This window comes from Pygocentrus nattereri, chromosome 21, assembly GCF_015220715.1.
Source record: "Pygocentrus nattereri isolate fPygNat1 chromosome 21, fPygNat1.pri, whole genome shotgun sequence".
NCBI lineage: Eukaryota > Metazoa > Chordata > Actinopteri > Characiformes > Serrasalmidae > Pygocentrus > Pygocentrus nattereri.
The window spans coordinates 24,368,381-24,512,559 of NC_051231.1; the positions used below are offsets into that span (position 1 = coordinate 24,368,381).

Here is a 144,179-nt window from a genome sequence, read left to right on the forward strand (position 1 = left end):
AGTACACAAACGTTAGCATTTAGAGTTAGCGAACAGAATCACAACGAGTAAACAAGTTTTTAAAATAATGCCTCAAATACCGAAACTATATACATTTACCGTTATGTACGCAGAGAAGACATATTGGGCTTGTCAGTTACTGAAGTAACTACACTATACTGGCTACGTTGCTGTTTCTCACAGGTAACGTGAGAGAGGGAGGTTAGTTAACTAGCTAGCTAGCTAACCTACGTGAGCTAACTGGCTAACGTTACCTCACTGTTGATGTCAGGTTAGCTAGTTAGCTAACAGGTTAGGGTAGACAGACCCTGCACCATGAGCTGATATATATAGTTATATTTTTACAGCCATTTGTCCAGATAATTCTGTGCCAGGCAGCCATAACTTACATAGTTTACCACACGTTTTTCTTTGTTATAGAAATTTGGCTCAAAATCTTCATCCATACGGAAATCTGATATAAAGCAATGTAGCGTTAGTTAGCTAACTAGATTTCAAATATAAGACATTAGTTAACATATATGGATTTCCCTCATATCCGTCTTATAATAGTTATATATGGACATATATGTGACATGTCTGCCAACATATTTGTAATTGACAATTTTCAACTATGGAACATGTAGCTATTTCAGTCATATTTCAACATATGAAAAACATAACGCAACAAAATTAGCTTACATCATGCATAAAACATTTGTAGGTTACATGCAAATGTGGCCATATATAATTTCTCACGTGGGCTAAAAAAACAAAAAAACTCATTTCATAGCAAAAAGTCAAGAAGTTTATATTATTTACCAGGGAGAGGACAAATAAATAAATAAATAAAATTCATATGCGGACTGAATATGATTTGGCAGAATGCACATAAACAGGTACATTTGAGGCAGAAGTTAGAAATATTGAAGAACATGGGTTTAGGTCACTCGGAATTAACATTTATTTGAAATTCGATCTATGTGTCTATTGTATTTCTTTCTGTGACCATTGGATGGCGCAGAAAACGCGAACCGTAAACACCATGTCGTGTCGTGTCTGCATTGCATAATAGAAATTGCTGTATTGATTTTCTATTGTTAATTAACATAGCCAGTCACTGTGCTGGTTATGCTTAATAAATAACTAGGCAGTGTTGCTTGACACAATTTTTTCCAGATGGGTGGCCAAACTGAAAGGTGACTCAAAAGTCACATATATAATCTGTGACATACTTTAAGAGTTAGATTGGCTGTAATGCTGCTGCTGCATATTGACAAGGCCTCCTGACCTTGAGCTGGAACATTTTAAAGGGGATTTATATCTGTATTTAATGTTTATGTTTAATGTTAAACCATGCCTTTATATTGAACAGAGCTCAAATTTACTATGCAACAAACAAAAACATGCCCAGGTGTCTTTGTTTCTAAAATATTAAATGGATTCACAACTACGTATATTGCCTTCCTTTGCCTATATGCTCCTACAAGGTCTCTAAGGTTACTTTCTCAGTTACTTTTGACTGTTCCATGGTCTCAGTTTAAATGAAAGATGATTCTGCCTTTGCTGTTTCTGTGTCATGAATTTGGAACAACTTCCAGCCAAAAAGTGCCATCAGTGATTGTTTTTAAGGCCAGGATTAAATACATTAAGTAGCTGTTGAAAGTTCTGTGCTTATTGAGGACTTTGTGTAGCATTGTCAGTGTTCTCTTTCTGTGTAAATGAAACAGGCATAACTGGAGAACTGACACGTGGACAAACAATTTCTTTAATTGTAAAGCACTTTAGTTTTAATTGTATTACGTAAATACATGTGCTTACTTACTGACACATATATTTACTAAAGACTGCATTTTAAACATATAAGGAAAATCAAAGAGTAGAGGGTAAATGAGTAGATGTTCAGAATACCTATGTTTGCTGGCTCAAAATCTACCAGGTTGCAGGTGCCTTCTGTTCTGTGGTTCTAAAAACTGTGGTTTTACCACCAAGGGCTGAAGAGGTTTGGTTTGACAGTGTTGAGTTAATAGTGTGCTTTGAAAGTGTAGGATGTGAAGAACATACTTTAAGACACCCCCCCCCCCGCCCCCACCAAGTGTTAGTGTTTCAGTTATGATATTATATTAACTTAATCATTTAGTATCTGACTTCCATAACATCTGCCACTCCTGCCACAACAAAGTTTTACTGACACTCCTGACATCTGTGAAATATTGAGGTTATTGTCAGTTATAACCCATTAAATAAGCCATTAAATTATTGCCTCATTGAAGTAGTCTGCATAACGTAGTTAAAACAATCCTGATCTGACCAATGGCCTCTCTGTTTACTTTTTTTTTTTTTTACTTTTTCTTGATGGTTAATTTAACTTAAAAGACCATAAAAACAAAGGCCCTTTTTAACTGGGTGGCTTCAGGCCTGTGTTGAGAAACCCTTCTGTAACTGCTTTTTAAACACCATGTTAAATTAAGCTGGAAAAACATTTCCTTCCTATGTTGGACATTGGGAAATATGATGTCTCTGGGCCTGTTTTGGTTTTTTAAATGTGGATTCCTTGGTCAAGGCCTAGCTCCTCTCCCTCTGTCCTTAACCCAGCCATAGGCTGCCTTTGCTGAACAAAAGGCACTCAGTCAGGAAATGTTTCAGCCAATCAGCTGCTGCCTTCCATCCTGCCAGAGAGTACCATCCAATCGCAGAGCAGCTTTTATCAGCATGTTGGCTCGGCTGGCTTGGAGTGCCGAGGCTGTGCTCTCTGTAGAGAGAGAGGGCTGAGGGCTGTCCTCCATGTTTTAATAAGCATTGACATTTCACACAAGTCTTTTTTAGCCATGCATCCACAGAGGTAAGGTTGATTTTCTATTGTTTCATTTCCTCTTTAGCATACCTGCTAATGTTGACTAATGTCTTAACACAGGAATAATGTTCTTATTCAGGGGTGGTGGAAAAGAAAGATTCCTGTCCCAACACTATAGAACTGGATCCTGGCAGGAACAGGGCTCAGCAATCTCTCTCTATGTCTCTGCAACATTTGTGAGCCCTGTGGATCACCTGATTAAGCTGTGAGTGTGCACAGACGACCATGACAAAAGTGGCCTTCTGTGCTTTCTCTCAGCTGTAATGTTGATCTGGCTGGAGGGAGCAGGGCTGAGAGAGGAGTACAGTAGTGTGAAGTGCTGTCACAGGCCAGCCCTCTCAAAATGGAAGGCCTTGTGGGTCAGGCAGCAGCAGCCGAGGCTGTAAGAGGAAACCCAACCTCAGCTGCAGTATTGACTGCCTTGCACTATATAGACTACAGGATTTGTTAGATTACTGCTGACAGTGTGTTTTGCTCATGAATGTATGCTGATTCTTAAAAAAAACTTTGCTTCAGCTTGTAGATTTGCTTCACCCACACAATAAAAATTTGTAGCCTGTATTCTGCACACAGGTATAGTGTATCTTTTGTAAGTATTTAGTTTCAGTTTCAGTCTGAGAGGTTTCTGGGTTCAATATAGGGTTCTAGAGTTCTTTGCATTGATTTAGGTTTTGTAGGTTGTGTGATACAGTCCTTTTTTTGTCAACTTGGTACTTGTAACAGTTGGCAGCCATTTCAGACAGCTTCCCTTTTTGGCTGTGTAGCTCAAAGGCCTTGTCCTGTGTACAGTACACATGCATTGAGGACAAGTGGCTGTATCATTTTGCATAAAAACGTGCAATCGCTGAATCATGGTGGCCACAAAAAGGAGCACATTGCAACATGTTGGTCACACATCCGTACCAACTAAATACATTGAAAGTATATTACAGTGTATTCTGTTCAGATTGTCTAACATATTAACAGCATACTACTTTACAGTTTTATATCAGAAGTATTTGGACTGGCACCACTCAAGGTTTTATTTATAGTTGGCTGATGTGACTGGATGTTGGTGGAAGCAGAAAGCAGGGAATCCCCCTGAAATAAGGCAAATCTTAATGCATATTCTTCGGGGCCATAATATCAGCCTGTCCTTTTTTTGAGTCCTACAGACAGGCAGTGTCCTCAAAATCACTGGTGCCCCAGACTCAAGTCAGTTCTATTTGACGATGCCTCAGTTGCCTTAATTGATTAAAGCTGCTGATCCTGGCAATTTATCTGACCTTACCTGATTGAAGGTTGCATTTGTTTAAATGTTGTATTTTTGCATTTAATCAATGATTTAGAAAGTAAGCATTGTGTTTTATTAGTTGATTACGAATCTAACCCTTTTGAAATTCCTAGAGCATTCTGTGTTTTGTAAGTGGATAACGAAACTCTAGTCATTTGACCTGAGATTGGCAATAAGAAGAGCAACAATAGTCTTAGTAGGTCAATTATTACAATATACACTAGTAATTGTGTTTTATAATGTACCATATAAAGTTACACATAGTAATAGTAGAAATAGTAATCTATGTAGGCCAAGTTATTATGGCTACGGACGTGCATATACATTAAATACTGAGGGAAGAGCTGAGGGGTGTTTTCCAAGCTTGCATGTTATGTTTTCTTTTTGGTTACTTTCTTTGTCTCTGCATGTATTTGTATGTCTGTGTTTGTCTGTGTGTGTGCAAGGCCCTCTCTGCATTCCTGTGAGCCGCTGTACTGGCAAAGCTTGTGTTCTCACAGTTGCCACGACGAGCTTACAACGTCTACAAAATGGACGCCCGAGATTGCTCTTAACCATTAGAGAGAAAGAGAGAGAGGGAGCAGGAAAAAAGGGACAGGAGGCAATCTGATATGTGTTTGTTGTAGTGCAGCAGCCCATATCCTACACGCTTGCCTTGTGTGAAGGTCTGAACAGAGAAGTAGAGTGTGGTTTGGAGAGTATTTTTGATGGTGGATGGCAGCAGCAGCCCTCCCTGCATTGCAGCAGTGGATCAGAGCAGAGAGAGGGGAGCAGGGAGAGCCAGTGTGCCACACAGCATCTACCGCCCAATCACGCGCCTCCGTGTGGCTCTCAAACCAATCGGCAGCCCACAGCTGAGGTTAAAGATTGACAATCGCACTGAGAGCAGCAGGGAGAGCAAGGCCCTTCTGGAAAATTCTGCACCCATCTTTGTCTCATCCCTTAAAGCTATTGCAATTGAGAAAAAAAAGAAAAAAAAGATATTAGGCAAGGGCCCTGCCTGAAGAATCTGTGTACTGTGCACGTAAAGAAAAATAAGGTATGATGTTATTATGTGTCAATTGTTTTACATTGAACTTTATTGCGATGTCAGTGTGTTATGCGATTTAAGGAAGAGCAAAATGATTATATATGCATTGTGCTGTCTCGCTGTATGAGGGTTTTGTGCCAGCAGTGATATCGATTGTGCAAGGGAAATGGCTGTTGCTAAGGATAGATGGTGCATGCAGGTTTGAAGAGGATAGAGGAGGAGGCCAAGATGGCAAGTGCACAGCCTCTGCAGATGTTGTCTTGTGTATATGCTTTCATTTTCTCCCCTAAAGGTGCAAGAGGGGGAGAGACTGCAAGAATCAGACCAAAAGACCTGCCTTGGAAGGCAAAGATGCTACTGCCTCAACAGGAATATTTTTTTTTCTCCAAGATTTGGCATCCTGTAGCTGAAATACCTTCGACTGATCCAATGTAATACCATATTTCTAATTATGATCGAATGAGATTTTTTATCTCTGAGCTTCACCGAGTCGTTGGAGGGCGTGTGGAAATAGACATTGCTACTTTTTTTTCTATTCTTTGTTTAGACTGATTGACTGCAGATAGCGAATGGCTGTTTTCTTGATGGAGCAGTGCAATGGTGGGCATATGTGGCAGAGAGCAGGGCACAGGGAGGAGAAAGGAAAAAAACAGCAGAGCAGTGGTGGCTGACTGTCATTTTGGAACCATTCAGGCTGCAGAGTGACACAGACATTATGACATGGCTAAAATTGTATGGTTGAAGATATTATTCCTTAATGCTGGACAAGGAATTAAAATACTCATAATAATGACATCATGCGCAAGGCCATCCCTGGGTTTGGTAATAGGCTTGGAAGCATCCAATACAAAGAATTAACAAAATGTATTTGATGTTTTTTGACAGTAGATCAATTCAAAGCTATGTATAAACCACCCTTCTTTTTCTCTGGCTGTCCTCGTGATTAGGTTGTATGTTGCTGGTGGCATTCTAGAGTGAGAGAAGGCACTTTCAATCCCACCTACTGAATACATTATTCAGTTTTCAGTGGGAATTCTACCTTTTGCTGCTAAATTAACAACCGCTCTATCACCTATAACGATTATTTGTACGATTTCTAGTTAAATCCACTGTTGCTCTAATCTTTAATGATAATGTTGAAATGTTTATATTGTTTATGTTGATTGTTTAAGGTTGTGGACCACAAGAAAAATGAATACCATATTTTTATGCCATATAAATTGTCTGTAGAATCAGAGATGTAATTGGATATTTTTTTCTTTTTGTTTTATTTTAGTTTTGGCTCTAAGGTTTCCTACCTATGACATAACTGGAATAGAGACTCTTTCATGGTGGATTATTTACTTTTGTTCATGGGAAACAAGTAATTGTTCCATTTGTGCACTTGGACTCGTTTTGTCAGTATTCGCTCATGGACTACAAAACTCTGTGAATGGTCTCCTGCAATGGCACTGAGGGAGACCATGAGCTTATGTCAAAGGAGCTCTTTCACTGAGAAACTTCTCTCTCTTCCACATTCAAAGCAGTGGAAATAATAAACTGGAGACAACAAATTCAATGAGACATCTTGGCTGCATCAAAGCTTCAGTCTCCCTGCCCCCTCCTGTACCCCTACTTCCTTAACTGGTGAAACTGAAATTTCTGAATGAAAGTACTACAGTGCGCTAAACTCACTTGTGTTCTGGTTTTTTAAACATTTCGTTACAAGCTTTGTGTGACAGTGTTTACCACACTGAAAATAAAATTTAATGTTAAATTGCCTTGCCTATAATAAGTAAAGTTAGATATTGGGAGGGCAGAGGTCAGCTCATGACTCCTCATGTCATAACCTATCATATCTATGAATACTAATAGTAGTGAAGCATTGGCAAATGTGTCAACATGTTTAGAGGAGAATACTAAGCGTTTAGATATTCTGGCTGTGTAGAAAGCTGTCATCCTTTTATCTTTGGGAGAACACAACAACCTGTGTTTTAGAAAATGGTGCAGCTGTGTCTTCAACCTGAATTCACATTGCTAAGTAATTGATCAGCAAAGTAAAGCAAATGCATTTTTTTACAGATTAAAAAAATAGATATAGTAAAAACTACAATAAAAGGCTCTTATAAGTTGTCTTTTGTGTGTGGCAGTTTGGCTGAAGAAGAAGTGAAGGCAGAATCAGATGTGAATGAAGGGATGGAGATTGCCACACGATCCAAAGGTGAGGAGACCATCTTTTAAAGAAATGGTTGGACCATAAATCAAATTTGCACTCTAAATGTAATCAATCCACAAGAACATGTTTGGTGTAAGATGTTTGCTTCTTTAGTTTCACACTAGAGCTACAAGGCCAACATAGCTGACGAGTAATAGAAGCTTATAGCTAACAGATTATCAGTATGCAAACTACTTGCGTAAATCATCTCACACTTGTCTCAGACAACATCAAGTTGTTAACTCTTTAAAATCTCATATATTGGCTCACACAAATATTTACCTTTTATAAATGCTTACAAATTAGTTTTGTAAAAGTTCATAGTTTACTGTAGTGTACAACAAAAATGCATAGGTATGGTATTATTGCAGTTGGTATTGTTATAGTAGATTAATTAGTGAATAAAAAGGAGTTATGCAAATCAAACGGACTTGCTTATGTGTTTTTTGACACTGTATGGTGTAGTTTATCAAATATAATCGTTTTTGCTCATGCTTTTGTCAGTTTTTCAAGCTCAGTGTGTTTTGTGGCAAGTTTGTAATGATTTAGGCATGCAGTTTGGAGAGTGCAGTGGACAATTATTTTTTAGCTACATTAGCACTGTAACTCTAGTACAAAACTGAAAAACTGCTTAACCACAACATCTTTAGCTGATCAAGTACATTTTGGGTAAGGGGAAAATTGTGCAAGTTAGATATTTGGCTTGAACTTTCACTTCAACATTACTAAAGAAATATATTTATATCACTATGTAGAAGTAATCCTGACATATTTGTATCTTAGCCTTCCACATATGTTTACTTTGTACAGTGTCTGATTCAGCATCCGCAGAGCGCACTGCCACTAAACGCAAAGTGCCCAGCCCGCCTCACTCTTCCAATGGACATTCTCCCTCAGAAGCATCTCCGAGCCCTGTCAAAAAGAAGAAGAAACCAGGAGCCGTCAACAACAGCAAAGACCAGGTGCGGCTTGCTTAACTCACCTCTAAAATACTAGTTCAGACTTACTTAGATTGTCTTTAGCTTGATTGTTTGTGGTGATATGGAACCACCTCAGGCTATAATCAGTCCTATATTATCCTTATGCTGTGCTTAGCCAGGGCAGATAGAAATATAAAACATACCCAACACAAAAAGGTGTCAAAGAAAGTTATTTATTCCGTCACTATGCCAGATTAATCTTGTCTTAATTTTTAAGCATCTCCCCAGTTAGTCATACCTCAGAACCTTAGAGGAAACAAAACACACTTATGAGCATATGTGAATTCATTTTCTAGAGTACAGTGAGGACCTCCATATACTTAGTGATACTCCTCAGTTCTAGTTTGGAATATCTCTCAGTTGTGTCTGTGGATAAGAGAACCTGTTGTACTTTGAAAGGGCTGGCAAATTCCTCGGCCAACTCCGAGATAAAAAAAATAACTGCAATTGATTTATTCTTATAGCTGAAGCCCTGGTGTAGGGTTGTTTTTCTTTTACAAAGACCAAATAAAGATTGCCAGATTTTTTTACAGTAATGCAAGTGAGGCCAGTGTGCTGCAATGGTATATAAGAACATGCTTAGATATTTATTATAACTGATTGAAACTGTCATTGAAAAAGATGAGAGATTTTCTTGTGGACTTCTCATGGATTATGTCATGTTTTTTTTAATGCATAGTTAATTTGAATCTGAAAACATACCATTACAAACTATATATGCCGCAGAGCAGAAATGGGTAGAGCAGCCTAAACGTATATTCACATGACATGAAAGTACCTTTCCAGGTAAACAACTTTAGTAAAAGAACAAATGTGTCAGGTCAGAAAAACTACTGAAGTACTTGAGTAACTTTGAGAACTGCAGCACTTCTTAGTACGTCCAGCATCTGTCAGCTTAGGAACTGTTTGTTATCCTCAATTCTTCTCTTTTTTGCTCCACTGTAAATAAATAAGAAAAATGAATGATAAACCTCAAACATCAGAGGTGTGACCAATCGCATAACACTACAGATGCTGTTACCAATGTAACACAATGAAACTGCTTACAAAGAAAGAAATTTCTAAGGAGTAGGAGTAGAAGTAAAAGTACATTCTAAGGAAAATATAAACCCATCAAAGTGATACTAGAGTATATGTTACTGAGTAGAGCTGCTGGGGAGTCTCCTCTGCATTATTAATTGAATTACATCCTTCATGCGTGTTACCTGTTTGTGTCGTAACCTGCAGTACTTGTATTTTGAAACCCCACTTTTCGTGTTTTTCTCGCCTGCATTCCAGTCCGAACTAAGACATGGTCCCTTTTACTATGTGAAGCAGTCCGCACTCACCACAGACCCTGTTGATGTTGTACCGCAGGACGGGAGGAATGATTTCTACTGCTGGGTGTGCCATCGTGAGGGCCAGGTGCTCTGCTGTGAGCTCTGCCCGCGTGTCTACCACGCTAAGTGCCTCAAACTGGCCGCAGAGCCCGAAGGGGACTGGTTCTGCCCTGAATGTGAGGTACCAGCTCACTCTAACACTGCTACCGCCACACAAGAAATAGCTGTACCTGAGGCCAAAGACAACTAGTGCTATTTAAAGACATAATGTTATTGTTTTGCATACTATGGAACTGTATGCAAAGAGAAATGCCATCTAAGAAAATGTATATGTGCCAAAATATAAGTCACTGATAGGAAACTGTTCACTGAATGGGTAAATGGGCAGTGTCGCGCCTGTTTTCAAAGATTAAAATTAAAGATTAAAAGAGTTTGAACTCAAAACCTTTTTTTCCCCTCAAAAATTAAGTATTGCCTGATATGATATTTTTGCCATATTGCCAACAATTAGGTTTTAATCAGTTAAATACATTACAGTATAATCACATGACTTTCCTGTTTTGCCTTTCAGAAAATAACTGTCGCAGAATGCATTGAGACACAGAGCAAAGCGATGACGATGCTCACTCTGGACCAGCTGTCTTATCTACTCAAGTTTGCTCTTCAAAAGATGAAACAGCCTGGTGTAAGGGTTATGTCTCCCACTCCCACTCAGACTGATTGATGATTGCATTTGAAAGCTAGTCTCTTGATTTGGCAACTGCCTGCTGATAGTCGGATCATGTTCCAAATACTCTACAAATTAACTAGCAGTAATGGACTCCCTTAACTCCTGTCCCTCCATAAATCTCATAACATTTTCTTCCCTTTAGAAGTTTGTGAGCAGGATTGTTTTTTTTTTTTTGAACCTAGCTATTTTTCCAGTCAGATTTTTGATTTTCCAGTTGCTTTTTCTTCTCCAACTTTTTAGTATTTTTAATTTAAATTTTTAAATTTAAATTTAAAATAAATTTTCCACAATATAAATTTGATCTCTTACTTTTGCTTGCTGAACTCCAGCGTGGGTTTTTTGTGTGAGGAACTTTATTTGTGTGAGGTACTTTATTTTAGCATCAGCCACGCACTTCATCTCAGTCCTTCCATGCTGTCGGGTCTCTGAGAAAAGCTTTTAATTAAGTAAACAAACCCTGAGAAAAGCACCCCACTACTGTATTCCAACCAGTCTCCTCTTTATACCCTCTTCTTTTAATACATTTGAAGTAGGGTGTTGCTATTTTTTTTTATATAGGCCTGTGTGATTGTGATCTGTAGTTTTTTGGGCAATGGCAACCATCCAAAAGTCATTAAAAACGTAACTGGCCGTGACCTTGCTATATAAAAGCATCCCAGCTCTACGATGTAATTACCAGCATTGCTTTAACCTTTGGAAATCGAGAGTTACTGCGTTTATGTACATTACTACTCATTTATTTTATGTAATTACATATTAAACTATGTGGAGAGATAACAGTTAATTATATAATTATGTATAATTATATAACATTTAAATTAACGTTCTGCATCAGACTTCAGCCTTTTTCTATCTGTTTAATGTTCAAGAAATTCAAATAAGAGTAATTGCTGGTAAAACATTATTTTACTCAGGAAAACAAACATACCAATTGATAGTTGAGAATTGTAGAACTTTCAACAGAGATTCTCTGTTTGTTTCAGTGCACTAATAATGACAAATAATTAATGCACAATAACACTTTATTTCACATCGCATAGAATTAGACTTTGGAATAGCTGATTTTGTTTAATATTAATAATCTCTCTACAAGCAAGGTAATTTTAATGCTGAAATACTTGAGCAACTAGCTCTGGAGCTAAGCTTTGGTTGACACTCTTTTGATTCTGCTGCTCTGCAGTGTAAAAAGTACAGACGGGGCTTCCTGTAAATGCCCCATCTTTCTAAGACTCTGTTCACTCCTCTCTCTTTCTCCCTCTAGACAGAACCATTTCAGAAGCCAGTGTGTCTTGAGCAACATCCAGATTATGCAGAGTATATTTTTCATCCCATGGACCTCTGCACATTAGAAAAGGTAAGAGCAGCACAGCAGCTTTCAAAAACGTATTTCACAGTGGTTTGCATTTGTTTCAGTATTGGATATGTTAAAGGATTTTTTTCACTTTCATCTAGAATATCAAAAAGAAACTATATGGTTCTACTGAAGCTTTCTTGGCTGATGTGAAGTGGATTTTGCACAACTGCATTATTTACAATGGAGGTTGGACATAACACCCCTACAATTATATTGATCTTCTGTTGTTAATGGTTTATTGGAAACATTGTAAATCATGTTCTATTTTCTTCCAGGAAATCATAAACTCACAGCAACAGCTAAGGTTATTGTAAAAATCTGTGAACATGAAGTGAGTAAAACAGATTTTAAGAACTGTTGTATAAATCCAAACATAAAAAAATTGAAAATACAGAGTTTGGTGCCAGTTGTTTCAGACATCATCTGTTCTTCAGATGAATGAAATTGAGGTCTGTCCAGAGTGCTATCTTTCAGCGTGTCAGAAGAGGGACAACTGGTTTTGCGAGCCATGTGTAAGTTGTTCGAAGGTCCAAGTTGTAGTTCCCTGTAAATACATCATACCCTTTACCATAATTTCTTCAGTTAAAATAATTTGTTCTTTGTTTTTCTTATTTTCTATATTAGAGTAACCCCCATCCCTTAGTGTGGGCCAAACTTAAGGGGTTTCCATTCTGGCCTGCCAAAGCTCTGCGAGACAAAGATGGACAAGTGGATGCTCGATTCTTTGGGCAGCATGACAGGTGAGAAGTGGAGGAAAATTATTCTATTCTGTTCTATTCTCTTCTATTCTATTCTGTTTTATTCTATTCTATTCTCATTTCAGAGCCTGGGTTCCGATCAACAATTGCTACCTCATGTCTAAGGAGATTCCTTTCTCTGTAAAGAAGACCAAGAGCATTTTCAACAGTGCCATGCAGGAGATGGAAGTCTACGTTGAAAACATTAGGAAAAAATTTGCCGTCTTTAATTATGCCCCATTCCGCACTCCCTACACACCTGACAATCAGTTCCAAATGCTTCTCGACCCAGCAAATCCAGGCGCCGGCTCGGTCAAACCCGAAAAACAAGAAAAGATCAAATTCAGTTTTGACATGACTGCATCACCAAAGATGCTGGTGGGTAAGGGCATGATGTCAGGAGGGATTGGTGGAGGAGGAACTGGTAGGCGGATCTCTATGACAGACATACCTCGTTCACCAATGAGCACCAACTCCTCAGCCCACACTGGCTCTGATGGAGAGCAAGAAGGTGGAGAAAAGAGCCAGGCCAAATGTTCCCTACCCCATCGCACTGGAGGGGAAGAGCCTCTGGAAAGCACAGGTAGTAGAGTACTATGTAATTCCACGGATTTAATTTTATTCCATAACTGATGAACATTGTTTGACCTGTGAACATATTGACATATTACCGTCTAATCTGAGCTCTTCTAGAATGATAATTTCATTCTACCTAATTTCTACAATGAAACACAATATGATGGACTGCTTTGTCTCAGGTTATGTTATTCAATGAAAGCGAGGTACAGTAAGATACAAGAACATTAACTTTGCTGAAATGCTTACACTGAATACTTTGTGCACAATACATACACCTGGCTCAACGTGCTAAATACCTGATGAGCTGTATCAGTGTTAGAGCAAATGTGATGGGCAGGGTGTTACAGAGAACAGCAGAATTTTTGCTACTGTTTCACTTTTGTATCACTTTTAGATACATTTAGCCACATGTTAACATTTTTGTTTGAAGTGGTCGGCATCCAGTTTAGCAAACTAACTGGTCTTCAACCCACAGCGTCCCCTGCTGCTCCTCGACCAGGTCTTGTGGGGAGTGCAGTAGACAGCCCTAAACCATTCCATTCTACTGCTCCCAGCACGCCCATCAAACAGGAAAAGGTTCCGGCCACAGGCAGCATCCTAAATCTTAACCTAGGTAAGCTTATTTAGCTGATTCTTTATGATTGACCTTAGTAATACGTAAAGTCAGGGCTGATAGACTTTTCATACAGACTTTAATAAGACTTTTATGTGTACAGATGATTGTCTTAATTGTCCTACATATACACATACACACACAGACATATCGCTGCTGTTGAAATAAAATCTTGTATTTCCAAAAAAGTTACTTTACAGGTCATAGAAAATGTTTTCTTAACTTTAAATCGAAGTAAATTGCAATTCTGGAACTTGTTGGTCTGTTCAAGTGTTAACACATCAAAAAAATGAAAAAAAATGAAAATCGACAAAAATCAACATAGAAAGTTTTGTCCCAACAGCAACAACATAGTTAAATTTTATGTGTGTTTTGTTTGTAACTCTACTCAGACCGTAGTAAAGCCGAGATGGACCTAAAAGAGCTGAGTGAGACCGTACAGCAGCAACAGCAACAGCAGCAGGGGCCTCAGACCTCGCTCACTTCACCCAAGAGGCAGATCAGGAGCCGCTTTCAGCTCAATCTTGACAAGACCATTGAGAGCTGCAAAGCACAACTGGGTGAGCTCATGGGCATCAGAAAAGCTTTTCCAGAGTCACAGCCTGTTATTTTTGCATAGAATAAAGAATATTTAAATTAGGAAAAGGTACAATGGAAATGTTTGAATTTACAATTACATTAACATTACATTTGCTCACCTGTGTACAGGTATAGATGAAATATCTGAGGATGTGTATAAAGGTGTGGAACACAGTGACTCTGATGACTCCGACAAGTCTGACTCCAGTGATAGCGAATATGCCAGCGATGATGAGCAGAAACCAAAAATTAGCCAAGACGCTTGTCCTGATGATAAAACAGAGAAAGAACCACCCAAAAAGAAGTCTAAACCATCTCCACCTGTTAGTGAAGAGAAGGACAGCAGCATTGAAGCTTCTGGGACTCCTAGCACAGTGACCAAATGTGAGACTTTGCAGAAAGCAGGAACTAGCATCTCTCCAGTGAAAGAGAAATCAGTTGTCGACTCAGAGAAAGAAGTGCCCAAAGCAGCACCAGTCTCTCCGAGTGCACGAGACAAGTCCAAGGCTACAGAGGAAGCCAAGCAATCTGCGTCTGTCGATGTAGACATGGACTCAGACTCGGAGAGAGAGCTAGTGATTGATTTGGGAGAAGAACCGGGAGGAAGAGAAAGGAAAAGAAGCAGAAAAGACGCAGCCGCTGTCACCGCACTCAAAGAAACAACAGCTTCCAAGACAGAGGGTAAGTCACTGTATACTATTTGCGTTCTTTTTATATTCATGACTTTGTGTTCTGTCAAAACAGCAGGGAAACTAGAGACAAGTTGTTGTAACTAAGGAATAAGTTTATCTTTATTTTACAATAAATTACATAACATTTATTTATTTTGTCTTGTGTTTTTGCCTCTTTTTTTCTTTTATACTATAGGTAAGGCCCCTGCAACAGGTAGTCTTGCCCAGTCTCAAAACCCTGTAGTCCCCTCCTCCACCACAGGCCTCAAAGACCCCTTGCCATCTCCCATGGCTATTCCTTTAAACGTAGTGGCTGTCCCTGCTGTTCCAAGCACCACTTCCCTCTCCTCTTCTGCATCCCTCAACACCACTCCATCAACAGCCCCAGCCTCCTCTTCCACCCCTACCAGCACAGTCAAAAAACAGCGACCCCTGCTGCCCCGGGAGACTGTGCCTGTGGTGCAACGGGCTGTGGTATGGAATCCCACTGCTAAGTTCCAGACCTCCTCTCAGAAATGGCACATGCAGAAGGTGCAGCGGCAACAGCAGAGCCAGACACAGCCAGCAACACAGACGCAGGTGTTATCTCAGGCACAGCGTAGCCAGCTTCAGCAAGCACAGACTTCATCTTCAGCACAGCAGCCTTCATCCAGCACGCGATATCTGACACGACAGGCTGTTAAAGGTAGGTAGACTACGATGCAATAGTAAAGGTGGGTAGAGTAGCCTAATCCCATACTTAAATAAAAGTTTTGTTACTTCAATTAAAACAACTCTCAAGTAGAAGTAAATGTAACCTAGTGAAAAACAGCTTAAGTAGAATTGAAGTACAATCCAATCAAAAGTATAAAAGTGTTATCATTTGAAAATACTCAGAAAAGAATAAATCCATCCAGTTGTCTTTACGTGCATGTAACTGAGTGCTAGTATTTCAATCGCATCTGTAATTAACATGTAATTACCTATGCTTTTAGCTTTTCCACTTGCACCATGAAGCACATCAGATCTTTAGTAAGTGTCCATGTGCAGAATTGAGCTACAATGCCTTTACTTCCTTCAGCTGTGCAGCAGAAAGACCCCCAACTCAGCACCTCCACCTCTGCTGTCACCTTGGTTACCAGTGCGCCCGTGTCTGCAGCCATAATGGCAGGTGCCACAGTTAGTTCTTCCTCATCATCAGCATCCTCCATGACAGGAGATCTCCAGATCCCCACCACCTCTGCTGATGTGGCAGCTGACATTGCAAAGTATACTAACAAAGTAAGATGACTCTTTTCAGTTCATTACAGATAATGAAGAAAAATCTTTGGACCTATTAGGAATTAGGACATTAAACCCATGTGGTTGATTTGTATATATTTTATTTTCAGGTTTTAGATAGTGATCAGTGAAGTATGCAGTGAGAGGATTAATGTTTTTGTGGTTTATCTGGTCTTACTAATGTGTTATTGATGACAGTGGTTGAGAAATTACATTTTATATGTATTTACAGATAATGGATGCAATCAAGGGGACGATGACTGAAATATACAATGACCTCTCCAAGAGCACCTCAGGAAATACAATAGCAGAAGTGGGTTTTTTTTGTATACTTCGACAAATAAATGTAATATTTATAAGATATTTTGTTGTCTAAATTTCACTGGCAGCACATAATGAAGTCCTCTTTTTTTGTCTTGCAGATTAGACGGTTACGGATTGAAATTGAAAAACTGCAGTGGCTACATCAGCAGGAGTTATCAGAGATGAAGCATAATTTAGGTTTGTTATTTTCAAACTGTGAAGCTGATTTTATTCAAGCTTTCTGTGTTAAAGAATCACTTTTTTCCTTAGTGTTGTATATAATGCACTACTCTAAGATAAGCAGAAACCAAATTACCAAGTACAATGTTTATGTTTTTTTTTTTTCTTTTCTATAATGTGCATATGTGTTTCTGCACGTTTTTACTCAGAATTGACCATGGCAGAGATGAGGCAGAGTCTGGAGCAGGAGCGAGAACGGCTGGTTGCGGAGGTAAAGAAACAGATGGAGGTGGAGAAGCAGCAGGCAGTGGACGAGACCAAGAAGAAGCAGTGGTGTGCCAACTGTAAGAAGGAGGCCATTTTCTACTGCTGCTGGAACACAAGCTACTGTGACTATCCCTGCCAGCAAGCCCACTGGCCAGAACACATGAAGTCCTGCACACAGTCTGGTGGGAAAAAGCACCATTTGCATTGATTACCAGTTTAAAAACAGTACACTATTCATATTTTGACATTACAGAATTGTTTAAATGCGTGCAGCTATACTCTGATAATTTATGCATAAGTGCGTCTGAGATATCATTGTATGGAACAGTTGCAAAGTGTTTCAGCCAATAAGTCTTAAAATCCCTTCACTTTTTCAGCAACATCGTCACAGCAAGAGCCTGAGACAGAATCAAGCGCAGACACCATTTCCAAAGGCTCTGGGCATCCTAACAATGGTCAGAACTCGCCCCGAGAGATGACAACAGCCCCTCCCACAGACAAGGACAGTGATGTGGACAAGCCTAAGGACAATGTTACTGTCAGTCTCTCCTAGCTCAGACATACAAACTCTGCTTTAGAACAGCACTTACACTTGCATTACTGTACAAAATCATCCTTCACTACAGCAAAGTATTTTTTATTTTGTGTTTTCGTCTTGCCAATCTGTGCTTTGGGAACTTTGAGAATGCTGATTTACTTTTCTGTATCAATAACAATTCCAATCAGAAGTCAGCCAGATCTCCCATGTGCCACACAAAGAATTTCTGATTCTGGATATTTTAGACTCCATAACTTCATTCTAACTACTCTGAAAATAGTACTGCATTGAAATTACTCGATTGAAGTGTGTACATTGTGTTCAATTAACCAAATATATTACATCTGTTTTTCCATATAAAGCCAGCATTGAATGTCAAAATTAATCCATACACAGATCGCTGGATTTTTACACAAAGAGGTAACTCTATGGTGCTTACTCCATGTTAGTAGGATTTTTGTAGCGTAATTAGACCCCTGTTCAGCATTGAATGTTTCACTGATGTGGAACTATTTTTTTCTCAGAACATAAATCTTAATTTTACTGTCATTTAATGCCTCACCAGCAAGAGTGAAGTTGTGGAGATCTGAACACCTAGCATGAGATATGAAAAATATGGTTAAAAAGTGTCTCTGTGTCAAATAATTAAGACCCATTACTGAGGTGGCATAATATCGTAAAGACCTAAATCAATTCATGTCTTTCACTGTGAAAGGGTGAAGAGGCAGTTACTGTGTATGTTACATTTCCATTAGGTTCTGTTCTTTCCTTATAAGCTTTATATGGGGGTGGATAACAAAGAAAAAGGTATGGGATGTTGTTTTTATTTTTGTTTTTTACAGTCGATAGATTTTTAAAAAGAATACTGGTTTATATTCATATTTATGTTAATTTATCCAACATTTTTGGTAATATGAAGCTCTAAAGACTATACTTTATTTTGCCTATGCATCACTAAGACCATTTGGAAATCTGATTGAAAAAAGTTTCACCACTGTCTGAACAGATTGGCTATTAGTATTCCAACATGTTATATGGGGGTTGTTTTAATCTTTTGAACCTGACTGTATTCAATGGTCAACATGATACACCCTTACTGTATGACTAGATAACGGTCTGATTCTTGTTCATAATTCACAATGCAAAGCATCTTTTTTCATTTAAGCCTAAGAACATTTTTTGCCTTTATCTGCACTCCTTCATGTGCCCATGTTGGTGTTCTGTTTTTGAATGTTACGCATCTGACTGAATGGCATCTGACCAGGCTGCTTTGTTCTTGTGTTTTTCTTTTCTTCTTTTCAGATACATTATACTGTTTTAACCATTGCGGTACAGTGACTACATTTCAAAACTGCTTTTGCCAGTGGTCTTACTGGCCTGTTGAATAACTCCTGATTTATCATTCCGTTACAGTTCTGAACGTAACCTTTTATTTTACATTGGGTTTATATGTTGATCAATCTTGTTACCAAAATTGAGAAACTGTATAATACTGGTCTGTTGTTTATTTTTAAACACCATTATTTAGATTTTGATGAATAATTACAGGACACAGACGATATCACCCTTTCAGCAGCCTCCGTGATATAATATTGACTGTTGACTGTTGACAATGGATACATTATTCTTAACTCTAAAAAAAAAAAAAAAAAAAAAAGAAAAACAAAAACTATACAGAGGATGTGCTGTATATATTACAAGAAAAGACAAATGTTTACATATTGTACATAAATAAAGATTTGGTGGTCTTACTGTTTTTCTGTCTTTAAACTGTTTCTGGTCAAAGAGGATATGAATTGATGTCTGTTGCTGGACACAGACAGTGTATATATTATATGTATGTATATACATTATATAAACATTAGATAGCACTTACAATGCAACTTTAATAATAGGACCATAGCCTTTACTGAAGAACTCTTGAAGAACAAACTCTTGTGTGCAGATGTGGCAAAAATGTTGCATCCTTTCTAATGTTTTCGTGGCTTTGGGCTTAGGCACTATACTAACACTTAATCTACATTGTGTCTGAAAAACAACCCCACAGAATGATGCTGCCACCACCATGATTCACTTTAGGGATGGTATTGGGCAGGTAATAAGCAATGTCTGGTTTCCTCCAGCCATGACGTTTAGAATTGAAGTCAAAAAGTTCAATTTTGGTTTCATCGAACCAGAGAATCTTGTTTCTCACAGTCTGAAAGTCCTTCAGCTGTTTTTGCAATCTTGAGGTGGGCTTTCATGTGTCTTTTACTATGTAGAGGCTTCTGTTTGCCCACTCTGCCATAAGGCCCAGATAAGTTGTGTGCTGCAGTGACGGTTGACCTTCTGGAAGTTTCTCCCATCTGCACACAGGATCTTTGGAGCTAAGCCAGAAAGACCATTGTGTTCTTGGGCACCTCTCTTAAGAAAGCCTTTCTGCCCTGATGACTTAGTTTGGTGGATCAGCCAGCTCTAGGAAGAGTCCTGGTTGTTCCAAATTTCTTCCATAAATATGGAGGCGACTGTACTCTTGGGAACTTTCAGTGCAGTGCAATTTTTGTAGCCTTCTCTAGATCTGTGCCTCCACACAGTCTTGTCTGTGAGCTCTACAGGCAGTTCTTTCCTCCTCATGGCTTGGTTTTTACTCTGATATGCATTATCAGCTGTGAGACCTTACATAGACAGGTGTGTGTCTTTTCAAATCATGTCCAATCAACTGAATTTACCACAGGTGGACTCAGATCAAGGTGTAGAAACATCTCAAAGATGATCAAGAGAAACAGGAGGCTCTCAGAGCTAAATATAAAATGTAATAGCAAAAGGTCAGAATACTTATATTCATGTGAAATTTTTCAATCACATTTTTCCTTTTAATACATTTCCAAAAATATATAAAATTCTATTTACACATTGTTGACAATTTTATCGTTTTTAGGCATATTTTCTAACTCCAAGCTGGATAAACTTGAATGCTTAATGGATTCAAGCACAGCAGGTGATGTGTATCTGTGTAATGAGGGAGGGTGTGGCCTAAGGAGGTCAACACCCTATCAAGGTGTGCATAATTATAAGGCAGCTTTTTTCTTTAGGCAAAATGGGCCAAAAAAGAGATTGAACTGACTCTGAAAAGTTAAAAATTACCAAAGGTCTCTCAGAGGGATGCAGAACTCTTGAAATTGCTAAGATATTGGGGTGTGATCACAGAACCATCAAACGTTTTGTTGCAAATAGTCAACAAGAAACGTGCTGAGAAAAAAAGACGCAAAATAACTGCCAAGGATTTGAGAAGAATCAAGCGTGAAGCTACCAGGAACCCATTATCTTCCAGTTCTGTCATATTCCAGAACTGCAACCTAGCTGGAGTATCAAGAAGTACAAGATTTTCAGCGCTCAGAGACATGGCCAAGGTAAGGAAGGCTGAACCTGACCACCACTGAACAAGACACATAAGCTGAAGTGTCTAGACTGGTCCAAGAAGAATCTGAAGACAGATTTTTCAAAGGTTTTATGGACTGATTAAATAAGAGTGACTCTTGATGGACCAGATGGACGGGCCTGTGCCTGGATCAGTAACGGGACAATATGCATTATCAGCTGTGAGACCTTACATAGACAGGTGTGTGTCTTTTCAAATCATGTCCAATCAACTGAATTTACCACAGGTGGACTCAGATCAAGGTGTAGAAACATCTCAAAGATAATCAAGAGAAACAGGAGGCTCTCAGAGCTAAATATAAAATGTAATAGCAAAAGGTCAGAATACTTATATTCATGTGAAATTTTTCAATCACGTTTTTCCTTTTAATACATTTCCAAAAATATATAAAATTCTATTTACACATTGTTGACCATTTTATCGTTTTTTTTATCATACTTGGAAGATAATGGGTTAGAGCTCTACTTCGAGTCAGACGCCAGCAAGGTGGAGGTGGGGTACTGGTATGGGCTGGTATTATTAAAGATGAGCTGGTTGGACCTTTTTGGGTTGAAGATGGGCTCAAAATCAACTCCCAAGCCTACTGACAGTTTTTAGAAGACACTTTCTTTAAGCAGTGGTACAGGAAGAATCTGCATCTTTCAAAAAGACGATGATTTTTATGCAGGACATGCTCCATCACATGCATCCAAGTACTCCTCTGCATGGCCAGCCAGTAAAGGCATTAAAGATGAAAAACTTATGACATGGCCCCTTCCTCACCTGACCTGAACCCAATTGAGAACTTGTGGGCATTTCTTAAACAGAAGATTTACAGTGTAGGAAAACAGTACACCTCTCTGGACAGTATCTGGGAGGCTGTGGTTGCTGCTGCACAAAAAGTTGATCATCAACAGATCAAGAAACTGACAGACTCCATGAATGGAAGGCTTATCACTGTTATTGAAAAGAAGGGGGGCTATATTGGTTACTGATTTTTTTTTTTTAATTTCTCAGAAATGTTCATTGGAAAGCTTCGAGTTGTTTGTTTATAATTCTCACTTGAACAGATGAAAATAAAAAAGTGTGATGGGATAATGTGTTTTTCATTTAACTGCGTAATAATTCTGCACCATTATAGTTGCCCAATAAATGTGCACATATAGATATTCTCCTAAGAAAGCCAAAACTTCACTTTTACTTTCTTAAACATTCATGTTTGAGGTTTATTAACATTTTGGATTAACCGAGAGCACTGTATTTGGTCATTAATAAAAATAATCCTCAAAAATAAGACTTGCCTAATAATTGTGCACACAGTGTATATCTTGTATGTATACAAGACGTGAAATACAGGAGTTCCTGGGGGGCCCGGGACTTACTAATTAACCTCTTGGATCCCCTGAATGTCTTAAAATACTGGGGGATGCCTGAAAATATACTTATTATGATGTTTTGCTGCTGGGTTAGGGACTGATACAGCAAGAATAAACAGCTTTGCTGAAACCTTTCAAATTTAAATAAAGCTCAAAACACCAGGATTGGCAGGAAAGGTGCCATTTTTTTATCAAGGCTCCAGCACCCTTCCTGTCACCCTCTGACCCAGAAGGATAAGCGGTTTAGGAAAAAGTTTGTGTGTGTGTTTTTGATTATCTTTCATGTCATTATTCACGTCATTATTACCATCACTAACATCACTATTTTTTCTTATCAAGAATTCTGCCATTATTTCCAAACCAAAAAGCAACATATTTATTGAAAATAACCACAGGCCAAAGCCATAATCAGGCCTAGACCTTTAAACTTAATGCACTCCATGTATTACTTTAATTTAATATGGTTACAGCTAAGTCTCTCTGCATATGTGATTTTCTCTGTCAAAGACGTTTTAATGCTCATGTGGAACAAACAGGTTCTTCTCCTCTAGCTGAGGCCTACTTGGCACACACTCCTCCAATTTGCAACATACTCAGGGTCACCCACAAACACACACACTGGGGGAAAGCACAGAAAGAGAGACACACAGTATAATAAAACATGATTTAAATGATTTATTACACGGTAGCGTGGTGGGTAGCGCTGTCGCCTCAAAGCAAGGAGGGCCTGGGTTCGATTCCCCTGCCGGGTGACCGGGGTCCTCTCTGTGTGGAGTTTGCATGTTCTCCCCGTGTCTGCGTGGGTTTCCTCCGGTTTCCTCCCACAGTCCAAAGACATGCAGTCAGGCCGATTGGACATGCTAAGTTACCCCTGGGTGTGAGTGACTGTGTCTGTCTGTCTGCCTGCGATGGACTGGTGACCTGTCCAGGGTGTATCCTGCCTTCCGCCCGAAGACTGCTGGGATAGGCAGGCACCCCCGCGCGACCCTGACGGAGAAGCGGCTTAGAAAATGGATGATTTATTACTTTTAATGAACATTTAAAATCACTATTATCTAAAATTCCCTCTCAAGACACTCAGATACAAATTCGGGGGGAGGCCATCGTTTAGCTGCTTCACCCACAATCAGCAAGCTTCTTTCTTCTGTCTTTGCCAGCCAACATGGGACCCCCAGAAAACCAGAGTGTATTTCGCTTTTCACTTTCTGTAAAGCTTTTTTAGTGTCGCCCACCTTATTAGCATGAAGTAGAACAAATACAGGAAGAAATGGATGAAAACACATTCAGAAAATATGTATTTAGTTTTTATTTAAAATATGCATGTATTTACTATTTATACCCTGCATTTATTTATTTACTTACTTAGCTATGTATGTATGTATGTATGTACGCTTACATTGCCACGTTCAGGCTTCCATAGAAACCGTCCCCAAAATCTTCGCATAGGCGCTGCCTGCGCTTCGCCCCCTGTCCAGCGGGGGTGCTGCAGCTGGAGCGCCGCTAGTTCGGTGTGGTTGGCCTCCACTAGCGCTGAGAAAGGCGGTCCTGTCTGTCTGCATTCGCCCCATCAGCACGGAGAGAAAATGGAGGACAAAATGTGGCGGTGACCGCGTTGTAGACACGGCAGATTCACAAGTGAGTGTGCAGCACTATGAACGCAGATGGATGCATGAGCTGTGATTCTGTTCTGAGGCCGGGCCTTTCATCGCCTTTGCGCGCTTCTCTAACATCGCGCTCGGGTTTAACTGAGCAGCTACGCGAGCCGAGACGTCGGTAATGGCGTCGCGGACGAAGGCCACCATATTATCATCATCAGCATGAAGGATGCAAACATTCTTTGCTGTCTGCTCAGAACCGAGTAGCAATAGTCGAGGAGTTGGGAATACATTCAACTCTGCGGTCGGAGTAGAGCTGCGCTGGTCACGGTGCAGTAAAATCCTGCAGGGGCGGTCGGGTTTAGCGAACTTCAGCTTGTGTCTCTATGGTGATCCCTCGCTAGCGCTGGCCTTGACCCTAGCTAGCCTTAGTACGACGAGGCTGATGGTTGCCTCTTCATAGAATTTGCCTTCCCATCTTAAATGTTGCAGCGGGTACATTCTGTTGCCTGAATGTAACTGCGACCCCATTTAAGCTAAGCTAAGCTAAGACTGAAGGAGGAAACGCTTAAGCAGAAATTGGCGAATTCAGCCGACCTCGACCTCGTCTTAGCACGACGGCTGTTCGCGATGGCTCTGAAACATTTGCCTGCCAATTTAAAATAACGTTACCTGGCTACTGTTGGCTGTTGCGGCGCTGTATTTACGGTTAAAGCTCAAGTGTCCTGTTGTATAGTTGGCTTTCCTTTGAGTTCACGTCAGTAAATTGTGCGTCCACACAAGTCAGAGTCCGCTGTTTGTTTAGCCGCCTTAGGTTAGCTAAGCTCTTAACGTGCTCTGCGGGGTGTGCATGTTTGGTCCGTTAGCATCGTCATTGACGGTTCGTAACGCTACATAATGCGCTACTGGGACGTGTGTTTGGCGAAGAATGGTTTGTTCTGTCGGAAATACTCATTAACGTTGGTTATCTAAAAATACACGTAATACAAGCGTCAATAAGATGGCGCAGAAGACTTCGACGGCAGCTGAGAAAGCTAACTTGAACGTTAGCCGAGTAGCTCAGGCTCCAGTGTATGCGGACAGAACGGGGCGTGCATTAATCCGCAAACGTTAACGGCCGCGACCGTGAAAACTCGTTTATATATATGGTCGCTGTGTGAAAGCAAAGCCGAAAAAGGCTTTATTGATATTTTCCGTTCCACCCTAAACGGTGCAGCATTTGCGTTCTGCGCACGCATCGTAGAAAAAAAATCGAAGACGAGGCCAGTTCCAGAGTCGCGAGCCGAGACCGTTTTTAATGACACCGCCAACATACTAGGCTATTTCACGTGGCGACGGTGTGACAACTATGAACCGAAGCATCAGGAAGGAATGTTCATTATTAGTTTTAACCTCACGTGTCCACTTTGTGTCCGAATAGTCAGTCGAAAGGCGATGGTTTAAACATGTTGCACGAACGTTGTTTTGCAAGAGCCGTCTGTTTTCATGGCGTATGACCTGGCCGTAATCCACATTTAGTGTGTGTTAATCATGATCTTAGCTTTGTAAGGGAATTAAACTGATTTCTACATAATTCTCTGGTTGAGATGTAAACAATCACTGAGTATTTTGGTTATTTAGTAGAGAAACATACTGACTGAGATTTCTTTACAGTGGTGGTGATGGGAACCAGACGTCTCAGTGTCTACAGTGCAGATATAGCCAGTTTATCTGAAACTGCCAAGGAACCTGATTGGGTTTTCTGAATTTTTAGATGTAATGCTGAAAATGTTTAAGTAATGTTCAATCTAGGGAAAAGTTCTCTTTGGGGAACTATTTAGCTTTAGACTGCCCTTAAAGTAAACTGAGCAAAATATGTTTTAGATCAGAACCTTATATCACAAAACTGTAAATAGTGGTAAGTTTCTCTTGTATCAGGTATTTCACACTAAACTGCTCTGAAGGATTTTGACAGGTTAAACCTTTAATTATGTAACAGTTTTGGAAAATCTGTGGATTTCCCCTTTAAATGTAGTTTATGCTGCCTTCAAGTCGTCTTGGCAATAATATATTGAGCGCACACGAATGCCACCACAATGTCGTATTCTCTAATGGGGGGAACTTGAATTTTTAATGAGCTCCAGGGTTTACAAATTGGCTGCATGTCAACGAAAAAGCAGTGGTAGCTCCTGATAAACTGATTGTATTTCAGTTATACAGCAGCCACACATGAATAATGCAGGCTACATTAATTCCCGTGTGAAAATACAACAGTTGATGCTTCTAACTAGATAAAATCGTTACTCATCTGAAAAGCATCCTCTGCTCTTCACTTTATTGCAGTAAAATAAGTGGAATAAATTGAATAAATGACAAACAAATGTGAACTAGAAACGTTATTTTCAGTGCATCTGTATTGTTTTCAACTAAAACCAACTAAATACAAGTCTTACTTATGGCCTCCAAAATGATAAATAGGGAGTTCTGTGCAGGATTTGGATGTGATTTTTGACATCTTATTAGTAGTTGTCTACTTATTTATGTGCGTCCTGTAGATTACCTAGTTAGCCTGTTGGACAAGGGAATGAGCAGCTTTCTGTGGCTTTGTGGTGCAGCATATTTCATAGCCAATATTTCAAATGGGTGAAAGAATGTTTAGATAATGAGAGATTAGTAATGGTTATTCGCCACTGTTCGTAATTTTTGTCTGCAAGTTTAAGGTTGTAATTGCAGGATTCTGTAATGTATGGAGGTATATGAGCATAAAATTACTTATAGAATTGATTTAACATATTGACTTTGAGAATTTACAGACATTATTTTGGTCTTTCCCAAAAATGCAAGTGAAGGTTAATTAGTTTCATTTACTCAAGAGTGTATCTTAGATTTAGCCATTAGTTTTTGTAAGATTCGTCTTCAAGTGAAATACCATTTTCAGTGCAGATATCTACTGAGTTCTCTGAAAGTATAACACAGTATGAAACATCTTTCATTTATATAGATGTGAATGAAACAGGTCAGGTACATGATGAAATGCATTTAAGTTCCGCTGGTTTCAGCAGTACAAGGCCAGTCTCAATGTCTTTGTTCATCCAGCCAGGTTTATTCTTGTCTGAGGAAGCAGATAAACAGATGTAATTACATCAATGTGCAACATGTGCATCTATTGGTATTTACAGGTCTGATATAACTTGGTACTATATTTAAGGAGGCATCATTTTGATTCAGTGACTCCTGAATCCAATTAAGTATAGGAGTGGTTATGTGTGCTGATGGAGACCATAACCAGTGGTTATGTGTGCTGATGGAGACCCCCCCCCCATGATATTATCTAGGTCAGGGGTACACAACTCTGCTCCCTGTTAGACTGTATTCTAGTCCGTGGAGTTTAGTTCTAGGCCTGATTTTTAACTCGCCCGATACAGATGATTTGGACATTAATACGTATCTAAACATCTGAAACTGCCTTTTCATGAATAGTCTTGCTTTAAATAGCAGTGACACAGTTGAATCACAATCAGAAATATTTTTTTGTCTACGCTCAATATTAATCTGGGTTAGGCAGACTGGCTCCTAGTTTGAACTAAGCCCCATCACAAGATGTGTTGGTCTCAGCTAGTCTAGCTAAAAGTCTTTCTCAAGCACGTTGTTGTTCAACCATATGTTCTGTATGTTGATCTATTGTGACTAATGTGGATATGGTCATGGTTATTTTGTTAATCTTGACTCTTGGCTTCTTTTTTAATTTAGTCTAATAAGGTTTGATCTCTCCTCTCACAGATTACTTTTGTGATGTGTACGGATCAGGACCTGCTGTAATCATACACTGCTTCCAGTTCAGCAGAGCCTGAAAGACAGACAGGTACAGTGCAGCAGTTCTGCTTCACCTGATTCAACTCATTTCAAGTTTTGTATTGTAAAAGGTTAATATGGGTTGTTCTGGAGTCCTTGTGTTTAGACATGAATTCATACAAAATTGTGAATTTCCTTCACTCATCAGTGTCAGGCAGGTTGGCTGCACATGTAGTCGGACTCTCAAGTGCTTTTTATTGAATGAGCACTAAATTAAGGTCACATTTCTTCAACTTTAGATTCTTTTGCGTCTAAAGTTTGCCTCATTAATACCTTTCCTAAGTACAGACATCCTTGATGTACCTTGATGTACCTGTCATACGTGTTTAGACTGAAAATACACCAGGCCAAGTAAAAAGCACTTGAGAGAAATACTGAGCTTTGTAGACTGAGGGTGTGAAATTGGTAGGAGTATGTCTTTTTCCCTATTTGTAACAAGCTTGAAAGTGGGACCTTGAAGCACATTTTTATACTTGAACCTGAGCGATTTAAAATGCATGATGAACAGCCTTGTGCTTCCCTTCTCATGGGATGTACACAAAGTGCTTTTCCGAAGAGGCCATCTCTAATGATTAGCTCTCATTCCTCATGAGGGACCTCCCCATGTATCTGTTCATTTTCATGTTTCATGTCATGCTTCACATTTTGATGGCCACTCGAGGTGGATAAATGAACTTAACCATAACTGCTTATTTGATGCCACACAGTCCATAATGGCTTGTTTGATGCCACACAGTCACTCCTAGAAATGTAAGTATTCTAGGACCTAAGTGTTTTGGTAGGTTTAGAGCAGTTTCCAGTGTTATACCTAACCAGATTTATTGTGGCAGCAGCTGCAACACACTTTGCATGCTTTATTGGTTCATGTGTGGCAAAATGTCCAATCCACAGGCTTATGCTCAAAGATACTACCTTTGGAATAATGGAACTTTTTAAAGAATTCCATTAATTACATCAGTCAGTGACTGTTTACACCTGGTCACTTCCTGCATCTTGAGTATCAGGATTATATCTGGATAAGGCCAAGCTATATAAAAATGCAAGTGTAAACGCACCCATGGCACAATTAAAGCAGGTGCAAATGTGATTGCTCAACTGCTTTAGGAGGTGTTCTCATATGCGTTAGAACCACATGCTGTAAGAGTGTAAATGCATCCGTGCCTCCAAGACACATTTTGCAACAAAAACCCCTAACAGTACAACCAAAACTCCTTACAGTACGTCACTGGGTGTGTGATTTGTGCCTATAAGGAAGATAATTATGCACATTGTTCTTGCACGGATGAAGCTTAATGCTTAAAAGCCATATGGACAGACCTCTTTAGCGTTGCGCAGGAATGAACGGATAAACAATTGGTAATTGGTTGCTGTGTAGCAAGCAGATTTGCATATTTCATCCCACACAGCGATCAGATTTCAGTCAGCCTGAAAAATGCATGTGACTAAAATCTTCTCAGGATACAGTCCAGATACTAGTCACATGAAATGACCAGGTGTCAACAGGGTCAGTGTTTCAGGAGAGGCTCAATTTTGGTTTCACTTTCAACCTTGTAAACCTTTAGGTAGAATAGTTCTATGTTGCTAGTCTACCTTACAAAAAAAAAAAAAAAATAGAGAAAAACGTAGCACGGTACACGGGTGATTCAAAAAGATTAATCCGATTTCAAAAATATCAATTTCACTTGTAAATCATTACAGAACAATGCAGTAAATTGTAAATGTTTTAAGGGAGCATAAAGTTTATGTAATTTTACAAGTGCTCAACGTGAACCTCCTCCAGCTGTACAAACATCAACATCACGGTCAAATTCATCCCGTACTCGATTGAGCATGTCGGCTGTCACTGTATTCATGGCTCTTTCAATGCGATTTCAGAGATCATCCAGTGTTGTGGAACCAAAGATGAGCTCTTGGAGATTCTCTGCCGTCTAAAATTTTGTTGCGCATAATTCACTATTATTGAAGTAAAGAACATAGAATGCTTTCTGCTCGGGGAGCGTCATCTCCTTGCAGACTGAAGGGAGCCATCTTCCTTTGATGGTCAGAAATTCTGCCCCCCTCTTTCATGTGTATGTGATTGGTTCCTAGATGCCTAACTTTTCTAAAAATATGATTCTTTGAAATCGGACGAATCACCCTGTACGTTGGGTTTCAAAGTTTCTCCTATTCTTACTGTTTACAGATTATTTTAGAGCAACTTTAAGACAGGTTGACTAATAATGACTGCTTTCCATGTGCCTGCATCTGGCTGTGTTTTTTCAGTTTTAGGGATAAGTAAGAAAATAGGCATAGACTGGTTTAGACTTGTTAGCAATAAGTAAACTAAAGAGTGTGAAAAGTAGAAATTTCCTAATAGACTACACATAGAAATCTAAATTACCTGAATTTACCTAAATTACATTTGCTGCCTTTGTTGAAGTGGTAAAATGCAACAGAGAGCTCAAATCTGCATTATATGTTATGCTTTTCTCTTAACTGTAAATATTGTTTTGAAAAGTAGTGAGTGACTCCATCAGCTATGGAGGAGAGTGTGAGTTCTGAGCTAGCTCAAGCTCCTGAGCCTGAGTCCAGCCAGGATCCTTTGGATACCAGCTCACAAGGTACTTACAGCTTGGGCCGCTGTACTTAATGAGAGCACCACTTTACTAATTAATGGCGTCTTAGTGGATTTCTAACTGAGTTCCAAATGTGGCAATTGGTTGTCAGTTAACTTCGTTCCAGATGGGCGAACTGATTAATTTGTTGCACTGAATTTGGAATTGGGATGTCATTAATTGTTATTGCATTGTGGATTCATGGAAATTGGCACGATGAACCAAATGGTCTTGGATCATTTAGGTGTGTCAAATATTTGCTGCTTGCCTAATACATCTTGTTTCGCTACAAATTGTTTGATTTTTCCCATTGATTTAGTTCAAATCAAGTCACTGTTATAATTGTAAAATCAAAATTAATAGTCTATACATGTTTTTCATTGAAATTTTCAAATGGTTTGTCCGACATTGCCTACAGCTCTGCCAGCTGGTCCAGAGGAGGAAAAAGACAACAAAGACCAAGGGGATGCTGCTCTAGAAGACGCTGAGAAATCTGCCAAGACTTCTGGCGCATTCAAGAAGACCTGGGGTTTCCGTCGAACCACCATCGCCAAACGGGACATGCCTGGAGACACGGCAGTGGAAAGCCCTGAGGCAAAGGGTGCGCCTGTGCGTCGCAGCGGTAGGCAGGCCAAACGTACCGACAAGCTGGAGGAGTTCCTGGTGACGGTTAAGCGAGGAAGAGGAACAGGCAGGCGGAGCGCTCCCGCTCAGCTGGAAGGCGGGGATCCCCCGTCCCAGACCCCGACAGATGCAGAGACTGCCTCGGAGGCCAGCTTTGATGGGAATGTGGAGGCCAAAGCAGTGGAGAACAAAGCACCTTCTCCAGTGAGAAAGACAAGAGGGAGGGGTAAGAAGGCAGCAGCCAAGCCTAAAGGAGGCCCAAGTGGCTCGGTCAGTGATGAAGGCAGCTCTGAAAATGAAGAGGAGGCCAGCAGTGAAACCTCAAAAGAGGTGCAAGAAGAACCTTCATCAAGTACCAGCACAGAGGACTGCAAGATGGAGGAAACTGTGAAAGAACCGAAAGAAGAGGAGGATGCTGTGAAGCAAGATGAAGAGAAGAGTGAGGAGATCAAAGAGAAGCCTGCAGAGGAGCTTACCAACAAACGGCCTTCTCGAAGCCCTGCTAAAGCAGCTGGTAAGGACTCCACTCCTGCCAAGAGAGAACCCAGGCCGAAAGCAGGATCAAAGTCCCGAAAGGAAAAACAGGAAGATGAAGATGGGTCATCGTCTAGCGAGTCTGATAGCGACAGCGATGGCTATGACCCCAATGCGCTGTATTGCATCTGTAGACAGAAACACAACAAAAGGTAATTTATTTGCGCTCATAAAGTCACAAGTTTAAAAATGTTTTAACTGCATGTTTAATCTAAATTTCATTCATTTTTAATAGCTTTTGCAGTTTAAATTGAGGAGCATTCCCTTTAATCTTTTGTGAGCAGATTTCTGTATAAAATTTGCATGAGCCACATGTATTTGGAGTTGAGAAGAGTGAAATTTACTTTTAATGTGGTGTTTTTACTGATTTTTCCATTTAGTGTACCTTTATATAGTGTAATGTATTTACAGAAATTTAGAGAAATGGTTCCTTGTAGCCGATCATAAAGGTGTTTGATTGAAGTGTGCGGCATGTGCTCAGGTTCATGATATGCTGTGACCGCTGTGAGGAGTGGTTCCATGGAGATTGTGTGGGTATTACTGAGGCACGTGGACGTCTGATGGAACGTAACGGCGAGGATTATGTTTGTCCCAACTGCACTGGCAAGAAAGTTCAGACACCAAAGCCTGCTGCTGCAGCAGCAATGACTGAAAATGGCAAACGCCCTGCCCCTGCTGTTCGTAAAGTAGACCTGAGTCCAGCACCCGCTACCCAACCCACCACACCAACACCTTCAACCTCTGCTCCTGCTCCTGCTAATACAGCTCCTGCAACAGAAGAGAAACCTGGGGAAGACCTGGGCATTAAGGGGAGGATAGAGAAGGCCACCAATCCAAGCGGCAAAAAGAAAATAAAGATTTTCCAGCCGGTAGGTTATTTGTAGGGTACATTTCTTTGAGTATTAGTGTTTTTCTTGCTGAAGTCCTTCACACATTTAATTTAACATATAAGAAACAGCACAGAAATGTCATAACTTTAGCTCGTGAATTTGTAAATTCTTAATCTTTTTAACGCACAGGTTAAGGTCATCTGAGGTTTCCCAATTGAATGTTGATACATTTCAGTCAATGAACATGTGCTTGGTATGTGGAACTTAATGTTAAAATAGGTACAGCATAATACAGAATTACTGAAATATTTAATTACAACCTGAAATTGAAGGTTTCTAAAGGCAGTTTGTAGTATTTTAAAAATAATAATTGGATTTGTTTATTTTATTTTTTTTCCTTGAAAGTCTGACTGGTGATTATCTCAATCTTTTACAGACATTCTGAGATGTAAATGCTTAAGCTTAAATGCAAAAGAAATTTGTTTCCAAGACATTTAACACGGAAGTTGACTAAATTGACATTTATTTCCAGATTTAAAACAATGTTAAATGGAAAAAAATGTTTTGAAATGCCCCCAGCAGGTGGTTTTCAGCAGCAGCAAGGAATCAGCAAATGTATATCTTAAGTGTTGTTGGAACAGGTGGCTCCTCAGGTGTGCAAAACTGTCAAGACAATGGGCCTTATTTCTATAATCTGTAATGGAAGATAGTCTGTAGCACTTTTTGGCCTCTGCACGGCTGTTGCCTCACAGAAAGAAGGGCTCAGGTTTGATTCCTTGGCCGGGTGACCAGGGATTTTTCTGTGTGAAGTTTGCATGTTCTTCCTGTGTCTGTGTGGGTTTCCTCCCGCAGTCCAAAGACATACAGTCAGGCTAACTGAAGATGCTAAATTGCCCCTAGGTGTAAATGTATGTGTGAATGTATATGTCTGTGTCTGCCCTGTAATGGTGGCTCTACATATTTCCTGTATTCTTTTTATTTTTTTAACTACTGTAGCACTGTAGAACCTTAATGCTAACACTGAAGACATCAAAAGTGTAAAATAAGGAAAATGCCTCTGAGCAAGTGTGTCCTAACTTTTGACTTGTAGTGTATGACTACCTAGGAAGAAAAGTCTGCACTTGAAGAGGAAGGTGGATCTGGTGTAACTCTGGACTTCAGCCTAAATGTGGGAATATGGCTTGAGTGCTCATCAATGTCTGTACATTTTCATGCATATCTGAAAAGTTAACTGACAGCAGGTGAAGCCAGAATATTATCCCCTTGATCAAAACATAATTTGTGCTGGTATATAACAGCAGGCAGTGGAGTTGTACATATCCAAGCTATCATCAGAAAATAGTTATGTAGTCACTTATGTTTGCTGTTTTCTTCAAATGATGATGCTGCTGCTGTAAAAATGCAAAGTCTCAGGTATGAGACATTTTATATATTGACATTTAAAAATTTTCACTTGCTGAGACTAGCAAGACGTAAAGATGCAGTGTGTAAGGTTTAGTGGCATCTAACAGGGAGATTGCAACAAATTGAATATCACTCCTTCAGCCTCCGTTTCCAAGTCACTTTTTCACTTCTTTGACTAGGATTCACCTTATGTTGCCTTGTTTGTGCTAAATAAGCATCATCCTCAATTTGTCAAAATTTGGGTGCTCAGATGTCTCAGTGCAAAAGTCAGCCAGCACCAACAGCAACCATGGTTGGTTCTTCTTACGTCTTCCAAGTGGTGCTGTAGTGCCACCAAATTCAAGCTATCAATTCAGTGTGAAACATGAAAGGCACACTCTAGGACTCCTGTAAAAACATGGTGGTGCAACAAGCTGGCCTCTGTTGGAAGAGAACCTGCTCCCTATGTAGATATGAAGGGCTCATTCAAAACCAATGATTCATAGTTACAGGTATAATACACTAATGAAAACATGGTTTTATATATACTACCCTCCATTTCTGCTGTTAAATCTCTCAATCTTGCACGCCACACCTTTAAGATCAGTGATCACCAGACCCACTTCTTTATGGTGCCAGCCATAATCTGCCACACAAACATGCCATGAGACATTTTTGATGGCACTTGATCCAGCAGTTATATGTGGGAGAAAGTTAGATGTGAGTAGGGACTGAACACTACAGGAAGATCTCCAGGAAGAGGATTGGAGATGTTCTCTAATGGTATTTGGGATGTAAACAGTAGTAGCACAGCACTTTTAAAGTTCCATATTAGGACTTGTTAAACAGTGCTCTAGAGCTGTTGTTGTACAACTGCAATGTTTCAGTATTCCATCTTTTACTAAAGAGGAAATATCAGAACAACTGTTTTAATAATTGAAAAGCTCAGTAGGTCTTACCAACCCAAGTTTTCAGCAGGCAATCGTGACTGCAGAGGAGTCCTCTCTACCCAAGTGCATTGGTCCTGGCTGCGAGAGGGATGCTCTGCCTGACTCTGTGTACTGTGGAAATGACTGCATCCTCAAACATGCTGCTGCCGCCATGAAGACCATCACGACTGATGGCAAGGAGACGAAACCCAAGGAGAAGGCCAAGACCAAAGCACAGAAAAAGACTGCAACCAAGTCAACACCCAAGGTATTATACTGCAACCAAGATGATAATCAAGAGGTTGCATAGGAACAGCAGTAAGGCATAATCATTAAAACATTAATAGTATGTCTTTTTATGCAGTGCATTGCATCGATTGTGAACCATAAACAAGCAAACTATGCTATTGTGCTGATATAAATTGTAAAGGTGGTTGTGCCAGTAGTGATAAAGGCAGTTAAATAACAGGTATGGTGTTGATCTTTTCTGTCTGTGATTCATACTGTTAATTTTAGCCCTTTTGATGTTTGATGTTAGTTCTTCTCAAACCATGAAATCTTGCCTATATTTTTACATCACATAGATCAGTGGTTCCTAACCCTGGTCCTGGAATAGCCCCTGCTCTGCATATTTCAGTGTTTTCTGTGCTTTCTACATGCCTGTTCAAAATAATCAGCTTATTAACAGGCCCTTCAGTACTTGATGTGGAAGTGTTGGGAGCAGGGAAAACACTGAAGTGTGCAGGATGGGGGCAACTCCAGGATCAGAGTTTGAACTTCTGATGTCAGTCGTTGTGCCCCATCCCTACTCTCCTAGTAGATTAAAAACAGATTGTTTTAACTAGGAAACCTATTAGATAATTTTAGTACATATATGCTTTCTGAAAGAATAATTTGAAGTCTCCTTCATTTGTTCTGCTTTTTAACATGTATATTCTTTTCTTCAGAAGAATTCGGCACCAGAGCGGAGGAGCAACAGGAGGTCCACAGAATCATCCAGCAAAGCTGAAGAGGAGTCATCGGAGTCAGAGGCCCATGAAAATGAAGAAGATGAGGATGAAGAAGATAAACTTGCCGAGGAACATCCACCACCCCCAGCTATGTCATCCTGGTCCAGCGACCATAATTACATTGCAGTAACTCCAGAAAAGACTACACCCATATCACCAACTGTGTTAAACAAAGCGTGTATGTATCTCTTTGAAGGTTTTCCACATTTATATGATCTCTTTTTGTGTCCTGAGGTGTAGAACTGATCAAATGAGTAATATATTGGTGTTGCTGCCTAGGTTAGGAAGGCAAGCAGGCTGTTACACTGTAAATTAATCTGAGACTTTCATTAGGATGTGCTTTGGAAAAACTTGTTCCTGCACAATGTAAGCTTGTGTAAGCCTTACAATTTGTAAATTCTTACTGTTTTAAGAGCATTCTGGCATAATAGGGCAGGTTAAATTCTGCTAAATTCAACAGTACTTGCATAATTTATACAAAGTGGAGCTTGTGAACAGGTGGGTATATTTGGAACGGTAAGTATTAGTGATTTGAAGTCTGTCTTCATATCAAGGAGAACAATGTATTAATACACAATTAAAGGGTGGGTTTTCTGGGCACTGGTTTTGCAATTGAGTATGGTATTTTCTATGGCAGCTTCATTTTGGTCAGTTAATTTAAAATTATGTTAAATCTGTGCTGAGAAAACCCCCCCAAAAGGTTCAAAGTCAGCTGTAAGTTTTAAATACCTGATGTGTGCCTTGCCATGATGTGTATCTTTTACACTTTCTGCCTGAGGTCTATAAACATGTATGTGAGTGTATGAGAGTATGAATTTGAGTGTGTGTATGCTGGAATGTTGACCTCCTCTCCAATTGCTCTGATCTGGGAGTAGTATCTTCATAAGAATGGAAGTGCTGACCACTCATCTGAACAGGTAGGTCTCGGTGTCTTTATCTCATGCCCACTTTTCTCTAAGAATAGAGCATCATCTCGGGGACATTATTGGCAGTCACTGCAAAATTTGTTGCTATAAACACCATGAGTAATGAACAGATTTGATATTCCGTATTCCTATGAATTGCATGCCCTGCATTTATGAAATTCACTTTGGACAAAAGAGACTTTGAAATAAAGTGATATTACAGAGAATATTCTGATGCCCCGTGCTTCAATTTTAAGTCTTTTATGGATTTGTTTTTGATTTTGTGGCCTCTGCCTGCTTTGGCCATTGCTAGACAGCCAGCCACTGATCACCACAGATCATTGCAGTTGGAATAACATTTGCCTGCTGACCTGAGAGGGGGGAGAAACGCATCATGTGGTCCAGACATTAGAGCTGACACTCTGCTTTTGAAGTCTGAAGCTGCGAAGACTACAAATGAAAACTGGAAGATGTCGTAGTCTGCCAGACAGCACCCAGAAGCAGAACCCACTGCCCTCATTACTGCAACACACACAGAAAATGCCAAGCCAAGTTTATCAAAACATGCAGGCAATTTCATATATTTGCATTTCTTTGCTTTAGTTACAAAAGTGAGTAGTTGCTTAGAAGTACATTGTTGGAGTTGTAAGTTCAGTAGACCTAATAAGTTTTTGTCCTTTTGACATTAAATAGAAACTGTTGTCTTGTAATATTGGATTGGGCAATGAAAATGTGAAGATGCTCGCTGACAAGTTCTGAATGACACAGATTTTCTCATTCATTGTCAATAGTATTATACTTTGGTGTTCAATCAAGGGCTTTACTGAAAACTATTACTAATCAGGGAATTAAAGTTCTAATCAGTAGCTTCAGATGGCATAAAGATTTTTTTGGACTTTGAATGAACTTCATACTGATATGCCTGAATTTTGTCTGTGTCCAAGTGAAAGTTTTTAAACCCAAAGGGTGACATGATTGCCCTGTGGATGAACCCAAAATGACAGCACTTGCTTCACTATGAAAACAAGACAAGCCTCACTGAAGTAATAAATGCATTATGACATCATAACTAGTGACGACATAACTAATTATGTTTAGACCAGTGATTGATGGGCCTTGGAAGAAGTGGATATGTCTGAACATGTTTTGTAGGTAGGCATCTCCCCTGGGTTGGGTCTCTACACTTGCATTAAGTAGCACCACACAGTGTAGTGATGACACATTACATTGTAGTTTCTCTTGATCCGATTAAAAACAGATCTTCATTTTTTTCACGTGCCTGTTTTTTGGCCAATGAGATTAATAGCATTCTGCAGCATACATTTATAAAAGGTATATGCATTTGAGCACAGTCTAGTTTTTGTCTTGGTTTTATGTATTGTGCATAACATGCAGAAACAGGGAAGCATGTCAATTTGGTATCAAAGATAAACAAATTTACCATTATGGCAATTTTAAATGGAACAAATTTTTTTTACCCATGTTCTTTGTATCATAGGACTGACGGAGAGCATATTGTGTGCATATTTTTGAAGTGTCAGGTCCTTAAAGGTGGTAATGAGTGAAACTGACCTGTTGGAAGTAGATATGCTGACAATGTTGCATAATCTCAGACTGCTTATTTTTCATTGGTTTATTTAAAAAAATGTTTGCATACTACAATGAACAAGCCCTTTTTAAATTGATCATTCATGGGGCTGCAATATGTGTCCCCTTTTTGTAAGCAAGTATAATTTTAACTTTATGCTCACTGAGATTTGTGTGCCCTCATTCTTAAAAAAATAAAGATTTTTCTTCTGATCCTTTTGATTCATGTTTTTCTTTCCCTTACCATTCCTCAGATATATGGTTATGGGCCTTTTTGCTCTTTAAACAAAATTTAATTGTCAGAAAGTGAATACAGAATCAAGGCAAGGCACAAAGATGTGTTATAAAAAGGTGTGAATTGAACCAAATGATTACTGGTTGTTGCCATGAACAGGTGTGGTCACATGGATACACATTAGTATTTCTTCCAATTGATTACATGATCAGATTACTTACTTTCACTTTATCTTAAGATTTTGTTTTCATATGTACCTTTGTTTTTGTTATATTTAGCAGGTACCCAGAAGGATAAGGAGAAAGAAAAAGACGAACAAACAGAAATAACTGAGCCAGAAAAGAAGGACCCTCCTCCTGTTGAGAAGAAACCCCCGCCTATGACAAAATCCCCCAAAGGAGGCAAGAAGTCCCCAGGCTTGAAGTCAGTGAAGTCTGCTCCTGTAGCCACACCCAAAGGCAAAGCAAGTACCACTAATGTTAGCAATGCCAAAGACTTGAAAAAACATCCCCCACTCCAGACCAAAATGGGCAAATCCAAGAAACCAGGACCACCCCCTCCCCCTATCCCAGTCTTCTCTTCCTCTGGCCCTCCTGGATCACGGATCCATGCGACTGGAGCTTTGAGTGTGGCTAAAAGCACCTTCACCATCCCTAAAAAGCAGCCACAGGGTGGCTCAAAGGAGTCTGCAGGCTCTGGACCCTCTCCCACCACCAGGACACCTCCTGCACCTATGTCTTCTACACACCACAGTCACCCACCTCCCTCCAAACCTTCCCAGCCTGCAGCCCCTGCACTGCCTCCGCTGCCACCTCCAAACAATCAAATGAGATCCAACATCCGCCGCTCACTTACTGATATTCTCTACAAAAGGTGAGATACCAGTAAACGTTTACTACTGTGTTATTGTGATTTTTATTTTTATTTATTTTTTTTTTCTTTTCCTAAAACTGATCAGAAAAAGTTTAAAGCTGTTATTGTAGAAGGAATAAGCTAACTGGTTCAGATTCAATTACAGACCAATTCTGACTTTATGGCTGGTCATATTATTAAACAATAATATAATTGTACCCCATAGGGTGAGTGACAGTGATGATCTCTCCATGACTGAGAGTGAGGTGGGCAGGCTGGCGGTCAGCATTGAGAAAGAGATGTTCAACCTGTATATGAATACGGACAGCAAGTACAAGAACAAGTACAGATCTCTCATGTTCAACCTGAAAGACCCTAAAAATAAGGTTAGTTAAAAATGTGTGCTATTATCAAGCATTTAAAAAAGGTAAATATCTTTCAGGTAATCTTTGTTGCTTTTACAAGAAGTTACGTCTGAAACTTGTTTTTCTCTCTGCTGGGGCGTTTAACAGGGCCTCTTCTATCGTGTGGTCGGTGGAGAGGTCAGTCCGTTTCGATTGGTGAGGCTGAGCCCTGAAGAGTTGCTCTCTAAAGACATTAGTGATTGGAGGAAATCGGATACCTCTGAGGTAATGCATTTTTTAATTTAATTTTATTTTATATAAATTATATATAATTATATATAATTATATAAATTTAAATTTATATTTTCAAGCTGTGCTGAGACACTATTGGTTTGCTTAGAATGAGGTAAATTGGATTCCCTCTGGGTCACAGCTCTGCAGAAGTTAGCACTTCATTCTGAATTCATTTCATGAAGGCCTTTCTGATGAACTGAGGAGTTGAATCAGTTATATTTGCAGAATGCAGCAAAATGTTAAAGTTGGAGGAGCTGAGCTCTGTAAAGACTGAAGTCTGACCCATGTTTTCTGTTATAAGGCTCTGGATACCAGTGGAAGATCTCATTCAGGACGGCCTAAAGCTGGATCCAAGCATGAGGGAGCACCCCCTGATGTGGACATGGAAGACGCCCCTTCTATGTCTGATGGAGATGTATGTATCTCTGCTTCTTCCCAATCTCCCCGCTTGGCTTCTGCAGCAGTAAGTGGTGCCTTTCTCTTTTTCCATTCCATGGCCTTTTTCCCTTCTGTTGCATTTCCCTTCACTTCAGTTTTCTACAGCGTTTTTGTCTGAATATCTTCTTTAGAATCCTTTACAAACTGTTGTCCTAAGGTTCTACAATGCTTTTGCAAAACTCACCCTTGCAGTCTTTCTAAATTGCTGCGGCACAGAATGCCTAAGTTTGATGTTGTTGCGTGCTTTGTTGGCTCATGTCATTTATACACTGTTCTTTTCTTCTACATTTTGTGACCTTTTATGTCAGCAGAATAAAGAAGAACATGAACCTTTGTACACAAAATATTAAATGGATTGTATGGAGTGACTTTGGAGATCCATCTTTCTCTTTTTAGGATCATCAGGAATCACATCCTCCTGCTGCAGCCCAGGAGTCTGGTTTGGCTGGAAAGAGCAGCGCAGTGCCAGACATCTTGAGCAGTATGCTGAAAGACACCACAGCGGAACACCGGGCTCACCTATTTGATCTCAACTGCAAGATTTGTACAGGTAGAAGCTCCATAACAGTGTCTTACAGACAGTTAGATATTGTCCAAATATGTGAAGCTGATTTAGGTGTTATACTTAAAATACATGTTGTCACCAACTCTCCTTCAGGTCAGAGACCAGCTGATGACGAACCAGTTGCCAAAAAACCTAAAATGTCTGTTCCTAAAAAACAAGAACTACCAGAAAAGCCCAAATCAGAACAACGGCCACCCAAGGTGCCTGCAGATCTATCCTCAGCCTCTTACTCTGGCAGTGAGACCCCAGTGCCAGCATACCAGCAGAGTGTCATGGAAGAGTCAAGCAGCATATTACCCGTTGTTCAAACTCCTGCAGCTATCTCTGCTGTCTCCTCTGTCACTATAACGCGACGTGATCCCCGTACTGCCAGCCGCTCTTCTGCGCCTTTGTCTCAAACTGTTCTTGATGTTGCAAATCCTGTTGCTGCACCAGTCAGCATGCCTACTGGAGTGTCCGTATCTGTTGAACCTCCTGTGGTGGAGATGAAGGTCCCTTTGCCCATGCCACCTCCAGCTCCAGTGTCTGTATCAAAATCCACAGTGCCAAAACCAGTCTCTTCAACAGACGCCCGACACGGTGGGGCCAGCACGTCCAGGTGTGCTTTCACAGTAGTTTTTATTGATCTTGCTGCTGAAAAAGGACTATTAGAAACCAGTAGGATTAAAACCTTACAACACTTAATGGGTTCTGCGGTTTTTCCAGTAGGGCTGCAATGCTTTTTACTTGAAATTTTTACATTAAATTGCAAGACGCTCTCAATTCCTTTTTAGAAATTTCACCATGAATTTAAGAACTTATTTACAAAATTCCTCAGTAGTTCTGTTGTTGGTGTGCTAGTATGATCTGGATTTAAGAAATTTTTACAGAAAACAAGTGAAAGGGACATTTTCTCTGTAATTATTTCATAAATGAAATTGAACATGCCTAAGCACTAAGTGCACAATCATAGTGCCAGTTGTAACTGCATAGGCACATCTCTCAGTGAGCGATGTTAGAAAGTTAGATAATAATTCAGATAATTGATAAGTTTTTGTGTTTGTAGCGTATCTGAACCCCCTCTTGAAGGCGAGACGGCCCTGTTCCTATCAGGACAGGAGATGATGTGGAAAGGATTTATCAATATGCATGCTGTTGCAAAGTTTGTCACAAAGGCATACCTCGTCTCTGGGTCATTCGAGCATCTTAAAGAGGTTTGTTATTTGTGCTTTATCTGGATAAATACGTATTGTTACGGAGCCCAAATGTAGTTTGTGTGGACGTTGATGTCAACTGTGATTTATACTTCATGCTGAAGCACATTTCTTACTGTTTCACAGGACTTGCCTGATACCATTCACATTGGTGGTAGAATATCACCCCACACGGTTTGGGACTATGTAGGCAAATTGAAGACTTCACTGTCCAAAGTATGTAAAGTCAGAATATAAAAAAAAATTGACTGACATTTGTACTTTTTCAATTGTATATACATTTTAATGCTTAACATCCCAAACACATTTCACAAACACATCACAACTTTCTTGTCTGTGTCTAACTTTTTTTCTAGGAGCTGTGTCTTATTCGTTTTCATCCAGCAACTGAAGAGGAGGAAGTTGCATATGTTTCCCTGTTTTCTTATTTCAGCAGCCGCAAGCGTTTTGGCGTGGTGGCTAACAGCAACAAGCGCATCAAAGACCTCTACCTCATCCCACTGAGCTCAAAGGACCCATTGCCTGCTAAACTCTTACCCTTTGATGGGCCAGGTAAGAACAAGGATATATTAAAAAAAGACAAATTGTTTGAAATCCAACTTTAATTATGGATTATCATGGCTGTCTCAAGTGTTTCATAAATGCCTTCCGTAAACAGGTAAGTATGGGTATGATCACCATATTTGGTGACTTGTATATGACATAAGTATCTTCCATGAAATTAATGGTTTTCTAAGGATTTTGCATGTGTTCTCTGGTGAATATGATTGCTTGATATGTAACTTGCCTTGTGTTCTTTCCTGTTTGTAAATCATGTAATTAAAAATTCTAATAAAACATGTGCATCACAAATTGGTAGATATGTGTCTCAACCTTGTTTCACAGTTTCCTTTTAATAATTTGATAAACATTGGAACAATGGAGAATTTTTGAAATTTCAATAGAACTGATAAAGAAACAGACCTACCCTATAAAAATGCTTATAAATTCACATGAAGCCACATGCTGGATTATAGCCATAAAAACAAGCTGACCATGGAAAAACATCGAAGGGACAATAGTAAAGGATAGAGGGGGAGAATACCTGAGCAGCTGCTGAATCATCCAAATAATAATCATACATGTTCCTGCATCCTGTGCCTGCCCAAAGGATTTGCCGCTTCATCCTGTACTTGTTATTTATCTGTGGATAACTGCTAGAGTATCAAGTAGCAGTCAGTATTGAGTTGACTCCAAGAAGCTGTGAAAGATCTGGATTTTAACTAGGAATGATTAGGAAAAAGTGTTAGTCATAGTTCTATCTTAAATTAAAATGCTCATGTTAACAAATTGAGTAATTTGAAGTTCTAGATACTAATGACAAGACACTATTATATAATTAGCTGAATAATTTGCAATGTAAATACAAGTGTATGTGTATATATATATATGTGTGTGTGTGTGTGTGTGTATATATATATATACACACACACACACACACACAATCATGTCATATGCAAGTAATATTACAAGACTGCTGAAAATGGTAGTGGGTTGTGGTTAATGATTAACTAATGCATCATATTTTAATGTTTCCTTGACAGGGTTGGAGCCAGCTCGTCCCAATCTCCTCCTTGGACTTTTGATTTGTCAGAAAGACAAGAAACGAACTGGTGCCCCACTAGAGAGTGAGGAAAAACGTCCAAAAACTCTACGAGATGATGAGACTGGTCTCCCAAAACCAATCGCTGTTAGCAAAACTGACAAAGCTATACGAAGCAGTCTGGAATCTGTGAGCACAACACCACCAGGGACTCCACCTCCCCTCAGCAGCTTGGAGTCTTCAGTGGGTCCGCTTCCAACATCGTCAGTATTTTCTATTTTGTCTTCTGTCAAGGCACCTGGTGTCACTACAAGTACAGGTAGTAATTCCCCATCAACTACCACTTCATCAGCAGTACCTGCCACCACTGCTACTCCCCTTCAGACCATTCTGAAGACACTGTTTGGCAAGAAAAAGCAAGATTCTGAAGCTTCTCAGTCACCTTCAGACCAAAGTTTAGATGTTTCAGTCCCCCTGTTAGATCCAATTGTCCAACAGTTTGGAATTACCAAAGGGAAAAAACTAGATGAAGAAGAGGATGACCGACCCTATGACCCTGAAGAGGAGTATGATCCCAGTGTTGGCTATGGTACAGAGAAGCCAAGTGATGACACAGTACCTGCAACCATCAAGCAGCCAGATGTCATGACTGGTGTGGTGGATGATATTGCTTATGACCCTGAAGATGACTCAATTTTTGAGGATGTTAAAGTTGATCCAGGTTCCAAGAAGCAACAAGAGGAGCAAGAAGAATCTCAGCACACACAACTACCTGACGCATTAATTGCCCAGCCTCCTAAATCTCTGCTAGCCAATAGTCAGCTTCTTCAGCTTGGTAAAAAGGTAGAAGAGTTGGTTGGTAAAAGCTCAGCTAACCCAGTTATAAATCAAAGAAGGGATCCAAGGCAGAGCAGAGACCCTAGACAGGCATCTGCTACTAGGAGGCTAACCTCTGATTCTGCAGAGAAGGAAGAATCATCTGACATTATGTCTACTATTACTACTACTTCTACTACTACTACTACTACTACTACTACTACTGCTGCTGCTGCTGCTGCTGCTGCTGCTGCTGCTGCTGCTATTACTACAACAATAACAGATAAACCACCACTTGACATTACTGCAATCCTAGGCACATTAAAATCACAGCAATCTAAGGTCATAGATACTCCAACACAGCATTCTTCTGAGGAAACAACAGAACCCTGTGCAACCACAGAAATACCAGCATCAGAAGATGAGGCCAAAATGGAATCTGAACCATTGCATCCTCCTGTTTCTCAACAAGACACATCCAGGCCAGAAGATGATGCAGAAAGTGAAGAGGTGCCGTTTCTAGATGCAGACAGCACAGAAATATCCATTCCACTTTTAGGAGAGAAGATAGACCCTGAGTTAGTAGATAGTTACATGGAACCTGAACCAAAACCTGAAGAGAAGGATGCTCCTATTGAATCAGGAAGCAAGAGTTTTGAAGAGATTTGGCCTAATTCTGCCAGCATTTTAAAAGCAGAACCTGTTGGAGAGCCTGTCTCTTCTGTTGTAGAGCCTGTGGAATCTACTCCAACAACATATTATAACATCTCAACAATTAGTACCCCAATAACTTCTATTGGAGTGTCTCAAGATGTTATGGATTCACCTAGCTCCCATCTACCACACATGACTTCGTCGAACTCTCAAAGTGAATACAGAGGCCCACCAGACATTCCACCTCCAGTGTCTTTCCCTCCACCCATGCTTGGTCCACCACCAATGCCTGTTCCACCACCCATGCATATTCCTCCGCCAGTGTCAGGGCCACCTCCAATGCAAGGTCCTTCTCCAATACAGGGTCCTCCTCCAATGCAGATAGCTCCACCAATGCAAGGGCTACCTCCAAGTCACAGAGAAACTGATCTATCCCAGTATCCACCACCTGGACCATATCCACCTTATCAGAATCAGTGGGGAAATAGTCCACAGTTTGATGCTTCAAGAGGACCACCCCCACCAATCATTACACCCAGAGGCCCCCTTCCACCAATGCCAGCAATGAGTCAGAGAGTGCCTCCACCTCAGATATTTAATAGTAATATTCCACCACAGCCTCTTATTAGCCCCAGAGGCCCGCTTCCTGGTCCTCCACCTGCTGGGCCGCCATTGCCGACTTTTGATGGACAAAGGTTTAATGGGCCCCCCCCACCTTTCAACTTTACTGGACCCAGAGGCCCACTTCCACCGTTTACAGGTCCCCCTCTTGGCCACTTTGATAGCAGAGCACCACCACCATCTCACTTCCCCGGGCCAAGAGGCCCACCTCCACTTCAAAATATTGCTGAGCATGGACCACCACCTAACATCCCAAGAGGGCCTGGTGATCAGTATGATAATGATAGTGGAAGTTCATACCAACAGGGGATGGAGCAGCCTCAGACTCAAACAACCACACACTCTTACAGAGAGAATCAGGGTCCTTCACATGGACCTGCCTTCAGGGGCCCTCCACCAAACCACTTTGATGGACGACGAGGCCCTCCTGGTTCTGTAGGGGATATGTCAGGACACAGATTTCCTCCCCCAAGCCAGTTTCGTGGCTCACCTCAGCATAGAGGATCCTTTGATGAACCGAGGGGTGGATTAACCCAAGACTTTGAAAGGCACAGGGCACCAGCACCACAGCAGTTTGGAGCGCCAAGAGGGCCTCCGCCAGGACAGTACTCTGATAATGATGCAGGAGGTCAGTCATCACGCTACCACTTCGATGACCATTCAAATGATATCAGACCGATTCGGGGGCCTCTGTTACCTACGCCTCCTGAAGGTCCACTTCCAGTGCCAGGTCGCTTGGGTGGACATAGCCCAGAGTCCCATCGTGATGAACACTGGCGACGACACTCCCCTGAAGTGAGGAGGCGCAGCAGCTGTGCTAGAGATGGTTCTGAACCTCAGGACAGGTCAAGTAGATTTGACAGCGGTCCCCGTGACCGAGACGGACCATCAAGACTGTCTGAAGAGAGGCAACGAGATTTGTCAGAGGACAGGAGAAGAGACCGAGATCGGGATGGGTCGCATGGTGGCAGGCCTTGGAGCTGGAACAGAGACCATGAATGGGATCGTGGCAGGGAGAGAGACCGTGAAGGAGACCGCAGCAGGGACAGAGAAAGAGAGCGAGACCGTAGTAGGGACAGAGAAAGGGATCGGGATCGGGATCGTAGCAGGGAGCGGGAGAGAGAGAGAGAGCGCAGCAGGGAAAGGGATCGCAGAGACACTGATCGACACAGAGAAGGAGATGGAGACAAAAGACGAGATAGGGACCGAGAACGAGATAGAGACCGTGGCAGGGATCGAGAATCAGACAGGAAAGAACATGACCGAGACAGAGGAAAGAACAGAGAAAGGGACAGAGACCGTGACCGAGATCGCGACAATAGAGACAAAAGACGAGAACGCACAAGGAGTCGCGAACGAGACCGTGGAAAAGATAGAGACAGACGAGAGAGGGACAGAGAGCGGGACCGAGACCGGGAGAGAGAAAAGGACAGAGATAGGAGGGAGAGAAGCAGGAGTAAAGATAGAAAGGAGGAAAGAAAAGAAAAATCAGAGACCTCTAAGGACATTGAAAAGTCTGCTGATACTGAGAGTGCATCCTAATTTTCTTCAGTCTGTATCTTTTCATAATTACAGATGTTTCACAATTTTGATACCTGGAGTTTTCTTTTCTTTAATGGACTTGCATGGATTTCAAAGTATTCTACATGTGTTGAAGTATTTTCAGAGCTTTTTTTGGTACCTTTTTTCCTGTCTCATTGCATATTTTATGCTTTTGTAATGCATTCAAGGACACAGGTCTTGATTTCAGTTAGAGAATCTCATTAGAGAGGCGATTTCATACAATTCTATTGCTTTAACATGTACACCCCCCGTTTAAAATATATTTTAAGACTACAAGGAACATTGTTTAATAAACAAAGACATGTAAATATGTATGTGTGTATATACAGGTATGTTTTTAACTACGTTTTTTTCTAAATAGAAAAGCGAAGCCATATAGCTTAAACATTTCATGTAAATGGAAAAATTGTCTTTCTGAATAAGGTCTTTGAAATGGTAACGCTTGTTTAGTACTGAATGGGAATACATGTAAGCTGTTGTCAGTCAGCTTCCCACTAAGCTTGTCAGATTTTGTTTAAATGTCTATTAAATCCTCTTTGTATGATCTCAGCCTTTCCTTTCTTTATCACTGCATTAACCATTAAAATTAATGATGAAAGTTAATGTTAATGTCATGAGTCTTAAAATGAATCATTTCTGTAAAATGCTTAGTCTGATAAATCATTGGGATGAGAATTTAACTGTCTGTTACCCCCATCTTGTGGTTAAAGAAAGAATAACAAAGCCTACAGGTAGAATTTCCACCAGTGTTCCTAAAATCCTTCATGAGGAGGAATATCACATGTTCATCTCTTTGTTCTTGTAATGAAAATAATGGACAGATGAGGTGAGATGGTAATACACAGACTTGTGTATATATACAGTTATATTGTTTTACAAGAGCATAAGATTAGCATATATTTTAAAATAATTAATGAATTCATTCATAAAAGAAATAACCCCCACCCCTGTTTCTGTGTTAATGCTGACTTGATCTATCTTGAATAGAATCTATCTTGAATAGAAGCTGAACATTACAAATAAGTCTTTTGGTTAAATCAGTTGATGGCTGTGTTTCATTTTTAATTAAGCTGATAACTGTTTTCTACGACTTGTATGACAGAACCTTAAATAAATACACTATATTGCCAAAAGTACTCGCCCATCCAAATAAATGAATTCAGGTGTTCCGATCTCTTCCATGACCACAGGTGTATAAAACCAAGCACCTAGGCATGTAGACTGCTTCTACAAGTATTTGTGAAAGAATGGGTTGCTCTCAGGAGCTCTGTGTATTCCAGCCTGGTACTGTGATAGGATGCCATCTGTGCAAGCCCAGTGATGAAATTTCCTGGCTACTAAATATTCCAGTCAACTGTCAGTGCTATTAAAACAAAGTGGAAGCAATTGGGAATGACAGCAACTCCGCCACGAAGTGGTCGGCCACATAAAATGACAGAGCGAGGTCAGTGGATGCTGAGGCCTTGCAGAGGTCGCCAACTTTCTGCAGAGTCAATCACTACAGACCTCTAAACTTCATGTGGCCTTCAGATTAGCTCAAGAACAGCATAGAGAGCTTCATGGAATGGGTTTCCATGGCTGAGCAGTTGCATCCAAACCAAAGCCTTACATCACCAAGTGCAATGCAAAGCATCAAATGCAGTGGTGTAAAGCGCCACCACTGGACTCTAGAGCAGCAGAGATGTGTTCTCTGGAGTGACAAATCACGCTTCTCCGTCTGGCAACCTGATGGAGGAGTCTAGGTTTGGCAGCTGGAGAATGGTACTTGTCTGACTGCATTGTGCCAAGTGTAAAGTTTGATGGAGGGGGCAGCCAGGTCTTCTCATCCAACATCAGTGTCTGACCTCACAAATGCACTTCTGGAAGAATGGTCTAAAATTCCCATAAACACACTCCTAAACCTTGTGGAAAGCCTTCCCAGAAGAGTTGAAGCTGTTATAGCTGCAAAGGGTGGACCAACATCATATTAAACCCTATGGATTAAGAATGGGATGTCACTGAAGTTCATATGCATGTGAAGGCATATGACCAAATACTTTTGGAAATATAGTGTATATACAATGAACTTTGATATATATTGAATGAAAGTCGCTGTTGCAGGGTTGAGAATGGCAACAAAAACTGCACATCAATAAATGGGCATTTATAAACTCCAGGTGAAGAATGAAAGAAGGGAATTCTGGTAAAGTGACACAGTGATTCCTTGGACAGAGTAATCAGAGTGGCTGATATATGATGAGAAGCCAGAGGTGGGTGGAAATTCTGTATGTACATAATTTGACATGGTGCAGAAGAAGAGTCAGATGAGGCCATAATTTCTGTTTGAAAAGTGTTAATGCTTTATTAAGGGCAAGGGTAAACAATGCCACTTGAAAAGCAACTGAAAATTGAGGTAGGTCACTCCTAGCCCTACTCTTTCTTCTGATGGTCACCAAACACAAACACACTGTAAAGTTTATTCCTTCCATCCATCCATTATCTTCTGCTTCTCTGGGGTTCGGGTCGTGGGGGCAGCATCCTAAGCCATGAGGCCCAGACCTCCCTTTCCCCAGCCACTTCCACTAGCTCCCCGGGGGGGATTCTGAGGCGCTCCCAGGCCAGCTGGGCAATATAATCATGTCAGCATGTCCTGGGTCTTCCCTGGGGTCTCCTCCCGGGTGTCCAGGAGGCATCCTAACCAGATGCCCGAACCACCTCAGCTGGCTCCTCTTGACGTGGAGAAGCAGTGGCTCTACTCCGAGTCTCTCCCGGATGACTGAACTTCTCACCCTATTTCTAAGGGAGAGTCCAGACACCTTGCGGAGGAAACTCATTTCGGCCGCTTGTATTTGTGATCTCCCCAAAGCTCATGACCATAGGTGAGGGTTGGAATGTAGATCAACCGGTAAATCGAGAGCCTTGCCTTATGGCTCAGCTCTTTCTTTGCCACAACAGACCAGTAAAGAGTCCGCATCACTGCTGACCCAGCACCAATCCGCCTGTCTCCCGCTCCCTTTTACCATCATTTGTGAACAAGACCCTGAGATACTTGAACTCCTCCACTTAAGGCAAGAGCTTATCCCCGACCCAGAGAAGGCTCTCCACCCTTTTCTGCCTGAGAACCATGGCCTCGGATTTAGAGGTACTGATTCTCATCCCGGCCGCTTCACACTCGGCTGCAAATCGATCCAGCGAAGCTGAAGTTCACGGCCTGATGTCCCCAGTAGGACCACAACAGCAGCGATGTGACCTTGAGGTCACCGAACCGGTCACCCTCCATCCCCTGACTGTTCCTAGAAATTCTATACATGAAAATTATTAATAGAATTGGTGACAAAGGGCAGCCGTGATGGAGTCCAACTCTCACTGGGAAGAAGTCAGACTTACTGCTGGCTATGCGAACCAAACTCCTGTTTTGTTTGTACAGGGCCTGAATGGCTTGTAGCAAAGAGCCATGTACCCCGTACTCCCGAAGCACCTCCCACAGAATACCCCGGGGAACACAGTCGAATGCCTTCTCCAAATCCACAAAGCACATGTGGACTGGTTGGGCAAACTCCCATGAACCCTCCAGTATCCTGGAGAGGGTGAAGATTTGGTCCAGTGTTCCACGACCAGGGCGGAACCCGCACTGCTCCACCTGAATCCGAGGTTTGACTATAAGCCAAACTCTCTTCTCCAGTACCCCTGCATAGACCTTACCAGGGAGGCTGAGGAGTGTGATTCCTCTGTAGTTGGAACACATCCTCCGGTCCCCCTTTTTAAAAAGAGGCACCACCACCCCTGCCAATCCAGTGGCACTGCCCCCAATGTTGAAAAGGCGTATCAATCAGCTAAGACAGCCCCACAACATCCAGAGCTTTGAGGAACTCTGGATGGATCTCATACACCCCTGGAGCCTTGCCACCAAGGAGCTTTTTAACTACCTTAGCGACTTCGGCCTCTGTAACGGACAAGCCTATTCCCATGTCCCCAGACTCTGCCTCCTCACTGGAGAACATGTCGGTGGTATTGAGAAGGTCCTCAAAGTATTCCTTCCACCGCCCAATGACATCTTCAGTCGAAGTCAACAGCACACCATCTCCACTATATACAGTACTAATGGCACACTGCTTCTCCCCTTCTGAGTCACCTGACAGTTTGCCAGAATCTTTTCGGAGCACTTTCCAAGGCCTCACCAAACTCCTCCCACACCCAGGTTTTTGCCTTGGCAACAACTGAAGCCGCAGATCGCTTGGCCTGTCGATACCTGCCAGCTGCCTCTGGTGTCCCACAGGCCAACCATGCCCGGTAGGACTCCTCTTCAGCTTGAAGGCATCTCTCATCTGGGGTGTCCACCACCGGGTTCGAGGATTACCCGCCCCGACAGGCACCTACTACCTTGCGGCCACAGCTACAGTCAGCCGCTTCAACAATGGAGGAGCGGAACATGGCCCATTCTGAGTCAATGTCCCCCACCTCCCCCGATATCTGGTCAAAGTTCTGACGGAGGTGTGAGTTGAAGATCAATCTGACAGGTTCTTCTGCCAGACATTCCCAGCGGGTTTGCCTGGTCTGACTGGCATCTTCCCCCACCACTTGATCCAACTCACCACCAGATGGTGATCAGTTGACAGCTCAGCTCCTCTCTTTACCAGAGTGTCCAAAACACATGGCCGCAAGTCCGATGACACGACTACAAAGTCAATCATTGAACTGCGCCCTAGGGTGTCCTGGTGCCATGTGCACTTATGGTGTTCGAACATGGTGTTCGTGATGGACAAACTGTGGTTTGCACAGAAGTCCAAAAACTGAACGCCACTCGGGTTCAGATCAGAGAGGCCATTCCTCCCAATCACACCCCTCCAGGTCTCACTGTCATTGCCCACGTGAGCGTTGAAGTCCCCCAGTAGGACAATAGAGTCTCCAGGAGGAGCACTTTCAAGCACCCCTCCCAAGGACTCTAAGAAGGCTGGATACGGTGCATAAGCACAGACAACAGTCAGGACCCGTTCCCCAACCCGAAGGCATAGGGAAGCTACCCTCTCGTCCACCGGAGAAAACCCCAACATACAGGTGCCGAGTCAAGGGGCTATGAGAAAACCCAAGCTGTGTGTTGAGTTTCAGTTTGAGTTTGTTTTAACACATTAAAAAGAACTTCTTACTTCTAGTGAGCTCTATATTATTTTTAAGATCTAAAACATTGTAAACCTTTAAAACATCCTTACTGATAAGGATAAGACAGACTGAAATGAGTCATGTCTCCTCTAATTTGTAGACAGACCTGCAGTCTTCAGCATGTGTGGGCTCTTCCAGATGTCTGTCATGCTGGACTGATGATTACATTGAAAAATACACCAAATCTGTTCTGCTTTTTACCTTCACGTACGGCCTTTTGACACTAGATCTAATGTTCTTATTCTCACACTCTTCACTAATATAATTGACTGAGCTACTTTAAAATTCCAGCTTTCAAAAGACTGTGGTAGTTTATCAATAGATTGTTTTAAAAGAGAAGCACAGAAAAGTGCAATTCATATAGAATTCCAGATACGCAAAACTTAAATCATGCCTGAGGTCAGAACTTTTCATTCAGCAATATAGAATTGTGCCCTGACCTGTTGTAATTGTGGACATAATGGTCAAGTACTTCACTGATTCACTGATTAAAAAATGAGTTTGTGTGAAGTTTATTTCTGTACTAAATCTACAAAATGCACTAAACGTTGTAAAAATGACTTGAAATCATACAAACTGTTTAATAAAGCTACTTTCTCATTCAAAAAAGAAGATTATGCTCATTTGTTTGGAAAAATAAACAAACAAATAAATAAATGTAAACATTTTAAAAAGCACCTTGCTCTCTGTCTGCTTGCCTTCTTGGTGAGCAGTGTACTCTTTATTTTCCATGATCTGAAAAATAAATACAATATAATAAACATCATTTTGTGTAATTAATCATGATTAATCACATTTAATTTATTTGACCTCAAAGATTTTTTCCGTTTAAACTCCAGTGCATGTAGCTGCAGCTATATAAGTAGATAAAATATGCTTCAATGTATTTATTACTTTTAATACTTTTATAGCATTATTTTCATTATGAAGCAGTGTCCAGTAAGCACATCTTTCCCGTTGTGTTAAAGCAGTTCAGTATTTGTTTGTTTTTTTTGTTATTTTGATTCATATCTTCTAAAATGAAGAGGTTAATAAGAGGTTAAAGTCTTTAAACCCATTTTCTAGCCCCGCTTATTGTGCACTGTGTAACACAAATAAAAACAGGTGGAAATAGTAGTTTGTCTTCTCTGTAGGTTAACCATTGCATTTATTTAACAAATTAAATAGCTTTTTGAAAATAGCTGAAAAGTAAGCTTTTTGTCCAGAACCACCTCAGTGTCTACATGCAAACTGTGTCAATCTGCACTACTGCACTAAATAGTATGTTCTCAAAAGTTATGCCACCCTCACTAGTGTACCAATTGTATGTGATATTTAGTATATAGTGCAGTATATGCTGATTGGGACTTCATCCATTTGATGGCCGCGATTGCGTATGTGAGAGAGAGAAGAGGAATTGTAACACTAGGACAGCACTTTATCTACTTCAACAAATGAAAGGCATGTGGAGTGAATTTTCAGCGGACAAATCGGTGAATTTTGCTCAAAATCAGAGCTTCAGCCTTTGTGACTACAGATCCAGCATACCATTGAGTCTGGCTTCAAACCAGCATTTAGCATTAGGTGGTGGAAAAACTGGCTTCTTTACCGAGCCACTGGCTTTTCAAACAGTAGCCTCTCTCAAGGCTTTTAAATACAAACGGAATACTTATTGAAATGTATTGCATTGCAGTTATGCTGGATCTTTGTTTCTAGGTATCAGCACTGCCACTTTTGTTTATGGCAGTGTCTGAGCTCAAGGACAGTTTGGTCTCTAACCTATTTGGACTAGTTAGGATTCATTCTCTCAGTGGAAAACAAAGCACTTGGAAAAAAGTAAGTAGCTCTGGATAACAGTGCTAAATGTCGTACATGAAATCAACAGAAACTGCCCTCATTGCAGTGACTTAGAAGCTCCAGGCAGCAAGATCAGCCGAAGTGTCATCTGTTCTGATTCTTCTTTATCTCTGTGCAGCCTTCAACACCATTAACTGTAAGATCCTTCTATCTGTCCTCACCAACTCTGGAATCACTGGCTCTACACTGAAGTGGTTTGAGTCCTATCTGGAGAGGTGATCTTATCAGGTAACGTGAAGATCTGTTTTGGCTCTTGGGTGCCCCCTCTCCTCAGGGGCATAGCCAGAATTGTAACATGGGGTGGTCACATATATTTTTTATTTCAAATTAATTGGAGAAAACAAAATGAAACATCAGCTAATAACATTTTTCTGTGCTTCTATTAGGCCTATGATAAAAAATATATTATACTTTTATTAACTGATTAATCACATTTGTTTCTGTTTTAATAAGGTTGAGGGAAAAATATTATTAGTTTTGTTTCCTATATTGCTTCTATTGCTCAATACATCAACATAACCATGTGATTCACAGCATGACGTATAAGAATGATGCTCTGTTGATGAAGAATTTCTTAATGCTTACTCTCTCATTTTTTATGCTTGTCCTCAGGTTTTACCTGCTTCTTGAGGCAAAATGAACAAGGCTAATGTTAAGGTTTTGACCAGTGGTCATTCCTGTTTTCTCAGCAAAGAAAGAGCAATGACCAGCTGACTGTTGAGTGCAGTGTCATCTGACTCTTATAACTTGTTTTCACAGTAAAATATAAGCTTTCACACATAATAAGTAGAACAAGATTTCTCTGGTGATTGCTTTATTGATAATTGCTGTCTGTCTCACTTTGTGTAACTGGGGTGGCCAGAAGGGTCATACATCACACTACGGTGGCACTGGCCACCTCTGGCCACACCTTGCCTACGTCTCTGCCTCTGCTACGTTGTCCACACTTATAACTATGACTAAGTCCTTTAAGAGGTTCACTCCAGAGTTCCCAGGTTTGTGGTTTTTCAGTCAAATTGGACTTTACAGTAGAAAATGAAAATGAATCCTCTAATGAGTGTACGTTGACCCTAGTGTAAATAGCTTAAAACCTAAAGAGAAACAAACAGGTACAGTAGCTACACACTGCAAAAATGATTTGCTAAAACCCACTAAAAACCTAAAACTAATCCTTAATCTCAAAGCATACATCTTAAAACAGGAAACATTTTTTACTGAACTCACAACAAGGACTGCAAGTGAAAATGAAAGCCTCATAAGTGACTGCTTAGGGTCCCACAGCCACCGGGGGGGCCCTAAAACTTCTGAATTGTTATTCTACTATTATGTTGTCTTGAGGGTGGTGGAGCATGTGCCTTTTGACCCCTTCATGAGTACCAATGATGTAGTTAGAAGTTTAACACATTTTCACATATTCATGATTCCTGCATGTTTAACTGTCCATTTCTTTGACAGATGGCTCTCCACCTCTGTACTGCTTAGAAACCGTTTCTATTCCTGCACTAGATTTTGAATGTAAAACTGCACATCAGTTCTTTTCACGTTCTTTATTGCTGTAGTTAAAGAGTTATGCTGGAGTTGGTCCATGTGGCCCGTTTTAACTTTGAGCACCTTTTTTAAGGGTCTCGTCATGGCCTTGTTTGAAAGTGTAATGCTTATAATGAATATCTGGTCCCTTGAAACATAAGGAGGAGTCACCAAAGAAGGAAAAATAAATCATATTAACTAAATATGTAGTGAGTAAGGCATTTATAACAGTAAAAAAGCAATGCTGTCACCACTGGCTCCAAAATTAGATCCAAGTAAGCTTAAAAAAAAGCAGGATATTAAAGAAATTCTGCATTATGACACAGAGTCCTGGATCGAGAACGCTGTGAATTATCTGTGATAATGAAAGCAGATTATCTGTGAATTAAACTGTAACTATTTAGGAGCCCAAACAAGCATCCACTCGTCAACAATATACAAAGTTATAATTTTACATAATTTATACAGTCAATGTTAGTTACCCTTTATTTAACAGCAAATTAACTAGTAAGTTGGGTGCCCACCCAGAAAATCCTGCTTAGGGCCCCCAAAAGTCTAGAGCTGACCCTGGTGTTATTGAGAAGACAAGGACGAAAATGCTTCATTTATTACTGGCTACCCATTAGATTGTCTCAGTATAGCATTTAAATAAGAAAGAAAAGTAAGAAATGAAAAAGATGAAAATGCACAGATTTATAAATGCAGTTAAGAGTTTCTGGTGGGCTGGTCTGCATCATGTAACTCCTGGTATGAAAACAAGTCCCACTCAGTCTCTGGAGTGGAGCACCAGAGAACTGGAATGTGCCTTCTGATTTTTCATATGTAATGTTGATAATAGTAAAATTGTGATAAATTAAATAATTTATTTGGCAACTTTTTATTTGGTGGCCTACATCGTGAATGTATATATTTTTTTAAATGTCAGAGCCATTAAACGTTTCTATCACCACCATTGTGAACAATTCTGACTTGTTAAGGTTCTCCAGAACAAAGACTTCTACTCTGAGTGCTTATATGTACATGGTAGCCATTTAATTATGCAGAATTTTTCAAAAATGAGTGGAATTTCCATTTAAGGCTGTTCCTTTTCATTTTCCATTCAGTCACCTCTCTCCTCCTTTATGATGTCTCTGCCTGCGACGTGTCACACTGGGATGCACCAGAGGCGTTGAAGCCAGAGCAGCAATCCTGTCGCTAAAGCACTGATAATCTCTCTAAGAAAGCTTCACACTGGATAATGTAGCTCTTACATAGAGTTCAGCTCAGAACATTACAACTTTGTTTGTTGGAGGTTGGAGTCCATATCTTTGGTACACACTGGCAGGAAAGCTAGTTTCTTGGCTGCCTTGTGAAAAACACCTGTGCACTGAAACATGCACTAACAAAAGAGCTGCTTTAAATGTTGTGTCACATTTGACTCACATTGTGATACTGTGATTATGTAATACATTTTATTTATATGACCCCAGTTTACACATTTAAATCAAGTACATTCGAAGCAAACTTTTTATCAAAATTCACGTTCATGTTGCCCTTTTTTTGCTTGAGCAGATGCGTCCTAAATTGTCTGAGCAAGGCCTTGAAAAGAATAAATACAAGTATCACTGATGAAGTAAACAATGCTTTTAAGTGTGTCAGTTGTGTTTATTTAAGAAATTCCAAACCTGTCCTTGTGATGTTATTCTTAGTTTTCATCCTAAACCTGGTTTGGCTAATCAATACTTTATTAAAATAAAACACGCTGTGCTTCAGAATTCAGTGCATTCAAATAAATCCATGCAATGCGAGGAGAAATCAGGACCCAAACCTATGCTCTTTTAACCAGCTCACAGAGTAAGACATGCTTGTGATTTTGAACAGTATTGATGTATTTATAACACAGTACTGTATTCATTGTACTCTGGAAGAGCAGAACATTTGGGTGACGCTGTGCTACTGGACTAGCTAGAATGTCTGCATTTTATTCGTTTTATTGCACCTGTGCACTCTACAAAGAAGAGTTACTTTTCTCTGTAATGCTAATCCAGGTAGATGTAGTCCCAATTTCTATATTTTATAAAGGTTTATATAAGGTTATTTATATACATAAAATTATGGAATATTGGCACCAGCCCACAATTACCAAATACTATAGATATATTTTTATTTTTTTATTTTATTCCAAACAATTTCTGTTGGTCATTAAATTTTTACACAACATGAAGGGCAGCTGGTGTGTTCAGATGATACACAGCGATGGTACGTAACTGTGAGGTATAAAATTCACCTTGTTTTTGGGTCCGTTTTTGTATCTAATTGGCTAAGCTAATGCTTTATAAGCTTTTGGTGATCTGTTTTGTTATATTATATTGCCAAACGTATTCACTCACCCATCCAAATCATTGAATTCAGGTGTTTCAATCACTTCCATGGCCACATGTGTATAAAACCATGCCACCAGGCCACCTAGGCCTGCAGACTGCTTCTACAAACAGTTGTGAAAGAATGGGCCGCTCTCAGGATCTCAGTGAATTCCAGCGTGGTACCGTGATAGGATGCTACCTGTGCAACAAGTCTAGTGGTGAAATTTCCTCTCTACTAAATATTCCACAGTCAACTGTCAGTGGTATTACAACAAAGTGGAAGTGATTGGGAATGACAGCAACTCAGCCACGAACTGGTCGGCCACGTAAAATGACAGAGCGGGTTCAGCGGATGCTGAGGCACATAGTGCGCAGAGGTCGGCAACTTTCTGCAGAGTCAATCACTATAGACCTCTAAACTTCATGTGGCCTTCAGATTAGCTCAAGAACAGCGTAGAGAACTTCATGGAATGGGTTTCCTTGGCTGAGCAGCTGCATCCAAACCAAAGCCTTACATCACCAAGTACAATGGAAAGCGTTGAATGCAGTGGTGTAAAGCGCCGCCACTGGACTCTAGAGCAGTGGAGACCTGTTCTTTGGAGAGACCAGTGTAAAGTTTAGTGGAGGGGGGATTATGGTGTGGGGTTGTTTTTCAGAAGTTGGGCTCGGCTCCTTAGTTCCAGTAAAAGGAACACTTAATGCTTCAGCAGACCAAGAGATTTTGGACAATTTCATGCTCCCAATGTTGTGGGAACAGCTTGGGGATGACCCCTTGCTGTTCCAACATGACTGCTTACCAGTGCACAAAGCAAGGTCCATAAAGACATGGATGAGCGAGTTTGGTGTGGAAGATCTTGACTGGCTTGTGCAGAGTCCTGACCTCAACCTGACAGAACACCTTTGGGATGAATTAGAGCGGAGACTGTGAGCCAGGTCTTCTCATCCAACATCAGTGTCTGACCTCACAAATGCGCTTCAGGAAGAATGATCAAAAATTCCCATAAACACACTCCTAACCCTTGTGGAAAGCCTTCCCAGAAGAGTTGAATTGAAGCTGGGTATTATGAAAATATTTCTGATAAGAGAAAGGACTGGAGATAAAACCTGGAAATAAATGAACAATGAACCAGAATTAATAACCCATATCAATCTGCTAGTAATAATAATAATAATAAAGTAGTAGCAGTAAAACTACATGGACTAATAGTTACTATTACAGAATGAAACACCATCATGAAATTCCACCTATAGTGCACGTAAGATGCAAGTCAAGCACTTACCAGACTGGAAGGCCCATTCTAAAGAAGAGATTACTATGTATTTCAACTTCTGTCGCTTAAAACTTATATTCTATTCATAGATGCATGTAGAACATCTATAGTCCATTCTATATGGAAAACTCCAAAAATAGAACTCCAATTGTTTAGGGAGAAAACATTATTGCGCAGGAAACAGACATTACATCATGTTGTTTATTAAATGCATTTTACTTGAATCGATAATAACAGATAGACTACTAACTCATAGTTTAGCCACACAGCCGATACACAATCAGTTTATATGTACATTTGTCATCACATTTCCAAAAGCATCCAAGTTGCTTCAAATCATATTCTACCCATAACAGCATTCTGTAAATCATCTACCAAAATAGTTTAATGCATTATTACAGAACCAGATAAGATTAAAGATATCACCTATTTTTAAAAAGTTTGTAATTTTATTTTTGTTAACAATAGCACATGATTCACAGGAGACGGAGATCCACAATCTCACATTGGCACTGATTATATATTTCAGTGTTGATGTGAGAATGTAGACCTCAGGCTCCAGTTTCTCCTCTAAGCACTGCAAAAAAGTTTCTTGGGTACATCGCTGCATCTACTTAGTTTACACTTTTTCAGTTCCTCCATCTACAATGGTAGTTCCACTCTCAACACATTTTCCTGTTCAGTCTCCGAAACCTCAAAACTAACTGTGCAGGACTAATTTTTTCTTGTTTTTATTTATTTTTTTATTCAAATCATCTCTTTGTTGTTCTGTGTCTAGGGTGTCACTAACAGCTTACTGTCTCTGATTCTGTCTATGCAGATTCTTCAAGTTCCACATTGGTAGCCTCAACAGTAGACAAAGAGCTGTCATCCATGTTAACTTCACCTGATGCTGGCCCATAAACGCTGACCTGTCCGCTATGCCAGTTTTCAGTGCTATTATGATGTCTTGATTCTTCTGTAGCTCCAGGGTTACAATTCTGTTTCAGATCTGTCCATATGTCCAAGGTCCATATGTTCATCTTTGCTTTCATCATCACTAATGTGGCTTGCAAGTAGTTTTTTTTTATCTTCATCAGATTGCTGTGCTGATGTCTCACTACTACAGTCAATGTCCATTTTGTTATCAGTGCCAATGGAGCCACTTCCCTCATTTACATACATTTTTTCTGCATTATCTCCACTACCTGTGGTAGAAGGTGTGTTATTATTACACGGAAGCGGAGCTTCTAACTCTTCATTGCCTTTATTAGTATCACTTGTATTTTGGTTTTCTGTAGCGGTGTCACAGTGATCTGGTTTCAAACTCTGCTTTTTGTTAAGTGTCATTAAGTTTTGATTAGTATGTGTTTCCTTTTCCACACCACTACTTTCAGCATTTTTAACATTCTGAACAGTTGGAGCATTTGGTGTTTCCCCATTCTCTGGTTGGCTTTCTTTACCTTCACTAGGCCCTGATTCTGAAGGATCTTCATGCTCAGAGTATTTACTATGTTCATCACTATTATGATGTATGAATTCTTCTGTAGCTGCAGGGCCAGAAACCTCTTCCTGATTTGGAGGGTCAGTGTCCATTTCTACATCTTCTCTACTAGCTGTGGTAGGAGGCTTATTACTACCTTGAAGCTGAGCTTCTGACGCTTCATTGCCATTATCAGTATCACTTGTATTTTGGTTTTCTGTAGCGGTGTCAGTGTGATCTGGATTCAAATTCAGGTTTTTTTGCGGACCTTCTTGATTGTTATGCATCTTCAAGTTTGGATTAGTATCTGCTTTTCCCGCATCACTACTTTGATCATTTTGAGCATTCTGGGCACTTAAAGCATTTGATGCTTCCTCATTTTGTTTTTGGATTTCTTCACTTTCACAAGGCTTTGATCCTGAAGGGTCTCTGCTTTTCTCAGGGGTCTCTGCTTTTCTGGCTTTGATCTCCTTTAGAAATCTTCTTTGAATCCTTTTAGGACACCACACAAATTCTCTCTTTGGCTCAAACTGCTCAAAGGCAAATCTAATCAGTTCTTTTCTCTCTGACGTGTTCAGAACAGAGAACATAAAATAGTCTAGAACACTCCGCTTCACTCTGGGAAGTCTTCCTTCCACCAGAGTCTCCGTGAGGAAGAAGCGGACCAGAGGAGCCTGGTAGTGCTCAAACCCCAGGATGCCCAGACACTTCAGAATGCGGGTGATGCGGAGGTTGTTGTGTGTGTTTCTGTAACATTAAAGAGAAACCATAATCCATGAAGTCTACATTACAATGAAGGAAATATATTGGAAAAAGAGAACAGCACCAACCTGTCTAGGTTCTTAAATCGCTCTTCCCAGTGTTCTGCACGACACACTTTGCCTGTTTCCTCATCGAGCAATTTTATGCCATAGAAGTCCAGCATAAGCTTATAAGACTTCAACAGTCTTTTCTTCGCCGCGTCATCTTTACGGAACAGCTGAAAATGTTAAATGTTACTAGCAGAACTAACACTATTAATAGTTAAACAGTTCTGCTATACCATTACTAGCACTAGCTGTGGTCAAATACGACAGCCACAGAAATAAAACCTCTAGAACAATATATTCCAATGCTGCCCTTCCAGTACTATTACAATGGAAATGTTTGTGTATTCCCTGCTCTAACCCACCAATTAAAAGCCTTTCTTCAGCTTGTTTTAAAATTAGAGCAGGAAAAACAATCAAATGTGCAGAGAGACCAGAATGGCAAAACACTAATCTGGAATACCTTGATTTCTTCTGGGGTAAGTGGTTGAGAATCATAGTTCATTCCTTGCTCTTGGATTGGAAACAACCTACAGAGTTGTTTTTGAAATTGGGAAAATGGTTAAAACAAGTTAAAGGCAGGGTATTAGAAAGCTATTGTAGGTAACAGAAACGTGCTACTGTATTCTTATTAATATATCATATATATATAAATAATATCAATAATAATAACAACAACAACAGAAACTATTTACAATATTTTTCTTTAAATCATTTTACTTACAATTTAAGGCCAAGGATCTTCCTTATAGAAACAAAGTGCCTGATGGGCTTTGTTTAACCAAATGACCTAACTGGCAATGTGTAAAACCAGAGTTGCCAGGTTCACAGCCAAATTGAGCTAATTTGAAAATGCAGTCAAAGGTGAAAAACATTGACCTATGAAACGGAATTATATAAGCCTGTGTGACAGAGGTTTACCACTGAATGTAGGAGTGCACCCATTCCAGCCTGCTGTAATCACCATACCACTTTTCATGAAATTCCTTAATGTATACACCTGAAGATAAAAAGGATTAAACATTCCTTAAACTACTTTATGTGAATATAACAGTATAATTCACTTTGTATATTTAAGTAAATTATATAAATAAAGTCTAACGCTGTTATGCTGTCCATACCATCAGGAAGAGATGCGATCTTATTTTGGTAAAACAGCAGGTTGGGTATGCAGTATTCCCTCTCACTGTACACCTTATAAAAAGAAGATACAGAAACATTATTCCCACAAATCCACAAACATAAGGAGTATCCAACTGTTGAGGTTAAAGTACTAAAAATGTGAACCGCCAAAGGAAAATAAAGATATGAGGCTGAATCTGACATGTTGTTTTGTGATGTGTTAGGATTAATGGTAACGGGATACTCACATCACCCAACTCTTCATCGTCTGCTGCATCATCACAGTTGACACTCTATAATAAAAATCAGGCCGTACTAATGAGATGAACTACACTGCACAATTCATAAGACCCCAACAAAAAATGACTTTTACGTTTACGCTTTAGGACATCCTGAGTTGATCTTTGTTGTGCTTGGTTAGACCTTATTCTAATTTCCTTTAAAATAAACCTTAAAAATCAAATTAATGTCTCTGTTAAGATATTCTCACTGTACAAGATGTCTATAAAACTTACCTGAAACATTTTCCTGAAGTTCTGCATGTCTTTTGCAGCATGTGTGTTTCTCTGTGCATTTCTGGACCATTCTATGTTGAACTGAGAAAATGTACATAAACAGAATATACACAATATGATTTAAAGGTACTATAATGCATACATAGTAAGGCATATGGCTGATTTAGTGTTTATGATAAAGAGTTAAAAGATGTTCATTAAAATAAAACAGTTTTGTTGTTTTCTAAAAGATGTGGAGTGCTATATACAACCTTATTTATCTCTGAAAAGGCTCTGAAATTTTAATTTATGCTCCAGCTTTGGTGTGTCTTTTGTATAAAATCTATTCATGTATATCTTTCTTTTTTATGTTTTAGGGACATTTGTGACATTCACAGAGACCGTTATTATTTCTAACTGAATTCTGCAGCGTTTCTGTGGAACAGCTGAGTTCGCCTACAACCAGACGAGTTGAACTACATTTCCCAGCAGCCCGTGGCAGCGTAAGTTTCAGTTGGTGAGTCTGTTGTCCTTTCTCAAAAGTTCTGCTTTCAGCGTGTAACTGTTAGCGTGTTTCTTATGTGGGGTTTATTTTTTTGAATTTTCTGTTTTATTTTCATTTTTATTTTTTGTCCGTTTGCGAATTTAAGGAGCCCCGCCACTTTCGATTTTGATAGTTTAGTTTCAGACAGAGCGGGTCTAAGTTTTTTTTTCCAATAATTGTTGAAAACCCGCCTAGAAATATAAAAAAATAGTATTTCGTTCCACCGTCGACTTTATAAAAGCTAAACGTTATGAAATATCGCAGTCTTACCTCACTGGACGGGGTTTCCGGACCGTCGTCGTCCTCCCATGTAGAATCATACGGAGTGTTGAAGGACTCAGATTCAGTGAGGAAGTTTCTCCGGCGTCCCTCAATGCTAGAAAGTGTATGGCCCATTTCAGGGTTGCTATTGGCACTTTCATCCATAAAGCCCAATGACCTGCTTACCAACGCGATGAAGCGACTATAGAGATGAACGAAAGAAGATAAAGAGAATCGCAAAACCAGTCGAGCAACAGACCAGAGAAACTGGAGCACACCCATTAGCTTTAACTCATACGAACAGAAACTGAAAGCCGGGCTTAGCAAGTGTTTCAGTTATGTCACGAGCTTAGGAAGCCTTACACAGAGGCCTGCTCAAAATACCACCAGTAAATGTGAAACAAAGTACAGTAAACTGGTAAAGACATCTGATTAAACAAAATAACCTCCAAAATAAACTGGTATGCAGTTGAAGACTGTAGCTTATCTGTTCATGCACAGTTGCTGTTAACTATCCTTTATTCTGTCTTCAGTTTCTGACCACAGTAAAATTGGTGTGCTAAAATTGCCAATATCTGGACAGCTGGTTGAACTGGTCAACCCCAGGATAGAGTAAGATATATTTTGGGAACTCTTCTGCTCAAGGGTTGGGCTGGTACTATTACTACTTTAAAGACTATTGCAGTCTCTGATGTTGAGCTTAATGCGAGATTTATTTCTTCGTCCTGTTGGGTTATTGTACCAGAGCATAACTAAGATTCAATTTGTGAGCTCAGACTGTGCCTTCAACATGTGGTGGTAGTTCTGGACTGGAGCTTGGTTCAGCTTCTGCCTGTAGCTAGAATGCCTGACGCCCTTCATAGCTGTGGCAGGACTGATGTAGGACTGAGGAACAGGGAGGAGATGGGGTGGCAGTGGGAATTGCGATCACTTCGTCACGGGAGCGGAAGGTGAGGATGAGGATTTTAGGGCATTAGATTGAAAGAAGGAGGTGTTTCAGGCATGCCCCCCCCCCAAACTTCACTTATTACAAGAGTCACCATTCAGAAATTTGCATATTTCTGTATGATTATCTCATTTTGACCAAGAAGAACTCACTGACCAGAGAAATGTATGATACTATTTTATATATCAACTTTACAGTGAATTCAGGCTTTCTTTTATAGGCTAACAGGAAAAAAATCCTAAACAGTGAAGGTTTAGTTATTTACGAACTTATCAATTTTTAATTTACATAAGCCTTACTTGGGAATACGACAACATCAAAACTATAGATGATCTATGGTCTGTAATTGATGAATTGGTGTGATAATCTAATATGCTGTAGTGTGATTACTCCTAACTAAACCCATGGAAAACACATAAAGTCATATACAAAAGACATTTTGTCAAATTTGTGTTTTTTTAATGAGAAAAAAAGGTTTTATTCTGCAAATATTAATTTCTGTGTATTTGAGTTTGACATATTTAACATCTAAAATATAAAATGTGCAATTACTTTTACACTGGTCACATTTCTTATTTTATTTTTCCAGTATGTTAAATTCAGCAAATAAACTGTAATTGTTGCTTGAGATGTGCTGAAGTGTGTTCTGGGGTGTGTTAACTTATTTTCACCTAGAAAATCAATAAAAATTCAATCAGAGGTGCACAAACCTTTGCATATGACTGTATATATGTAGGCCAGAACTTCTGGAAAATCAACCCACTGTTCATGAACTGTTCAACAATTATCCTGTCAATCAGCCATAGAGCCAGTTTGTCCATGCACTGAGGCAACAAGTGAGGCAAAATAGCACAGTGACTCACCCATTCCTTTTGACAAAACAGAAAACGAAAGAGCCTGAAATGGTATGCATGTCAGCAGTGCTGTGAGTCAGTTGGTCAGCTAATACTGAGTATTTGAGCTGCCCTACTTAAAAGCACATCAGTGGATGAATCATGAAAAATAACTAATGAATTAAAGGAAAATGAAAACGAAATGGATGAATCAAAACCCTCCTGATAAACATATTGTGAAAAGCATGCACCACATACATTATTTTATTTTAAGATAACTGAAGAACTTAGAGCTACGCCACCAAAATACCAAAAATCTCTTGCAGTGATTAAATACATGTAACTTTAATAATTAACTGTAACTTTGTTGTGGGGTGTTCTGAACACAGAAGACAAGCTTTACAAAATTTGGAAGAGTGTGGCTGAAGTCTGACAACCTCAATAATATACCCCACACACACATATGCATACATACGAGACCAACATAGAATACACATAGAATAAACATTATATATATAAATATATATAAGTCAGGTGCAAATGCACATTGCATAGATCGCACATTGTGACATTTTACATGCATGTATGCTATGTAACAAAGAATTCTGCTTATTTTTTATTTTTAATTTTCCTACTCTAAACATTTCTACATTATTCAGTTACTCTAAACATTCAGAGTAGTTTGATATGAAATGGTAATTGCATAGAAAATTACAGACATCTTTTTAATACAATGTAGCTGATGGGGATTCAGTGTATACATTGCAAATAAACTTTTTATCTTAACTTTTTATTTACAATCCAAACTGACCAACCATATGTTCTATGGATGTCTTCTTAGTTTTTTGATGTTGATCACTTTAAAGGATTGTCAGGATTGTATGTAAAATATAATTTTTAGGCCAAACCCTTTTCTTAAATCTACTGTGAACCAATGTTCGAGACATCAGACAATGTTTCCTTAATGTTTTCTTATTTTCATGTAAGAGCTTGAGAATGGCACAAACCACTCTGAATAGCACTGTTTATATCTTAGTTATTGAATATGCAGAAATATAGAGAAATCAGTGAAATTCTAATTTGATGACAGCCTTTATCATATGCCTAATAGACTAAGCAACTGCATTATCTTCAAGTCACTCAACTGAGAAATTCTCTCAGTTTCTTCCTGATTTATATTTTTCATCTATCTCAACATTAGACATACATTAGTCACATTTAGAAATCATTTGATGTTGGCCATCGAACACCAGACTCTGATCCTGAAGGGTCTCTGCTTTTCTCAGTGGTCTCTGCTTTTCTGGCTTTGATCTCCTTTAGAAATCTTCTTTGAATCCTTTTAGGACACCACACAAATTCTCTCTTTGGCTCAAACTGCTCAAAGGCAAATCTAATCAGTTCTTTTCTCTCTGACGTGTTCAGAACAGAGAACATAAAATAGTCTAGAACACTCCGCTTCACTCTGGGAAGTCTTCCTTCCACCAGAGTCTCCGTGAGGAAGAAGCGGACCAGAGGAGCCTGGTAGTGCTCAAACCCCAAGATGCCCAGGCAACTCAGAATGCGGGTGATGCGGAGGTTGTTGTGTGTGTTTCTGTAACATTAAAGAGAAACCATAATCCATGAAGTCTACATTACAATGAAGGAAATATATTGGAAAAAGAGAACAGCACCAACCTGTCTAGGTTCTTAAATCGCTCTTCCCAGTGTTCTGCACGACACACTTTGCCTGTTTCCTCATCGAGCAATTTTATGCCATAGAAGTCCAGCATAAGCTTATAAGACTTCAACAGTCTTTTCTTCGCCGCGTCATCTTTACGGAACAGCTGAAAAAACAATATTACATTTTGATATTCACTACAGCTGTTAACAGTTAAAATGAAGAATATACACCGCAATTTTCATAGTACCAAACACATTTATGTTTGGTCTTAAAACTAGAATAGTGTTTAACACAGTAAGAGGAACTTAATGTTAAATGTTACTAGCAGAGCTCTTTAACTAACACTATTAATGGTTAAACAGTTCTGCTATACCATTACTAGCACTAGCTGTGGTCAAATACGACAGCCACAGAAATAAAACCTATAGAACAATATATTCCAATGCTGCCCTTCCAGTACTATTACAATGGAAATGTTTGTGTATTCCCTGCTCTAACCCACCAATTAAAAGCCTTTCTTCAGCTTGTTTTAAAATTAGAGCAGGAAAAACAATCAAATGTGCAGAGAGACCAGAATGGCAAAACACTAATCTGGAATACCTTGATTTCTTCTGGGGTAAGCGGTTGAGAATCATAGTTCATTCCTTGCTCTTGGATTGGAAACAACCTACAGAGTTGTTTTTGAAATTGGGAAAATGGTTAAAACAAGTTAAACGCAGGGTATTAGAAAGCTATTGTAGGTAACACAAAAGTGCTACTGTATTCTTATTAACCTGTTGCATTCCTCATATACCAAGACGGAAGGGAGATTACAATCAATAATAATAATAATAACAACAATAGAAACTGTTTAAAATATTTTTCTTTAAATCATTTTACTTACAATTTAAGGCCAAGGATCCTCCTTATAGAAACAAAGTGCCTGGTTGGCTTTGTTTAACCAAATGACCTAACTGGCAATGTGTAAAAGCAGAGTTGCCAGGTTCACAGCCAAATTGAGCTAATTTGAAAATGCAGTCAAAGGTGAAAAACATTGACCTATGAAACGGAATTATATAAGCCTGTGTGACAGAGGTTTACCACTGAATGTAGGAGGGCACCCATTCCAGCCTGCTGTAATCACCATACCACTTTTCATGAAATTCCTTAATGTATACACCTGAAGATAAAAAGGATTAAACATTCCTTAAACTACTTTATGTGAATATAACAGTATAATTTACTTTGTATATTTAAGTAAATTATATAAATAAAGTCTAACGCTGTTATGCTGTCCATACCATCAGGAAGAGATGCGATCTTATTTTGGTAAAACAGCAGGTTGGGTATGCAGTATTCCCTCTCACTGTACACCTTATAAAAAGAAGATTCAGAAACATTATTCCCACAGATACACAAACATAAGGAGTATCCAACTGTTGAGGTTAAAGTAGTAAAAATGTGAACCGCCAAAGGAAAATAAAGATATGTGGCTGAATCTGACATGTTGTTTTGTGATGTGTTAGGATTAATGGTAACGGGATACTCACATCACCCAACTCTTCATCGTCTGCTGCATCATCACAGTTGACACTCTATAATAAAAATCAGGCCGTACTAATGAGATGAACTACACTGCACAATTCATAAGACCCCAACAAAAAATGACTTTTACGTTTACGCTTTAGGACATCCTGAGTTGATCTTTGTTGTGCTTGGTTAGACCTTATTCTAATTTCCTTTAAAATAAACCTTAAAAATCAAATTAATGTCTCTGTTAAGATATTCTCACTGTACAAGACGTCTATAAAACTTACCTGAAACATTTTCCTGAAGTTCTGCATGTCTTTTGCAGCATGTGTGTTTCTCTGTGCATTTCTGGACCATTCTATGTTGAACTGAGAAAATGTACATAAACAGAATATACACAATATGATTTAAAGGTACTATAATGCATACATAGTAAGGCATATGGCTGATTTAGTGTTTATGATAAAGAGTTAAAAGATGTTCATTAAAATAAACCAGTTTTGTTGTTTTCTAAAAGATGTGGATTGATATATACAACCTTATTTATCTCTGAAATTTTAATTTATGCTCCAGCTTTGGTGTGTCTTTTGTATAAAATCTATTCATGTATATCTTTCTTTTTTATGTTTTAGGGACATTTGTGACATTCACAGAGACCGTTATTATTTCTAACTGAATTCTGCAGCGTTTCTGTGGAACAGCTGAGTTCGCCTACAACCAGACGAGTTGAACTACATTTCCCAGCAGCCCGTGGCAGCGTAAGTTTCAGGTTGGTGAGTCTGTTGTCCTTTCTCAAAAGTTCTGCTTTCAGCGTGTAACTGTTAGCGTGTTTCTTATGTGGGGTTTATTTTTTTGAATTTTCTGTTTTATTTTCATTTTTATTTTTTGTCCGTTTGCGAATTTAAGGAGCCCCGCCACTTTCGATTTTGATAGTTTAGTTTCAGACAGAGCGGGTCTAAGTTTTTTTTTCCAATAATTGTTGAAAACCCGCCTAGAAATATAAAAAAAATAGTATTTCGTTCCACCGTCGACTTTATAAAAGCTAAACGTTATGAAATATCGCAGTCTTACCTCACTGGACGGGATTTCCGGACCGTCGTCGTCCTCCCATGTAGAATCATACGGATTGTTGAAGGACTCAGATTCAGTGAGGAAGTTTCTCCGGCGTCCCTCAATGCTAGAAAGTGAATGGCCCATTTCAGGGTTGCTACTGGCACTTTCATCCATGAAGCCCAATGACCTGCTTACCAACGCGCTGAAGCGACTATAGAGATGAACTAAAGAGAATCGCTCAGCTGCGCTACAGACACGAGAGAAATAATGGCACCACACTGGATTTAATACTTAAAAACAGAAACTGAAAGAAGGGAAGAAGCTTCTCTTTTCTGGTCAGTTCTGGGACAGAGTCATATGGGTTCTGAGATTGGTCACTTCTTGCACTGATGCTTTTATTTTCAGTGTTGGACAGTAACTAAGTAAATGTAATTAGTTTCTGTACTTAAGTAGTTTTTTCGTGTATCTGTACTTTACTTAAGTATTTCCATTTTGGGTGACTTTTTACTTTCACTCCACTACATTTCAAAGTCAAATATCTCACTTTTTACTCCACTACATTATGAGAAATCTGTCATTTCTCTTGGTCAAACTGACCCAGTGCAAGCACACGGTTCAACATCAGTGCAGCAATGGAAAACTTTAGGAGCACATACGTCTACCTAAATGATGGAACTAATCTAACTTTGTGTAAATTCACCTCAATATAGAAATATGTACACATCACACATGCAGTCGTGACTGTCATGTGTCTTTTTTTCTGAATTTATACAAACACTTTCATTCTATACTAAATTAGTTTCAGCTAGTTTATGTTTATGAACAGAGACCTGCAGCTGCAATATAGTAAAGGAAAATGTATTTGTGAACCTGAGTTGAAATCAAGGTTTTATTAAACTTGTAACTAAGTTACAAATAAATCTTAAACTGAAACTTTGCTTGCTTGTAAAAAGCTGTTTTAGAGCCACTCGGTTTTACCTGATGAAAACGGTTTGCCTTCTGTGTTTAAGTTTCACATAATTTGTCAGACTAATTAATGACATTCTATCAAAAGACTGGTTTACCAAGAGAGACACTGCAGTATTTTCACCTAAAATTAGTTCATTAAGCGAGTCTTGTTACAACAACGATAACAGGACAATAGAGCCATAATTAATCTTTTAGTACTTTTACTTTTGATACTTTAGTACATTTGAAGACAAATACTTTGTACTTTTACTCAAGTTGAGGTCTAGAGTAAGGACTTCTACTTTTACTGGAGTAATATTTCACCTTGGGTATCTCTACTTTAACTCAAGCACATGATTTGTGCACTTGGTCCACCATTGTTTATTTTTTATCTTGAGTTTCTGAGCTAAAAGAGGGATTTATTTCTCTGATCAAAAGAAGTAGCACCAGTCCAATCCAGTGAAGATGTTATGGAATAAAACACAGTATGATAAACTGAGCTTTGCACAGAACATGAAGTAGTTCAAATGAAATTCCAGGAATTTTTTTTAATAATAAAATGGTTGAGATGCGAACAAAGTCGTTCAGAGTCAATCTGGTTCAATCTAGAGAAGCTTTCTCAGTCGGTGTTGTTCACGGCGGTGCAGACATCTGACGTTAATGCCACTAAAAGTCATAGAAAGTGTTTGCATGAAATGGTCATGAATACACAGGGAGTGAAATGTATTCACCACTATTGCTGCCATTATCAACGTTACAAATAAGCACTCAAGACACTTGGTCTTAGGTTGCGACACTTGGTCGTAGGTTCAAGTGTCTTGATTGAGGTTTTGGGTAGTGAACAAAATGGCCTTGTGGCCCCTGGTTCCTACAGAAGTCCAGAGAGGTTATGAGTTGGCTGTAATGTGGATTGTTATCATGAGATCATTAAATAATTAAGTTGTAACTCTCCAGATAACAATATAGAGAATTCTAACTATCTCTTGGCCTCTCTAAACTTTTGTAGGATCCTGGTTTCCTAAAATGATGAAAAAATAATATTCCCTTTAATGGATGGACTAGTCATTGTACACTTAACTCCATTGTTGTTAGAGTTTTTGCATATTATGTGCACCATTCAGAGCATTGTATATTTATAAACTGCCAGACAATGATTCTCACACCTTTCTGTATTCCCCCACAGTGATTTGGTAACTATAGCTCACTATCAACATCCGCTGGACTAAACCAGTGCAACACGTGCCAAAACAGCCCTGCATTCATGGGGAGCAACTATTACTGTCAGTTAGCTTGATGTGTTGCTCATTGTAGCATAGTAAATAGACCACTTATATGTAGCCATAGACCTTGCTGACCATTTTTGTAACATGTTAAAGTAATGAGAAAGACTAATGAAAGAGAAAGGCAGGAATTATGGTACCAGTTGCGCAACACACAGGGCCACACCTATTGTTTTTTTAGAAACAGAAAGTGAAAGGAATATTTGCGTTATGCTTTGAGCTTCACAAGCTTAAATATGAGCCTGTTTTTTTTTTAAGTATAAATGAGAAGCAAACAACAACAAATTAACTAAATGGGTAAGATGTAAACAGAGTCATTCCGAGTGGTTTGGTGTGAAATCCTCTGTTCTTTAGAAATGTACAAAATCACAATTGTTTACAGTGGTGGTACCAGATGTCTGAGGGGTTTAATGCCTCTAAAAGTTCTCCTACAGGAGGTAATGACATGAAATGGTTATAAATACACTGCCTGCTGTCTGAGACATTGTCTTAGGATAGTTTTGAGATAAGATTTTAGCCTAAAATGTATTTCTTTCACATATATTGCTGGTGGTACATATAGGAGGTTATAAGTCAAAATAATCCCTTAAGAAAAACTTGCCCCAGTTTGATCAACATTACATTTAAAAACTCAGAAGATGTGTAGGGCCACTGCTGCCCTCACCACCACCACTGTAAAGAAATCGGAAAGGGGAAACAGATTGGGCAGCTTCATAAAACACAATGCACTGTATACATGTGTGACAGTGGTGCACATGCACAGAGAAAATTGGCCAGGGGAACAAGCTCTCTTACTGGCTAGGACTTCAAGAGCTGAAAAGAAATCCTAGCCTGTTTGATTAAGCATCAGCATAATTGCAGAGTGACAGAGGAATCAACCAATTCCGTATGGAATTCCTCTAAGCCTTCTGGAAGTCCTAGGTATGACACTGACTGAAAATGAACAGCAGCCTAACCAATGGGTTGACTGAAATCGAAAACACTGGTGGCAGCTCTATACCAGCTCTATACCTCTCTGAGTCACAAGTGAAAGAGTCACAAGCTTCAGGTAAACATGGAAGATCTTTTAGAAGCTTGTGAAGATTGTGAAGCCAGTCATGCTATGGGGAGCAGTATGCCTATTGCTTTAGTTAAAACAGAAGGTGAAAGATGATCCTGTACCGTTATGTATTTTAGCTGTGCTAAAAATAAATGAATAACTACATTTGGTGTCATGAATACATTTATTCATATTACATTTCAATATGAATACAATATAAAGGTACATTGTGTTATTATGAACCTGTCCAGGGTGTATCCTGCCTTCTGCCCGATGACTGCTGGGATAGCACCCCCCACGACCCTGAGAAGCTGCTTAGAAAATGTGTGTGTGTGTGTGTTATTATGAATTTAAACATTTGAGTAAAAAGCTCTTTCAGCAGTCCCGTATACATGTTCTGAAGAACGGCATTCATTGGGACAGAAATGAGCAATATCATCACTTTTGTGATATGAACTAGATGATGTCCTGTAAGTGCTGTAGTGTCACACTTAAAGGTCTTAAAACATCAGTTATTTTCTCTATTTGAAGGTGCTTCAGCATGTTTGCCCTGATTGACATATAAGCACACACACTGTGGTTAGCACAGCACATGGAATTCAGCAGCCATTAACTTAGCATTGAATATACCTGCAACATTTAAGAAAACCATTACCAATGAAAACCACACACACACGCGCGTTGTGGGCCTATCCCAGTGCTCACTGGGCGCAAGGCAGGAAACACCCTGGACAGGTTAACAATGATTAAAACAAATGCCCCAAAAAATTGTGCTTAAGTGTACATTAGCATTGCCACAGGCACTCAGAGCCTTTGTAAAATCTCTGAGAGTCATTCAGATGCTGATTAGCTGCTATGTCTAAAACATTATTAAGTACACTTAAATCTCAAGCTGTGCCACATCACCCAGAGTTTAGCTGAATTTAACAGCTCTTAGTAAGGGCCACATATGGTGCAATGGATTGAATACTGAAGTTTTTTTATCAAGGGCTGGCCCAAATCATTAGAATGCTCAAGAACTTATTCGTTCATATTTGTTTTTTAGTCACAAAAACTGTAGCCTAAAGAATAATCAGCAAACTCCTTTAAATAGAACACTTATTGTTAAACCAAAAAAAAAAGCCCCAAAAAACAATGTATAGTCATATGTGAACGTTTGAACACCCCCGATCAAATGACATGTATTGTTGATTTTCTAAGTGAAAATAACTCAACACATCCTCTACATAGGACCTAAATAGGGCATTTTCCCCACAAATTTTACTGCACAAAGAGTTTAACATATTGGGGAAAAAATAAAACATACCATTTAAAATGTGCCATAACTTCTGCACAGATCACATTTTATGTTTTATTTTTTCAAGTATGTTAAATTCAACAAAAAACAGTAATTGTGCATAAAAATGTACAGAAGTGTGTTCTGTGTGGAGGATTTGTTGACTTCTTTACACATATAAAATCAACAAGGCATGTAGTTTCACCAGCAGCATCCAAACATTTACCTACGACTGTATTTCCTTCTTTACTTTCCTGCACCATTTGAGCAGAGCACCCGCTGTTTACATTGTGTGAAACTTTCATAATGAATGGTCCAGTAGAAATGCTTCAAAAATCACTTGTAATAAAATCTTCTTACATTAACATAAATTTTAGAGATTTGTTTTTACAGCAATTATCTGGAAAATGTTAAAAAAAGCATGAAGTATAGCTGGTACAGTTTACAATGCATCATAAATTCTTGTCAGTCATCAAAATCACTCCAACTGAGAGATTTGTATGAAATCATAGGCCCTTTAAATTATTGAACGATATGAATACTCAGTGCAAGATTTGCTATAATAAATTGGTACACCATAGAGACATGAGAGGTCTGAAGAGTCATCTCAAACATGTAAGTACACTGCTGTGCATCCAAACTACTCAGCTCCATCACGTAACTGATCTTTCCACTTTTCTTTTCTAAGAAACAGTTTTCTAGCTTGACAGCCCAAACAGCAGGTTTGTTTACTGCTACAAAATCACCATCACAAGTTTTTACATCTGTATCACAGAAGTACAGTGCAGTTAATACAGCGCAGGAGCTGCTCTGCACCACACCACACCAACAAGATCTTCAGATTTCTATGATTTGACTGGATCTCTATGGAGTTTACGCTTCATTCGCACACGCAAGTGGAAAAAAATAAAAAACAGACTTGATGGATATAAGATGCGCATCTAGTGTAGCCGATGCTAACTAAAAAACACTGAGTAAAATGAAAGTGTATCTCTTCCATCAGACAGATGAAAAAAAAACACTTCAAATCTTATAGTTTTGAAGGCTGGTTTTGAGAACATATGAACATAGTCATTCAGAAATATCAATGAGTATTTGAAGCGTGCGAATGCTGTTCAGACCAGCCCTAGTTTTAGCTGTTCACTGACAGTACTGTAAGTGAGATGTAAGATGTTAATGATTAACTAACATTAATTCTTTTGGTTGAAAAGTTCATTTCATTTCCATTAAACAGACTTTTAGGACCACTTTTCAATCATCCAGCAAAGAGGTCTCAACTCCTGACGCTCGATTTGACTCCTCAACCCCATTTCACGTTAACCAGCAGCATCAGTGCTCTTGAGTAAGGCAAATAGCAGAGATTGAACCATGCTAAATATAGTTTACGGCACTAGTACGCTAAGATATTTAGCCGCATTGTAGGCTGCAACTGACACTTTTAAAGTTATGTTTTCTGTCATGTAGTGTTTGTTGGCTAACAGTTCACCTATATTGTTAGTCCCATAACATAAAGGCATAAAAGTTACCTGCAAGCTTTTGACTTCATGTTGATTGTGTGAACTAAGCATCAAGTTTAAAGCTACTTGTACAAACCATATATGATCATTACTTAATAATTCTAATAATATGTGGTAAATATAAATAAGTAGACTACACTATGTTACTGACATCTGTTATGTTAAGCTGTGTTTTCCATTCAACAAAGTCTAAAGCCTTGTTTATATAAAAGACAGTGCTGTGTTTGATGTTTCTGTGTCTGTGTTTTTAGGTTTCTTCTCTTTTTCTTTTAAACTTTGGAGTTGTAAGGCAAAACAGAGGTAGTCCTACTTGCGTGGAAAGCTAAGCACTAACAACATTATCTCAGCATCTAAAACATGCCATTTCACTAGTAACAACAATATCCAATTCCAATTATTCCTAATTTTATCCACCTTGGGTCTTGTGGTCCAAGGTTTTTGAAGGTCAATGGCAGTCTTGGTCAAAAATCCATCCCTGTCTGTGATTATCTTTGTGCAATTAATTTTGTTAAAAGATCATATAAAATCTCTTGCAATCATTAAATATAATGTGTACATGATGTTTAATGTAACTAGCATATATGCCATTAAAAAAAGATGTTTCTTTAAGGGTTTGCATGCTTAAAGGGTTCTTTGCATGGTGAAATGGTTCTTCAGATTGATGGAGAATGTGTTGTAATTGGTTTTATATAGAAGAACCTTTTTGGTGCCATGTAGAACCCTTTCTATAAAGGTTGTGTATAGAACAAAGTACAGTGCAATCGCCTTCAAAAGGAAGAACCATTTAAGCATGTAATAAAGCATTTAGCATGCAAATGGTTCTTTAAGTGTTCACAGTTCCTTATAGAACCTTTTAAAAGACTTCTTTTTTAGGAGTGTATATATATATATATATATATGTATATATATATATATATATATATATATATATATATATATATATATATAGCTAATATATTTCACCATCTAAACTGGTTTCTATTGCATCAGTCTCATATAAATTTGAGTAAATGCTTGTATGTGTTCTTGTTTTGTTTGATGTTTTTAAACCAACAGGATGACAACCTGTATCTGCTGCACCACAGATGTGCTAATCAACTGTATCCTACAGTGGTAATTGATGTAGCAGATGGACATTAGGCTGAAAAATGTTCACTTTGTGTTCTAAACACTAAAGGCCTAGCACAGAGGTTTTGTTTCAAGCTGAGAAACCTCATGGTGTTTCTTTTCTGCATTATTTTTTACTATAACTGGATTTAAGCTGTAATTTTTAAACCTTAGACGACACCACACAAATTTCTCCACCACACAAGTTCTCGAAGGCAAATCTGATCAGTGTCTGACCTATAACATACAGCAACATGAAGTATTCTTTTTCATTTTTAGAGGTTGGCTGGGGGGCACCAGACACTGATCCTGTCTTTTTACTTTTTGTTTTCTTGCTTTCGGTGTTTTCCTTGGAGCACCAGACTCTGATCCTGAAGGGTGTGTCTCAGGATTTCCTGCTTTTCTGGCATTGATCTCCTTTTGAAATCTTCTTTGAATCCTTTTAGGACACCACACAAATTCTTCCTTTGTCTCAAACTTCTCAAAGGCAAATCTAATCAGTTCTTTTCTCTCTGACCTGTTCAGAACAGAGAACATAAAGTAGTCTAGAACACTCCGCTTCACTCTGGGAAGTCTTCCTCTTACCAGAGTCTCCGTGAGGAAGAAGCAGACCAGAGGAGCCTGGTAGTGCTCAAACCCCAGGATGCCCAGACTCTTCAGAATGCGGGTGATGCGGAGGTTGTTGTGTGTTTTTCTGTGACATTAAAGTCAAAAATAAAGTAAGCCATTATCACATTCAAGCAAACATTGCTTTGAAAAAAGTGCTGCATTGACTTCATTCAAACGTTTACATTGATTCCACATGAATAAAGTACTGTTGTATTAAATGTTTCAACACCTGTGGTCAAATTACATGTTTTGTGGATTTTCAAAGTGAACAATTGACATTCCTGTACAGAGAAACACATCTAAATATACATTTTTTCCTGCAAATTCCAGTGCACCATTTTTATTTGGAAGAAAAATAATATATATAAATGTGCCATAACACAGTGTTATTCCCATATGTCAAATTCAGCAAAGAAACTGTGTAGAAGTGTGTTCTCTGTAGTGGACATTACTCATTTTTACTTACAAAATGAACAAAATGTAATTTAACCAGTCGAGCCCAGTTTTGCATCTGGCTGTACATCCACACAGTTTTGTCTATCAGTTTCCTTAATGTCAGCACTTGTGCTGATGTAATATATTCATGTAAATGACACAGTTCAGCGAAGTGCTTTAAACACACCACTTTATTCAGTGAAGAGAACAGCACTAACCTGTTTAGGTTCTCAAATCGCTCTCTCCAGTTTTCTGCATGTCCCACTTTACCTGTATTCTCATCCAGCAGCTTTATGCCATAGAAGTCCAGCATAAGCCTGTAAGACTTCAGCAGTCTTCTCTTCAGTTCGTCATCTTTACGAAAAAACTGCAAATAAAGGCAGTTTATTTCATCTCGCTACCAAACAGCTGCACAGCTGCGGGGTTTAAAAGTGGGGCTGGCCTGGGGTGGTCCTCAACCTCCCATAACAGTAAAGGGAAACGGCTCCAGTTTAAAACTGAAGAAGTCTGAGAAGCATTAGGTACTTCTGACTTTTTCAGCGACAGCCATAAAAAACGGGGAAAAGAATTGCTGTACAATCCAATTAATATGCTTTTGTTATCAAAGAATTTCCATTTTAGGCTGTTGGAGAAACAGTCACACAATCCTACTTGTGTTCTTACACACCTTATGACTAGAATTTGACCCATTTGTCCCGAAAACTGAACTATACTTTGTTTTTCTTCTTATGGGACCCACCAAACCACGAAACCATTCATTCACTTACTATGTAAGTAGTATATATTTCAGTTAATTAACTAAGCTTGCTGTGTCTTCTTGTGAGCTCCTAACGGCCACTGCACACTGGACCACCGCAAAGCCTTACATACTTTCCACTATAGGACGCCCCAAGACCTCTGCCTCAATTTGAACTCTGGTCAGCTGTTAACATTAGTGTTTAATTCCAACAATCCAGCTGAATCTAACTTCTGGAGCATCTTTGCAATGTTTAGGTACATATTATAGATGGAATAACTAACATTAAAATGTAATTAATTTCAAATAATAATCTTTTACCACATATCAGTATGTGGGAGTTTTGAAATAAAATATTTGAGAGTGAATCCTGTCTCTGAATGTTATTGGACTGCTCAGCCTACTCTCATGAAGGGTAATATAAAGTATAGACCAGAAAACGAAAGCCTGGTAACAGCTGCTTTTGTTAAAATTTTAAAGCATTAACTCTGTTCCTGTGTGTAGTTTGCAGAATGGCTTTGAATTTGCCATTAGATTCTGTAAAATACACTGAACAGATTGAGTGATTCACCATTTCAAGTTTGGTACAATAAACATATTAAATAAAAATGAACTAAACACTATAGATGTAAATGTGATTTTAGTTCCCAGAAATTAGGCCGTCTCTGAAGGCCTTGCTAGCCCTGAGGGCTCCGCACTGCACATCTGTATCAAGTAAATTGATCTGTATCAAAAAAATGCATCACATTTTTCAGTGCAGAATTGAACAGTGTGGAAATGAGAGAGGCTTTATGAAGGTCTAAATGTGCCATGATCAGTGTATGTTTTAATGTAATTCATCTAAAACACTGTAACTTGTAGATAAACATAAACCTAGCCAGGCTATAGCACTGTAATGGGAGCGAGGAGGCGGACGTATATGCAGAGATAAGCGAGATTTATTATGGGCAAATCCAGGGTCATAGTCGAAACGGTCCAGGTTCACATAGTCAACACGGATTGAATGGGGGGGCAGACATGACAGACAAACCAGAATAACAATGCAAACAAACAACAGTACAACCAGAACAGTACAAATACCACAGCAGATAACAATTCAGACAAAGACCAGTAACCAGACAGGGGAAAACACAGGGCTTAAATACATAAGGGTAACGAGGGACAGGTGCAAACACAGGTGGAGACAATCAGGGGTGGAGTCATGAAAAGAGGGGGCTGGACCAAAACAAACACACATGGGCTAAACCAAAACAACATGAACACATGGACAGGACTGGGAGGGGCCAATCATGACAAGCAACTTTCTAATCCAATAAAGTTATAAAGGACCTGAAATGTTCTTTGTACGTACCTTAATTTCTTTTTGGGTAAGGACATGTGCACAATGGTTTACCCCTTGCTCTTGAATTGGAAACAGCCTGTAAGATTGTTTTGAAATTTGAAAATCATGACGTATCAGTGCTTGTCCACATTACTATTATGGAAATTTGCCAATACATTTTTAATTATATGTATAGCACAATCTTTACCTTTTGTGGTACTTTTTATATGGCCCATTGGCAAAATCCACTATTGTTATACATTGTTGGCCTAAAGATAACTCAAAATGTAGTTTAAAACTGTGTGTAAGAATGTACAGTTTTTCTTACCACTGAATGTAGGAGTGTGTATTTTCCAGCTTTTTGTAATCACGAAACCAATACCGGGGAAAGTCCCGAATGTATAAATCTTAAGAAAAATGGCAGTATATTATTTATAATTTAAGCCACATAAAATATATTGTGTTTAACAAAAGAGTAATCACTTATGAATGTATGCCTACCATCAGGGCGAGATGGTATCTTATTTTGATAAAACCTCAGGTTAAACATCTCCCTCTCCTGCAAGATCAAACACAATACTTATAAAACCAAATACCAAATTTCCACAAAGACAAAAAAACATGTTGTGTAAAACTGCTGAAAGACATAAAACTGCGTAAATACTCACATCATCTTCAGACCTTTCTGCATCTTTAATGCTCTAGGTTAAAAAAATAAAAATAACAATAATAATTAAAAATAGAGTCTTAAAGAGAAACTTTGAAAGTAAATTTGTGCTTGGTTTGATCTTTTAGCTTATTTAACTATCATCTAGAAATGGCATGAATGCAATTCCAAGGATCAGTATCTGGCCGATGCCAGTGAAAATTGCAGGATCAGTAATTGGACAAAGAAGGAAGAAAAGAATGAACATATTTCAATTCTAAAAATAAAATTAAGTCGGTCAGATGATATCAGGGCCCACATGTAGTAAGAACAAGTATCAAGCCAAGAATTACAGCATAATTACAATTGGTTTATTCAAATAGTGTAATACATATATATGTGATGATGTCAGGTTACTCTAACACATCACCAAGACTGCAATTCACCCTTCCTCAATAGATACTGTGGTGACTTCTACTTACCTGAGGTCCAGGGGGATCCAGACAAGGTGGTACCTGTAAAAGGAGAAAATGTAAAGTTTAATACAGCTAGCTTAACAATTAAACATGCATGTGTATATATGTAGGAAATGGCCATTGAATGTCTGTAAGTGATCCATGTGTGGATTGTTTGTTCCATTGTCACCCCTAGCCTGGCTCATGGTATGACCCAGAATTAAGGTGGGAGGAGCTACCAGGTTAAAAGGGAAAGGGGACAATGGAGGAGAAAGAGAGAAAGGAAGGTATGTTTTAAGAAAGGTCTGTGTGGCTTCGCAGCCTCAGACCCTATGCAACACAATTGTTTTTAGTTCTGTATGAAACAAATGGCTGCCAGATGCTGACTGCGGAGTCAGTGGGGTCATTTGGCTATAGCTTTGTTTTCTTTTTTTTTTTTTTCCTCGCGAATGTGTAAATAATTTTGTGTGCAAAACTATAATAAAACTTCAGAGCACTGTAGAATTGAGTCCTGATGTCCAAGAGCATTGAATGGTGAGCCCCTCCAGACCACTTATTGACCACAGCACCATCAAAATAGCAACCACACATACCACAGTATATATATATATATATATATATATATATATATATATATATATATAGCCAAAAGTATTGGCTCATCTGCCTTCACACACATATGAAGACCCTGATGTTTGATGAAAAGGTCCGGCTCGCAGTGTTCTATTGGGTTGAAGTCAGGACTCTGTGCAGGCCAGTCAAGTTCTTCCACACCAAACTTGCTCATTTATATCTCTGTGGATCTTGCTTTGTGCACTGGTGCACAGTCATGTTAGAACAGGAAGGGACCGTCCCCAAACTGTTCCCACAAAGTTGGGAGCATGAAATTGTCCAAAATCTCTTGGTCTGCTGAAGCATTAAGAGCTCCTTTCACTGGAACTAAGGGGCCAAGCCCAACACCTGAACCCCTCACCATAATCCCCCCTCCACCAAACCATGCACTTGGCACAATTCAGTCAGATGAAGTACCGTTCTCCTGGAAACTGCCAAACCCAGACTTGTCCATCAGATTGCCAGATGGAGAAACGTGATTTGTCACTCCAGAGAACACGTCTTTACTGCTCTAGAATCCAGTGGCGTTGCTTTACACCACTGCATTCAGTAAGGCTTGCATGCAGCTGCTTGGCCATGGAAACCCATTCCTTGAAGCTCTCTATGCTGTTCTTGAGCTAATCTGAAGGCCACATGAAATTTGGAGGTCCGTAGCAATTGATTCTGCAGAAAGTTGGCGACCTCTGCGCACTATGCGCCTCAGCATCCGCTGACCCCGCTCTGTCATTTCATGTGGCCTACCACATCGTGGCTGAGTTGCTGTCATTCCCAATCGCTTCCATTTTGTTATAATACCACTGAGAGTTGTATGTGGAATATTTAGTAGTGAGGAAATTTCACAACGGGTCTTGTTGCACAGGTGGCATCTTATCACTGTACCATGCTGGAATTCATTGAGCTCCTGAGAGCGACCCATTCTTCACTAATGTCTGTAGAAGCCGTCTGCATGCCTAGGTGCTTGGTTTTATACACCGGTGGCCATGGAAGTGATTGGAACACCTGAATTCAATGATTTAGATGATTGAATACTTTGGCAATATAGTGTATATATAAATATATATACCGATCAGGTAGAACATTATGATGCTCATTGTCCATTTCATCAGCTCCACTTACTATATAGGTGCACTTTGTAGTTCTACAACTACAGACTGTAGTCCATCTGTTTCTCTACATACTTTGTTAGCCCCCTTTTTCTTCTTCTTCATAGAGCACATACTATTTGAATGGTGGATCATTCTCAGCACTGCTGTAATACTGATGTGGTGGTGGTGTGTTGATGTCTCTAGGTGTTGAGACATGTGGTTTGGTTCTAACCATTCCTTGTAACTGTTTTTTTCCTCCAGTTTGTTAATGTGAACAGACTAAGTAATGAACTGGTACTTGGTTCCAACAGTGTATTTGAAGGCTGTGAAGACTTACCTGACACATATGTCTATAATTTTGCATGTCCTTTGCAGCATATAAGTCTCTGTGGGTACAGTGAATCTGCTGCTTGGGTACCTGAGAAGACAGATAAAACATCAACAGTCATTAACATAAACAGGCAATGAGTTTCAACCATTAGTTTAGCCACACAGATGTTAAATGCTCATCTGGGCTCCTCTGTGACTTTTTGGGTGAGTTGTCATTATGCTCTTGGGGGAAATTTGGTAGGCCGGCTGGTTCTGGGAATATTCACCAACATTACGAGATATTGGCTCTCCCTGTTGGTATGCTGGAGTCCCATAGCCTCAGAAATGGCTTTGTAACTCTTTCTAGACTGATACGTTTTAATTACTTTCTTCCTCAGATCGTGGCATAGTGTGCTGCATGAGATCTTTTACCCTACCTCATATTGCTAGATTCTATTTTAATGATGTTTAGATTCAGCAATGCCGACAGTGATCAAGCCTGGTGTCTAGCTGAACTGATCTCACTTACCAACTAAATTTGGCTAACTAGTTGTCTGAGTAACTAAGAGGGCAATAACTTTTTCATACGATGTTAGATAAGTTTTTTCCTTAAATAAATGATCGTTTAAAAACTGGATTTTGTATTTACTCTAGTTCACTTTGTTTGATATTTATTCTTGTTTGAAGATTTAAAACAATTATATGTGACCAACATGCAAATATTTAATAAATTATAAGGGGGCAAGTACTTTTTCACAAAAACCTTTTTGTAGAAAAAAAAATTGCAATATTACAGAAATTTCTATAAAATGTCAACAATTGGGTCGTCAATTTAGAAAATGATTTTACTACACTCAGGGTTGGATTTTGGACTTTTTAGTTTGAAAATGAAGTGATGTCTAAATATTTAATACACTGTCCTAAATATATTCAGTAATGTATTATATTACACTATATAAAAATATAATGTATTCAGAATACATAAAAAATACACTTAGAATACATTTTGAGGCAGATGGGAAAAGCAGTAATGTTAATGTTTATTTAATTTACACTTTTCCTCACAATCACTGCCTCTTCTGTCCTGAAATATTCACCTTATTCGAATAACACAATATGTTATGTAATATGACACTTTACAATCTCAAGATATTGGACTTTACAATAAAGTGCTAAGCTTATTACTCATGTCCACGTCTGAGAAGACAGCTCTCTTTAATCATCCTCAAAAACTCAAAAGACTTCACTAATGCTCAGATTAATACCCGTTTCATTACATTGATTTATCAGTCTACTCAGGCTTTAGCCAGAAGCCTTTTTTTTAGTTCTTGTTTAGAGTTTGTATCTCCACATTGTGCTGATATTAAAAAGTTATTTAACCAGCATTGACTATTTTTAAAATGGCATATATTATTTAAATTTAATGGGTAAGTATTCTGCCAAAATTCTCTTAAAATATAAAACTAACTATATTCTGAATGCTGTCTTAATTAAATGTAATATGGAGTGAATACAGATAGTACATCCCAGCCCTGACTATACTATACTACAAGAGGATACTGCAGTGTTATAGCTACAGATTGCTATAATTCTCATATATAATATACAATTTCTATAGTGCTTTATAATAATCCTGTAATCAGCTATGGCCTAATACTTTAACCTCCATATAATATGCACAGATAATCTGCCCCACTTCTGGCTCTGCCCTAGATAATATACAAAGGTGAAAGCATTATAGGCAGTAAACTATACTATATATATATATATATATATATATAGGCAGTGACTACAACTGTATATTTATCGGTCAGTACAAACTATACCTCTCAGATCCTCTTCACCATTTCTAGCAGCTCCATTATTCCTTTTAGATTTAAAAACATAATATTATTCACCCAAACACGTCACTGATCACTTACTGACAGCTTCAACACTGACGATATTCACTATGTATTTCTGGAAAGATCTTCTTCTTTCGGCTGCTCCCTTTAGGGGATCATCTGCCTCCAACTTGCCCTATCCACTGCCTCCTCTACTTTTACACCAACCATCTCCATGTCCACCTTCACTACATCCATAAACCTTCTCTGAGGTCTACCTCTTCTCCTTCTACCCGGCAGCTCCATCTCCAACATTCTTTGACCAATATATCCACTATTCTTCCTCAACACATGTCCAAACCATCTCAACCTGGCCTCTCTGGCTTTATTTCCAAACTGCTCCACCTTCACTGTCCCTCTGATCTGCTCATTTCTAATCTTGTCATTTCTGGAAAGATAAACATAATAATGTAATCTAATAATATTACTTTTGGGGATTAGGTCGGAGTTAACTGACCCTTCTCAGATTTCCTGACCCCATTAAAATAGTCCCCTCCAACTTTAAGACTGAACCGCTGTACTTTCCGGTAAACAAGGCCGGGACAAGGGTTACTTTCACTTTCGATAGCTTCGCTTTAGAGCAGCGTATTCCCAAAAAACAAGTTACTGGCTCCTTCAGCAGCGCGTAGCAGCAGTTTTCCACTGGTTCTCCCGTCAGGTGGTAGAAATACAGTCATGAAAATTTAATGAAGTGTGAACAAAGCGACTGAGCCGAACTCTACCTTCGTCCTGTCGTGCTGCTCTTCGTCATCCTCATCGTCCCATGTTGAGTCGTACTGGTTCTCAAAGTCGTTCTCGGTGCTTTTTGAACCATTGTCTAGTTTCTTGGCCATTGTCTAGTTTCTTACAGTATTATAAGTCTTGTCTATAGACCCTACTGACCACTGCGTAGCCAGCTTACCAGCACGCTGAGGCAGTGAGCAAAGTGAAAGTTACTGTAACACGTTGTAAAAGCAGTCAGAGGCTAAAGCACACAAACACACCCAGTTACTTTACATAGACAGGCCTACCTGAAATCCAGCCAAAGACATGGACATTAAACACATAATAAGAGCAAGATTAAAGAATATATATATATATATATATATATATATATATATATATATATATATATATATATATACAGCCTGTTAATGACGCCAGTGCCGCGGCAGGGCCTTTGTTGGTTTTATGAGGGGAAAACGGCGAAACACGTCCTGCTTTAACCCTGCAACGCCGATAATAAGGTAATTAAGCTACTCTTGAAACTCATGAAAGCCATGCTGAAGACCATTAGAGCCGTTACGAATAAAAGCTATTTTGCTTCCTAACGGGAGTTGGCTTGATGGTTGCAGTTAGAGACCATTAGGAAACCAACAACAAGAACACGTGATTAAATTATTTGAATCCTTTACACTGTGATATCAACCCATCAGGAAAACACAGAGCACCATTAGCCAGTACTGAAAACCACTAGGAACCAACAGACACATTTAATGGGTTCTGTGGCGTTTTTCAACATTAAATGTAATCCTCTGTGTTTTGGGCGAAAAATGATGTTATCGCTAAGCGGAAGCAGCCAGACGTTCACGTGCCATCTAGATGTTGTTGGGTTAGTTTAACACCCAGTTTTGTGAGAAGGGGAATCGCTGCAGACTGGAGACCTACAATGATCATAAGCACAAAACACTGAAGGCAAACAGTTTCCATCAGGAACCAAGAGGCTATTAGATAACCTTTTGTGAACGAGCAAAGTGTCGGTTTATCTTCAAACCTCTGCGTGTCTGAACAGAATGCAACGCCCTTTTGCACTTTCCTTCAAACCATTGGCTGATGCACAAACCGAGAGAAGGGCAATTCACACTTGTGATTGGTCAATACCAGTTTTGATTGACAGTTCATATCTCTTATATGATTGGACGGTGCAAGAACTGATTGCCAGTGTCTCCGCCCATTCGGTACGCCCACTGGTTCTCCATACTGCAGTTACATATACATGCATGAACTCGCATTGCATTGCAGCGAAATCTGACCCTTCTACAACCCACCCCAAGCTTCTCTAGTCCAGAGGTCTTCAGTTCCAGACCTTGAATCCAGACTTTCTTGAATCTTGTCTGTGCCATTAGGCAAACTGTGAGGGGTCCAGTGCCATACATGTGGCCTGAGGTGACCCAGTACACACCTCTCCAATGACTTAACAAGATGTGATGTGAGCACTACTTGTAAATGACCCTAAAAAAGACATTTCATTTGTTAAATTGTTCATTTATGTCTCAGCTTTACTCTGAGTGTACACGTAAGACTACGCTGACTTTTATTTTGCGAGTGCTGTTGCTCACGTTGCTGCCCTTGTGCAAGAAATGGAGAGAAAACACACTTAATGAAGACGGACTCACTGAAAACTCTGCAAACGTAGCACCTAGCTGGAAGGTGAACAAGCTCATTTGATAATGTACTAAAATGTCATTTTTATATTTATAATTAATAGAGCTTGTAGAGTACTTGCACTATATACTGTGTATATTGCACTTATGTGATCCATGCAGTGTAAGCCACTCCTGCAGATTTTCAGCCTCATTGTTCTGTAATCTTAATTTTTAAATGATCAAGGGTCAAGCTGTTGTGTTGCTTCCTATTTCTTTGTTTAAGTTTGCCGCATTTAGGACACTGAACTTTTGTAATAGCATTTTACAAATGTGCAGTCGAGCTTGTGTTGTGAGTATGGTTTCAAGAAGCGAGGCGTGTTTAATCACCTCTACATTGTGCAAACTAATGGTTACAAACCTCCATTTTAATTAAGCTCTTACGGTGAATTCATGAAACATAAGGCAAGAAACTTTCATGAATCATCAGTTCTTGAGTTGACCATCATCCAGCTGGGGTTGCTACAGTAGTCTTTCAGTTCCTTGATCTTAATCTTACCTGGTCGTCCAAGGTATCAGAATCCTCTGCAGTCTCAGGTTGCATATGTACTGCAGGACTCCACACAGTTGGTCTGCCTCAGATTAGGCAAAATCAAGGAAAGCAGGCAGGATATTCATTCTTCTATTTGGAATACAAACAGCCAAGATTGAGGACACTGCGTCATGACGTTCCCAAGTTCCCAAGCCCTATAAGTCAGGTGCACATGCACATTACAAAAGTTTTAGACAGTGCTGACCACAGTGGTCAACTCTGTTTATTTGTGATAGAGGCATGCTATTTTTTCCTACATAATTCAGTCAGTCTCAACATTCAGAGTGGTTTGGTGTGAAATGCCTCATTGCAGAGAAAATTACAAACATCTTTGCGATACAATGTGCTGATGGGAATCCAATGTATACATTGCAAATACAGTTTTTATTGGCAAGGCAAAGTGGCCAATAAACTTACAGGTGGCTTCTGAGATTTTATATGTGATGTTGATAATTACAAAGAATTGTCAGGATTGTATTGAAAAGATATGTTTTAGGATGAACTTTTGTTTTACAGTAGATTTAAGATAATGTCTGAGACATCAGACAATGTTTTCTTAATGTTTTCTCAATATTTTCTTATTTTTATGTAATAGCTTGAGAATGGCACTGATTACATCGTAGTAATTGACATATGCAGAAATGTTGATAAATCAGTGTAATTCCCCTTAAATTACAGCCTTCGTCCTATGCCTATAGATTGCATAAATGCATCTCCAAATTGCTCAACTGAAGATGCTATGCATGCTTTTGCACCCCCGTAAAATCGAGCCTAAACTGGCTTTACTGGATTTACAAGAGAGGTGATTTCCTTCAACAGTTTTCTTTGGATCCACACAATTTCTCCCAGTTTCTTTCTGATTCATATTTTTTTCTGCCTCAAAATTAGACATACATTAATCACCTTTAGAAATCATTTGATGTTGGCCATTAAACACCAGACTCTGATTCTGAAGGGTGTGTCTCAGGGGTCTCTGCTTTTCTGGTTTTGACTTCCTTCAAAAACGCATTTGAATCCTTTTAAGACACCACACAAATTCATACTTTGGCTCAAACATCTTGAAGGTGAATCTGATCAGTTGTTTTCTCTCTGACGTGTTCAGAACAGAGCACATAAAGTAGTCTAGAACACTCCGCTTCACTCTGGGAAGTCCTCTGTTCACCACCAGAGTCTCCGTGTGGAAGAAGTGGACCAGAGGAGCCTGGTAGTGCTCAAATCCCAGGATGCCCAGACACTTCAGAATGCGGGTGAGCCCGAGGTTGTGCTGTGTGTTTCTGTAAAATTACAGACAAAAGTGAGCTGTTATCACATTTACGTAAATATTGCATTGAAAAAGTGCTGCACTGAAAAGACTTAATTCAGACATTTACATTACTTCCACAAGAATAAAATATTTGTATTACGACTCTACATCAACAGTTTTGTCTTTCGGCACTTGTGCTGATGTAATATTTACATTTACGGCATTTGGCTGACGCTCTTATCCAGAGCGACTTACAATTTGATCATTTTACACAAGTAGGCGAAGGCAGTTTTAGGAGTCTTGCCCAAGGACTCTTATTGGTATAGTGTAGGGGGCTTGTCCAAACAGGGGATTGAACCCCAGTCTACAGCATAGAAGGCAGAGGTGTTATCCGCTACACAGTACCAACCACAGATATATATTCATGCAAATGACACAGTTCAGCGAAGTGCTTTAAACACATCACTTTATTCAGTTAGAAAAAGAGAACAGCACTAACCTGTTTAGGTTCTCAAATCGCTCTCTCCAGTTTTCTGCATGTCCCACTTTACCTTTATTCTCATCCAGCAGCTTTATGCCATAGAAGTCCAGCATAAGCCTGTAAGACTTCAGCAGTCTTCTCTTCAGTTAGCCATCTTTACGAAAAACTGCAAATAAAGGCAGTTTATTTCATCTGGCTACCAAACAGCTGGCTACACAGGTTTAAAAGGGGGGGCTGGGCTGGGGTGGTCCTCACCCTTCCATAACAGTAAAGGGACTTCCTATAAAAGGAAGAGACAAAACTGAACTTTAAGGTGTCTTATATTATTTTGTCTTATATAGGTGAGTACAAGTCCATTTGTGAAATTTCCTCGCTACTAAATATTCCACAGTCAACTGTCAGTGATATTATAGCAAAGGGGGAGCAATTGGGAACGATAGCAACTCAGCCACAAAGTGGTAGGCCTCTTAAAATGACAGAGCGGGGTCGGCAGATGCTGAGGCGCATAGTGCGCAGAGGTCACCAACTTTCTGCAGAGTCAATTTCATGTCGCCTTCAGATTAGCTCAAGAGCAGCGTAGAGAGCATCATTGAATGAGTTTCCATGGCCGAGCAGCTGCATCCAAGCCTTACATCACCAAGCACAATGCAAAGCGTCAAATGCAGTGGTGTAAAGCACCGCCACTGGACTCTAGAGCAGTGAAGATGTGTTCTTTGGAGTGACGAATCATGCTTCTCTGTCTGGCAATCCAATGGATGAGTCTGGGTTTGGTGTTTGTCAGGAGAATGGTACTTGTCTCACTGCGTTGCACCAAGTGTAAAGATTGGTGGAGGGGGGATTATGGTGTGGGGTTGTTTTTCAGGAGTTGGGCTTGGCCCCTTTGTTCCAGTGAAAGGAACTCTTAATACTTAAAACAGACCAAGAGATTTTGGACAATTTTGGACAAGCTGCCCCAGAAGAGTCGAAGCTGTTATAGCTGCAAAGGGTGGGCTGACATCATATTAAACCCTATGGTTTAAGAATGGGATGTCACTCAATTTCATTTGCATGTGAAGGCAGACAAACGAATACTTTTGGCAATATAGTGTAGTTTAACCTTTGTGGAAATTATTAATTACCATCGACACTCTGCATTTTGTCCTTTTTTGATCTGAAATACAAACTTCTTGCATGTAACAAATGAACCAAATTGTAATTCACTGTTACAGTCATTGCCTCTCTCAGTAGATCTACATATATCAATTTGGATCTTCTATAATAACAGTGTTTGTCATATTTGACCATATTTTGGTTGATGTTTATAAGAATAATTCTACTGAATTGGTTAAAAATGCATTTGAGTTCTGTGAAATGTTTAAATGACTTTGACCTTAGACTAAAATCATTTTGCTTTGAGTAGTTCTACACCTTAATTTTGATAACTTTATTAAAATAAATGATTGCACTTTCCATTTTGTCGCTACCAAAACGTTACCAAATGTTACAGAAGTAGTGATTATATCGGTAATGATGAACACAAAAAAGTTTACTCTTTTTTAAGAGTAAGTTTTACTCTTACTTTATTTTCTACTAGTTGCAGAAAATAAGTGTTTCAGTAGTGATAATTCTTACAGTTCCACACTGATTTTCAGAATTTGAGACACATTTTCTTCAAAACAATGAGATATAACTGCTCATCATGTGGCTAATAGGGGCAGAGTTTCAGTCTGACCTATACCTAAAGCTTTGTTTGTTTTTGCATGTACTCTTACAAAAGGAAAACAAATCACAGGAACATCACTGTCAGATAAGAGTTCAGCTCAGCATCTCACATGGGTTCAGATTTATCTCACTCGCAAATGAGCAAATGAGCTTTCATTTGGCTATAAAAGTAATTCTGTTTCCATCATCTTCGGTCATGTGGAACAATGGACAGGTGTGTACTTAGTGAAAAGTACACAAAGTAATGGTTTCCTGGCTATATTACACTATCATACAGCGATATGGAGGCAAAGCAAATTGACATGAAAGATAACATAATCAGCCACAGGCGGTGATCAACTATTGGTCAGTGACTTACATATTCACTTATCATATGACTTACATATACTAATATTAGAACTATGCATGAGATAAAAGCCGTCATATATACACTCTTAAACATGAAGTTGTCAAAATTGTTTATTTGGAGCAATGGTTGACATTGAGGAACCACTTTTGGTTCGCTTTCAATGGATGATTCCTTAAAGAACTCAACTTGAAGTAACTCAATTATAAGGTTCTTTACAGAACCAAAATTAGCATACTATTAAAGGGTGTTGTGTTTGACTAAATAAGGTTTATCTTCAGTCACTTCTTATCTATAACTATTAATTTTTCCCATTTTCATGTAATGCTCACAGACACACAAAACATGTCTAAGCTCCATTTTAATGTGAGAATTAGTTGAGAAAAATTAAAAGAATATACAAAAAATAAGTTTGGGCTTTAGGACTTTTATTTATTTTTATATATTTATTTTATTTTTATATATTTATTATTTATTTTTGCTCTCCAATTTACCAGTTCCATTCACTAGGTAAGTCTCCCCCTGATACAATGCTAAATGCAAAATCTTCACCTTCACCTAAATTCCTCTAGTCCAGACGGTCTTCAATTCCAGACCTTGCTAGTAGGTATAGCAGTAAGTGGCCTATCAGTTACATTAACAGTTAAGTTACTTACTATTAAATTCAAAATCCAGAACTGGAAACGAGATTCAAGTTCCAGATTGGAAGACATCTGCTCTAGTCTGTGCTCTTTTAACATCCATAGTTTAATCAGTAACATACAAAAAAGATTTTACTGCACGTAATGTGTTCTTCATACACACAACATCTACATTCTTCACTGGAGATTTCTGGGGGACTTTTCATCCATGCTAACTTACATAACATGCATAAACTAATGACAGGATTGTTGTCCATCTAACAGTGTAGAACACTGAACACACTGTCATCCCCTACTTTGAGCTCTGCCTTCAAGGTGTGTTGGATTGGTTTAGATTTTCATACTCAGTTTGTTCCCACCCTAATGACACATTTCAACTCACATTTAGGCCAAAATCTCCCAGGGTTGTCCCTGTGATTGTTACAAGTTCATATCTGACCCATATGAGACTAGGAGGGTGAATGTGTAGCATGTGCTTCCTCTGTGATGTGAACTGCCACCACATTTTTTGCCACCACTGCTCATCATTGGACAGCTCAATATGCTTGGGAAGAACCCAATGCCAATTCTGTTACGGCGGTTAAAGATGCACACAGCCATGAGCATCATGGTGAGTGATGGGAGAAGACCAGGTATGCCAATTATGCTGTCTTGGACTCTCAGCCATGGTTGGATGTAGGACTGTCAGGGGTCACATTCTCATTCTCCTCTCATTCACTGTCTAGCAATTTACACAAATACAATATAAAAAAAATTAAACTTGTGAAATACACTGAAGGTCATGTTATTTACTTTATGTAAAATTTGTTCATAAATGCTGTGTTTTATTTTATAAGGTTATGCACTGATGAATGTAGGATTTTTTAGGTGGGGCCGTAATGGGACCACAGTTCATATTCAGAAGCCTTCCATTTCTAAGCTCCGTAAATACTCATAATATCTATAAAACATATTTGTATATATTATTCACATTATACACATATCTTATGTGTATTGGTGTGTTTTATATTGGGCAGCAGATATACATACACACACATCATCTAAACCACTGATCCTTCTGGGTCGTGGTGGGGTGCTAGAGCCTATCCCAGCTGTCTTCGGGCAGAAGACAGGATACACCATGGACAGGTCCCCAGTCCATTGCAGGGCCGCAGCAGATATGCTAAAATTTAATCATGAGGTTAATAATATCACTGCTACCAAATACAGACATGCAAACTTGCAAGAAGTGAAAAATGAGACAAGTTCAGAAACTAACCCCTTGTACAGGGTCTAAAGGCTTGGAACATTTACCTTAGAAAATGGTAGTTATTTTAAAGTAACATGAGAATTATAGTGCACTCATATAGGGAAAACAGGTAATTGCTGTAGAACAGAGATGACCAATCCTGGTCCTGGAGATCCACCATTCTGGAGTTCTAACAACGCTGTGTCTAATTTACAGAAGCCTCTGAAGACATATAGCTATTAATTGAATCAGGTGTAATATATAAGGGCTGGGGCTACACTCTTCAGGCTGGTAAATCTCCAGGACCAGGATTGGGTATCCTTGAAAGATTAAGACTGTAGAAAGATTCAGTGCATTGAGTTCAGCAACTGTGGCAGTTCAAGTCATGCCATGAAATATTTGTTTTAAAATAACATTTTAAATAAATTTACCATACCCATGTCAGTGTGTGAACTTTGGCAAACATACCCTTTTAAGATCCCTCCTCAACAGTTCTTAGAAACAGAGACCACTCTGAAAACTGTCATTTGTGTTCTATCTGCTGAAAGGCCTATACTTGCGTCATAAGGCGTGAAGTGCTTGGACCCCTAAGGTCACTGCTTGCAATATAGCTTGCAGACGATCGCTTTGCTCTCAGGGAATGCAGTCCACAGAAATGAATGTGTTCTATATTAATTTCAGACAAAAACGAAGTATTATCTGACTGTCTTGGTTTATAATAATTTATTCACACAATCCTTTTTGAACCCACCTTCAAAGCATTTGTGAAAATGAATCTTAACTGCTCAAGAAACTTGCACTGCAGGGAATATGTTTCATTTAGCAGTACCATTAAAGCTGTGGTTTCCAGTAACTTCAGCTAAATTAATCTTATCCAGCAGCACTCCTGAAACTCTTACAATCTACACAATTCACCTTCAGGAGCATATTCACATGTTTGCTGGTGATGTGACTGGAGGTCACAGGTGTCTGGAGGGGGTCACTTAAGGGGCCAATCGGTTTAACTGTGAAGCCAGTGCTCCACATCCAAAGAGAAAAATAATAATAATTATGTTTGTGCTCAAATTTAATTAGGACTAAATTTCATCTAATTGCAAAGTCCAGGGCTGCTTTTGGTGTTATCAAATAAGAATGGGAGCTGGAAAAGCATCTGACCTTATAATGTGGCTAAAGTTAGCTTTTTAGGTCAGAGCATGATATGATAAATAAAGTAGTTATATACAGTATAGCAAATATTGTAGTCCGACTACATCAATTGATGCATTTTTATTTATTATTTTCAAGTCTCTGACTAATGAACAGATGGCAAAAAGAGTGCTGGCAGATCTCTTTAGTTCTTTCCACTAAAGACAGGGCTGGCAAAAAGCATTGTCACCAACTTCAAGACTAAAGCACATGCAGTCTGTGGTCACTGCTGTGTAAACTAACAGCATGCTATGAAAATGTGAAAATGTTTTATAAAAATGTGTTAAAAAAATCTGACTGGCATGCATTTTGCCAAGCTAGATCAATCTGCACAGGACTGTGTTTACAATGTGTTTTTTTCAGACAAAGAAGGTTATTAACAGACATGTTTTGCTCACAGTTTTAATGCTCTTTATGCCTTGTGTTTTATGTGTCCTGCATGGCTGTATAGAGTGTGGAGTGCTTCAAGCTCCCTGACTTTAAATTCAAGTCAAATCAAGGTTTATTTAAACAGTGCTTTTTACGACAGGTGTTGTCACAAATCAGCTTTATAGAAAAATCCAGGTCCAAGCCCAAATGAGCAAACCAATGGAGACAGTGGCAAGGAAAAACTCCTTTAGAGTAAGAGGAAGAAACCTTAAGAGGAACCAAGGTTCCTCGTTTGGCAAACACCAGATAGCAAACAATTATTAAAAAACATGAACAGAGAATAAGATTTTAACATTAATATAAAATATTAGAATACAGAAAAGGGGAGAACAAAGTTAAGCAATGGCTGTGATTAAATAGTTTGAGTCTGTGCAGCAGTAGCATCAACAGGTTTTTCAGCCTTAAGAAAAAGCTCAATGTGGACCCCGCTATCATCATTAAGTGGTCTCTTAGCATCTACAGCCTATAGAGAGCAACTAAGGAGCCTGGTTCTAAAAACAATATGCCATGTAAAAGCTATCATGGCCTATGTTATTGTGACATGCCGGTGGCATCAGTGCATGTCAGATAAACATCTAACCTGCATGTACTATACCAAGCCAGGTGGCATTCAGGCTGCGTTCAGTTGCTTCTCACCATAGGGAATCTGCCCTTGACAAGTTTTGCAAGGTGGAGAAGGAGCGCAGCGGATCTTTAAGAGCAGTTCAACACCCCATCACACATCACAGTAAATGGACAGAGTAAACTTACTTACACTTACTTATGCTTATTTCTAATTAGCCCACATAAATACCAGTAAACATTAGCAAGTGCCTTGAACACCACAACTAGCAAAGAGACACATCGTTGGTATTCCAATCAGGAGGCAGCTGTCTAAGTAGGCAGCATTCTAAGGCAGCATTTGTGCGCTGCCGAGACAAAGGTTGTCCCATTCGAAAGGCAGCATAAGGCAACTGCCTTCTAAGATGCCTTAATTTAACCAAATCTGAAGGCAGCATTGCATGTATCCTTCTCAGCGAAGGTAATCCCACAATACCGTTTACCTGCCGAGAGTTCCATTGCTTCAGTTAGATAAGCGGCCGTTTTTTGTCGAGTAAGGAGTCTGCAAATGTAAGTTTTTTCTTCACTTCTGCCTTTACTGTTTTGATTGATTGTTGTATTTGTGTAAAGTAGTTAACATATTTGTGTTTCTACATCTCTAGAAATTGGGGGCACGGTGAAAGCAGCGCTGTAAACTGATGATCCCCCTAAACCACGAAAAATACTTTATTTTTACCTGATCTGCTTGTCTTGTTTTTATTATTTTGTCTTGTTGTTTGCTTATCACTTATATCATTTCTACATTAAACTGCTCACCAAGGTACAGTAGTGAGGGGTACTTGTTATCTGTTTCTCAGCGTTAAATTTTTTTTTCTAGCAAATTCAGTGATAACAATGTACAGAATGGTACGTATACCAGTGAATTAATATTTATATTTAAGCTGAGTATTTTTTTTAATTGTATATGTGAGCAAACCTGTTGTAGCGTTTAGCCTTATGTTTGCTCTCTGGTTCAGTTATATCCGCCCTCTTTTTTGATTGGTTACCACATGAATGGTGACACATGACAAACTGAGCTTTTCTGCTGAAACTGAACATTTTCAAATAAATCTTTAGCGGAGAAATCCCTAGCGGAAAGTCAGCATCCTGCCAAATAATAGAATAACTGCATTTTGCTCAGAATATACTCCATCTGAATGCAGCCTCGATCTGTGCATGGCTGCATTATGTCGAAGTCAGTGTCACTGACAGAGACCTTAGTCTCATAAAAAAGAAATTTCAGGGATTAAGACAAACACATTTTGAGAATCAGTTGATCAACTGGCACTAAACCTTACTAATAAAATATCAATACTTATGAAAATACTATTTTTATTTTTAAATATCCCAATGTTATACTGTCTTGTTTTTTCCTCCCATCCTTATTTATAATATCATGATTATGTATAGCTTTGCTCAAACATCTGGGTATTAAAAGATTATTAAATATGAGTCAAATTTAATAGGACTGTATGATAGAACAGACACCAGATAAGGCTACTGTATGCCTGCCCAGCTGGTCAGTTATGTATCTTGTAGTCTAAGTTCCTTGTGTATATGTATCATGTCCAAGTTCATGCTGTGCAGCCTTGCTTGTGGGTTTTAAGTGTAACCATGACATTTAAGTCTCAATGGCTCTGGGCTCGTTAAATCTTGGCTGTCAACCTCACACCCACCTCCACACCTCCACCCTCTCTGTTCCCTCCCAAGTTGCCTTTGTTAATGATGAAGGGTCCATCGGTGAGGTACTAAGTGTGTCTCATAAAAGGTCATCTGTGCCAGTACTCACTGCATCAGTGTCATTAGCCACGTGTGCAACAAATACTTAAAATAGGTACACGCTTCGTCAGGCTGAGCAATCACATTTATTCTAGAATATGTTTCCCCCCGACTGCACACTTCCATGACAGGAGACTTCATCAAACAGAACTTGACGCTGTGCTCATAACTCATTTCACACAATCGTTCACCTGCTTACTTCCTTACTGGTCTGCTTAGGAAAATGTATGCAGTGCACTATGTAGCACTTTGACCAGTAAAACAAGACAAAGACTTTGAACAGTGCATTGTAAGATGCTCTATATTAGTAACTAAACAAGTGCAAAATGTCATTATTTTTCAGTACCAGAAACAAACAGGAAACATATTTTAACAGATGATTAGACCAAAATCTCAACAACTGAATATATTATATTTTTTCCAGTATTTAAAGGCCTTTGCCTTTATTCCAGCTTCCATTCCTGCCAAGTTCAGTCTTAGAAGCTGCTTTTTCTTTCTCTTGATTCAAGTAATCCCAAACACATCCAGTGACGCTGAGGTCTGGACACTGGGGCGGTCAGCTGGGGCGGTCGAGTAGCTTCTTTGTTTGACTCTTTGATTTTTATTTCATCCTAAAACTGTCCTTGAATGAATGAATATAAAAAGCGGTGGTGGACAGTAACTAAGTAAATGTAATCTGTTACTGTACTTCAGTAGTTTTTTCATGTATTTGTACTTTACTGAAGTATTTCCATTTTGGGTGACTTTTTACTTTCACTCCATTTTTGCGAAATCTGTCGTTCCTTTTGATTTATGTGTGTATAAAATATAACATGTCAAAACAAAAGAAATGCGAAAAAAGAGCACCAATCAGGGCACAGCGCACACTTTGTTTTGAGCTTGTTTTGACCGGTTAGACCCAGTGCAAGCATACGGTTCAACATCAGTGCAGCAGCATAAAATTTTGGGAGTGTCTATTCCAACATAATGATGGACTAACCTAACTTTGTGTAAACAGACCACAATATAGAAATAAGTACACATATGCAGTCGTGACTGACGTGTCTTTTTTTCTTAATTTCTACAAACACCATTTCATTTTATAGTAAATTAGTTTGGGCTGGTTTGTGTTTATGAACAGAGACCTACAGATCAACATAGTAAAGGAAACTCATTTGTGATCCTGAGTTTAAAGCAAGTTTTCATCATCATCATCATCATCGTCATTAACCGCTTAATCCACATGGGGTCGCGGTAGCAGTTGGGAGAGCAGAGAATCCCAGAATCCCAGTTTTATTAAACTTAAACTTGTAAGTAAGTTTCAAATATATCTTAAACTGAAACTTTGCTTGTATGCAAAAAGTGATTTCAGAGCTATTCGGTTCTCCCTGATGGAAACTGTTTGCCTTCAGTGTTTTGTTCTTATGATGATGTTAATAGATGTCAGCGTCACTATTTAATGACATTCTGTTAAAAGACTGGTTTACCAAGAGAGACACTGCAGTATTTTCACCTAACATAAGTTAATGAAGCAAGTCTTGTTAGAAGATAATACTAGGACATAAAGACATAATTAATCTTCTATTACTTTTACTTTTGAGACTTAAGTGCATTTGAAGGCAAATACTTTGGTACTTTTACTGAAGTGGAGGTCTTAAGGGAGGAACTTCTACTTTTACTGGAGTAATATTTTACTTGGGTATCTCTACTTTAACTCAAGCAATGATTTGTGTACTTCGTCACGTCATGTAGTTTGCTTGTTTACTTGCTATTGCTATACTTAAATTAAATTTGTACTCTTATGAAGAGCAAAGGCTAAAGCATATTATAATGACTTTGTAGCTACTTGTTATTCATGATCAAATAAATTGTATAAATAGTGATTTATGAGGTCCAAAAATGGACCCTAGTACTGTTGTCCCATCTGTGCCGATAGTACATGCAGTGATAGGACATCCAAAGATGTCATCAAAAGTCCTGATTTTGCCCAGTACTTGCTCAACTGCTCGCTGAGTTGGACTTACCTCTGGAGAGGACACAAAAAACAAACATATAACAGAAAAAAACACAATGGTCTATAAAGAGAAAAGATATGTTAAAATGTTATTAGATATGGGCTTGTACATGAACATGTACATGCATGGCATGCAGATGCTACAACAGGTTAGGGCCCTAAAGAAGAGGGACTTTTTTTGAAAATGATAAAATTGTGTTATAGTGACCTCAATATTATCCAAAACGGCCAAAACATATATGTAAAAAAGTTTTGTACAGCTAAAACAGCCTGGGGTCGAAATGACCACAAAGAACACTGATGTGTACAAAATGTGTACAGGACACTGGAAACATCATCATGTTCATGTTAAGTTTACCCAGTTGTTAGCATGAAATTAGGAAACATCATTAAATATGAAGCAAAAAATGATATCAATCACTTGTTCAGAGGTGTCAAACATTGATTGGGGTCAAACTGACCCCAGAGGGTTAATCATGCAAATGGTTCTATATAAAACTATTGTCTTTACTAAGGAGCCCTTTAAGACTCTGCTGTTGTTGGATGCTGGAATGCTGGTCAGCCAGCATGACCATGCTGTTTGACCAGCTACACCAACACCAAACCAGCAAAAACCATAATAAACCAGAATAGACTTACAGAAGGCTAGAGAGGCCATAAGCTGTTGCTAGAATTTTATGGGTTGTTATCTTGAGATAGTGAGTTAATTGTCTTGAGATCTCAAGATAAGAACTTGGTTAACTTGAAATCACAAGATAATTAACTCATATCTCCAAATAACTTTGTTAACTTGGTTTTCGTGAGATCACAAGATAATTAACTCATTATCTGAAGACAACTTTTGTCATCTTAAGATTGCAAGTCAAATAACTCATGATCTAAAGATAACAACTTTGTGATCTTGAGATCACAAGATAATTAACTCGTTATCTCAAGATAACCTTCATTATCTCGAGATAACAAGATAATGAATTCATTATCTCAAAATAACAATCCAGCAAACTATAACTACTTATGAAGTCCTGCTTACTACGGAGCCCTGCTGGTGCCATCCCATATAAATAAAAATAATGCATGGCCTTATTAATGCTTTGGAACGAGATCCTAAAGTGTGGCCACAACTTGGTAATGCGCTAATTAAGTCGGAGTCACGACTTAGTAAGGCGTGGGAACAAGATCATGCCTTACTAAATCGTGGCCGTGTATTAGGATCTCGTTCCCACACCTTAATAAGTCGTGACTATGACTTAGTTATCACATTATTGTTATTTATACAGGATTTCACCAGCAGGGCTCCGCAGCATCCTGTATAAAAAAAAAAAAAAAAAAAAAAAAACAATGCATGGCCACAACTTAGTAAGGTGTGGGAACAAGATAATTCAGTCATGGCCACAACTTAGTAAGGCTTGTAAAGAAGAAGAAGAAGAAGATCCTAATGCGTGGCCACGACTTAGCAAGGCATGATCTCGTTTCCATACCTTAATAAGTTAATAAGTTGTGGCCACGCATTAGGTTCTCGTTCTCACGCATCATTTTCATTTATATGAGACGTTACCAGCAGAGCTCTGTAGTAGGGCTCCCGCCTGGGTCAGCTGCTGTTTCTGAGGCTGGGACTGGACTCCCCAACAGAAACGTCATGATCGGAAGTATCAGGACTGCAGTATCAGCCGCCGCGCGCGGCTCTGAGCGAAACTGAGAACTGAACCAGCAGCTCACCGCCTCACGCACGTAGCCCGCGAGCTGCTCCATCTGAAGGAGCTTAACAGCCGCTCATGTGCCGTAAAACGCGGTCAGGCGCTGGGAGAAGCTGCCCTCACGCGTCCGCCGCGGGAGGATGAAGGCGCCGAGTGTTCGCGCGCTCGTGCTCGTGCTCTGCGTGCTCGTGTACCTGCTTGCGGGAGCCGCCGTGTTCGAGGCGCTCGAGGCGGAGAGCGAGCGCTCCGGGAGGCGCGAGGTGGAGCGCAGGGCCGCCGAGATGAAGCAGAAGTACGGCTTCACGGACGCGGAGTACCACAGACTGGAGAAGCTGCTGCTCCTGGCCAAACCTCACCGAGCCGGCCGCCAGTGGACATTCGCTGGGTCATTTTACTTCGCCGTTACCGTCATCACTACCATAGGTGAGCGTTTCGTCTAGTTCCTGCAGTTTTTTCACTTTCTCCATCTCTCATACTTCACCATTCAAAGGGAAACTCCTTCCTGCATATTTAAACGATTAACACGTCGAGAAAGTCGCTCGGGGTGGCTTGTTATGAAACGCTTCGTTCTAGAGAAACCTCCTGAGCCAGAGTGGTCACAGTGGTGGTGAACGGAACCAGGCGTCTGAGGGGTTGAATGCTTTTAAAAGCTCCCCCACAGCAAGTTTGTACATGAAGTAGTTATGAATGCGCTGCCCGATGGCTCAGACTCCGTTTTAGGGTAGTTTTGTGTTTACATTTTGGTCTGAAACGTATTTTAATAAGTTTATTTTAATCCATTCGTGGTGGAAGGATATATGAAGCCTGTTCTAAGTGATGCTTTTTTAATCTCACAAACTGGGAAATTCCACCTCCTCATTTAACTCATCCGTGAAGTGAAACACCACATACACACTACTGAATACACACACACACTAGGGGCAGTGAACACACTTGCCCAGAGCGATGGGCAGCCCTACCCACGGTGCCCGGGGGTTAGATACAACTGGTTACATACAACTCAGAAGATGAGATGTATAGGTTCAGCAGTGGTTTCGGATAGTAAATAAAATGGCTATTTGTGCTGTAGACATTTGAACCCCTGGTTCCTATCACCACCACTGTAAAGAAATCTGAGTCGGTTAAGTTTCACTACTAATGAACTATTTCACAGCAAACCCGTGGAAGCATATCTGTAAAATGATGTGTTTGTATGTTCACCTTTAAACTTCAGACTCAGTGTTGAGCTCAAAAATTCAGATTCAATACTGCGATTTAATTTGCCATTTGGTATACCAGTATTGACATTGCATTTATACATATAGGTGGATGCTGTATAAGTAGCTTTACTTAAATTGTATTTTGTGTTAAATGCATTTCCATAAATGTATTCATGCTTAATGTGATTATGCAATAATTGTGTCAAAATGATCATTAAAATGTAATTAATCTTATGTGCATTTTCACTCTCTAGTACTACGTTTAAATTGCATTATCAAAGAGAATACCAAGCTAAAAAGGGGGTAAAATACAAGTGTAAATGGGAAATAGTGTTTCTGCTCTTTGCAATTACATATTCTCTCCTGCTGCACTCATTCAGTGTCAAAATGCCTTTTTCAGACTTCCCAACCAATACTAGTATACCAAACTGCAAATTAAAATCACAGTATTGAACTTAGAATTTTCATTTTGAGCTCAACATTGCATATTTGAGTGGGACATTTAACTGCCAACATACAAATACATTACTGTTTCACATATTACATTGTCATTTTAATTATACTGATATGCTTCCATATGAACCAATCTGAATGACTGTTTACCTCTCAAGCACTGAGTTAGGCAGAAAGTTTAAAAAGCCATACTTTAAACCATCTGCAACTGTTCCAATTCTGACATTCTCCTCATTCAGAAACTATAATGAACTTAACAATCAGTTTCTTACTGACTAATAAAGCACATGGAAATGTCAAGCGCCTTTTGTCCTCTTCTTGAGAGCATTGTTGGGTGCGAAGCACTTTTTGACACTAGATGTCGCTGTTTCATAAACTAGCACAGGTAGATTTTAGGTTGGGTTTGACTCGAATGCCAAAGTTTGTCCTTTTCATTTGGTAGTCAATCCAATTAAATACACACACACAAACACACTCACACACACACACACACACACACACACACACACACACACACACACACACACACACACGTATGTGTAATATCCCAGCAGTCACTGGACAGAAAATAAAACTAAAAATAAGATTAAAATAAAAATCTAATGCACAGTTAGGGCTTATGGATAGACAAAGTACTTGGGAACTCCTGAAGAAAGTTAGGTAATAATTACACAAGATACTGATATGCATGTTTTCAGGGCAGGATTTGTAGTATTGTATGCCTTAAAAAATAGAAATAAAATATTGTTATATTGGCTTTAAAAACAGACATCATATGTTTTGTTTGGACCGATATTTCAAGCAAATATTTCATGACATATTTATTCTACTCTGGAATATTATAATTTTTAGGTGATGGTGGGCTGAGTCTAAGCATCTTCTTTGATACCTCTGGTGTCAAATGATGCCATAAGAATTGCAAGATCTTGTATTTATAGTGACTTCAGAAAAAACCCAGTCATCTGAGCTTGGGTGCATATATAGCATAAAAGTTGAGTGATTGTTTTACATTTTGATTCACAGTTTTGAACATTTCTCAATACTTTGCATTGAAATTGGTACTACCTTAGTAAAACGACCAATTGGACTTCAACTAAAACAATTCAGTTTAATTAAATCCATTGCATTTCTGATGTAATGTTAAATACATGCTTGTAACGCTTTGTGCTTTTGCATGTTACCACAGGTTACGGCCATTCATCACCTCGAACAGATGCTGGTAAAGTTTTCTGTATGTTCTATGCAGTGCTGGGCATTCCTCTAACACTCGTCATGTTCCAGAGCATTGGAGAGCGCATGAACACATTTGTACGCTACCTGATGCACAGGAGCGGCAGGTGCATAGGTTTGCGCAGGACTGGTGTGTCCATGGGGAACATGGTTTCTGTTGGCTTTCTGTTCTGCTTGAGTACACTTTGTGTAGGAGCCGCGGCTTTTTCTCATTTTGAGGGCTGGAGCTTCTTCCATGCCTGCTACTACTGCTTCATCACCCTCACCACTATTGGGTTTGGAGATTTTGTTGCTTTGCAGAAGAAGGAAGACCTGGAGAAGAAAGTTCCGTATGTGGCCTTCACCTTCACATACATCCTTGTTGGGTTGAGTGTGATCGGGGCATTCCTTAATCTTGTGGTGCTGCGGTTCCTCACTGTAAGTTCGGAGGGAGAAGACGGGAATGAGAGAATGACCCAAGGGGACCTTCACAGAAGATCCCATATGGCGTCCAACATGTCTACAGTAGAGAATGGACACAGCACCTTCTCTCTGCCCATGGCTGGAGGCAACAGCTGTACCAACCTCATCTCTTCTAGCTGTGGGGAAAGCATGGGCCCCAAGAGGAGAAGCAGTTCTCTTTCACATCCCGGGCTTAGCTCCTGCTGTTTTTGTCCATGGATGTCATGTGGACTGGATGCCTGTGAGAGCTTCAGTCTTACAATGTCAGAATCAGTAGACCATGGGTGCCATTTAAACCCAGTCTTCTACAACTCTGTCTCCTACAGGGTGGATGAGGCGTCGTACTGTGGGTCTGGAGGCAGCTCTGCTTTGGGTTCTCTGAATGGACTTCTAATTCCAGATATGAATAGATCCTTTACAAGGAGGAGATCTGTATAAACAAGTGAAGGAGCTCTTGGCCGGGTTTGTTGGAATGTACAGCAGTAACAAATCTTACACTGTATATGCGAAGTGGAAATCTTTGAAACGTATACAAAGTGTTTTAGTGCACACTGGTGCAATGTAGAAAACCATACAGACTTGGATTATAATAGTGGTGATTGGGCCCAGACATTGCATGTCTGAAATGTAAATGTTGCCATTTTATTTAATCTCCAATCTTCACATGTCATCTTAGTTTTTATATGCAGTCTTGATAATGGTAAAATAGTGGTAAAATTTCTTGGGGTTCTGTTTTGCCTTACAACCTACATGTGCCTCGCAGCTTTGCAAATACATTTAAAAATGTTTTAGGCCAAAGATTTTTTCAAAACTATCCTAAAACCAGCCTGGGAAAGGATGGCATGCCCACTCAGGGTAAGGGAAAAGGACCTGCCCCAGGTGGAGGAGTTTAGGCATCTCTGGGTTTTGTTCACGAGTGATGGGAAGTGAGATCGGCCTATATATACTTTTATACCACCTTGGAGATATTATATTGATAAAATTAGGGTACAATATTTTTTAATGACAGCAAAGAAAAAAAAATTGATAAAGATTCAAATGGCGAAATGGCTAGCTGGCTAAACTAAGCTTTTAAGCTAACTGTTTAGCATGCTTTATATGTACATGTACTGTACATATAAAGACTGTGAAATGTCTCAAAGACAGACAGCACTGTGCAAAAGTCAGAGATTACCCTTTATTTAATTTAATAAGTCAAAATTTTTCAGCATAAGAAAAAAGCAGAAAACATTTTAACGGTGACTATTTTAAAGTTTGGTGGTCTCCCCAAATATGTAATATCACCCAGAAACATAATAAAACTTTACCTAACTTGATCAAAATTGTAATAAAACACAATAATCTGATAACATGCAATAACACATAATAAATGTATTGCAAAATAATATCCTAAAATATAATAATATTATTATATATATATATATTCAAAGTGGATGATGTAACACTTTTAAGAGCAGTTGTCAAAGTTCTCCTACAATGCTTTAGAGCATTCTGCAAAATATAATACATCAGGCAATGTATTATGTCATCAATTTGAAAAAAAAAAAAAACATGATCAGCCTGAAAATGTAGCAACTTCCAAATAAGATAATAAAGTATTACATATGATCAACCTGAACATGTAAAACATTCCCAATAATATAATAAAGTATTGATTTATCAGCTTAGACTTTGTATTACATTATTGGGCATGTTATTAGATTATTAGGTTTATTACATTTTGACCACATGCCATTTTTGGGTAATATAGCATTATAGGTAAATGATTTCAATATAGGGTTCTACAGTGGATTCTGACTTTTATACAGTACTGTAGCTCTGTTAGAGTACTTTTGTGTACAGATTGTTAGCAGTCCCTGTTTTGCCAGGGAAATGCTTCATGCTTGCACTATGGGACCACTCCCAAATTGTGAATGCATGGAAGACTGCAGTACTTCTGTGTGCAATTTCTGCTGAGAATAGTTTGCTCTTGGTCAGTATGGATTGCTGCAGTAACTAATCCAAATGGTCTCTTTTAATATGATAAGCCTACTCAGAAATGACCTTGTGAATAGCTGAATTACAACACACTTTGATATATTATGACTGACAGCTGCTTCTTACTCCATTATGTACTGTCTATATTAACATTTTTAACATATTTAACATTTTGGACTCCTGCTAAACCTTCTCAGCTATGAGCAATGCTATGTTCTGAACCATTCTGCCATTGTGCCATCACTGTGTGAGTTATGATTGGAGGGTGAGTAATGATTTCAGTGTTCAGTCTTGCCAGATGCATTACTTTGACTAACGAGTTTAATGGAATCTCATATTCTATGATTCATGTCTGCAGTGTGTGGTTTGTGTCTGTCTATGTGTATGTGTGTATGTGTTCATATGTGTGGCCCTGGAGACTCTCAGAGACCTTTAATTTGTTTATATTGCAGTCCCTGAATGACTCTCTTAATCTGAAGTGGTGTGTATCAGCCTGCCAGATGTGTCGGATATTTTAGATTAAGTGAGGGGTGAATGTGAGCTTGATGGCAATCTTCTGTATTTGAGTCTTGCATGGTGCCTTTAATAAAGAAGAGCATTTGCACAGAGTAGTGCTTCTTAGTTCCAGTGCTGCTTCTGTGTTCTACACCGTTTTCTTTGATCTAGCTCTACAAATTGAGCTCATTAGAGGTTTGACCATTAGCTGATAAGTTTAACAGGGTTTTCACACGTCCTGGAAAACCTGGAAATGTATTGCCTAGTTTTCCAGCATGAAATCCTGGAAAAGTGCGATGTTGGCCATAACGCCACTGAAAATGCATATTTTAGCATATTTTTAGCTGCTAAGGACCAGTGTCCATTCATACCTGTGGTGGTTTGTAATGCTACAGTGTCACATGTGGCCAGATATAAGCGCTTAGTTGTGTGCGAAAGTTTTAGCACCAAATGTGGTCAAGTGAACACATCTACTACAGAGCTCATACATCTGCACACTTTAATGCACATATTGTTTTAGGGTTTTTTTAGGTTAGGTTAGCCCTGTGACCGGAAGGTTGCCGTTTCGATCCCCAGAGCCGACAGCACATGACTGAAGTGTCCTTGAGCAAGACACCTAACCCCCAACTGCTCCCCGGGCACTGCGGATTGGGCTGCCCAGTGCTCCGGGCAAGTGTGCTCGCTGCCCCCTAGTGTGTGTGTGTGTGTGTGTGTGTGCTCACTAGAGTGTATGTGGTGTTTTACGTTGTGGTTGTTTGTTTCACGGATGGGTTAAATGTGGAGGTGAAATTTCCCCGTTGTGCGACTAATAAGGGTCACTTAATCTTAATCTAAAAATAATTATGCACTAAAAATAGCAGATTATGTGCCATATTGCCATATTGATCCCCCTCAGAGGATGTGTTAACCCCTTTGTAGTGTTTAACTGTTTGCTACTCAGTGGGTCTGGTGGACCCATCACATTATTGTTTTTTTAATCAATACAGCTATAACAATTTATGTAAAAATACTAGATTAAAATATCACAAGTGGCCAGGGTAGGGTTCTTCTTTAGCAACTGTAGCCAGTCAGCAGCCTGTCCATGTTGTCCACCCTCACACACATATACAAATACATACACACACAGACACACACACACTAACAGAAGGCCATGTAGGAGGAGAACAGAGTTGGGACACAGCACCTCCGCACCTTTATTTCCCACCCCAGCACCACAGGTAAAATATAAATATGTGGGGGGTGAACAGTGTGATGTCACTGAAAATGTGGTATTTTATATGTTCTTCACAGGAAATGAGCAAAGGCCAAGGAATCTGGGGTTGAAATAATAATAAATTTTTTCTTTTGGTAAACACTCAAAAAGAGTCCCACAGACCCCAACGACCCACAAGGGTTAATTATTAGCTTTTTGCAGCTTTGACTGGAGTGTGAATGATGTGTTTATCTTTGTTAAGAGAAGGACAAAGTGCTTGATGATGGGCTTTTTAAAATGTTTAAGATGACCTTTCATGAGCAATAGCTGTTGTGTATGCAAGTCATGGAAATTGTCCTGTGAAGTGATTTCCTAAAAAGAGAGGGTGCCCTGTTGAATCATGTACAATGAAATGTGAAAATGGGCTTTAATGGTAAACTGCCCAAAGTACCCTTGTGCAGTTTACCATTAAAAATATTGGAATGGTAATGAAGATTTTTTTTATTATTATTAATGATGAATTGGAAATTAGCCACTCTGGTTTCCTCCCACTGTCCAGAGACACACAGTCAGGCCAACTGGACACACTAACCTGCCCCTAGATGTCAGTGTGAATGTATATGTCTGTGTGTCTGCCCTGCAATAGACTGGTGACCTGTCCAGAGTGTATCCTGCCTTCCACCTGATGAACACTGGAATAGGCTCCAGCACCCCACTATCCTAAAGGATAAGTAGCTCAGAAGATGGATGGTTAGAAATTAGCCTGACACAAACAGTCAATTAAGTGTGCATTTTGTGCTCTCTTTGTACCAGCAAACTGATACTGTACAGAAACCGTCTAAAACGCTCTTGTTGTTTGTTTTGTCAAAAAAAAAATGTAGCACTTGCATTCGGATGCTTGTGATTTATTTAATTTCCATTAAGTAGAGGTTTTTCACTTCCTACAACTAAATATAAGTTAATATTTTTCAGTATTTAATGTGTCCGCCCTTCAGGGGACTTGCTTTCAGTTTTTCAAATTTGCAGGGGTATTCTTCCACACCTCAGTCTTAGAAGTTGTTCACCTTTTTTTTCACAACCAAAGGAAGCAAAAACATATTTAATGGCAACATGGTCTTGAATACAGTTTCAATGTTTTAGTTTAATGCTCTTCTTTTTTGTCTGTTTTCTTTTCTCAGCAGACTTCCTAGCAGTTATGCACCCTTTAGACTCAAAGTAGTGAGTTGTCTTCTCACAGTGGGAAGAAGGACAGAAACACCTATGGATTGTTTCAGATTTGAAGCAAGAGTGGAGCTTGATTTTTGTTAGATGTCCCATTTTCTCTGTATTTTTAATAATTTTTTTACTCCAGATTTGAAATCACTGTTTTTTTCCCACTTATTTTCCTTTGACTTTCTCCTTCCTTTTGCAAGTGGATTATTTCATATCTAATCTCTATCATGCTCTTGGCACTCTTTCAAGCAGCTTCATGAGGAGCCTCCTTTACACTTAAAAAGATTGTTCTCAAAGGGTTCTTTAGTAAAGGGAATGGTTCTATTTAGATATAAATAAATATTTAGAAATAGTTCTTTGCATGGTGAAACATTTCTTCAGATTGATGAAGAATGTGTTGTACATGGTTCTATACAGCACCAAAAAGAGTTCTGCCTTGTTACAAACTTGACATTGTAACAATAGAAGAACCCTTTTGGCTGAACCACTTTCAAAAAGGTTCTATATAGGACCATAACACTTTCTCCATCAATCTGAAGAACCATTTCACCATGCGGAGAACCATTTAAGCATTACATAGTTCTTTATAGACCTCATGGTTCCAAATAGACCCATTCCCTTTACTAAAGAGCCCTTGAAGAACCATCCTTTTTAAGAGTGTAGAACACATGGTTCTAATTAGACCAATTTTCTTTACTAAAGAACCCTTGAATACTTTCCAGCAGTCTTGAAGATGCTCTGTATAATGAATATGCTACATATGCTGTATATGCACTTGTTGTCAACCTCAAAACCACTTTGTGGAGGAGTTAAAATATTTTGGAAATAAATCTGACGTTAATTTATATTTGTACTTTGGAGACATGTTTCTAGCATTTAAGCACAAGACATCAGAAAAAAATATCTTAATAATTATGAAAAACACATTTTGCTGGATGTGTCCAAATGTTTGACCACTAGTTTATGTTTGCATGGGTCTGTATTAAAGGTGCCACTTTAAAAATCAAACAGATATTTAACAACATGTTTTATACCATGATCATTAATACAGGAATGCATTTGTTGTAGTAGCACGTTGTGAACATCAGATGGCGATGGTGTTCTTTCTCTAAAATCACTTCTCAACTCACAGCCTCCAATGTTCTAAAGCCAAACCCCATTTAGTGTGGCTGGTGTAGTGAGAAAGCAGGACAGGCTGGTGGCAGGTCAGGCTGGAGCCATGAAATGTAATTTAGTTCAGATCAGACACATCTTTGACCATCACCGATCGTTAATGCTTGCACATTGCAGAAATATCAGTATCATTATGTTACAGTGTCCCAAGGTAATAAACTGGTTTGTCAGTATTTCACTGACTCTTGCTTCCAATTCCTTATCTGTGCTGTCCAGATAACTCACAGTAATACAGTAGGCCTCAACCTATGAGCAGAACTGCAGTTAGTGAAGTGTAGCACTGACCGATGAGCCAAAACATAATGACCACTCACAGATGACTTGAATAACATTGATTGTCTTGGAACAGTGATGCATGTCAAAGTCTAAGATATATTATTCTGGAGTGCACATCTCTAGTCCTGGAGGGCTGGTATCCAGCACAGTTTGGTGATCTCACAGCTCATACACACCTGATACAACTCCTCTGTTAATTGCCAGGTTTAGCGAATGTGTTTGAGTAGGGCGACCACAAAACTGAGCAGGACGCTGGCCCTCCAGGACCGTAAGACCATAAGCAAACAGTTCTTGTAGTCGATGTGTTGGACATGGGAGAAAGGAGCAGGCCTAAAGACCTAAGGGACTTTGACAAGGGCCATACCATTATGGCCAGATGACTGGCTCGGTGCCAATCTCCAACATGGCAAGGCTTGTGTGGTGTTCCTGGTCATCAGTGGTCCAAAGAGGGACAAACCAAAAACCAGTGATGGGGTGATGGATGCCCAAAGCTCATCGATGTGTGAGGACAGCGAAGGCTGTCCCATCTAAACCTGTAGCACAACCTGTAGCATAAGTAACAGAAATTTTGATGATTACAGGGGGAATATGTCACATCACACAATGAATTGCATCCTGCTGTGCATGGGGCTGTGTAGACATGGATCCCTGTGTCGGTAGGTATGAGAGTGTCAGAACTGGACCTCAGAGCAATGGAAGAAAGTTGCCTGGTCCGATGAGTCCAATTTCTTCTACATCAGATGTATAGCCAGGAACATGTGCACTGATTACCTGGAGAAGTGATAGCACCAGGATGCACTGTAGGAAGAAGACAAGCCAGTAGAGAAAGCATAATGTTCTACTGGGATTCACTGGGTCTGGACATTCATGGGGATGTCAATTTGTCACATGCTACCTACATGAACACTTAAAGGTCTTGAGTCCATGCCTTGGTGGGTTGGAGTTGTTTTGTTGGTAGGCGGAAGAGCAACAGCGTATTTAGTCATAATGTTTTGGCTCATGAGTGTAAAATGTCAGTATGAATGCACTAGTCTGAAAATGCAGTGAATGAGTATTGCTCCTGAATATGACCCAGAGCTGATGACTCTTTCATAGAATCATTTAGGAATGTATTCGCTGCTGTAATGACATCTAATTCCAACATCTCATTTAGACTGAAATCTTATCAATTCCCATCCAGTGGAATGCTTTTCACAGGGTAAGTACTGTACTATAAATGGATTTCTCCTCATAGCATTATGTTACACTCTGGCCTTAAGTACCTTTGGGCACACGTAAATAATTGATTGCCCGTTGGATCTCATGGAGGTGTGAAATCTTCATATGCTGCCCATGCAATAAAGAGCACTCATTGTGCTTGAGCTTTTGGAGCTAAGAAGAATAATGCAGGTTCAGATTGAGTGCAACACAGTTATTTATTGAGGGAAAAAGTTTGAGCTTATTAATTTTATATTAGGCCGCATGCTGCAGTGTGGAACACCATCTAAATAAACACCAAATAAAATACCCGCAAACACACACATATTTATTTGTTTACGAACGTTTGCTCACAGTGCGACATGTTCTGTGAGGCCTTACACCAGTAAATAATTTGTAAGTGCAATAAACACATTCAATTATCTGCTAATACAACAGTGTTGTAGTGTATACATAATTGATGGAGGCTTTAACAGCTAAAAACCTTGCTCATGCTGAATTTGCAGTGATTGTCTTCTGCGTATGGAGTTGTAATGACTGCGCTAGTGTGCTGCTGTGCTGCAGGGTTTCATGATCTTATAGACCATTACAGAAGCATTCATAGCACAGCATCCTTAACAGCTGAATGAACAGCACCATGGACAGCACTTAAAAGGTTGCTTGCTTTGCATCATACAGAATGAATTGTAATGTTCAACAAAGCTACTGATTGCTTGGTCTTAAAACCAGTGAAGGCTGTAAAAATCTGTCTGTAATCTGGATCTTGGTCTCAAGATAAGGGCAAAACTTGGGAGACATAAGCAATCACTCCTCAGTCCATGTAGCCCGTATTGGACAAGCTTGCTTTTAAATGAATTGTTTTCGTGAGGTCACAAAAAAAACAGCACGTTTACATTTAACTGCCTATTCAGCCTATAGCAGTTTAGCCCTGCCCATTCATGCTGAAGTTATAAGGAGTGTTTCAGTCCTGACCACTTTGTGAATGAGGCACAATATAGGGCAGCCAATCAGTATATAGCTTATGTGCACATCTCTTAAAGGCACAGTATCAAAATCAGATTAAAAACGGTAAAGAGAGGTTGAAAATGTATCATTTTGATACAGTACCACACACAAATGTCAAGTTAACCAGGCCCTGTAAAACAAACAAAGGTCTTAAGATGTGGTCTTAGTTTGGATCTTGGTCTCAGACCCTAGCAGACCTTGAGGTTTTTTCTTTTGTTAAACAACTTGCGAACTAAAATGCAATGCATCCTGAACAGCTGAATGAGCAACACCATGGACAGCACTTAAAAAATTGCATAGCTTGCATGAACAAAGCCTCAGACAGTGCATCATAAAGTTCACTAAAGATACTGCTAGCGTGGTCTTAAAAGCAGTGAAGACCATAAATTGTAGTTCACTCTGCATCTTGGTCTCAGCCTATGGAACACCTAGGATTTTTTCTGTTATTAAAAAAGTTACAAATATCTTCAAAAAATAATCTTGCCAATTGTCAAGTCTTTGCAGTTTATGTTTTCAGGATTCTAATAGTGGTCTGGGTGTGGGTCTTAAGGGTGGCTGGCTTGGCTATACACCAGTGATGAAGTGTAAATATTAGAGCTAAGCCTTCAATGGGGGTCATTAATATCATAACTCCATCAAAAAAGAGAGAAGAAAAACACAATAATGCTAATTCCTGATAGCGCCCCTATAGTATTCTAGTAGAATTTTAGCACTAAGCTAATAGGGAAATGAATAGGGAAATAATTAGGAAAAATGCATTTCCATCCACTGAACATCAAAACATGAAAGTGAGTCCTTCATTACTTGCATAGTTTAAATGTAAGCATGATGGTGTTTGTAATAAATTAACTAAAATTACAGATCTTGTCTAGCCTGATCATTAGGTATTTACAGAAGGTTCTGAGGGTTCTTACTATGCCATACTATGTTTGGTTCTCTAAGACACTTTTCGGTGGATGAACTGTTGAAAGACTTGTTAGAAGTACACTCTTAAAAGTAAAGCTTCTTAAATGGTTCTTAGCTGGAACATATGTTTGAAGGAAAACAACATTTAATTGATGTAGAAATTAAATGAAGGGTCTTTAAATTTCTTTAAACGCCAACATCTTCATTGTTACCCAATTTCTGTCGAATTATGGCCAATTCCACATGCTATTTAGATTTCCTACAATGCTACCATACTGGAAGTGTGAAGACAGCATGGGCTTTCTCTTGAGACACAGCATCTTTTAACACTGCTGCTAATACATCATCATTGGACAGTCCAACACACTTGGAGGAGAACACTAAATGCCAATTGGGTTAGGTAAGCTAACAGATGCCCATGTTGCATAGCATCTCGCTGAGTCATGGGGGAGTCATACTTCCTGCCCAAATAAAAGGCCAATTATGCTGTCTTGGACTCCCAGCCATGTATAGCTGTGGCATTGCTGGAGATCAAACTTGCACTGAAAAGTTTTTCACAGAACCCAAAGTTTTCTACTCCTCACACTTCTGTCTATAAAACCCTTCAAAATCAGTTTGACTAGAAGTTTCTATGTGGGAACAATGTAGCTTGGATGGGTCTGTTCTGTGTTCTGCAACTATGATGAATGAATCGTAGAGCAGTGCAGCTTGTGATTTCTTTTTTGATCCTTTCCTTGATGGAACAGTCATGCTTTGTCGCTGACAGCTGCCATATGACGTGCTGTGTTCGGAAACAATAGGGTTTTTCTTAAATTTTTTTTAATGATAGACTTTCTTTTTGTAAAACAGTCATTGAGAGGTAATTGACGTCTAGTTATACACTATGCACAGCAAAATTACCTTCAAAAGACCCTTTCAGTTTTATCACTATGTGGAGCACTTAATACATTGCGAATCACATTTTTTCCCCTCATAAAAGCCCATTTTAAAACTTGCTTCTGTGGCAGAATTTGAATAGCAGAAAGATAAAGACGGTTCAGACAGATGAAATTCATTTAACGTACGGACATTCAGTTCCAAAGATAACCAATGCATCTCCACTCCTTTATGTTTTTGAAGTAAATCCAAAAAGGGTGAAGTAGAGGAGAAATTGCAAAAAAGTCTTTCCTGGCCAAAACATGTATGAGTGACGAATTATTCATAACTTCCACAGAAACTTGTAAAATAGTGGTACTACAATGATTTGTCTGTTCAGTTAATCCTTAAGAAGAAGGAAGGAGTCAGATCTTTAGCAGCGACTCTCCCGCTAAATAATTCAGCATTCTGTGGTTATGCTTTTCTCCATTTATCTCTTTTGCTCCCTGACAACTGTCAGGTTTTGTCAGTGCTGTTTGTAGTCAGAGCAATGTAAAGATCCCTTGATTTCTCGCATCCACACTCCACTAAGCCTCAATGAACAACCCAACCTTTTACCAACAAGACATTAATGTTGCTCTTCCCTCAACCCCCGTAATGACTCCTACAGGCCTACTCCATCATTTCAGTCTTTACTGCTCTCTGCAATAAGTTAGAAAGCTCATCCAACCAGGCTTAGATAATATTACTATACATGCAATCAAATTCTGGCTGTGTGTTTCTTTTATCTTTTAAGGTCCCACTATAAAAGAACCAGTAAAGAACCATGCTAGAAACAAGGCTTAAAGCAGGGCTTCTCAACTTGTGGACCACAGAACACCAGTGGGCTGTGAAGCACCCTTTAGTGGTTTGTGGGCCTGTACACGAAGGGAGGCAGTAGTGTGTAGTAGGCCAATAACAGCACTGTCATAAAAACAAGAATGAAAAAAGATTGATGTAAAAAAATGATCAAAAATTAAAAATCAAACTAGAACCAATAACTATTATTAAAGAGGTGAAAATAAAAATGTTACACTTTTTATTTGTGAGCTAATTAAATGTCATTAGTTTGAGACAATGCAGCAGTGGACAGTGTAGACAGCTAGCCAGAGATGGAAAAGTTTCTCAGGGCACGTTCACACCTGCCTTGTTGCCTTGTATGGACCTATTAGACTTTATCTTTAGTTTGCTTTGTTTCGACAAGTGTGAATACTTCACTTGTACTCATACTCTGTCTAGCTAAACTGGTCCTGCAAAAACCACATGTCTTGGTCCACTATCATATGAAGCCTGGTCCAATTCACTGCATTTTATGATAAAATGAGAGAATTCATCAACTGGGCTGGCTTTCCTCTTCTTCTAGCAGCACATCAGTGCTGTACTCTCTGTAAAATCTGCCTGTTTTAACGCCTGACTCATCATGTCAAGCAGACAAATGAGCTGTAAAATAGACTCACCTTTGATTTTGGCTCATGGATCGTGAGTGTATTTTTGGCTGATTATCTACAACCTGAGTGGTTAAACTGTCAAACCAAAGACAAAGAAGCAGATATAATGTATGATTGTTGTTGTTGATTGTGGTGTGGCAATGCTAATCTAAAAGCCTAGTGAATGGGCTATGCTTTATAGCCATAAGCAGGTGGTCCTTGGGATGGAAAATGTTGAAAACCCCTGGCTTATAGAATTAGAATAGAATAGAATTCAGAACCATCAGCCTACCATGTTTGCACACAGAGGAATTAGGCCTCTGTGTTTAACCCATCCGTACGGTGAATCGAGCCGGCGACCTTCCAGTCACAAGGCTGGTTCCCTAACCTCCAGCCCATGACTGCTCCCCATAACATAATATACAATATAGCATAATAATGTTGCTTTCACTGCTATTAAAAGAGATGTAACTTCACACACAAGTTGTGTCTGTTGTTGGCCACAGCTTGTTTGCAGCCCAGCTCACATGCCTTGTATCCTCAGCTGTATTCAGCTCCCAAAAAATGTAGCAAAACACTTGTTAATTAAATGGTAACGGTGGTGTGGTGACCACTACATTGTGTTATACAAGCATTGCAACTATTGCAGCTGAGAAGGCCATTCTTGCTCAGAGCTTGATCAAATGGGTTGAAATAAGTGAATGAAGCTTATTGTATAATTACCTCCATCTATCCATCCATCCATCTATCCATCCATCCATCCATTATCTTCTGCTTCTCCGGGGTTCGGGTCGCGGGGGCAGCATCCTAAGCAATGAGGCCCAGAACTCCCTTTCCACAGCCACTTCCACTAGCTCTCCAAGGGGGATTCCGAGGCACTCCAAGGCCAGCTGGGCGATATAGTTGCTCCATCTTAAGTTACGTGATACTTTTTTAATCCCACAACTGGGGAAATTCCACCTCCGCATTTAACCTGTCCATGAAGTGAAACACCACATACACACTAGTGAATACACACACACCAGGGGGCAGTGAGCACACTTGCCCAGAGCGGTGGGCAGCCCTATCTACAGCGCTTGGGGAGCAATTGGGGGTTAGGTGTCTTGCTCAAGGACACCTCAGTCATGGACTTTCAGTGCTGGGAATCGAACTGGCAACCTTCCAGTCACAGGGCCAGTTCCCTAACCTCCAGCCCACAACTGTGCCCTTTTTTTTTTCCCTGAGTCATTTTGGACTCAGGAGCGCCTTCTAGCTTCTGAAAAACCCAGGAAGATTGCAGACTGGTAATTCTCCTCTCTGCAAGTTCTCTGGTAATTCTCCTCTCTACAAGTTCTCTGTCAATTACTACTGAAAAATCTGATATTCACAACCTCCCGAAGAGCACCGCAGCATAAGACAGATGACTCTGGCCCAGAAAATGCGGATTTTAATTTAAAACAAAGTAGTATGTCGTAGTGGTCTAGTGATCTTCTACGATCTTATTTGAACTCTGCCTTGGATTTGGATTTTATTTGTTATTTCTATACAAGTTCTGAAACTGTCCTCTTACAAAATATTTACAACCCCTACAATGTAAAAGTCGTGTAACAGCCATTTGAACGCAGGGATAAGCCCCGCCCACCTCTGCCACTCTGCTCTGATTCAGATGCAGATAATTTTTTATTAAATTTTTTTTACAGTTGCTTCTAAAACCTTGTAGTTTATGATGTTTATTATCATACACAGCACAGCCTCACCAGTACATTTGTTTTTGAGAAAGACGTTATCACTGTGCAACTGTTTGCACAATCATGAGTGACACGCCTCTTAGCCAATCACAATCAGTCTATTGACGTTCCCTCCTCACTCAGGCGAGGGATAAACAAACCTGCAGCGACTATGGCGCTCACAGGGAATTAGTCTCAGTTATCAGGTTAAGAAATAGAGGAAAGCTGTTACCGAGGAACATATAATGCCTGACACACGATATCTTGATCGTTTGGAGGCCGGAGCTGTCCTTATTTCATTTTACTTTAACTTTAAACGTTTTGGACTAAACTTTGTGGAGGACACGACTCAAAGCTCAGTGGCAAAAACATTAGCGTTAGCTAACTGACAGATACTGACTATACGGTAAGCTAAACTAATGCTAACGAATGCAGTACTGGAGTTAAAATGGTTTTAATAAGTCTTTTTTAATGAAAGATAAATTCATCCATCCATCCATCCATCCATCATCTTCCGCTTCTCCGGGGTTCGGGTCGCGGGGGCAGCATCCTGAGCAATGAAGCCCAGACCTCCCTATCCCCAGCCACTTCCACTAGCTCCCTGGGAGGGATTCCGAGGCGCTCCCAGGCCAGCTGGGCGATATAGTCACGCCAGCGTGTCCTGGGTCTTCCCCGGGGTCTCCTCCCCGGTGGACTTGCCTGTGACACCTCCCAAGGGAGGCGTCCAGGAGGCATCCTAACAAGATGCCCGAACCACCTCAACTGGCTCCTCTCGACGTGAAGAAGCAGCGGCTCTACTCCGAGTCCCTCTCGGATGACCGAACTTCTCACCCTATCTCTAAGGGAGAGTCCAGCCACCCTGCGGAGGAAACTCATTTCAGCCGCTTGTATTCGCGATCTCGTTCTTTCGGTCATTACCCAAAGCTCATGACCATAGGTGAGGGTGGGAACATAGATCGACCAGTAAATCGAGAGCCTTGCCTTATGGCTCAGCTCTTTCTTTACCACAACAGACCGGTAAAGAGCCCGCATCACTGTTGACCCAGCACCAATCCGCCTGTCAATCTCCCGCTCCCTTGTACCATCACTCGTGAACAAGACCCCGAGATACTTAAACTCCTCCACTTGAGGCAAGAGCTCATCCCCGACCCAGAGAGGGCTCTCCACCCTTTCCCGCGTGAGAACCATGGCCTCGGATTTGGAGGTACTGATCCTCATCCCGGCCGCTTCACACTCGGCTGCAAACCGATCCAGTGAAAGCTGAAGTTCACGGCCTGATGTCCCCAATAGGACCACATCATCTGCGAACAGCAGCGATGTGACCCTGAGGTCACCAAACCGGACACCCTCCATCCCCTGACTGCGCCTAGAAATTCTATCCATAAAAATTATGAATAGAATCGGTGACAAAGGGCAGCCCTGACGGAGTCCAACTCTCACTGGGAAAAAGTCTGACTTACTGCCGGCCATGCGAACCAAGCTCCTGCTTTGTTTGTACAGGGCCTGAATGGCTCGTAGCAAAGAGCCATGTACCCCGTACTCCCGAAGCACCTCCCACAGAATACCCCGGGGAACACAGTCGAATGCCTTCTCCAAATCCACAAAGCACATGTGGACTGGTTGGGCAAACTCCCATGAACCCTCGAGAATCCTGGAGAGGGTAAAGAGTTGGTCCAGTGTTCCACGACCAGGGCGGAACCCGCACTGCTCCTCCTGGATCCGAGGTTCGACTATAAGCCGGACTCTCTTCTCCAGTACCCTTGCATAGACCTTACCAGGGAGGCTGAGGAGTGTGATTCCCCTGTAGTTGGAACACACCCTCCGGTCCCCCTTTTTAAAAAGAGGCACCACCACCCCAGTCTGCCAATCAAGTGGCACCACCCCCGATGTCCACGCAATGTTGAAAAGGCGTGTCAGCCAAGACAGCCCCACAACATCCAGAGCCTTGAGGAACTCGGGACGGATCTCATCCACCCCTGCAGCCCTGCCGCCAAGGAGCTTTTTAACTACCTTAGCGACTTCGGCCTCAGTAATGGACAAGCCTATTCCTGTGTCCCCAGACTCTGCCTCCTCACTGGAGAACGTGTCGGTGGGATTGAGAAGGTCCTCAAAGTATTCCTTCCACCGCCCAATGACGTCTTCAGTCGAAGTCAGCAGCACACCATCTCCACTATATACAGTGCTAGTGGCACACTGCTTTCCCCTTCTGAGTCGCCTGACGGTTTGCCAGAATCTTTTCGGAGCCGACTTAAAGTCACTTTCCAAGGCCTCACCGAACTCTTCCCACACCCGGGTTTTTGCCTTGGCAACGACTGAAGCCGCAGATCGCTTGGCCTGTCGATACCTGTCAGCTGCCTCTGGTGTCCTACAGGCCAACCATGTCCGGTAGGACTCCTTCTTCAGCTTGACGGCATCTCTCACCTGGGGTGTCCACCACCGGGTTCGAGGATTACCGCCCCGACAGGCACCAACTACCTTGCGACCACAGCTACAGTCAGCCGCTTCAACAATGGAGGAGCGGAACATGGCCCATTCTGAGTCAATGTCCCCCACCTCCCCCGATATCTGGTCAAAGTTCTGACGGAGGTGTGAGTTGAAGATCAATCTGACAGGTTCTTCTGCCAGACGTTCCCAGCAAACCCTCACTATACGTTTGGGTTTGCCTGGTCTGACTGGCATCTTCCCCCACCACCTGATCCAACTCACCACCAGGTGGTGATCAGTTGACAGCTCAGCTCCTCTCTTTACCCGAGTGTCCAGTACACATGGCCGCAAGTCCGCTGACACGACTACAAAGTCAATCATTGAACTGCGGCCTAGGGTGTCCTGGTGCCATGTGCACTTATGGACATCCTTGTGTTCAAACATGGTGTTCGTTATGGACAAACTGTGGTTTGCACAGAAGTCCAAAAACTGAACACCACTCGGGTTCAGATCAGAGAGGCCATTCCTCCCAATCACACCCCTCCAGGTCTTACTGTCATTGCCCACGTGAGCGTTGAAGTCCCCCAGTAGGACAATCGAGTCTCCAGGAGGAGCACTTTCAAGCACCCCTTCCAAGGACTCTATGAAGGCTGGGTATTCTGAACTGCTGTTCGGTGCATAAGCGCAGACAACAGTCAGGACCCGTTCCCCAACCCGAAGGCGTAGGGAAGCTACCCTCTCGTCCACCGGGGAAAACCCCAACATACAGGCGCCGAGTCGAGGGGCTATGAGAAAGCCCACACCTGCCCGCCGCCTCTCACCATGGGCAACTCCAGAAAAGAAAAAAGTCCAGCCCCTCTCTAGGAGATTGGACCCAGAGCCCAAGCTGTGTGTTGAGGTGAGCCCGACTATATCTAGCCGGTATCTCTCGACCTCGCGCACCAACTCAGGCTCCTTCCCCGCCAGTGAGGTAACGTTCCAAGTTCCAAAAGCCAGTTTCAGCAACCGAGGATCAGAACGCCAAGGCCCACGCCTTCGGACACTGCCCGATCCGCAATGCACCGCACCCCTACTACTGCCCCTCCCATCGGTGGTAATAAATTCAGCATTATATTAAAACGTTCTTAACTCGTCTGTTAGGCCTGTTAGAGAGCTTTAAAACATTTGTGTTTGTTCTGAAAGACCTCAAGTGAAAAACAACGAGTCCTCCTGGACATTAAGCGTTTCTCTGACTAGATCCAGAGTTAGCTTTAGCGTTAGCTCATCTGAAGGAGAAGCTAAAACCAGAGAATGAGCAGAGAGAACTGCCACTCAGTGACGTCCTCTGTGCTGTGGGACGCTAGAGGGCGCTCACGACTCCAAAATGAATGGGCTCATATGGAGCATTTGAGCAGAATCATTAAAATTGAAGGAAGGTCCAGGACAGATGGTTAGAAACTGTTTTAACAGTAATGTTTTTAGCTGTTTAGTTCCACTCACCCCCATTCATTTAGGACTCACTCGTTGGTGGAAAAAATGTCCAGGAGTTCTGCTACAATCTCCTTATTAGACAGGAAGACCAGGATAAACAATTTCCCTGGATCAGTCAGTGTAAACATGGTTTCGTGAATTAATTACTTGTTCACTTTAAATTGGTCAACATGCATGTTTTGTCAGTTCTCTAGTATGTATGTCTGGACTAAACATCTTGTAAAACCAGTATAATTCGTTGTGAAACTGTTTCAGATGTGCTCCTCTCTGTGCTTCAGAGTTTGCCTTTACACTGCTTAATTTTTAGTGTAGTAGTACAAGTATTGTGGATGCTACCAGGTAGCCTGATCTAAAGGTTTCACTGACATTACAGCTATAAGTAAATGAGGCAGTACTTGTCATGTCTTTGCAAAAAGCTAGTTTGAGCTTTAAAAAACCTGTATTATGCCTTTTAAGAATGAAATATGCGATATAGTCATTCACTTCTTTGTGAATTTCACCACACTGTACAGGAATCTGGCCCTCCAGGACCTGAGTTTGCTATCCCTGCACTGTACAGTCATTATGGATGACAGCAAATGGGTTTGGCACATCTAGTTTGTACAGTCATTTTCATGCAACTGATTTTTTTCAGTCATCCGAGGGCTGCACAAAATCATCAAAAACACACTAACTTAACTAACTGAATGCAGACGTCCCCACCGTCTGGCTCAAGTTTGTTCAAGTTAGGGTATGAGTTTAATAACTCTTATACCTAATGTTAGCAACAGTATAGTGATTTCTTGATGAGTTTGACACCACAGTTGTGAAGTAAATTTAAATGCAACAGATATAACTGTTTCAAGCATTTGCTGTACGATTGACTTTATTGTAATCAGTTTGTATGAATATGACCGCCCAGCTGTGTAGCAGTAGAGCTGCCACCTGTACAAGTTTTCCCTGAGTTGCCAAGGCATTTGGTTACCTGTCTAGGAAAGAAATGAATTCCATTTCTGGATTTCTGGGCACAAAACGTCAAGAACCAAAGCATTTTCATATGTCAGTCTTTCTTGCCATTGCTGCGTATTATCATGTCCAACCTGTTGTATACATAGAATGGGTTTGATTAGTTTACCCTGAATTGCTTGTGGAAGGTGCACTGGTGGTGACATGTTTAGGCACTAGGAGCACGTTATCTGTGATGTCTTGCGAAGCTGAACTGACCACCTTAGACTTGATCATGAGCATAAACACCCATCTGAGCAATTTAGTAACAAATCAAGCCACGGATCAAGTGTCCAGGGATTTTCGAGGGATGAGGTGGCAATCCTATGTAAAGCAGTGGAAAGGGCATGGGACAGAAAAAAGTATTCCTCATGTCGTACTGGGTATCCACTAAATGCTTTTTGTCAGTTTTGCTCAGGAGGAAACAGACTACTAACACCTGTGAGAGAGCACGTTTAGCTCTTTTCTATATCTAAGTATTTACATTTTGCCTGGCTATACTGTGAATTTCCTTGTTTGTGATGGCTTAAACTGCCCCATTGGGCTGTGTCTGAAACAAGTGAGAATCTGGGTGAAGTGGTCTGCTTCGCAGTTCTAGAGTCATCCATTTGATTGTGCTGTACATGATTATAAATGAAGACAGCAAACTTTTACAGCAGCCTATAATCTCAGCTGGCCTATGTTGCGAGATAGTGTGAATAAAACACCTAGTAACTGACAGATCTGCTTCCAATAACAGTTCATTTTACTAGGACATCAAATTCAACAACAAATTATAGTGTGCATTTTTACCTAGAGTATTATTTCCCAGGTTGGTGCCATATACTGTAAAACTGTGACACTTTCTTTACACCTTACTTGAAGCTTAGAATGCCAGCTTAGATTTATTTCAGATAAATGCATAAATATGTTCAATACATTTGCCATGACAATGAAAAAGGTGTTTAAATGTTTAAAAAAAAACATAGAATATTAAAAACAGTAGTATCTTACAGATTAAATACTTTTTATAGCAAATATCACAAGGAATTCAATTCATTTAATCAATAATTTCTTTTAATTCACAAACCACATCTTGTCCAGAGCCAAACATTGTCTCATTGGCAGACAGATTTGAGTGTGTATTTTATGCATATTTTAAAACATTATTGCAGAATGAAATGTCACTAAGATGGGTTCAACATCTACAAACCCCACCAGGCAAAAGCTGGTTACTCAAACCTGAATTACAAATCTCTCCCAATGTAAAGCTGATGCTGATTCATGGTATGAAGGTTGAGAAAAAGCTGAAATAATTATAAGTTGCTGACAGAGTTCATCAAACTTGAATAGGCAGAAATCTGCCAGTGCTTCAATGAAATTCCAAACAAAGAGCATTTCCAAAATGAGCTTCTGAGTTCACTCAGCAAGATTTAACTTTTATTAAATAATGCATAGGTTTGTATAATAATTTTAGTAGGTAAGTAAAAGACTTGTAAAGAGTTGCAGAGTAAAATCTAGGTTCCTGAATGCTTCTTGACTGGGGTGAACACTATAAGGAAAAGCTTTAAAGGGCATGTATCATGGAAAAGTAAAGTTTTCTCACTGTTGTGAAATTTGCGTTTGATGTAGTACATAAACATTATTTCAGGTTCAAGTTTGGGTTTTCAAAGTGTTGTTTTTATGTCACAAAAACCAAAACCTTCTCATATATCTTCCTGTTCAGCCTCCCATTCATGCTGAAGCTATAAGCTTTAGACTGGACTGTTTTTTTGAATGAGGTGCAATACAGGGCAGCCAACAGAGGTCATTTACACACATCAGTCTTAAAGGCACAGAAACCAAAATCATGCTACATCTGTTGTAAACATACCTACTTGCGTTCTACAGTGGTGCCACAGTACTCTGTATAGAGGTAGATTTTCTAGTTTAAAGACCCCCTTCAGATGATGCAACTCTAAGGTAGGAGAAACGTCTGTAAAACTGCAGCTGTTTACAAGTTATTTTTGATGATGGGCTGTTTTGAAATATGTTTTTTTTTCTGCTAGATGGTTAATGTAGAAGGACGCTAGACAGCTAACAGTGTCAAAAATCATGTCTGTATGTATTAGACTCTACATCAGTGGATCTCTTTATCACTGAGGGACAGGATGATTGTGTATTGTAGTGAGAGAATAGTGAACACAAAAAGGATACAAAATGGGGAATTCCTGTCAAACCGAAAGGCCGGTGGATGCACTGATGCACTCCAAAACACAACACACAACATATTTAGGCCGGAATGCCCCTTTGATCAGAGTATGAGCTACCACTTTACTGCTTTTATCTACAGCTTTGGAAAAAAGCAGTGGAAAGGTTTGATAAGTGTGGCACAGCTTAAAAAAAACACAAGAAAAACATAAAAACAAGTTAGTCTGATTCATAACTCTATGTCTCTTTAGCAGTTTGGTGGCTGTTTTGAAGGCTCCCAGAGGAGCTGGAGCCAGCTGGCGCCTTCGGACGCATTCTCCGACTTTCGCCTGTGCTCGAGCATGTGTGCGTGTATGCATGCGTATGTATGCCGAACAGTAATCTTGTTCAGATGGCAGGGAAACGTTGTGTTTGAACAAAGAGTTTGGTCGGCAAGGGAAAAGCTCCCTGGTGGATGAGCATGCGATTAAAGTTCCTCTCTCTCTCTGATCTCTCGCGGGTGATCAGGGGGGAATACGCTTATGCTGAAGAAAGGGAACGGGGGTGACTTTTGGCATGGGGCGGAGAGGAAAGAACAGACAGTAAAGGGAAAGAGCGGCCCAGTAGTGAGGTTTTTCTGTCGAGCCTGAAAGTGTTGCCAAGTCTCACTGGAGCCGTAACGCTGTGGCTGGGTTTCTGAGTCGGGTTTCTGAAGCTACAGTGTGCCCTGTTAGAGAGCCTTGGTGAAACGTTAGTCAAACTACAGTATATCAGTACTGAAAGTATAAGAAAATACAGATTTAAATCTTACAGGTATAACAGTGTGGCAAGAGTGTGTTAAGATTTCATAAACTGTCATAGACTTAAAGGAAAAGTAAGATGGGAAGCTATCTCTGCATGTGTGGTTATGAGGACATAAATACACTCTACTGCCAAAAGTATTCACGCACCTGTCCAAATAATTGAATTCCGGTGTTGCAATCACTTCCATGGCAACAGGCATGCAGAATGCTTCTATAAACATTAGTGAAAGAATGGGTTGCGCTCAGGATCTCAGTGAATTCCAGCGTGGTACCGTGATTGGATGCCACCTGTGCAACAAGTCCAGTCGTGAAATTTCTTCACTACTAAATATCCCACAGTCAACTGTCAGTGGTATTATAACAAAGTGGGAGTGATTGGGAACGACAGCAACTTTAGCCACGAAGTGGTCGGCCACGTAAAATGATAGAGCCGGCTCAGCGGATGCTGAGGCGCATAGTGCGCAGAGGTCACCAACTTTCTGCAGTCAATTGCTACAGACCTCCAAACTCTAGAGCAGTGGAGACATGTTCTCTGGAGTGACTAATCACTCTTCTCTGTCTGGCAATCCAATAGACGAGTCTGGGTTTGGCGGTTGCCAGGAGAACAGTACTTCACACCTCTGCATTCAGCGCTTTGCATTGCGCTTGGTGATGTAAGGCTTGGATGCAGCTGCTCAGCCTTGGAAACCCATTTCATGGAGCTCTCTGCGCTGTTCTTGAGCTAATCTGAAGGCCACATGAAGTTTGGAGGTCTGTAGTGATTGACTGCAGAAAGTTGGCGACCTCTGCGCACGATGCGCCTCATCATCTGCTCATCCCGCTCTGTCATTCTACGTGGCTGACCACTTCGTAGCTGAGTCACTGTCATTCCTAATTGCTTCCAAGCTGTGCTCCAAGTAGTTTTTAATTGGTGGGGTTAATTTTAAAGATTCATTAAGTTATAAATCTTAAATATTGGGTTTATCTGCTTACAGAATGACTGAACTAAGCTGGAATTTTAAATGTATAAATACAGTAAACATTTTACTTTAAATAAACTTGTTTTGTGCTAAGAAATGCCCTCAAAAGGTAGAGAATGTACTTTATCAGACTATGCAGTGTTTTTTGCAAATAAATTGCTTTGAAAATTGACAAGTGTTTTTTTTTCTTTAAAATATGTTTTTCTGTAGTATTAATACATTTACAGAAAATGTGTGAATTATTATTTTTGAATCCACTATTTAAAATTGTCCCATGGGGTTAAAATATCTACATAGCTAAAAATCCATTCTGCAGGTCTTTTGATGCTCTAGTTTCTGAAAGGGGCTAACCCTGTTTCCTTCAAACTTTTTGCTGAATACAGTTATATCTGATTAACATACAACAAAATTACAGATGTGCTCTGACTCAGTCACTGGATTTCAAAATTAAATAATGCTCCATATAGCCTGCATCCTTCTTTGATAGGTAATAAATTCTTGTTGGGGGATCTGTTATACTCTGAATCTCTCGCAGAGACACATAACAAGTTCCCCGTTTTGCTGGCCATCAAAGGTTCTTCAGGGAATCAAAAGTGGTTCTTTCGCACCAAATAAAGAGGGCATCTCTCCTTCTCTCTCCTTCTCTCTTTCCCCCTGAGACTCTGTATTCAGACAGGAATGGTAGATGATTGGTGCTCCATGTCTCGCTGGCTTTGGTTTGAAGAAGTGTAATTGACCTTGCTCTCGGCTGGTACATCTGCTCTCACTAGGGGGCCTATAGTTGGCTGGGTTTTGTTTTTTGTCACTTGAGGCATGTATTTGATGCTTGGGTGCTTCTGTAGATGTTTGTCATTTGTCTGTCCACCCTTTAATTCAGAGTGATCGACTGAATGTCATTCTGCCCTTTGGACAGATATCTTGCTCTAGACTGATTGTTTCATCATCTTGATTTTCATCAAGGGCTATTTGGGTGTTTTTTGTTCTTTGTGATAAATGTTTTTTTTCCCCTGATTCCTCAGTGCTTTTGATGCTAATGTGTTTTTAAACGTGGGCAGGCGAGTAGGTATATTTGTGCAAAGTAAGCATGTCGTAATGATATTACTGAGTAGCCACAGACCTCTAAGGTGATGCATCATTTAATAGTGAGAAAAGTATCCATAGAAGGACTCCAAAGCTAAGTTGTTTATCTTTAGCTTGTTTTACGTCTAGATGCAAGTTGAGTTCTTGAAATGGGGACAGCACCCTAATCGTGCTCTGTGATAAACAAAGATCTCCTAATGCTGATGCATTTTATTCATTTATTTATTTATTTTTATTCATTTTCTATTCAAAAGGTCAGAAAGGTCCAAGTTATTCATTTTTTCAGTGTTAGGAGAAGAAAAAACAGAAAATTACACAAAAGCCTCAACGACTAAATACAGTATCACATTTGTCAGTATTTAGTGTGTCCAACCGTTGCATATATAGCGTTCATGTATGTAGGTAAGAAATGCTTTTCTATTTTGTCTATTTCTTTTTCTCAGTAAAGGCTTCTTGGCAGCTACACAACTTGGATGGACAGAAACCACTTGGATTTTTTTCACCTGTGATGGCGACTGTTTTGGTGGTCTGTCTTGCATGTTTATTAGGAGTCCCATCTTCTCCATATCATTAGCTACATTCACATTACATGCCTAATGCAAATTGCTCAATGTGAATATAAAACACATGAATTGCAATTTTTCCCCTCAATTATTGTCGCATGGTCACAAATCAGATTTGTATTCTATCTAGTAAAGTGACTCAAGATGAATTTGAAGGTTTGTTTGTGACCTGGCCAGGGTGTTTCCTGCCTTCCGCTCATTGACTGCTGGGATAGGCTTCAGCTCCCCCACGACCCAGAAGGATAAGCACGTTAGAAAATTAGTGAAGATAGGTTTGTGTGTTCACATAGCACTGGGGGGGAAAAAAACATGTCACATTAAGACAAAAAATTTAATTTCTGCCACTTTAGCCTGGCAAAGTGAACACTTTTAATTTATTTAATTTATTTTCCTTTGACAATTCCCCTTTCTTTTGCAAGTGGATTATATTTTATTTAATCAAACATGAATAACTTGTACTGTTGTGACTGGAAAGAAAATGAAGTGGACATTTACACAGCATTGTATAACAACACAAGTTATTTACATTATAGCACACTACTGCTAAAGCCACTTAACTACCTCCCTCGACAAGCTTGCTGGTTTGAAAGGGGTATTTTGGTGAGATTGCAGGTCTAATTGTGTTAAATGCTCAGTCTTAGATGCATGTAGCATATGTAGTAAAATTCCTATTTTTGCTAGTTGGTGATCCGTTCTTTTTACTTATAGAAACAAAGGGCTTATAGCCATGGCTTATAAGGATGCTAATGGCAAACTAAAAAATAATGACAAATCCTCAGAGGTCTACTGTTGGCAGCATTAAACCTGAAGCAGAAGACAAATCCCTGTTTCTCTGTTTACTTTCTGTTTCACTGCTGAGGTCATATCCCATAAAAGGCCTTGTTCGTGGCGTTGCCTATGGGCTCTCATACTTTGTGTGTGTGTGTGTTGTATTTATGAGTGTATATATATTTCCTTGAAAATGTGCTGTGTGTGTGTGTGTGTGTGTGTGTGTGTGTGTGTGTGTGTGTCACTGTCAACCTCAGTCTGAGATAATGGCCTCCCACCATGGAAGAGCTGTTCTAGACAGACTTGAGGGAGCCCCCAAAATGAGCCCCCACTGGGCCAATTACCTTTAACAGCTAGAAAATGGAGGAGCAAGTCTTTTTCCTCAACAGCACTCCCTCTTTATGACATTTGTCCATTTATCAGACCCTTTGATTGTCCAAGTGCCATAGCTGCAGCATTTGACTAAGAGAAAATAGAAAGTTTTAGTCATATTGCAGGTGAATGTTCAATGGTGATTTGAAGGAGAAGAAAGATTCCTGGTCAAACAAAAGATGGTAACATTTTATTAAAACCCAATGTGATTTTTCAAGGTTTTGTCTTTATATATATATAGTTATATTTTACCTGTATACAAACAATAAGAAAATAAGAAAACTAAGAAAAAGCCTAACAAGCCAAGGATAACTGATCAGCACAGATCTGATTCATATATCGATAAGACCTTACAAATACTTGTAAGGATCAGTACACTACAAAGTATCCTTTTCTATTTAAGCTGACAAACAAACATGTGAATGTGAATTGGGTGCATTGTCATCAGTAGGTTTGAGGCATGTAATTCTAAATAAATAAAAGTAGGAATAGGAATTCCTATAAGGCATGTTATGAATCTGACAAACAACAAAAGTAGTGTTTATTTGATTTATCCTTTTCTTTTCTCCAGTTTTGTGCTTTTTCTGGGACATGTGAAGTTCTGCTACATCAAAAATGCTCAAACTGCTGTTAATACAGTATTCTTGGACAGCTCAGCTTGCTTGGTGAATAATGTCAAATACCAATTCAAAAACGCAGTCTTAACAGTAATAGGTTCAACGCTTTGATGGGTGTGTCACTTGGAATCACGCTGTCTCAGGCAAAGTTTGAACACTCTTAGTCAGATGACATGCTTTGTTAATCCTCTGCAGAGAATAGTAGTAATAGTTAAAATAAATAAAGTTGTTAAATGAGTTAAGTGATACTTTTTTAATCCCACAAACGGGGAAATTCCACCTCCGCATTTAACCCATCCGTGAAGTGAAACACCACATACACACTAGTGAATACACGCACACACACTAGGGGGCAGTGAGCACACTTGCCCGGAGCAGTGGGTAGCCCTATCCACGGCACCTGGGGAGCAATTGGGGGTTAGGTGTCTTGCTCAAGGACACCTCAGTCATGGACTATCGGCCAGTTCCCTAACCTCCAGCCCACAACTGTCAAATTGTAGTGCACAGTGGCTATTCTTTCCGTGAGTTTAAAATATTGGTAAAAGTAATACATAAAATGCAAAATGTAGCGTAACTTTTGCACATGCCACATTTAATGCCTCCCCCCAATATATTACATTCAGCAGATAAACAGTAATTGTGCATTAACATGCAGAAATGTGTTCTCTGTAGTGAATAGTCAACAAAACATGTTCATCAACAAAATGTCATTTGACCAGGGGAGCCCAAACTTTTGCATGCAACTGTAGAAATTAGGGTTACAGGCTACCACACATCAGAACAAAAAAGTACCTTAGCATTTAATATATTTGTAATATATTAAACCTCGAACACATGTCAATAGTAGATGACGTGGCCAGAAATTTACACAGAAAAAAGGCGTTCAGTCTAAAGGATTCAAAATGTTACCTCACCTACTAGCATCAGGCCTCATTTCACAAAGCTTTTTCATTTCAAGAAGCTTTTCTCAAAATGTGAGACTCAGGCTCTTCACCGCATTCTTGTGGAGAATAAATTTCAGGCAGCTCATGTTTCTGAGCTGAGAACATAATGTTAGACAGAAGGTAATTCTCAGGTCAGTACAACTTTTGTATTAGCTACTAAGTGAAAACAGCTGGGAAGTATGAGAGCTAATCAGCCAGTTTGGACACTTGTACTTTAAGTGTGCTGAAAGATAAAACTGTGTTAATGTAATTTATAAAACAAGAGTTCTGGTGCTAAAATATAATTGGCTGAGGCGTATTCGAAGCCATTGTAAAATCCGTGATATATACACTACAACGACCACCCCACAACAACTGAACTGTGTGTTACTACGCCACTGGCAAAAAAAACCTCTGTGCTGTATGTGGAATAATCTTTGACTCTCATGCTTCTCGCATGGATCACCGAGTAAATTGATGAAGTACGAACTGGTAGCTTATGTTCTTAACTAGAACTAGGCTGGTTAGCTAGCTAACAGGCTAAAAGACAGCTAAGAGCATAAACACCTTCATCATTAACATCACAAGCATGAATTAAAGTACTTATGGTATGATTAAGTGTAAAATGGCAGTATAGCATTCTAAATAGAATAGATTACACCCTTCAAATGTCCATGTTTTAGGCAGTTGTACCATCAACTCTGAATAGTTTTGTACTCCCTAAATAGTGTGCTAGCTATGAGTTAAATAAGTTTAGAAATTCTAGCCTCTACAGCCAAATAGTGGGGATTCAGGATCCTATGTAGTGCATTATGTAGGGAACAGGGAGCCATTTGTGATTCAGCCCCAGCGGGAGAAGATGGGCCCCACTAGATTGGTGCTAAATAAGTCTCGCAGTGGTTATTTGGTGACCAAAGTGCATATAAAGCGAAGGTTTCTTGTATTAAACCGTGCAGTGTTATTATTATACTAAGAAGTACCTTCTAGTGATGAAAGCACAGTAACCAGCTACCTCTCTCGGCTTATTGCTGTAATGCTTTTTTTCATGTATAGATTGTGTGCATTTGAACTGAATTAAATACAAAGCATCGCTTGTTTTGGTTGTTTTATGCAGAACTTTTAAGCTTTTCTTTAAGATCAAGTTAGAAGAGTCAATATAGTTCACATAACCTCTCCTGAACCGTGCAATGGAAAACTTTCAGTGCTGCCATTTAGTCTTTTAGCCTAAGGTGTATAATTACCTGAGCAAATGCTTCAAGCATGTTTTAAACATACTGTGCAAAATTACTGTGAAATATCTTGAAATGTCAGCTTTGAATGCTTTTTTTGACACAGTGGTTTGCAGCAGGGCACACGCAGTGCCTTCCTCAGCCATATTTGCAACCGAGCAGGTAACTGTGAAAAGCTGGAGACATTTAAAGCCTTCTAGATATTGAGCTGTGCTTTAAAGGTATTCAGAAAGGAACTGATACACTAATATTTTATGTATTGTAGTTGATTCACCAACTGATTAATGTAAATTAGCATTGGCATTTAAATTAGCATTGGCATTTGCAATAAACTTGGTGTAGTTAAAGGAAAACTCAGTCGTTCTTCAGCCTAATCTCTGTCTGCTCCATTTGTCGTAGACAGTCGATTACCCCAGACAAACACTTTGACGCATTTCCCTGCACTTAGAACAGGACAGAACCTGCTGATTCGAAACTCATTTACAGTGGAAGCCATTGGGCAGTTGCTGGATTCTGTAGGTGAATGTTTATGCAAACAACATGTATTTCTGTAGAACACATGATTTTTTCAGTCATTGGTGTTTTTAAATTAAGTTGTAAATCTGTAGCTATAAATTACATTTACTTTAACTCAGAAACGGGGTTCATTTTCCCAGAGGGAAAAAATTGTGTGTTATGATTGAGTTTTGAATCAGTGAGTGTTTAGATATTTTTGTAAATACCAAGAAATGTACTAAAATGATTATTTGTGGTAATCAGCTGTACTCTGCAGATGGTTTAAATAGGAATCAGGTTCTTTTCCATATGGTGGTCAGGTTGCTTTCATCTATACACGCTTAAAAATTTGGGCTGGTGCCACAGAAGACCGTGAGCCACATTTGGTACCCTAAGAGCCTTCCTACTGAGTAGTTTCAATTAAAGTTTTTTTAGGGAAGTAAAACAGGATTATCTGAATAATTAAAGGGAAAAAAAAGTATGGAGAGAATGGGACTAACAAGTGTGTAAGACCTAGTAGACCTTCAGAACTGTCACCACTAGATAAATGGTACTTAAAGGAATGGTTCAGCTTCTTTAGTTTAGCACTGGGGCTACAGGACTAATGTTGCTAACAAACACAGTTACACAAATATTTTCCATAAATCCATCCTCAAAACCTTTCTCAGACTGCTCCAACTGCTTCCAGGTTCCCAGAATGTTGTCTGCAGGAAGTCATTAAGTGTCCTAAACCACATAAAGAAGAGTTGGATGCAGTTTAAGCGTATTGAGAAGTTGTAGGGATGTATTTATGAAAGTGATTTGGGTGACTGTTAAATTCTAGGATTTGCTAGCGGGACTAGTCAGTTGTACATTAAAGAAGCAAAATTAGATATCAGTCCTGGCTGAATGACTACATCTGGAGTAAGTGGGGTAAGTTCTGTACATTAGATTTTTCTACCGAACACATTTAAAGCCTTCATCTTTGAGAGACAGGAGAAAATCAAGCTCCGCTTGAAAAATCCACAGGTGTTTCTGTTCATCCTTCTACTGTGAGAAGACAGCTCAGCACTTTGAGTCTGAAAGGACGTGAAGCTGTCAAAAAGCTGTTACTGTGAAAAGGAAACAGCCAGAAAGGTAGAGAGTTTGCACTAGAGCACATTGTACAGAGTTGTGGAATGAGGTTTTATGGACTGATGAGTCCAAACTGGAGCCGGCAAGACCGTGTGGGGAAATATCTTGGCAGATTTCTTTGAAAAACTGAAAGCAAGTCTCCCGAAAAGGATAGAAGCTTTAAAAAAGGCAGAGTGTAGTTGTGGAAGCTCCTGCTTAATTTTTGGTTAAATATATTTCTTGCTTTTTCCTGACACTTGAAAAGATACAGCCGCTTTGACTGGAAATTAAAAGGTGGTCTCTGATTTTTGCACAATAGTGAATTAATGTCTTTCAGCAGTCAGAGAAATTGATCTCAAAGTGTAAATGTGTGCTGATTCCCAGCTCATGACATTCTGCACTTAACCTTGAGCTGCTTCAGGGAGAAACTGTTCCTGCAAAAATGGCATCTTCAAGTAGCACTGGGCAGTTGCAGCAGCTATGTGATGTTAATACACATTAGTCAACCCCGGGTCAGGGTTGGACCCAGTGGAAACGTCTGGCGCTTTCAGCGTTGCTAATTGATTCATCTGCTTTTAACACTTTCTGTCGTGTAGTGGTGACGGCGTTCATTAATTGCTCAGTTTTGCGTCTCCTCTGAGCGTCATTAACAGTTGTATTGTTGCTTGTGCATCCTCCTCCTGCCTCAACTCTCACTGGACCTGCACGCATAAATCAGAGGCGCCGCCGTCAAAGCGCCTGCAGTGCTTGTTAGGGATACACTCTTTTAATCAGATAAAGCAACTTCTCCCAATTTACTGGCTGCTTAAGCCGCGGATAAAGTGGAGGCAGGCAGAGGAGCCTGAAAGGGCCTGGAGGCAGACAGAGAGGAGAGCGATGTACTGTATCAGTAAACAGCGGAGCAGGTTCCAGCAGATAGGACACAGTGGGCGAATTGGCACAGGTTCAGAGAGAGAGAGCGAGAGCAGAAATTCAGTATGGCAGATGCCCGTTGGGAAGTGCAGCCTTGTTTCCATGTTGAACGTGGATTGAAATCGGGTCGATAAACTTTGAAATCTGGGTTTAACGAGTAATTATCTGCCGCATTGCTGCTCAAAGAATGCCTTGAAATTTTTTTTTTATAAAAGAGAGTAGTTTCCATTTATTTATTTATTTATTTGTTTATTTCCTATTACTCAGTGGTGCTCAAGTGAAACAAAAAATCACAAAGCTGGTGCCAGATTACAGGTTCTTGACTTGCTATGTGAACTTCTCTAATTGTGTTAAACTAATATTTTGCCATAAAATAAAGGAATCAGTGACGTGTTTTTTTAGATGATATTCTTAGATTTGAAGGCACTTCACAAACGAGGATTTCTTAGTTAAACTGGATAATTTGTCTTCTCCAGTTCTGACTTTTGGCTTATTTGAGGAACTAAGACATTAATAATTAAGGAACCAAGACATACTTCAGTATTTTCACCAGTCACACCTGGAAAATGGTCTTCATGACTTCCAAAAACCCAAATCACCAAATTATCCTTTGTAAACTCTAAAATAGACTTGGGTTAACCCCTCAGAAACATCTTATGTGCTTAGCCCTTCTGTCAACTGTAGGTAATGCTGCCAAGGTGTGCTGGGAATTTCTGAGCATATTTTTGGGAGCATTCAGAATTTTCCACAGCCCAGAGAGAGATCGCTTTTTTCCATGATTCAGCTTTGATAGACAAGGACACCATCCTGACATCTGACTTAGTAAAGGTTGAGTTTGTGCCTGCCTTATGTTTATGACTGTCACTTAGTAGTTTTTGTATCAAACAGTAAAATAAAAACAATTATGCAACTACAGCAAACCATTTCCTGAAGATGTTTAATAATGGAGACCTGCTGCGGCCTTGTAATGTTGATGCCTGCCTATAGAGTATACATTCTATATGACTAATAGTAGAGCTGAGATGGGCCATTTTTGCTTGTTTAATCAATCTTATGTACATTTTCAGCAGAACCTAATTGACTGATTTTCTTCTCAACAAGCATTTCTATGAAGTCCACATTTGAGGGGCAGCTTTGCAAGCCTATTTGCAGGTTACACTGAACTGAAGTCTATTGATCAGACATCTTACTGACACACACACATGCACCGCATCAGCTGCCAGGTCAGCATTTCCCCTCAGAAAGAGAGAGAGAGAGAGAGAGAGAGAGAGAGAGAGAGAGAGAGAGAGAGAGAGAGCGAGAGAGATGTGGACATGTGTATTTGCTTAACTCTTAGAAGTTATTAAATTCTGTTTGCTGTACACTCTGTCACTAGGGTGTGACCCTCAAGGGTATGTCTGCGGTACCTGTACTGTACCGTATTCTATTGCAGTCATATTTTTTGCATGAAGTTGCGTTTTTGTCTCCACTCTTTACATTATAGTGTACATTTAAAATCTATTAAGGTTCCCTAACCAGGGGCCAGATTCACAAAAGCTTTCTTAAGAAAAAAACTTGAGAGGGTCCTTAACTGGGGCAGTTGTGGGCTGGAGGTTAGGGAACTGGCCCTGTGATCGGAAGGTTGCCGGTTCAATCCCCATGGCTGACAGCACTGAGGTGTCCTTGAGCAAGACACCTAGCCCCCAATTGCTCCCCAGGTGCTGTGGATAGGGCTGCCTGCTGCTCCAGGCAAGTGTGTATGTGTGTGTCTATTCATTAGTGTGTATGTGGCGTTTCACTTCACAGATGGGCTAAATGCATAGGTGGAGTTTCCCCCTTTGTGGGATTAAAAAAAAGTATCACTTAAGACACTATTGAATGCTATTTTTGAAAAGAAATAGCCAACAGGGGGAAAAATAAGAAAATACAATAATTGTTGGGTAATAGAGGATAATAGAGAGGATAGCGAATAGCAAATGCAGCATCAGTGTTTCATCAGTTTAAGCAGTCACTTTAGTGTGAGGCTGTTGCAAGGTTAAGAAAACCTTTAAGAACATAATGTTTTCAAGAATACCACTTTTTAGAATTATTCTTAAGTAGCTTAGAAAAAAAGCATTCTTAAGACGTTATTTGCAAAATAGCAACTTTTTTTTCCTTAAGTAGGAAGTTAAGAAAATACCCATTTGAGAAGATTTTCTTTCATGAATCTGGCCACTGGACAGGTAAAAATCAGAAAATGTATGTTTAACAGAAAATCACAGGCCTCACACACTAAATATAATTTCAAGATTTTCAGTAGTTTGTCTACTTTTTGCCTTTTATTATAGCCTCCCTTCCTTTTAGGGAGCTTTCTTTCAGTTTTTCAAACTAATCTGCAGGGTTATGATTCCACACCTTTGCCCAATCCAAATAATCCCAAGCACATTCAGTGATGTCGGCTTTTTGACAGCTGCACATCCGTTCAAACCCTTAGCGTTGAGTTGCCTTCTCACAGTGGAAGAATGGACAGAAAATGTGTAAACGTGTATTTTCTTTCTGAAGAAAGAGTGGAGCGTCTCCTTTTTCTCAAAGATGAAAACTTTTAAGTCCTGTTTATCTGAGGGTGACAGACTTGGTGGTCTTCCAGGTCTTGCACGGTTAAAAGAGTCCTATCCTTTAATCATGTTTTGAAAGTCCATCCATTTTCTAAGCCGCTACTCCGTCAGGATCGCAGGAGCCTATCCCAGCAGTCTTCAGGCGAAAAGCAGGATACACCCAGTCCATTGCAGGGCAGACAGACAGACACAGACAGTCACTCACAGGACCCTGGTCGCCCAGCTGGGGAATCGAACCCAGCCCCTCCTTGCTGTGAGATGACAGCGCTACCCACCACGCCACCATGCCGCCCTGTTTTGAAAATCATATTTTGGAAATTGTTTTTTAACTTATTTTCCCTAGACCTTCCCTTTCCTTGTGCATCCAACCTCCTCAGAAATGTCTCCAAAGAAATAGATAGCTTATGCTTTAGCCATCTGGACTGAACATCAAATAAATTAATAGCGATAATAAATGAAATGAGTGGTGAGTGATGTTTGCACTGTACTGAATTATATAGCTATATAATGAATTACATTTATAATTGATTTACGTTACACAGTGAAAGGTTCAAGTCTTCATTTCTGATTTTCTGATGTTCTACATTTTCTCTTCATGTTAAACATTGTTGACAGTGGACTTTGAACAACAAGAAATATCAATGCTGTATTATGATTAATACCATCTTTATTCTAGAACTAAAAACGTGCTGTCCGCCATACGTCAGCTGTTCTTCTCAAAAACTTTCCTTCAAATTTGTTACACATGGATATGCAGTCTGTAGTTAATGATTTTAAGAGGTTAATGTAAAGTTACACTTTGCTTATTTTCTAATTATTAATAAATCTAGGCATATTCTTCACACCACAATTGCTGGAATATTTTCTCATAGTTTACATATTTATGGTAAATTGAGGTTTAAATAATAATATGGAATTAGTCAAACTATAAGGGTCAAAGGCAAATACAAAGGGTTGCAGCTGAAGAAAGGCTGAGATAATTACAAGTGATTTGTATTTAGTCCAGTCCCATTACCAAAACTGTGTGTGTGTGTGTGCATGAATGGGACCCCATAGCGTGAGCTCAATTTTCTTCTAATTAAAGACATAATTATGTGCTTGAGAGCAGTTCTCTAGAACACAGAGTGCACTCTCCCAGTTTAATATGAGATTAATGATGATTATTTATCCAGATAGCATCCACGTTTGAGTATTTTCCAAATGGAGCCTTGATGACTGATCAGCATCTAGAAAATGCACATCTTTTAAAGAGCTGCGGCATCTTTGGAATAAGTGACATGTTTTGTTCCTAATCAGATTGCTTGGTATACAACTTAATGAAGAAAGACTGAATAAATGTCTGAATAAATGATTGCCTGCAAAAGATTGCCTTGGACTTGCAAACCGCTTTTCTAATGGACGTCTCCAGCATTGACAAGGGAGCATTTAAAACAGTAGGATCCTCTCAGTGACCTATGTATGAGACAGTACATCACGGGTGTAAGAAGCAGGAAAGAATAACTCTAGATCCTCCCCTTAAATAAATCATCTTGATACATGTCCATATCTCCAACTTGGCACTATTAGGACATAACAGCAGTGCATGTACTTACAACCTCCTGTGCGATAAGCAGTTTCCAGTTTCTGCTGTTTTTCCATGCACTTGGATAATTAAGACATGAACCTGATTTTTTTTTTTCTTTGTATGTCTTTCATATAATGCATATGAGTCCATTAGACCTGAGGCCCTTGCTTGCGTGACCTGCATGATTCTGCTTGGATTAGAGAATGTCAGAAATAATCAATGTTTCCCAAGTAAAATAATCCTGTTGCTATTGATCTTGCAGCAGCAGAAGGGCTGCGTATGAACCCTGTTATGATTTAATGAGTGATCGATTATGCATGAAGCAAAAAATGCTACAGCAAGCTTTACTGGCCTCCAGTGTTTGGGCAGATATCCACCTGTTCTTCTCATCAGTGTTTTAATTAATGTTGTATTAATTGCCACCTGTGATAAAGACCTGAGATCAGTTCTGCATTATCTGTTCTGATGGTAGATGTCATTTTTTGGAAGTGGAGAATGGGGAAATTCCTAATTCCAAGATAACCCTGCTTTTAGTCCTTGGGATCACTTTTGTGGAATTCTCCATATTGTTTTTTCTGAAACTGAGATACCAGACATTCAGATCTGTTCATCAGACTGATAGTTTCACTTCAGTGCCTGCATATGATATTTCAAGGGACAGCTAATTCGATAAAAAGGCAAAAAAAAATTTCCGAAAAGATCAAAGAAATTGAGCCCCAATTCCAAAAAAGATATCAATTCCTGAGAAAATGATCTTTGAATACAATAAAAATTCAAAACTGTCCCAAATTCCAAAACCTCCAGATAGTATTCTCAAAATTGCAGTAATCAAATATTTCAGGAAAATTCCCAAAACCATCTTTAATTTCAGGAAAAGAGTCCTTATGTCACTTGGAATCACTTTTTTGAAATCCTGTTTGGGATCCAGGGCTTTTAGACTGGTGAGTCAGTTTACAGATAAGTGATAAGTAGCACCTGCATATGAAGCACAAGAGGCCAAACGACTGGTCCCTAAACAGGAGAGCCCTTGTCACAGGTGAAGCTGCTTTGTCTCAGAGGCACCTGCCTTGTGCTTGTATTTTGTACAAAGTGACACTCTTCTAAGTTACGCTGGCGACACTTATCTAAAATCGATACTCTAACGAGGGCTTGATTTCAGCCGAAGGACGGCGCAGACAAAGCAGCCGTTTTCAGAAATTTGTGCACGTTCCATTTTCATGCCTGTGACTTAAACCTTTAAAGGTAATGAAGGTGGCACTAAGCGTTCTGGAACACGACAGACTGGCTAAAGCTAATAATATCGCTTTGAACCCAAGAGACATGCCAGAACCTTTTTATTTTTTCTGCACCTCATTTACAGTATGATAGTGCCCATCCGCTGGGAAACATTGGTGGTTTCCCTGGTAACATTTATCCTGTAGAAACATGGCATGTAGAGGAGGAAGCCTGTTGGAGAAGCCTGTTGCTTTTGTCTGTCTCCTATCAGCCATGCTGTTAAGTTTGGCCTTTAAACCTTGTCTGCCTCCAACACAATTACATTGTGCTCTGAACAAATGCCAGAAGTGCCAGTCACGTCCATGCAGACCCGCTCCACCGGCCGTGCTCAGTGAGCTTCAGCGCATGACTGTGTAGGTGTATATGTTGTGTGTATGTGTGTCTTTTTGTGTGTATGTTGAACACAGAATCTAACCTCATGGCATCTGACAGCTCTTTTATGCACGCTGGCCTTCATTCTCTTTAACAGGGAGCCGTTCAGTGAAACCAGTGGACCTTCTGTATTTGGGTATTCATTCAGTGTGGCAAGTGGTCAGTGGAGAACCGTACAAAGGACTGAGATCACACAAACACCACATCCAGCAAGCTTAAACACCTAAACCACCATTCAGGTAACAAATGATGACTCATTGTCCTACAGCTCTCTGAATTCATTCACACAGGAGGAAGAGAGATGAAACACCAACAGAGACTAATGGGATTTTCCACTGAGCTGTACAGTACAGCTTGATGTAATTACAAATCCTTACCCAGAGCTATCCGTAAGCTGGTCGAGTACCTGTGTCCATTTCCCATTGCAAAACAATCCCAATGCTAAGAAAACAATCCTTCATTAAGAACTTGGATTGTTTAAATCCTTCATCAGGAAACTGGGATTGTTTTTGTGGAATCTTAGACAGAATTATTCAGATTGTTTTTCCTAAATGTTGGGATCCAGACCTTCAAATCTGTACATCAGATGGATCATTTTACGGTAATCAAGTGCCTATTTCACAAACCATTAAGGTGGGTGGAGTTCTCTTTAAGCTTGTGTAGTCACGTTGTTTCTCATGTGAATCTAACAGGAAAGACAACCTACAGTACAAGCCATGGAGGAGCTTCAAGCTCTGACTTACGTTTTTACTCTGACAGTGATAGTCAGTTTCTTTTTTTTTCTTTTTTCTTTTTCTAAGCCCTTACATGGCCAGGGCCTGCTGGCTGGCCCAAAGTTTTATTACACGCCTAAGAATAGCACCCCCAGTTTGCGATGACGTCCCTAGAAGTACTAAATAATGGGACTATCTGTGTGATAAGCCTGAGTTTTTAAAGGGCTTAAATATCCCAGGGTGTAACTTATTAAAACTGTTTGTAGAAAACTGAAATTGAGTGCATTCATGGAATGCTGGTATGGCTGAGTGACTGAGCAAATGGATGAAAATTGTGTTTTTGCTAGTTAATTTAGTTTTTGCTTGGTCGTTAGCTTTCTTGCGTTAAGTTTATCTGACATGAACACAGAGAAACAGAGCGTTGGGGGAACACAATTTTGTTAACCTCTTATTCTCCAGGGTATATATTTTTTTTTCCATCTGAATTTACATGACCAAATCTCCAATTATACAGTAACTGCATGAAATAAATATGCATTTTTATTTATTTTTTGTAACAGAATGTGTTTTATGACCATACGTATTGCTATATGTTTACAATTTACTGCTGAAAGCCAAAAATCTTAGATGCTCTTTGTATTATTTTATAAAAATAGTTTTTACAGAGCAGATCACTGAAGAAGCACCATCTGTTTATAGTTTATAGCCCAGATTTGTGAAAAAAATTGGTCAATTTTTTGTAGAAAAAAATGAGAATTCAGCTTCTTTTATTATAAGGGTGTAAAATGACATCACCATCTATTTGACTAGAAAGAAGACAGTTACAGCTCTCATACTACACCCACCTTTGGAATGTAGCTTATGAAATATGAAAGTTATGAAGAATATGACAGTGCGATTTGGAACCACCAGTGGTCTCAGTGAGTTGAAGAAGTTAAAGTAGTGTGGGTGGGATAACCAACACATCATCAGTTATTCACAGGACATGCTTTGTTTATGTATTGCTTGTCCTCAAGAGCAAGATTACCTACTTATAAAGAGTAGCTGGATTCAGGTTCTTGGGACTTTAGCAGTTGTCATGTGATTCCAGTGACACTACACAACTTTTGTGTAATGATTGCGTTTGAACAGTCAGTGGTTTGCACCATTACTAGCATTACTCTACGTATATAGTCTTGGCATACTTGGTTCCCTGACAAGAAAAGTAATACATTTCAGTGTGGGTACTCTGGTACAGTACGGTTCACTGATTTGTAACCGAACCGTACCGCACTGCCTGGTGGGGGGAAAAAAACACAAAACCTGCATTCATACCCTGACATTTGTACTTTTTTCATTTGGTTTAGGTTGATTTCACACTCACTCTGGAAGGGCTGAAGTGCAGTTATGCAAAGTTGTGCATGTAGTTGTCGGTTACTGTCATGTTGTCTCCATTAGTGCCCCAAAACAAGCTTTTTTCGAAACAATCTTTCACTAGCCCCTTTTAGTATAAAATCCAGATATATCAAACATACACATTCTTGATATAAATGTTCTTTCCCATTTTCTCATCTGCCATTAATAACAGCTTGAGCTGTAAGAGTGAGGAGTCTCTCAACAGTCAGACATTAAAACAGGCAGATTATGTGGACACTGCTGCACTGATCTGCTGTCTGAAGAAGAGAAAAACATGTTCTGATGTTAAATTTCGTCAATTGGTGTGGCCCACCAACTGTGAACTAAACCAGAGTTCAGTTTCACACCTGCTCTGAGATTCACAGGGTAATTCAGTTTGTTTTAATAGGTGTAAATGCCCTATACATACTTGGCAGTACACTGTGGTCTACTTTCAAGTGAACCTTTTTGAAGAGTCAGAGAATTTATTATGCTCTGGAGTTATCAGCTTACAGTTCCCCATGACAGTCCTTATCCTGCCTAACCAGTCCTAATTGGTCAGTTGAGTTCTAATGAGTTAAGTACTTAGATTTTATGTAGATTTTGTTTAATTTATATGTAGAAGTGCCTGTGTTTGGTCTGTTTAGGTGTCTTAAGTTTATGTTGCATTCACATTTCAAATGAACTGTACCAGAGTTATTATTTGGTGTACGTCAGAATTCGCATTTTACTCAGATACAGTGTCACTTCGGGGGTTTCCAGATCTTAGTGCTGCATTTGCTCCTGTAGATCGTAGAATACTTAGAATAGATTGGAAATTGAGTAGGACTGTCCGGAACAGTCCTTAATTGGTTCAGGTCTTATTTAGAAAGCTGGATTTACTTTTTCTCTTTGGCAGTTATGAATGTGATGTGGTAGATGTGACCTCTGGAATCCCTCAAGGTCAGTTCCCAGCCCCCTTATGGTCACTTTCTATAGGCTCCCTTTGAGCAAAATCCTATAGAGCAACAACACTGATTTCCATAGTTATGCATATGGTACACAGATATATCTGGCTCCTCCACCGGATGATTACAGCCCAATAGACTGACTGTGTCAATGTATGAAGCACATGAATAATTGGAAGAGGCAAAATTATTATTGGGAGATTATTGGGTTTTGTCAACAAAGAAACTTTATTTTAGCAAATAGCTTGATTGCA

The 144,179-nt window shown here is 39.7% G+C and overlaps 7 protein-coding genes across 13 annotated transcripts; 3 read left to right on the forward strand and 4 right to left on the reverse strand.

The window, feature by feature from the left end:
* Positions 1–3,748: 3,748 nt before the first annotated feature.
* On the forward strand, positions 3,749–19,121 carry zmynd8 (zinc finger, MYND-type containing 8). The gene is made up of 21 exons (XM_037532287.1): positions 3,749–5,145; positions 5,429–5,567; positions 7,266–7,336; positions 8,141–8,292; positions 9,589–9,810; positions 10,201–10,314; positions 11,621–11,713; positions 11,812–11,899; positions 11,989–12,044; positions 12,148–12,225; positions 12,338–12,453; positions 12,537–13,033; positions 13,505–13,642; positions 14,035–14,202; positions 14,351–14,902; positions 15,089–15,577; positions 15,953–16,152; positions 16,385–16,465; positions 16,575–16,653; positions 16,845–17,084; positions 17,280–19,121. The coding sequence occupies exons 2-21, from the start codon at positions 5,488–5,490 to the stop codon at positions 17,453–17,455; spliced, it is 3,690 nt and encodes a 1,229-aa protein (XP_037388184.1). The 5' UTR covers positions 3,749–5,145; positions 5,429–5,487; the 3' UTR covers positions 17,456–19,121.
* A 4,462-nt stretch (positions 19,122–23,583) lies between these two features.
* dido1 (death inducer-obliterator 1) lies at positions 23,584–47,741 on the forward strand. Of its 7 annotated transcripts, none has more exons than XM_017712319.2 (17): positions 23,584–23,848; positions 27,568–27,649; positions 30,140–30,239; positions 30,652–31,543; positions 31,873–32,260; positions 34,580–34,801; positions 35,484–35,721; positions 38,549–39,143; positions 39,349–39,508; positions 39,635–39,751; positions 40,062–40,223; positions 40,595–40,748; positions 40,857–41,361; positions 41,809–41,956; positions 42,083–42,172; positions 42,313–42,508; positions 43,540–47,741. In XM_017712319.2, exons 3-17 carry the CDS (start codon positions 30,158–30,160, stop codon positions 47,169–47,171), a joined length of 7,581 nt encoding a protein of 2,526 aa, XP_017567808.2. In that variant the 5' UTR covers positions 23,584–23,848; positions 27,568–27,649; positions 30,140–30,157; the 3' UTR covers positions 47,172–47,741. The 7 variants fall into 7 exon arrangements, with proteins under 7 accessions (XP_017567808.2, XP_037388419.1, XP_017567782.2 ...); XM_017712293.2 differs by having other exon boundaries at positions 23,586–23,848; positions 30,137–30,239; positions 35,481–35,721; XM_017712284.2 differs by having other exon boundaries at positions 23,586–23,848; positions 35,481–35,721.
* An 11,746-nt stretch (positions 47,742–59,487) lies between these two features.
* LOC108434908 (opioid growth factor receptor-like protein 1) lies at positions 59,488–64,289 on the reverse strand. Its single transcript, XM_037532504.1, has 8 exons — positions 64,003–64,289; positions 63,210–63,290; positions 62,943–62,987; positions 62,694–62,766; positions 62,494–62,572; positions 62,036–62,102; positions 61,597–61,745; positions 59,488–61,513 (listed from the first exon to the last, which is right to left on the reverse strand). Exons 1-8 carry the CDS (start codon positions 64,273–64,275, stop codon positions 60,277–60,279), a joined length of 2,004 nt encoding a protein of 667 aa, XP_037388401.1. The 5' UTR covers positions 64,276–64,289; the 3' UTR covers positions 59,488–60,276.
* A 1,812-nt stretch (positions 64,290–66,101) lies between these two features.
* LOC108436055 (opioid growth factor receptor-like) lies at positions 66,102–70,353 on the reverse strand. Its single transcript, XM_037532505.1, has 8 exons — positions 70,013–70,353; positions 69,229–69,309; positions 68,962–69,006; positions 68,713–68,785; positions 68,513–68,591; positions 68,033–68,099; positions 67,447–67,595; positions 66,102–67,363 (listed from the first exon to the last, which is right to left on the reverse strand). The coding sequence occupies exons 1-8, from the start codon at positions 70,166–70,168 to the stop codon at positions 66,991–66,993; spliced, it is 1,023 nt and encodes a 340-aa protein (XP_037388402.1). The 5' UTR covers positions 70,169–70,353; the 3' UTR covers positions 66,102–66,990.
* A 6,655-nt stretch (positions 70,354–77,008) lies between these two features.
* LOC108435108 (opioid growth factor receptor-like) lies at positions 77,009–86,201 on the reverse strand. Its single transcript, XM_017710696.2, has 9 exons — positions 85,975–86,201; positions 83,398–83,478; positions 81,391–81,423; positions 80,931–80,963; positions 80,764–80,821; positions 80,591–80,669; positions 80,293–80,359; positions 78,424–78,572; positions 77,009–77,855 (listed from the first exon to the last, which is right to left on the reverse strand). The coding sequence occupies exons 1-9, from the start codon at positions 86,083–86,085 to the stop codon at positions 77,399–77,401; spliced, it is 1,068 nt and encodes a 355-aa protein (XP_017566185.2). The 5' UTR covers positions 86,086–86,201; the 3' UTR covers positions 77,009–77,398.
* A 2,953-nt stretch (positions 86,202–89,154) lies between these two features.
* On the reverse strand, positions 89,155–90,050 carry LOC119261912 (opioid growth factor receptor-like). The gene is made up of 2 exons (XM_037532049.1): positions 89,929–90,050; positions 89,155–89,460 (listed from the first exon to the last, which is right to left on the reverse strand). Exons 1-2 carry the CDS (start codon positions 90,021–90,023, stop codon positions 89,184–89,186), a joined length of 372 nt encoding a protein of 123 aa, XP_037387946.1. The 5' UTR covers positions 90,024–90,050; the 3' UTR covers positions 89,155–89,183.
* Positions 90,051–101,446: 11,396 nt separating this feature from the next.
* Positions 101,447–106,106, forward strand: LOC108435101 (potassium channel subfamily K member 15-like). Its single transcript, XM_017710684.2, has 2 exons — positions 101,447–101,908; positions 104,324–106,106. Exons 1-2 carry the CDS (start codon positions 101,626–101,628, stop codon positions 105,244–105,246), a joined length of 1,206 nt encoding a protein of 401 aa, XP_017566173.1. The 5' UTR covers positions 101,447–101,625; the 3' UTR covers positions 105,247–106,106.
* Positions 106,107–144,179: the final 38,073 nt, after the last annotated feature.

Excerpts from the sequence above, each read along its gene's own strand:
- zmynd8 (XM_037532287.1), top strand. The coding sequence starts at position 5,488 with ATGCTACTGCCTCAACAGGAATATTTTTTTTTCTCCAAGATTTGGCAT. Across the intron at positions 9,811-10,200 it reads GGTTCTGCCCTGAATGTGAG|AAAATAACTGTCGCAGAATG; the intron begins GTACCAGCTCAC and ends TTTGCCTTTCAG. Across the intron at positions 16,466-16,574 it reads CAGGAAATACAATAGCAGAA|ATTAGACGGTTACGGATTGA; the intron begins GTGGGTTTTTTT and ends TTTGTCTTGCAG.
- dido1 (XM_017712293.2), top strand. The coding sequence starts at position 30,158 with ATGGAGGAGAGTGTGAGTTCTGAGCTAGCTCAAGCTCCTGAGCCTGAG. Across the intron at positions 30,240-30,651 it reads TTTGGATACCAGCTCACAAG|CTCTGCCAGCTGGTCCAGAG; the intron begins GTACTTACAGCT and ends CATTGCCTACAG. Across the intron at positions 31,544-31,872 it reads AGACAGAAACACAACAAAAG|GTTCATGATATGCTGTGACC; the intron begins GTAATTTATTTG and ends GCATGTGCTCAG.
- LOC108434908 (XM_037532504.1), bottom strand. The coding sequence starts at position 64,275 with ATGGGTGTGCTCCAGTTTCTCTGGTCTGTTGCTCGACTGGTTTTGCGA. Across the intron at positions 61,746-62,035 it reads TTACCCCAGAAGAAATCAAG|CTGTTCCGTAAAGATGACGC; the intron begins GTATTCCAGATT and ends TAACATTTTCAG. Across the intron at positions 61,514-61,596 it reads CGATTTAAGAACCTAGACAG|AAACACACACAACAACCTCC; the intron begins GTTGGTGCTGTT and ends TTAATGTTACAG.
- LOC108436055 (XM_037532505.1), bottom strand. The coding sequence starts at position 70,168 with ATGGATGAAAGTGCCAGTAGCAACCCTGAAATGGGCCATTCACTTTCT. Across the intron at positions 69,007-69,228 it reads ACTTCAGGAAAATGTTTCAG|AGTGTCAACTGTGATGATGC; the intron begins GTAAGTTTTATA and ends TTTTTATTATAG. Across the intron at positions 67,596-68,032 it reads TTACCCCAGAAGAAATCAAG|CTGTTCCGTAAAGATGACGC; the intron begins GTATTCCAGATT and ends TTGTTTTTTCAG.
- LOC108435108 (XM_017710696.2), bottom strand. The coding sequence starts at position 86,085 with ATGGCCAAGAAACTAGACAATGGTTCAAAAAGCACCGAGAACGACTTT. Across the intron at positions 80,822-80,930 it reads CAGAAAGGTCTGAAGATGAT|GAGAGGGAGATGTTTAACCT; the intron begins GTGAGTATTTAC and ends TTGATCTTGCAG. Across the intron at positions 78,573-80,292 it reads TTACCCAAAAAGAAATTAAG|TTTTTTCGTAAAGATGACGA; the intron begins GTACGTACAAAG and ends CTTTATTTGCAG.
- LOC119261912 (XM_037532049.1), bottom strand. The coding sequence starts at position 90,023 with ATGCTGGACTTCTATGGCATAAAGCTGCTGGATGAGAATAAAGGTAAA. Across the intron at positions 89,461-89,928 it reads CGATTTGAGAACCTAAACAG|AAACACACAGCACAACCTCG; the intron begins GTTAGTGCTGTT and ends GTAATTTTACAG.
- LOC108435101 (XM_017710684.2), top strand. The coding sequence starts at position 101,626 with ATGAAGGCGCCGAGTGTTCGCGCGCTCGTGCTCGTGCTCTGCGTGCTC. Across the intron at positions 101,909-104,323 it reads TACCGTCATCACTACCATAG|GTTACGGCCATTCATCACCT; the intron begins GTGAGCGTTTCG and ends ATGTTACCACAG.